Here is a 144,179-nt window from a genome sequence, read left to right on the forward strand (position 1 = left end):
AGGTTTGCCTCACTGGTTTCTGATGAAACAACAAAGGATTTGGTTATTGAAAGCATCATCCCTTCAAAATGTCTCAGATAGAACTGACCTTCTAAAAACTTGTGAAAGATATTTAGGTCTGGCATGGGTTCAAAAACATTTTGATCATCTGGTCTGAGATGCAGGCAAATTAGCCTCATGAAAGAAGGAGCGTGGCTTCCATGGGCTACACTGACATCAAACTTTACCCAGCCATTACCCTGGGGATCTTGATTTCTCTTGTCCTTCTGGGACACAGTGAACACCTCTTCAGCACTCTGAACAGAGTCAAGACATGGCAACTGCCAACAATGGATAATGACCAGTTGTTTGCCATGTGTCTATGGGTGTCCATCCAGAGAAGATTAGATGAGGACAAATCTGCAGACAGATTAATGAACTGATCTGGATATAAAGAAAGGCAACTTTAGTTCCTCTTTAAGGAATATCTTTGTATATAAGTTAACAACTGGGCTACAGTTTCATATGTCATCAGACAATGCTACCTTCGGGTGCAGAAGCACTTTACATGGGAAGGAGGATGGGCTTGTGCTTAAGATACTAGAGTAGGACTCAGGAGATTTCCAGTTTTGGCTCTTTCCCTGTGGGACCTTGGGAAAGTAACTTACTCTCTCTGTACCTCAGCTGCGCAGTTGTAAAAATGAAGATCATAAATATACTTCCATGCCTCACAAGGTGCTATGTGGCTAAAATCCTTTTGGGAGGTGCTTCAGAAACACTTAGACAGCTCGATCTAGGTGCAGAGGGATATTGCCTCGGACCCCTCCCTCATTCAGCAGTTTCTCACTGCAGCTGGTTCCATCTGTAAAATACTTCTGTGCCTGAGTGCAGTGCCAACGGCAAGGAAAGAAGAGACCCCGGAGAGAACCGTCTACAATTCCCTGGGAAAAGAATGCAAGGAGCAAGATAGGGCCAATAAGAGACTGACTGGAGATCTGAGGTTTACTAAAAGCCCTTCCTGGAATTGAGAAAGTGAGAGGGAACTAACCAAAGCAATCACAGACTGTAATTTAATGCTGCGTTGAAAGGGTAAGGCAAGTGAAAAAATGATGTGATTGTGCAATCAAAATCGATAAGAGGATCCAGAAAGGCTTTTTAACAAATAAAATATTGGACAAAGGAGAGAGACATTAGAACCAATGATAAGCAAAGAGGGGATAGCAACAATGCTGAGTTAAATGGCTCAGCTACCAGCTGCTTTTTACACTCTATCTGTGAGAAGGAAAATAAAGAAGAGAGGTTTGGACATTTTGGCAGTAATGAAGACCTTGTAAAAATGGCTGTTGATAAAAAGCTGGGGAGGAAATACTTGTGTACTTAACGCAAGTCAGCAAATCTACATAATATGTGGGGAATTAGCTAATGAACATACTGGGCCACAGACGAGTTCATTGAATGATTTCTTTTTTTATATTTATTTCTGGGTTTTGCATAAGACACTGTCCCTACTTGAGGCTGTTGTAAAACTGCATTTGGTACCTTCTTGCCTACAAAAGGAAGTTAGGAGTAATGGGATGAAATGAAATAAAGGCACCTAGAGATTCATAAATCCCAAGGCCAGAAGAGGTTATTGTGATCATCTAGTCTGCCCTCCAGTATAACACAGGCCAGAGAACTTCCCAAAATCATTCCTAGAGCAGATCTTTTAGAAAAAACATTCAGTCTTGATTTTTAAATTGTCAGTGATGGAGAATCGCCCTCCACCCTCACCCCCTCCTGGTGGTAAATGGTTCCAATTTAGGCTGATACCAAGAAAAACTTCCAGACAGTGTGATCAAACAATGTGCAATAGTCTCTCAAGGAAAGTGGTGGAAGTGCCATCTCTTGGGACATTTACAATTCGAGCTCAAGGAAGTGTATCGCAGGGAGCAATCATGAACTGGCTGGAGGTTGGACTGCAAGGCCAGATTTTAGCCATCTAATTTCAACTATTTTTATAGGACACATATGCAGAAGCAAAGGAGACAAACAAAATATGGGGACGATTAACTCCTCATGGACACTAGCAGGGTAGGTGGTGCTGCTTTGATGGCTTTATGGTATTCCATTCTTTCCTCTCAGAGAGGTCCTTCATGGTGGCCTCAGGCAATTGCTTTCCTTCCGGAAGGGATCTCTTATATGGTGATCGGCAAGGCCCTGTGTTTTCATCCCTCCCATTCAATGTAGATGTGGGGCCACTAGGGAAGATAGTACAGCTCTTTGGACTATGGCTTGCTCACTCAGGAGACTCCCAGCTCTATTATATTTTCCATCAGCAGGGCTCAATTTCACAGCAAGGAGCCTACCAGCAGTGAAATTGACATTCTTGTCACTTTCTTGGCTGCTATTATTTCAGTGCAGGAGCTGGGTTTTCTCCAGGGCCTACAGTAGTTGAGATTGGGCTATGGTGAGGCTCAATCAGGACAAGACAGAATTGCTGCTGAAGGAGGAAGGGTCTTAAGTCTATAACAGGGCTAGTTTCCACCCCTGTTGTTGAGGGGAGTTGCCCATCTTTTGCCCAAGAAGTTTGTAACTGGGGAACAGATCTGGACTCCTGTCTACTTTTGGGGTCCCAGGTGACATCTTGGCAGGGGGTTAGACTAGATGACCCATGCGGTCCCTTCTAACCCTAGGGTTCTATGATTCTATGATCAGGAGCATATTTTTAAATCAGGGCTTGTCTAAAGTACAAAATTAGTTTGACTTAAGTTAGGTCCATCTACAGCCACCACAGCAATTAAATCAGCTGTTGGTGTCCACACTACCCTCCTTCTGCCGGTGGCGTGCGACCTCACCAGGAGCTCTTGCACTGACTGAAATGGGGCATTGTGGCGCACTGACAGCTGGAATGTGAAGCACTGACATTCACATGGGGCTCACAGCTGGAGCTCCCCCCACCCCTTGGCAGACAGCTCCAGTGTGAGCACAGAGCTCAGTTTCACAGCAGGGAACCTACCAGCGGTGCAATTGACATTCTTGTCAGTTTCATGGCTGCTATTATTTCACATTTTGTCTCTGGCTCTGGCTGTCCGTCCTGTGTGGGGCTCACATTTGGAGCCCCCTGCCCCGAGGCTCACAGGTCAGGCTGTCAGTGCCAGGGTGTGGGGGGAGCTCCCACTGTGAGCCTAGTGCCTGGCTGACAGCTTGGGCTGTCAGTGCCAGGGCCAGGGGCCTCCAATTGTCAGCCCCTACATAATAGATCATTTTAGCGTGAGTGCAGTGCTTTAAACTCTTGCAATTTTTTGTGAGATTGTGATACTTGGTATTTTCCTTAAAGCTTGTGCTTTTGGAGTCATGGGGTTAGATGAGGATCTCAGCTTTCATTTTAAAAAAATAGGGAAGTTTCCAGACCTCATAGTCGTGAAGAAAAGCTTGAAAATGTGACCCCAATGTACCATAAAGTTTCAAATGCCAGATAAAAAGAATACCACATTTATTTTTTTCAATCGCATTATTTTTAAGCCAGTCTCATGATCGTTAGAGACCTGACTCATGATTTTTGAATGCTTGGGGTTGACAGGACTGGGTAATATATGTTTATTTAACTGGACATTCTGAAATGGATTCATTAACTGCCCTGTTTTAATTGCTGTACATGGTTTAGGCCAACATCCTCAAAGGCATTTCAGCACCTAACTCCCATAGATTTCAATGAGAGTTAGGAACCTAAATACTGTGGAGGATCTGGGCCATAGTTAATCATTTAAACATTTCCTTTTCATCTTTCACTTTTCCCAAAACCAACAACAGCACCTTTCTATCCTCAAACAACCCGCAAATATTTTAGCTTCCTGTAGTTGTTGCTAGGCGCAAAGGGGTTTAATCAAGAACTGATGGATAACACTAGATAAACAGAATATTCGCCTGACGACATACGAAACTGTAGCCCAGTTACAGGTTTCAGAGTAACAGCCGTGTTAGTCTGTATTCGCAAAAAGAAAAGGAGTACTTGTGGCACCTTAGAGACTAACCAATTTATTTGAGCATGAGCTTTCGTGAGCTACAGCTCACTTCATCGGATGCATACTCTGGAAACTGCAGAAGACATTATATACACAGAGACCATGAAACAATACCTGCTCCCACCCCACTCTGCTGCTGGTAATAGCTTATCTGAAGTGATCATCAAGTTGGGCCATTTCCAGCACAAATCCAGGTTTTCTCACCCTCCGCCCACCCCCCCCAAATCACTCTCCTGCTGGTAATAGCCCATCCAAAGTGACCACTCTCTTTAAAATGTGTATGATAATCAAGGTGGGCCATTTCCAGCACAAATCCAGGTTTTCTCACTTATATACAAATGTATTCCTTAAAGAGGAACTAAAGTTGCCTTTCTTTATATCCAAATCAGTTCATTAATCTGTCTGCAGATTTGTCCTCATCTAATCTTCTCTTGATGGACACTTATAGACACATGGCAAACAGCTGGTCATTGCCCTTTGTTGACTGTTGTCATGTCTTGACTCTGTTCAGAGTGCTGAAGAGATGTTCACTGTGTCCCAGAAGGTTGACCCAACTCATAAGGCTCACATGCAAACACTTGTAGAAAAGGTGCAAATATTAGTCCCAACCAGTACCAAGAGCTGGCTTTAGCATTGCGTGCAACTGACCCAAAGAGCAGGAATGAACATATTTCTTCTGTCTTTTGATGGTTTAAGGGGGATTTTATTTTTTAAAGTATGGGTGTTATGTGGGCAGTTTACTAGTCAGGGGGGAGTATCTCCACTGCACCAGCACAAGCCCCCCCTTCCGTCCACACACAAATCAGTCTGACTCAGCTCAGCAACCACTCGGGGTCTGTTTACACTGCAAAAAAGCAGACTCGGGTTTGGTGCTAAAATAAGTTGTGTAGCCCTTCCTGCTTGGGCTCTGAAACTCTGCAAAGGGGTGGGACTCAGACAGAGCAAGAACATCCATGCAGCTCGTTTTAGAGCCATAGAGTGAGCTCTGTGAGCCTGAGTCCGTTGACTAGGCTCTGAGACTTACTGCCACAGGATGGGGTTGTTTGTTTGTTTGTTTTTTGCATTGCGGACACACCCTCGGGATCCGTAGTGCCCTGCTAGGGGAGTGGGCGGCTCCGATCTAAGTCCTGTCCTGCAGCGTGGGCATGGCTCAAACCACAGACTTGAGCCCGAGGGCCGGCGTACTGCAGTATGGACATGTTAGCAATTGTGGTCCAGCAATTGTAAACCTAAGTTTACAATGCAGTGTGGATGCTCAAGCATGGACTTGGAAACACCAAATCCACAAGCCCGAATCCCACCATCCTGGACTGATCGTGCAGTGTAGACATATCCCAAGTATGGTGTCAGGCTAATGATTGGGAAGCGTAGTGAGAACACTTACGTATGCAAGGTTACATATTATTCACTGAAATAGGGCCAAATCCAGAAGTATTTACTCACTCCTTATTCAGTCAAAACCACCACTGAGTGCCAAAGAGCTGTGCCCCAGAAAGGGTCCAGTAAAGAATGCAGAACCACAGTGCAGCTGGACATAGTCAAAGGCTTGGGTGCAGCACAGCCCTCATGCATGAGCGCTCTGGGGAAACAGTGCTGGTTGGCAAGGCCCACTTATCAGTGGGGAGCCCCCACAGCCAAAGGGAGGGCTTGCGGAAGGAGCCTGAGGAGGCCTCCTGGTAGGCAAGGCACCCCGTCGGTGAGGGGAGACCAGCAGACGAGGTTTGGCCCCTGGGGATGCTTGCTGAAGTGTGTGTGTGTGAGCAGGGAATCAGAAAGGAAAACCTGCAAGGTCTTGAGGACTGCTAGGCTGCTCTGTGATGTCCAAATGGGCAACAACAGAATGGTTTGGATTGTGAGCAGGCAATTTGTTTTTACAACATTCGGAAAATGTAAAATGCTGTGTGGCTGCTATACAGTGTTACGTATCATCCTCGGAAACTATTGCACGTGTGTTGAGAATTGGTACCATTATTCATCCATAACTAGAGATGGACCAAAAATCCCAAATCACCTTTGCATCTCAGGGCAAAGAAGGGTCAGACCTGAATCCCTGGATCTAAATCCCCTCCCCGCCCCTCAGGACAGGAAGGGGGCTTCTTTTCCAGAATCTTGTGCCAACAGGGAGTGCAGCTTCAGTGGTGTTGAATCCAAATCTAACCTTGAACCTGACCTCCGTACACCTAGCCTACACCTAATCTGGGCTCAAACCCTGGCTCCTTGGCTCATATTTAATTAGAAGCGGAGTAAACTTGTTTAAATTAAACCCCTATTTCATTTTTCAGAGTAGCCGCCGTGTTAGTCTGTATTTGCAAAAAGAAAAGGAGGACTTGTGACAGCTCAGAGACTAACTAATACATGTGTTAGTCTCTAAGATGCCACAAGTTCTCCTTCCCTATTTCATTGAGGTTCAGTAAAAAAACCATCTATGGGATGGTGCTAATAGGTGGTGGGCAGAGGGAGGTTACGGGGGACCTTGGTAGTTAGGTTCATCTCTGTGGTTAATTTTCATCTCCTATCCATGCAGTCCCCGGGAGAAAGTAAAACACTTCAGGGAGATCAGCGTCTGTCTCCACCAGACACAGCACTTGTGTATGCCTGGATGGAAACCAGGACGCTGACTGAGCAAAGGTTGCAATCCCATAATAACCCATGGTGGTGGGGGCTCTCCTCTTTCCGACAGTGTTTGGGGAGACAGGAATTTACCCAGGAGTTGCTCTACCCCAGGGCTTTCTTTAGCATGTAAAGAACCCCTGGGTCACTGCAGATGAGTCAATGGGAGCATGGCATAAATCCCACATGTCTCCCTCTGTCCGTCACTCACCAGGCCCTCTAACCTGGGCCCCAGATAAGGCACCTCCTTCCCTTTGGACAGTGGCTGAGTCTAACGTGCAGTGCATGTTGCAGGCTCACACAAGCATGGTCTGCTCCCTTGGTCTGTCCCCCGGCCCAGAGCTCAGATGCTGCTATGTGCATGGAGCAGCACATGCCCACGCCTGCAGCCCGTGTAGTCCCTTCTGCAATGGCATCCCCACCCTCCAGTCAGGAGAGCTGGCAGCAGGAAGTCGGGTGAGGGTTGCTGCCAGCTCTCTAGCTAGCCAAGCCTCAGTGGCTGTGGCAAAGAGGCCATCTTCTCCTTTAGCCTTAATGGGAGTTATGGGCTTCTAGAAATAAGGGCGCAAAATCTATCTGGATTTTTCTCCCACAACCCAATTATTCGGTCTCTGGATTAGTTCATAACACACACTCCTAGCCCAAGATTAAGGGAGGGCTCGCAGAGGTTACGCTGAGAGGCTGTAGGTCTCCTTTCAGGCATGCTAAGGGCCACAGGAGTGGAGCAACTGGAAAGATAATGGACAGCTAATTCCCCATGCTGACATGTAGACCCCCCCCAATGAACTGCTGTCCCCTTTATTTATTATTTGTATTACAGTAATTACCTAAAGGCCACAACTGAGATCAGGGCCCCATTGTGCTAGGAGCTGTGCAAGATAGTCCCCGCCCTGGGGAGCTTTAAAATCTAAATAGGCAAGACACACAAAAGGTGGAGAGATGAATGCATGTAACAAACAAAGCGGGGTGATGGGCAGTTAACATCATGTTGGGGCTACTGGGGTCTTTTAAAATTCGTTTTGTTGGTTTCTTTTAAATGTATCTGTAGTGGGAGAGGGTTTGAGTAGGGGGTGGGGGAAGGTGAAGGGAATGAGTTAAGGGGGCATGGAAGCAGGAAAGGGAAGGGCTATTTTGAAGGGGGAAGGACAAGGAAGGGCCATAAGGGAGCGAATGGAAGACAGGGAATTATGATACTGAGGAGGGAGTGAGGAGGGGCTTCATTGGCAGCCAATCAGCAAGGAGGAAAAATGCCCTGCATCACAGCATCTGATGACATCATCATTGCTGACCATTCCATGGGTGGCACGGGCAAGGGGAGTCCCTTTGCTTTCAGACACTGACTCCACCTGGAGTTTCTTGGGTTTGAGGGATAATGGAGGAAACATCCTAGTGCCTTGGGTAGAGTCCCAGAAGGGGGTGCCCTTACTGATCCCTAGGTAGCAGGGGGATAGTGGAGTCATGGAGTAAAGTGGCCATACCCAGAGTATTAGAGGATGGAGGCATGTTCCACTCCTCCCTACTTCCTGTCTGTCACCGGGCGTCCTTCCCGCCTCAACTCAGTTTGTGGTGATGCAGTTGAATAAAGCAGCAAGTTCGCCAGCCATGTGGGTAAAGCATTAAAGAGGAAAGTGTTGCACTGAGCAGTTCTTTAGGGAAAGGTTTCAGCTCCTTCTCCCCTCCTTCCCCCGCTGTTGCTGCTTTAGCTCCCAACAAACTAGCCTCTGATTAGGGGCTAACTTCACCCAGTCTCTTGCATCTCGGGGAGGGGAGCAATATGGGTTCATCTTATCCTAGACTGGGGCTGGGCAGGGCCTATGTTGGTCCAGAGCCGGTGGCTTTCGGGGACGCCCAGTGATTGCTACTTGCTGGCTTGGCTCTAACTCCCAATTCCTTCCGGAATGTGGACAGGGCTGTCAGTGACCCTACTTGTCCACCAGGGGAGGACTGACATCACCTTCCCCCTAATAAGAAGGAGCCCTTTGGAAGGGAGGCATACCAGAGAGAGGGCTGTGATTGGTAGGTGAAGTTGTGGGAGGAGTCAGAGTCCCCTTAAAAAGGAAAAGTCCCTTCGTGGTCTGGGAAGGAAGGTTGGTTTTGTGATGCTGCTATTAAATGCAAATTAGGGTCTATAGAGCCTCATTTTTGCTCTCTGTAGCTGGCTGTAGTATTCATGCATTGTGGGAAGGGAACATTAGCGCAGGGCGGGTGCTCGTTCACGTCAAAACCAACCATATGTATAGAGGGCACTGAAAAGAGGGAAATGAATTTTGGGAATGCTTATCCATGATGATTTATTTGAATGTTTAAACCAACTTGCTTTGACTGGGCCTTCTTTCCTGTTGTGTGTTTGCTTTTTGCAAAGGTTCTACTCAGTGGCTAGAACAGGCAGGAAGGGGAATTCTGACTGTGCCAACCAAGGAATAGGGAGAGGTGGGAGGGAACATTGCTTCCCAGGCCAGGGACAGCAGCACTTCCTGATACTAGTGCCTGAGTTTACTGCCAGGACTGTTTGCCACGGGAGTGATTTTTATGTGAACGCTGCAGAATACCTGCGCCAAGTGAATTTCAAATTCACAGCTGGAGGCTTTCAACTGGACATGGGATTCAAAAGCTACGCTCACCTACTCAGGGAACACATATTGCTCAAGGGACTTAACTATCCACTCAACAGCTCAGATTGCAGACACTGAACACGTAAAGCAAAATAAAAAGGTCTGGGAGCTTGATTGCCTCACCTCAGCACTGCAACAGCAGGTGAGGAGAAGCAGCAAACTCTTGCCTGAGTACCAGAGTCCCATGTCCCGACCCACCCAAATGACTGCAACTCTTAGAAGCATCTGCCACCCGTTCCTCTGCAAAGACAGCAATGACAACAGTACTGCAGGCTGCCTAGATTGCAGGGTGAGGCTTCTGTCAACCCTTTTCCTCCGACTGATAATACCAGTCCTGTTGCTCCCAGTGGCCCCACAGAGCAAATGGATGCTTTCAGTCAGAATGACTCTATTTTAGATTAAGGGAATGGCAAAACAAGAAAACAAAAATAAAGATCAAGAAAGAGATCTTGGAGTCATTGTAGATAGTTCTCTGAAAACATCCACGCAATGTGGAGTGGCAGTCAAAAAAGCCAACAGAATGCTGGGAATAATTAAGAAAGGGATAGATAATAGGATGGAAAATATCATGTTGCCTCTATATAAATCCATGGTACGCCCACATCTTGATACTGTGTACAGATGTGGTCACCACATCTCAAAAAAGATATATTGGAATTGAAAAGGTTCAGAAAAGGGCAACAAAAATTATTAGGGGTATGGAACGGCTTCCATATCAGGAGAGATTAATAAGGCTCGGACTTTTCGGCTTGGAAAAGAGATGGCTAAGGGGAGATATGACTGAGGTCTCTAAAATCATGACTGGTGTAGAGAAAATAGATAAGGAAGTGTTGTTTACTACTTCTCATAACACAAGAATGAGGGGTCACCATATGAAATTAATAGGCAGCAGGTTTAAAACAAATAAAAGGAAGTAGTTCTTCACACAACGCATAGTCAACCTGTGGAACTCCTTGCCAGAGGATGTTGTGAAGGCCAAGACCATAACAGGGTTCAAAAAAGAACTAGATAAATTCATGGAGAATAGGTCCATCAATGGCTGTTAGCCAGGATGGGTAGGAATGGTGTCCCTAGCCTCTGTTTGCCAGAAGCTGGGAATGAGCAACAGGGGATGGATCACTCGACAATTACCTGTTCTGTTCATTGCCTCTGGGGCACCTGGCACTGGCCACTGTCAGCAGACAGGATACTAGGCTAGATGGACCTTTGGTCTGATTCAATAGGGCCATTCTTATGTTCTTATGTTTCCATTAGGGATCAGTCACAATGTGCTTTCTCTGACAATCTGAACTGAGCACTCAGAACAAAATGGCCCCCGAAATCTCCACATAGGGAGAGTGTAGTATTTCCTGACAAGATGAAATCGCTGTTATGAACAGAACGATGTACAGAAATGAGGTAACAAAGCTGTCTATTACTCTATTTAGCTGCAGCCTGTGACTGCCCTGTCTTGGGCTTCTTTGACCCTTCCTCAGCAGGAAGCTTCCCAGGAAAACAAAGGCTGCACCTCCAGGGTACAGGCAGTGTGGCGTCTCTACACTGCCCGCAGGACTCACTCGATAGCACTAGGAGTGCTTAGGCCTTGAAAGCATGCACTAGGTGAAAACAAAAGGATCACAGTTCCATAGCTACCTGTATTGTTTCTGATCATTTAAAATCTGTTAGGCATGAGTGGTCGGTTCTTTTTTCATGACTAGTATTAAAGTGCATGAGGGTAATTTAAAACCGAGTGAGCATCCACGGAGACAATGTAGTGCCGGGGAAAACAATAACCTAATGGCTGACTTTTCATCCCGGGAGATCTCGCCGTGAACGGTGCTGTTCTGCTGATGTCAGCCCAAATCAGTCAGGATTAGCACGCTCCAGTACTGTGCTAGCTGTCGCATTTAATGCTGTATTGTGCAGTGGAGTGAAGGGACCAGCCTGGATTTCTTTCTTCAGGCGTGGGCCATGTTTCTGTTCTATCTCCACTCCACCTCTTCCCGCTAAGGCCCTGCCCCTGCTCGCTCCTTTCTCCCCTGCCCCACTGCCCTGACACTGGAAAAGCTCTATATCCCCACTGCAGCAGGGAGCGAGAGCTTCTCCAGCCCTGGGGTGGTGGCGGGGGTGGAAGATTTTTCAGGGGACCCCAATCCACCACTGCCTCGCCCCGGCAGTGCGAGGTTTGGAGAGGCTTAGCCTCCCCTAGCTTCCATTACGTGCTGCCCATGAGGCTGGATCATGCCCAGGGAGTTTCAACAACCTCCTCCCACTCACTCAGCAAAGCAGACTTGGTTACGTGCTTGGCTGTGGTGTTGGTTTGTGGGCTGGGGGGGGTGGAATTCCAAATTCTCAACAGCTGCTTTCAGGCTTCAGACACCTGGTTGTTTTGAGTCTGAAAGGATGGGCCTGAAATAACATCACACAGCTCAGGGACTCCTCACGTCTCACAGCAGGAGTTTCCAGAGGCTGCAGCATGCAATCGTATTTGGCAAGCAGGGCTTCCTGTAATGTGCCATCTTCGTACAGGATGCCATAAAGCAGGAGCTGAGTAAGTAGGATCAGATAAACAGTAGGAGTTTCAGCAAGAGTTTAGGGACGCTCTCAACCCATTGCTCTTCTCCTAACTGGCTCTCATGGGCACGTACTGCATGGATGCCATCTCCCCACAAAAGGCATTTGATCACGAGCGTTGGGGAAATCCAGAGATGTTTCTGGGAATGCGTTTCTGTGCCTTAACGTGTTTGAATTTCTTTTAAGTTTAACCTAAACTCTGAATTTCTTGGGTTTGTAATGCTCAGGTTTTGGGATAACATCTCTGGAACTTTTTTTACCCAGAGGCTACTCTGAACCTTAACTCCATCTTTGGCTACCTCTTGGAGCTGGGGGTGTGATTGTCAGTGCACACAGACACACTCAGGCTGGCTCTCCTCAAGCTGGCATGCTAAAAACTGCATAGCCACAGCAGCAAGCAATGGTACAGGCTAACCGCCCTGTGTAGGTACCCACAGGGTCTGGGCGGGCTTGTACGCAGGGTGGCTAGCCCATGCTACGGCTCACGGCTGCCCTCGCTACAGTACTAGCTCGCTGAGAGACAGCATGACTATGTCCACTCAAGCTGGGAATCACACCCCCCAGCTCGAAGGGTGGATGCAGCCTTTATGTAGCTTGTCTAGGAATATAGATATACATGAATAGTTTGTCTATTATATGTATGATACAGGTATAATCACACTGTGTATTCTGTTTATGAATGATATGTGGGCATGTATTTCAGCCTAAAAGAGAAACCTTTAGTGCACATTAGTAAATACGACGTGGAATGGATTGCTACTCTAATTGTCAAATTGGCTTCAGGTTAAGAGGAAAATTTGCTGCTAGAACTGGATTTTGCAGCTTGTGAAGCAAGCAGGTGCCTGTGACTCTCACAGGTGCATGTAGGATGTTGCCTTGTTTATCTGCCGCAGACAAAGTCATTACTCACTTACGTTCTCTTAAATGTAAAGCAACTGCTAGACTGGCATTGCCTAGGCTTTTAGCCACACACAGGCAGAATTCCAGGCCTCTGGCTTCCTCGTTTGGCACCTCAGTTAACCCTTTTGTTGTTAACTGTTGCAGCACTTGAATGAGGCAGCATCCTTTGCAGAGGGGCACATTAGCATGTCCGTAATGGTGGAGCACTGGAAGTTAACAAGAGCTGATGCAGAAGCAGATAGGAATCTTTGGCCCTCTTTCTTGAGAAGTCAGAACGTTTTTATATAATTAGTTACATTCCTTCCTAACAGCACATCCATCCTTATGGGGCGCTATACTGTAGCCTTGCTTGGAGCACAAGACAAAAACTAATCCTTGGCGGCTGAGGGATTGATAGAGCTAGCTAGAATTTATCCTAGTGCAGGCTGGTGTAATACAAACTTTCGTCCACAGCTTTGCCAATGCATCTTAGCCCTGACTTACTATCCCACTTCTGGGCTTTTTGTAAGCAATACTCTAAGATACATGGTGACTCTCTGAGGTGGATATGTGGCCACAAAGATTAGGTTGACCCTTCCAAATTCATTTCACTTGTGATGGAAGGAGGATTTAAATCCATGCTCCAGAAAAGAAGGCAAATGTGTTATCTCAATGCCATCTAGCATGCCTACCTTCAGGAAATACTGTCCTGCTATTTATGTTGTAATTTCATAATTCAGTGCTGGTAGATTTTCGAAATGACAATAAAAATAAACAAATTACCGTGTGCGCATGGACTGATTTAACCCCCATAACAGAGGGGCTATTATTGGTCATAACACTAATGGTGGTGGTGATGATATTGCATTAGCCCTTAAAGAACACAGTTGAGATCAGGGCTTCATTGTGCTGGGCACTGTACATACTTAGACTACAAACTCTTCAGGGCATGGTCTGTCTCCTACTCTAAGTAGACAAGACAAAGTGTGGTGGAAAAGGATTATTCCCATTTTACAGATGGCGAATTTAGGCCCAGAGCAAAGTCACACAGCAAGTCCTATGGCATATCCGTCACCTGAATCTGGATCTCCTGAATCCCACATTAACGCCTCAAATACAAAACTGCCCTTCCTTTCTCTAGCGTAACAGTGAGTCCTGCTTTTAAAATCATATAATACAGGGAACTCCACCTCTGCAATTATAAAGGAAACCATGGCTTGGTCTGTTGATGCAAAAAATAAAAATAAGTCCCAATTATTAATTGGGAAAGTGGACATTTTATCTCTGTCTTGACAGGTTTTGCCTAATCTGTTAGCATACTTTCTTCTGCATTATCAAATTAAATACCAAATGTGGTTTATTGACTGTAACTGGGCAACCGCTAGCCCTTGTAAATCATGCCCCTGTGCTCAGACCCGTGTGGTTTAGTTGGATGCTGGATTCAAATATACATATCTCTGACAGCCTCTTAAGCACAGTGTGAATGCCAAATACCTTCAATTAATCCCTCCATGGCTTTGTGCTACTGTAAAACAGGCTGCATCAGAGGTTTTCTCATACATGGAAAGTAAAGCAAAGCCACAGGCTACATGGATAGATGAGTTTTTACAACATCAAGGAAGGAGAGATTAAATAACCTGCTTTTCCCCCCCGCCTATGGAATATAATAAAAGTATGGAGCGGTTACCGAGATACTGATCTTTACAATAAAACTCGTCCAATATATGAAGTCAAAGGAGGAGGGTTTGAATAATCGTGTGTTAAATACAAAGAACGACTACATGGAAAATTTCTCAGGCTGACCAAGGTTATGTGATGCCTCTCTCTTATAGCAGAAGAAACAGCACTTTGGTTCAATTACTGTCCTTCCTCCCTCCCGCTTCCTTTCCTTTTGGCTACAATTCTTTGCTACTGTAGCTTCCTTTGAGACTTGTCCATTTGGGAATACTAGGATGAAGTTTCTGAACCAGGAGGGTTTAAATTTTGCAGGCTAGAGGCAGTATTCTGCAGCCCTAGATCTACTAATGTACCTTGAATTCATACATTATTATTATTTATGGCTAGAAGAGACTATTAGATTAATTTAGTCTGAACATCATAGCAGTCAGACAATTTTTCCTCAGTGATTCCTGCATCAAGCTTAATAATTCAGTGGTTCTCAACGCTTTTTTTCCCTGCTGTGTCACACCTTGATACCTTTCATTATTTTGAGGTACACCACCATATTGTCTCCAAATGAGCTCATGAATATTCATAAGAACGGCCATACTGGGTCAGACCAAAGGTCCATCCAGCCCAGTATCCTGTCCTCTGACAGTGGCCAATGGCAAGTGCCCCTGCTGGTTCATGAGCCAATCCAGACAAGGCTAGTAGGATTAAAATCAAAACAGCCCTGGCAGCTAACGTTAGATCATGATCCATCTTTTGTGCCAGAATTAACATTTTCAATGGTGGAAGCTAACATTACAGCTAAATATAAGAACTCTGGACTAAAGCATGCTCAGTGGAGAAAGTGACATACACTTGAGAATAATATTTTGGGATGACAAGCAATTCATAATTAACAGTTTCTTCTCATTCCCAAAATAGTCTTCCCAAGCGTGTGTCACTTTCTCCGCAGTTTTTAAATGTAACCCTTCTGCCCGTCAAAGTTGGCAGCAACAAGGGTCGGGTTCAATCTCTAGGGGATCCATTCCAATAACACAATGCAAACCGGCTCGAGCCCCCACCCAGTGACCTGGGACAAATATATACCACCCCCGCTGGGCGCCTCCAAGAGACAATACTTCCCCTCTCGCAAGCACATAGTCTGAGTGTAGCAAAAAGCCTTTTAATAACAGAGAGAAACAATGTGGCATTATGTTGGGGAAACACCACCAACAGGATTCATAACACAACCCAGGAGCAAAAAAAAACCCCACCCCAAGCAAATTGGGGCATGCCCCTTTCCCTTTGGTTCTTGAGTCCAGCAACCCCAAATCACCCAAAGTCCCAAAAGTCCAATGACCCAAAAGTCTCTGTCCCTGGTCAGGGCAGCCCCAGAGTTTGAAAGTTTATCTGCGGAGCTTTACCTCCCAACCTGGGTGGAGATGGGACGGGGGTAAGAGGCACCTTACATGATCTGAAGCTGACCGCCCCATAGCTCCATAGCTTCGCTCCGCTCCACCAGCCACCCCATGAACTCCTTCGCTCAGCTGCGCTCCGCTCCGCCAGACGCCCCACGAACTCCTTTGCTCAGCTCCGCTCCGCGGCCCACAAGCAGCTCCTGCCATCCACAAACTCCTCCATGTCAAACTGCTTCACCAGCCTGTCCACAAGGCACTCCAGCGATCCGGCAAACTGCTCCACAATATATCTTTAGGCTCCCCCACTACTTAACACAACGCTCAGTGATTTCAGCTCTTAGTCAGTTCAGCTCTTTGGTGAATTCAGCTTGTAATAGGGGAGCCTCAGTGCTGGTGCACCATTAGCCCAGAGTGAGCTCTGCAGCCTATAACTAGACTTCTAATGAAATCAAAATTAGCTCTGATATTCCACAGTGGAGAGAGGAGGAAGTGCAATTAGCATGTAAGGTCCTCACCAACAGGCCCATGCCACCAAGTATTAATACTTGTCCCTAGCCCCTCTCAATTCACAGAGTTTTGGAACCCATGACCCTTGCCTAGCGAATGCTACTTAGTTGATGGTGAGTCCCTCCATCATAACAAAAGGCCACGTACAGTTCCAAGCACAGTTCCCATAATCAGGGTAATAACAATCTATTCTTCCTGCCCCAATAACAGAGACACTGGGGATCCCACAGCAGCCAAAGTGACCATTTGGGCAGCTATGGTCTCATTCTAGGCGAGGTGGGTGTGCCTATGCAAATGAGATCGGCCCCCGAAGTTCTTTTCCACAACTTGCCACACCTCACCACCAGATGTCAGGGTGGAGCTCATCCTGACACTGCTTACATCAATGCAATGCAATGTAATTAAGTAAGTCCCACTCGGAGTATTGCCAGACTCAAGAGATCAAAATATAAATGAGTCAGATCCCCAACAAATCAGGAGATTGGCCCCCAAAACATTAAACAGACTAAAAAACAATATAATCTCTTTGTCAATAACCACATGATTGGGTGAACTGCCCCTGCCCATCCCCAGAGAGAGAGCAAAAGAGAGTGTGTTAGTGCTCCCCATACTCCCAAATGTATCGGGTATGAGGATTTTGGCTCTGGATCTAAACACCCCAAACTTTGCAGGGTCCAATATTCAACCCAGAGCCTTGCCCACATTTCAAATCGTAGCCTTTACCATTTATAATGAACTTCAGCTCTGACCACCCCGATTTTGTATTAAAAATCTATCTCTAGATCAAACTGCAGCTCATATCCATCTCTCATTCAGAACATGAAAGAAATCAGTAAACCAGGACTGTATTTTCAGCTCTGTGTGCCTGGCTCATGGGAGGCAGGGAAGTAAACAGGGATGCTTTTTTGCAGCGCAAATGCCACTGCCTTTGATAGCCTAGTCCAAAGCCCATTGAAGTCAATGGAAAATCTCCCGTGGACTCAGTGGGCTTTTGGATTGGATCCTATGTATGGAAAAACGCTGCTGTCAAAACTGGACATCAGGACTGCAGCTTCACCAAAGCTGCTTGTGAGACACATTTACAAGCCCATTTGGAGGGTGGAAAAAAGTATCGGAGAATTGCCTTTGTGTCCATTCCGTGTAAACACATATGCAAAAGCCATGGCTCCTGGAGAATCAGGAAAGGGATTCACAGCTTCTCTGCCTCCCACTCACAATTGCACTTTTCATGCCACATGGCTCGCAAAGATCTACACACATGCTACACAATACATGAATTATACTGTGTCCTTTGGGAAGAGAGCCCTAATCAATGGGCACTCTGAAATTACATTGAACAGAGTTAAGAGGAATGCATGAAATTGGATCCCTCTGCAGTGTCCCTTAAAAAAGCTAGAAAAACTTGGTGTAATAAAAAAAAAATACAGGGTGGGGAAAGTGGGGGAGCTATCATCATAGCTGCCTTAGCAAAGCCAAGGACAAATTAGAAAGCGAGGAAAGCAAAACAAACAAACCTCTTCCAGTTTGTACGGTAAAGAATCCTTGAAACAATCAGTTAAACTACAAAAAGGCATTGAGAGTATTTAGAAAACCCAAAGTCTAAAAGAATTACAGCTCACAAAGGACTGAAAGAAATCCACCATTTAATGAGGCCATCACTGCAGATAGAATACAGTAGATAAAATGCAGTTTTATCCTATTCATTTTATCAAGTCTCAAAGAAAAAATATTAACTTTGCAACAGATAATAGCCTAAAATTAGCTCCATTCTCAGCAGCATTCAGAGAGTGGCAAGGCTGTCTACACTGACATTTTTTCAACAACAAGGTTATGCAAGGCAAAAAGCAGAGTTGAGCATAAAAAGCCCCCAAATCTGTCAAAGTCAAACACAGTTTTAGGAGATATATGGGGATAAGTTTGATAACTGAATAAATGAAAACTAAACAGGCAGAATAGACTGCATGAAGGACATTTTCAGTGTCTGAAAGGAATGGATCTCAGACAATTGAATGCATGTCGTATCATTATCAACTTTGCTTGTCTCCTTAATCAAACTATGGCCCCAAACACTTAGTACTGAGCATAGTGCTTGCTTGCTTCTGCAAGTAGTTCCACTGAAATTCATATTGTATGGAACTGGGTCATTGAGGAGATGTCTGTCTGCATTGCGCAAAAAAAAGTGCACAATAACTTGATGATGAAATTGACCCAAACTACTAGCAGTTTCAGGGGGCGTTTGGGGTGTGCAAGGAAAACAGAGCCGGGCCTTTATTCACTGTTTATAAAGGGCCATCCATGTGATCAGCACTGTAAAGGCAAATAACTCCTGTCTGAAGAGGTCTACAGTTTAAGGGAGTGATATACAACTGCTTGCCACCCAGCATGGTGCTTCCTACTCTGAGTGGTTCCAAATAAATACTGAGATGGTTAATTGCTTACAAGGGGTTTCTTGGACTCTCCACTGAAATGTATATTGATTGAGTTAGACTGGAAACTGAACTAGATGGACCACTGCTCTGACCTGGGCTGGCAGTCCTAGAGTTTATAACCTCTTCAAACTTCCCATTTAAGATTATAACAAGAAATATAGAGGGAAAGAACTCAGATTAACCTACCCAAATCTCCCAAGTCAGTCTGCCATCAGTCCTAGCTGGGGAAAGCAGAATACCTGATATTTAGAGATTCTAGGTCAGCTGTGACACTTCAAAAACATTAAGAATTTTTTCCCCCTAAAAGCTGAAAAGCATTGTTTTTATTTTAAACTGCAGTAGCTAACACATGCCGAATCCGATATCTATTTCATCTTTCGATCGCATTAACCCCAAGCCTCTTCTCTCCACTGTCATAGAATTTTCTAGCGGAGGATTACACATGAGAAATGTATAGGCAGATTGATTAGTTTAGGGGTGATCCAAACTGGAGTAGTAATGGAAGCCTAACTTCCCTCAGAATTATGGGGAGACTATATCTGTGTTAAAGAAAAGGGATGTACTGTCCTGTATTTGTCTAAACTGTGTGAACATTGAGGAAAATACTTCTAATTTGATGTGGATGACAGTAGGAATATTAAGAAATTGGTATTAAGAAAACCCAGATGCCTGTATACTCAGAGAAGGAAAAGGAATCTTTGCTTCTGAAAATTTTTCTACCTGCAACCTTGGCTGGAAATAGTTAAATATCCTGGTTCTGCATGAAAGCTGAGGATACTGTGGCAGCACAAGGATTTCTGCCTCCACTTATTTATTTGAATGTGTTTATTTTTTTTCTTTGCCGTGTAGCAATTACACAAAATGTAGCAACAGATTTGACAATTATGCTATTTTTTCATTGCTAGTTTTCACAGGGTCCAGGTGCTAATTGTCAGTGGCTTTGATTTTATTTTTCCTTCTCACAATTTAACCCTTTTTGGTCTGGGCTGTACTTCGAGTGGTGCTACTTTATAAACGCACCCTTAATATAAGTAGCTGACAAAGGGTTATTAAATGATTTGGGGGGGGGGGGGAGGAATGGCTCAGTGGTTTGAGCTTTGGCCTGCTAAACCCAGGGTTGTGAGTTCAATCCTTGAGGGGGCCATTTAGGGGTCTGGGGCAAAAATTGGAGATTGGTCCTGCTTTGAGCAGGGGGTTGGACTAGATGACCTCCTGAGGTCCCTTCCAACCCTAACCTTCTATGATTCTCTGATTGACTGATGTGATCAGCATGTTATGGATGTCACAGAGCGACACTGGTCCTTTCACAGGGAACAGGGCAGTGCACTTGTGACTCATCAGCTCACTCCACTTGCGTTTTAAGAGAACATCTGGGCCATGTACATGGGAGAGACTGGTGAGTGGGGGGAACCTGAGAGCACAGACTGGACTGGAGGAGCAAAGAAAGGGGCAGGCGAGACCTGCCTGGGAGAAAGTCTTCAGAGAGCCGAAAGCTCTACAGGACCGCCCTGGGAAGAGGGAAAGTGCTAGGAGGCCAGCAGGGGGATAGTTGCTGATTTTCCTGAGCTGGAGAGTTCTGTGCTGGGAGGTTGAAAAGGGGCTGAGCCATTGAACTGCGTCTTGGGCTGAAGGCATGAGACTCGTCACTCTCACTGCAAAAGCCTGGAGAGGGGGGAGGCGGGTCTGGAACCGGGGCAGAAAGGAACTGGGATCTGCGTGCTGGTGATCTCCTGGGTGAGCAGCTTGGGAAATTGCTGTACATTTCTGTGCCTTACTTTAGGAATTGGAGGAGCCATGCAGGCTCTATGCACTATTGTGTGTGTACCTGAATAAATTCTGCTCAAAGATGGAATTCTGAGTGGACCCTGGGCGAGACTGTGGTGTGTGCATTTGAATGACTGGACTCAGGGGAAACTGAGGCAGGTGTGTCTTTGTGCTGTGGCCTGCCCCAGGAGAGTGCTCCTGGGCCCAGCTCCCTTTTTCCAAAATGATGTTAAGCACATCAGTAGCAGGTGTTAAACGGCCAGAAGCAACTTATTGACCCATTTGGCTCTCTAACAATTGAGTAACCATTTATGAAAACATTCACTGATCCTTTATTAATCCTTGACAAATGAATTATAAATATATCCTTCATATAAAGCATTCCCTTTTGGTAAAACAAAAAAGCAGATCACTAATTCCTGGGTCAGGCAAACCTCCTTTTGTCCGTAGTGATAGAAGCAAGGCGACGAAAGTCTTCACAGTACGGTTTAGCACTGCAGTCAGAGCGTCTTCTCTTTTAAAGAAAACCCCACTCCCTTTTTCATGCTCGCCTGCTGAGGAGCTAGCTGAGTTTTATACAACAGCAGCACTGCTCCGCTTTTGCTGTACAGCTGTTGGAACCATTCAGACTGAATGCGAGCGCGCCAATCTTTGTAAGATTGTCTGGTTTGTATGCCGCTGCAGTTGAGTTGGGTACAGGCTGGGACTCAACCCAGCTTTAGGATCATAGCTTGTGTTAAAGTCAGACTGATTGTTGGTTGTCATGTAGCTGCTGCCTGGCTGTCATCATGGCTTTAGCCTGACATAGTGATCAAACGCTGGGAGTTTCTGTTTTATGCATTAAACCTAAAGCTCTCTAAGCCAATAAAATCGCCTTCCCCGTGTGTTTTGCTTCTGTTCCTCTGCAACAGCATTGTTGTAAAAGGCAAGAGCTTGGTCAGCTTTAACACTGGAATGCCAGATTCCAGTCTCTGTTGTATGACCGAAGAGCACTGTCTGCAGCCATTAGTAATCATTCCAGTGCAGTAATGTTCCTCTTATTGCTGAAGAAGGACTTGTGTTTCACGAGGGCTCTTGACAACTTCATTGGAGGGGAATCCACAGCAGAGTAGGAGCTTGAGGACACAGGAGTGAAATGATTTCTGAAGCGTATAAAATACATGACTCGGAAAATAAAGGGGGTACAGCCTGGTGTCTGATGTGGGACTCACCCCAGTTCATTATGGGCAGGTGCCCACAGCCCCATGTCATTGATCTCTATTGGTAGAGAGAAGCCAAGGGTTGACTGTGCCGAATGGACTCTCCTGGTTCACCCATAGAGGTTGCGTATGGGTAGGTTGTTTGGGGAAGTGCCTATTCCTTGTGCTCTTCTATGGAGAAAGAAAAAGTGGTTTTGGTCTCAAGCAGCCAATCTGGCAATTTTTTACAAGAATAAAGCGCAATCAAAATAATAGGGTGGTGGGAGGGGGAGACCTGAAAAAACAAAGACTAAAAGGAGGAGGATTGGTAAAGATAACCCTGGCACAATACCTACCAGAGAGAGGTGTTTAGAAACAGCTGGCTGTTCTGGAGCATCTCAGGAGAGGACAGGCAAAGATGATTAAACCACCTTTGAGCGTTCCCTGTTTCACAGTCCAAACAGGGACTAGGGTTGCCAACTTTCTACTCACACAAAACTGAACACCCAAGCCCTGCCCCTTCCCCGAGGCCCCCCACTCACTACATTCCCCTTCCCTCGGTGGCTCACTCTCCCCTGCCCTCACTCACTTTCACTGGGCTCAGGCATGGGTTCGGGAAGGTTCCCAGACAATGGGACTGCAGAGCTCCTGCCTAGGAGCTGTACCTGCCGGGCGCTTCTGGGGTGCAGTGCGGTGCCGGGACAGGTAGGGACTAGCCTGCCTTAGGCCCAGAGCACTGCCAACCGGACTTTTAACGGCCCTGTTGGCGGTGCTGACTGGAGCCGTCAGGGCCCCTTTTCAAGGTCAAAAACTGGACACCTGGCAACCCTACTAGGGACTGAAATTGCTACCCAAGCAACTAGGGTAATTTATGGGCTGTTCAAGTTATGCTGGCTGCAGCAGTTTAACAAGGACCGCAGGGGTCATTGAGTGGGTGCAGCTCTGGGCAGCCTAGCCCACCCCCTCCTCACTCTGGCCATACTCCCCACAAGTGTAGGCAATCAGGTGGTATAAAATTTGCTTTGCTAACTCAAAGATTCTCCTGTATTGAGCCATTTGCAGGATCAGGACCATACTTTAAAGTGAAAGGGATTTATGCTCCTAAGTCAGTAAGGTATTTTTGAAAAACCCATCCTTGGAGCCTAACTATCCATTTATTTAACAAAAAAAAACAACAATTTTCTGTGTGTATGTGTGTGTCTACACAATGCACTACATAGTGACTGCTAAAATAAGCAAATTGGCCTTTTCATGATAGGATCAGTCTTACCTGATTTATGCAATAATAGGACGAGGGTCTGTAGCCTGCAGTGTGCGGGACATCAGGCTAGATGATCATGGTTGTCCTTTCTGGCCTTAAAGTCTATCTATGAGGGCTTTAAAAAAATATTTTTTTTTTACTGACAAATACCATTTTAATTACAACTGCACGCAAATGATCAGTGCAAAAACTGACCAGTGCAATGTTGAGCTTGCCTAGTTCATTTTAGCAAAAAGGCAGAGTTGGCTCGCTTTTGCGACTGCCTTTGTTTGGCTGGAAGAACTTTCTGCAGTAAAGCAGCATCACAGTCATGGCTTTGGATTTACACAGGAGAAATAAAGAAACTAGACTTCTAAAGAAAAAGCTTAGAGTTGGCAGCAAGCAGCAAAAATTACGGTGAACCCCTAAACCAAGTGCTGGCAATTTTCTTGAGTCTTTTATGTTAAAAGACTTACTTTCTGGAGGATTTTGCTCTCTGTGTGTATTGAGACAGTGGCATCTTCCTCATGCTAGTTGTCTCGGCAGCCCTCTGAAAGAAATAGGATCTGTGACTCTTGGCTGTGCTGTCCCCCCTGTGCAATTGTGTAAAGGGACAGGCACTTGAATTCAAGGTGCTGAAGCTATGGGTCAGTGAAATCAATGACAAAACTAGCTTTAGGCCCTTAATAGGAACGGTGTCGTGTGTGACAGGACTCTTTCTAGATCACCTTATTACTAGAGGATAGTTAACCCAGCCTGACAAAATGAAGTATAAACATTTTTAATTTGTTCTTGCATTTTTTTATGGTCAAATTCTCAGGCTGCCTTTGGTTACCCCGTTTTGCTTATAGGCAGCTGCCATGTTAGAGATGCTGCACAGTTTCCATGGTACGCATCCGATGAAGTGAGCTGTAGCTCGCGAAAGCTCATTCTCAAATAAATTGGTTAGTCTCTAAGGTGCCACAAATACTCCTTTTCTTTTTGCGAATACAGACTAACACGGCTGTTACTCTGAAACCTGCACAGTAGCAGTGATTAATTACACTTGTTAACATCAAGGTCTGAGTAGCTTCTATTTAATTTGATTATGAGATATTCTTTATCCTGAATGATCATTTGTGTAGCCCATGAACTTGTGATCTGTCAAGGAAATGGCTTATTAAAATATTAGGGGCCTGATCGTGTTCCCCCTGAAGTGCGTGGGTCATTTAGTAGGAATAGGATTGGGACCAAGATACTACTTTTAAATGGAGATCACTACTTATTAGCCCAGACTCTGGTAAGTAGCTAACCTATTCAGATAACAGGCTCATATATGCATCCTTTCTGGACTTGAGTAATTTAATGTGCAATGCATTGTGCACTTACACACCAAAAAATCTTATTGAGAATTTTTAATACAGAGTAGGTAAAGAATTGATAGCTCTGGCTGGCAGCAGGCAAGTGTGAACAGGCCCCATGCCAGTTTCCCCACACAGCTCCGACAATGTGCGTGAATTCTGACCTCCCTGAACACTGCTCCTATTCTGGCCAGCTCCTCAGCAATTTACCTTCTCAAGCAGTAGCCCATTCTGCCAAACTGGGTTCAGGAACCGAACCCAACTTCATAGACGTAAACATTCAGTTCACAATCCATCTGTATGCTAGTCATCTATAGATCCACAATGCTTTATGTGCAAAAAGAAAAGTAGTACTTGTGGCACCTTAGAGACTAACAAATTTATTTGAGCATAAGTTTTTGTGAGCTACAGCTCACTTCATCGGATGCATTCAGTGGAAAATACAGTGGGGAGATTTATATACACAGAGAACATGAAACAATGGGTGTTACCATACACACTGTAATGAGACTGATCAGGTAAGGTGAGCTATTACCAGCAGGAGAGTGGGTGGGACAGGACCTTGTGTAGTGATCATCAAGGTGGGCCATTTATCTTTATTTTGTATTGTGGTGGCACCTAGGAATCTGGACCTCATTGTGCTAGGCACTATACAAACACAGAGCAAAGATGGTCCCCAACAGAGCTTACAGTCTAAATTACCTCTGACTTTAGTCCCAGATTCTTTATATAGCTTAATGGAAGGAATATTTTAGTCAGAAATGTGTAACTGAGGTTTCTCCCATAGTACCTAAGCACCTAATGCCACATCTGCACCCTGGCCCTTCCAATTTGGGATTAATAGATCCCCGAAAGAGAACATGTATTGACCCAAAGATGTTTATTTTTCCTCTTTAGCACAACTAGGTCTCCTAGCCTGTCCTGACACAAGCTTACATGAAGGTCATTTCAGGAGCTATAAAATGTTTTACCCAGTAGATAGAATAACCGAGATCCAATAGCCATCTTAGACAGGGACTACAGGAAGATGACTGTATAACTGAGATGGCCATAAGAACTAGCTCGATCTGGATCTTTTCTCCCTGCATCTTCACTAGACTTTCAGAACAGGTGTGGAAGGAAGTCACTCCACTTTATCAGGATTTAGACACTCTCTGTCCCTGAAACCCCCATGGTTAAACAAACTCCCTTAGGTTAACACATCCTCTATATACCAGGCTCCCTCTAGCAATTCCTGTCCACCTTAGTCAAGCTTAATAGCCAGCGTACATTGAATGGTTTTGGGAATACTACAAATGCTGTGGTACCATTGTAAACACAATTGCAAACCATTAGCAGTGACCACTGCACACCCTCTTCCCAGACCACTCAGTTCCATGCTTAGAGGGAGATCTCTGTTTCTTGCACACACCCTTCCCCACACTGCTCTCCTCTCTCCAGGTCACTTTGAAGTTTGGTTCTGTCACCTCTAAATGCAGTGTCAGTGTAACACCAGTTCAGGAGGTGTTTGGTGAAGTTGGTTTTTGGCTGAATTATTAGCATCAAAGAAGCACAGGATAGAGGCATGATGCAGCAGTGCCAAGTGCAGAGAGGAGGGGGGTCCGGGGGTTACGAATGCTCTGGAAACCCCACAATAGTATTGACCTGGGATACGGCTACAGAGGCAGCAAGCATGAAGGCTGACAGAGGCTTCACCACCGACCAATGCAGCACTGCAGGCCGCTTGAAGTGTTGCTCAGCCAACTACCGGAGAACCAGAGCCCAGCTGTCTCTTTAGCACTGCTGTGTAGAGTTCCTCACTTATCATTTAACACTTCTCAAACTGGCAACACTTCAAACAAAACAAGGTTAAAAAGACACCATAGAAAATGTTCTCTTTTTTTAGTGGATTGTCGTAGATGACACACGTTGTAGATTCAACTATACCTATAGCCACAAAGGCAACCTTTGCTCTGAGACCTTGGTAAATTGCTGAAAATGACAGCTATGCAGTCAAAAGGGATTTCTGATTTCTCCAAACAAAATAAGAGAAGGTTAACGACACAAGAATGCAGTGGGGGAAAGATTTTTGCTCTACAATAATAATTAATCTTGGAATGACTGACTTCTCAAATAGTCAAAGCAGCTGACAGCAATACATGGAATAAAAATGATACACAGGCATTCTGGTCCTCTGGCCTTATTGAAAATGAATCCATGTGGCACACACACAGATCATCAGATGTAGCATGGAAGTTATCCGCTAGAGAAAGAATGTTTGTTCCTGGCAAGTATGGCAGAGTACTGGAATCTTTCCCTTCTGGAAGCAGGCACAGCGAGCTGAGATATGCATGGATGATATGCTTCTTGGGGGCATCTTTCCTCCAACAGGGAGGCGTGTCTATAATAGAGAGCTGCATATTGTCAATTAAAATGAAAAGGAGTACTTGTGGCACCTTAGAGACTAACCAATTTATTTGAGCATAAGCTTTCGTGAGCTACAGCTCACTTCATCGGATGCATACTGTGGAAAGTGTAGAAGATATTTTTATAGACACAAAGCATGAAAAAATACCTCCCCCCACCCCACTCTCCTGCTGGTAATCGCTTATCTAAAGTGACCACTCTCCTTACAATGTGTATGATAATCAAGGTGGGCCATTTCCAGCACAAATCCAGGGTATCTATTCAGGGAACACCATCACAGGGCCTAATAACATCAGCCACACTATCAGAGGCTCGTTCACCTGCACATCCACCAATGTGATATATGCCATCATGTGCCAGCAATGCCCCTCTGCCATTTACATTGGTCAAACTGGACAGTCTCTACGTAAAAGAATAAATGGACACAAATCAGATGTCAAGAATTATAACATTCATAAACCAGTCGGAGAACACTTCAATCTCTCTGGTCACGCAATCACAGACATGAAGGTCGCTATCTTAAAACAAAAAAACTTCAAATCCAGACTCCAGCGAGAAACTGCTGAATTGGAATTCATTTGCAAATTGGATACTATTAATTTAGGCTTGAATAGAGACTGGGAGTGGCTAAGTCATTATGCAAGGTAACCTATTTCCCCTTGTTTTTTCCTCCCCCCCCCCAGACGTTCTTGTTAAACCCTGGATTTGTACTGGAAATGGCCCACCTTGATTATCATACACATTGTAAGGAGAGTGGTCACTTTAGATAAGCTATTACCAGCAGGAGAGTAGGGTGGGGGGAGGTATTTTTTCATGCTGTGTGCGTATAAAAAGATCTTCTACACTTTCTACAGTATGCATCCGATGAAGTGAGCTGTAGCTCACGAAAGCTTATGCTCAAATAAATTGGTTAGTCTCTAAGGTGCCACAAGTACTCCTTTTCTGTTTGCGAATACAGACTAACACGGCTGTTACTCTGAAATTGTCAATTAAAAAGCTAATTTCAGTGACCCATTTTGCTGCAAGGAAGTGGCTTCTGATTAATTGAATGAATCCACAGCTGCCCGTGTTGTCACCCTGGTAATCTATTGTTCAGAGCAGTTTCTCCTTTGAATAGCTCTTGGCACTAGCAGTGAAAGGATGGTAAGTATTTAAGATGCATGGGGAGCATTTCTGGACCTCTCATCTTTATGAACAAAGACATCTAGATGAGCACACAACTATCATTTCTGTATCCAGAGGGTGAATTTCCCTGTTGGAGGGGATGTGACAGAGAGGTGGAATCTTTCCACACAGAATATATTGTGAAAGGATTTTCAACCTATATTTAGTACCAGAGATTGTAAAGCAGGAATTTACCACAGTCTGTCAATAGAAAAGGAACCCTCTCTTCCTCTGCATAGTGTCTATGTTTCAATCCATGTTCTCCTCTCCTTTTTAGAAACTCATAAGGCCTGATTCTCCTTTGTTCTTTGCCTTGTGGAGTCATCTACACCTGTGCAAAGTGATTGTGTTCAATGGTGGCAAAACACCACCAAATCACTGCTTAGTGTCTTTCACCCTCATTGAGTAAATAACTACTCAGGTGCAGGTATATAGTGTACTTGTAACCGTGTCAGTCCTAGGATATTTGAGAAACCAGGTAGGGGAGGTGAGGTAATATCTTTTATTGGACCAACTTCTGCTGGTGAGCAAGACAAGCTTTCCCTACACCTGCCTCCCAGACCCTCTGCCTTCATGACTGGTAGAAAACCCACACTGGTTTGCTAGCTATATTCTCACTAAACTTATTCCCCTTATAATGCTGCTGCTGTGATCTCTAAAATGGGGGCACAGATAACTTTAATGCTGCTCTCATATAAAGTCAAGTTGTTTGTCATTCCTAGATAAGTGGCAGCTCCTTTCCACCTCCCCTGTTCTGCCTGGCGGCACCAGCTTTTGGCACACAGGACACTGTTGCATCTTTGTTGTGGAGAGCCTGCTTCAGAGGCATTGCTTAGTTAAGTGACTCCCAGTTATGAAGCAAGGAGCTACAAGCTGTTCACCTCCATGCCCCATAGCCCCCCGCCCCCCACTTTTAGTCAAGCATGAGGTAGCTGTCACTCCCTGCCTCACTTTCCCTCACTGAAGTTAGTTTCCTCAGCTTCCCAGACACTGGTGTGCGCTGGAGATGAGGCTTAGCACAACAAACGTAACCCTTTTAAAATCCTGCTAAGCTCTTGTCCTGAATGAGGTCATAGAAGTGAATGTCACAGGTAAATTATATAGTTATGTAAGAAGTATTACCTGTCAGTCTTAAATCTATTGTCTTTCCAGTCCATTGGCTGCTCTCTTCTTGTGTTGATTAGGAGTGCCTGGACCTGCCTTCTCTGTACGGTCATGATTTTATATACCTCAATCATGTCCCCCTTTTTTTCTTCTTCTCCCTAAACTAACAAGAGCCTTCACCTTTTCTCCTTGTAAGGAGACATCTCTAATCCTCTTGTTCCCTGTCACTGGACCCTCTGCATTTCTGGGTGGGGACCAGAACTCAATGCCGTGTTTCAGGCTGAGGGCGTAGCATCACTCTCTAAAATGGAATTATACTATTACGACCTCAAATTTTATATCTCCTCTCTTTGTTCTGTTTGACGATCTGGGCATGGAACATGTCAGGGTCGTCGTTTTTTTTCCTGAGCAGTTACAGGTACTTTACAGCAAAGCTGTGTGCTTGAATAGTCAAATTATTCTTTCCAGTATTGTTTCCATTGCATCTTGCATTTGCCAACACTGACGTATCTGCTTTTGTGCTCCCAATTCATTTAGCTTGATTAGGGTCTCCCAAAAGATTTTCAGTCTTCTCTCATCTTGAGCAAGCTAAAAATACTTGCAACCTGAAAATGTTGCCACTTACTGGCATCTGCCCTTTCGTTCTTATGAACAGAATTGGAGTCATCCTACTTAATCTTGCCAGGTTGAAATCTCACCCTTTATACGTACTCTGCTTTCTGCCTGTCAGCCAGTTTCTAATCCGTGACAGTAATTTTTACCTCTCACCCCATGACTACTTAACTTCCCAAATAGCCTCTTGTAAGGGATTTTGTCAAAGGATTTCTGTAAATCCCAATAAATTATAGCAGCTAGTTCTCCGTTATCCCCTGTCATCTTGACACATTCAAAAAATCCTAGTAGATCAGGTCATCTTAGTCACATGAAAAATGGTCAATTTTATACACTCAATGACAGCTCTGCATTTGGGAACTGGGGTGCTGACCATTACAGGAAAATGAGAAAACTGAGTAAAATTCTTCCTCATCCCACTTCCGTGTGCCTTTCACAGCTATTAATTTAACAGATTAGTTCTTCCAGCTGAAGGAGCAGGGTGAGACGTTTGTCCCCAGGGACCTGTTGGCATCTGTCAGTAGATGTCACAGGTGGTACAGAGGGTTTTACAGGAACCCCCTGGGTTGGATATATGCATAAGAGTTCACAAGGGTGGCATGTGATGTCTCTGCCAAGGGCCAGTGGCACACTGGTCATCATAATAATTGCAAAATGTATGTATGGATAATCTCTAAGGAGTTCTGTATCTAAACTGCAAATTATATTAAGGTTTTGGAGGTAGGACAGAGCACCAGCAGGTGATATATTTCAGAAACGTTCCTTTCAGGTAACAGATGCCTGTCTCCCGGTCTGGCCGTTTGTGCGTTGTGTGTTGTATGCTTCACACTCTATGCCTATTTGCATACTGAGCAAGTTGCAAAAATTTGCAGAATCTACAAGAATGGAAATATATCAGATGCAACAAGCAGCAGGGACAAAAGATGGGACCAAGGCTAAAGACAAAGGATGGTACTGGTATAAATCAGGGAGGGGGCAAATAAACATAAATGCTCCTTCATCTAGGAGGCAAGTTGACAGCATGTCTGTCTCATAACAGCCAAACTTGCCGGTAAAGTGCTGCAGGGATTTTGGGTCGGCAATACTTGGTGAGAAATGATAGTGTCTTGTTAATTAAGTCCAGGCTTTAGAATGCATGTTCTGATTTTATTTTATATTATTTGTTTCCAGTACTTCTACTTGCGACTACTCGAATCTCTGTACTTTGTTAATAACCCTATACTTGATTTCACTGCAAACGTATCGAAGCGGAGCAGTGATCTGAGAGGGAACTGGTAAACTGGGAGGTACTACTGCTTTGCAGGCAGCGAATCTGTGAATATTGTAAGTGGCCAGTGGACCAGGGACTGGACACTCCAGGGAGATGCTCAGAGAACTTGAGAGCCGAGCTGTGCCAATCGCTAACCTGTAAAGAAAGAGCAGGACCTGACTAGGCATGGGGCGGCTTGTGTTGCCTGTAGCTGGTGGAATTGGGAAGCTGATCCCTGGACGGGCACAGACATTGCTTCGTCATGCTAAGGGCAGGTGGTACCAAGATGCCTCACAACCATTGGTAACCCCTAGGAAGCATCACATGGGGTCTGATGCTCCAATGACCCAGGCCTCTACTGCTCATGGGCAGCTTTCGATAGGGAGCTCCAAAGCAGCTGCAGGACTCCATTAAACAAAATGCCTGACCGCCACGGCTGGAGGAACAAAGGTCAGTTGCCAGAGTGCCCTTAATTATTGTCCACGTATGCAAGAAAGTTGGTTTCCAGTGACCCTCCTAAACTTGTGAGCTGGCGCCTCCGTGGCCCTCAATTATTTCAAGCTTCCTGTTCCACGGTAACAAGAAAAGTAGCACAGGTAAGTGTCCTTCAATGACACTTCAATGTCAGAACGCATACAATAAGCTCACTTCCTGAAATATAGGAAAATGAATTCTCAGCTTGCTAAAAGGCTTTATGCTGCTGTGTTTTTTGTTGGACTTTTTTTGGTTTTGTGTCTTAAACCAGCAATACGACCTTGAGAAAACAGCTTCGTAGTTTAAGGAAATAGGAACAGCTGTTAAGGGGCTTTTTTGTATTGCAAGAATTTATGTATTGAATATTTAGACTGTGTTCTCTGAAGGAACACTTCTTACTAAAATAATTCACACACATCCACAGCTCTGCGGGTTACTCTGTATGGGCAGCCCATATACTATGATTCAAGTGTCTTGCTAAGCCTTTGTACCCTGCTGCAGCCGTTGTGTGTCTGGGACAAGCGTTTTTTAAATCCTATCATCACTCATTGGTTTTATTTTGAAGCTACATCGTGAGTTTCTGATTGAAATTAGGAGGGTGGAATGACCCTGGCTGGCTATGCAATGCGAGAGAGACGGCTGCTCATTGCAGATGTAGGAGCTGCACTTGTCAGCTGAATAGCAGAGCCTTGCATGGAGATTTTTAGAGGGGACTGTAACAGGGAAGTCATGGAAAAGGATTCTTTCTGTAGTGCTTACGTGATTTGATAAAGTAAGTTACTCACTTGGAGTTGGACATGCCATTGCTCAATTTTAAATGTTTTATCAGTAAATGTATATTTTCCTGACATGCTATTATGACCATTGCTACACATCAGGTATACAAGGTAATAAAGGCTGAATGGGTAGTTAACCCCCCCACGCCTCCCACCCCCTGCTTCGTCATTCTATTCTTCCATCTAATTTCTCCTCTTTGAAAACAGATAGGGAATCCCTCGTGTAGGGTTTAATCCTGCAAAACTCTGAGTGTTCACTTGAGCTACTGAACTCCCTTAACTCTCACTCTCTTCATTAGAAGGGACGTGCTGAGAACTCTTAGCCCTGGTCTACACTAGGACTTTAGGTCGAATTTAGCAGCGTTAAATCGATTTAAACCTGCACCCGTCCACACAATGAAGCCCTTTATTTCGACTTAAAGGGCTCTTAAAATCGATTTCCTTACTCCACCCCTGACAAGTGGATTAGCGCTTAAATCGACGTTCCCAGCTCGAATTTGGGGTACTGTGGACACAATTCGATGGTATTGGCCTCCGGGAGCTATCCCAGAGTGCTCCATTCTGACCGCTCTGGACAGCACTCTCAACTCAGATGCACTGGCCAGGTAGACAGGAAAAGAACCGCGAACTTTTGAATCTCATTTCCTGTTTGGCCAGCGTGGCAAGCTGCAGGTGACCATGCAGAGCTCATCAGCACAGGTGACCATGATGGAGTCCCAGAATCGCAAAAGAGCTCCAGCATGGACCGAACGGGAGGTACAGGATCTGGTCGCTGTTTGGGGAGAGGAATCCGTGCTATCAGAACTCCGTTCCAGTTTTCGAAATGCCAAAACCTTTGTCAAAATCTCCCAGGGCATGAAGGACAGAGGCCATAACAGGGACCCGAAACAATGCTGCGTGAAACTGAAGGAGCTGAGGCAAGTCTACCAGAAAACCAGAGAGGCGAACAGCCGCTCTGGGTCAGAGCCCCAAACATGCCGCTTCTATGATGAGCTGCATGCCATTTTAGGGGGTTCAGCCACCACTACCCCAGCCGTGTTGTTTGACTCCTTCAATGGAGATGGAGGCAGTACGGAAGTAGGTTTTGGGGACGAAGAAGATGATGATGAGGAGGAGGTTGTAGATAGCTCACAGCAAGCAAGCGGAGAAACTGGTTTTCCCGACAGCCAGGAACTGTTTCTCACCCTAGACCTGGAGCCAGTACCCCCCGAACCCACCCAAGGCTGCTTCCTGGACCCAGCAGGCGGAGAAGGGACCTCTGGTGAGTGTACCTTTTAAAATGCTATACATGGTTTAAAAGAAAGCATGTGAAAGGATTACTTTGCCCTGGCATTTGCGGTTCTCCTAGATGTAGTCCTAAAGCCTTTGCAAAAGGTTTCTGGGGAGGGCAGTCTTATTTCGTCCTTCATGGTAGGACACTTTACCACTCCAGGCCAGTAACACGCACTCGGGAATCACTGTAGAACAAAGCATTGCAGTGTATGTTTGCTGGCATTCAAACAACATCCGTTCTTTATCTCTCTGTGTTATCCTCAGGAGAGTGAGATATAATTCATGGTCACCTGGTTGAAATAGAGTGCTTTTCTTCAGGAGACACTCAGAGGAGCCCATTCCTGCTGGGCTGTTTGCCTGTGGCTAAACAGAAATGTTCCCCGCTGTTAGCCACAGGGAGGGGGGAAGGTTGAGGGGGTAGTCACGCGGTGGGAGGAGGCAAAATGCGACCTTGTAATGAAAGCACATGTGCTATGTATGTAATGTTAACAGCAAGGTTTACCCTGAAAGAGTGTAGCCACTGTTTTATAAAATGTGTCTTTTTAAATACCGCTGTCCCTTTTTTTTTCTCCACCAGCTGCATGTGTTTCAATGATCACAGGATCTTCTCCTTCCCAGAGGCTAGTGAAGCTTAGAAAGAAAAAAAAACGCACTAGCGATGAAATGTTCTCCGAGCTCATGCTGTCCTCCCACACTGACAGAGCACAGACGAATGCGTGGAGGCAAATAATGTCAGAGTGCAGGAAAGCACAAAATGACCGGGAGGAGAGGTGGCGGGCTGAAGAGAGTAAGTGGCGGGCTGAAGAGAGTAAGTGGCAGGCTGAAGACAGGGCTGAAGCTCAAATGTGGCGGCAGCGTGATGAGAGGAGGCAGGATTCAATGCTGAGGCTGCTGCAGGACCAAACCAGTATGCTCCAGTGTATGGTTGAGCTGCAGCAAAGGCAGCTGGAGCACAGACTGCCACTGCTGCCCCTCTGTAACCAACCGCCCTCCTCCCCAAGTTCCATAGCCTCCACACCCAGACGCCCAAGAATGCGGTGGGGGGGCCTCCGGCCAACCAGCCACTCCACCACAGAGGATTGCCCCAAAAAAGAAGGCTGTCATTCAATAAATTTTAAAGTTGTAAACTTTTAAAGTGCTGTGCTTAAAGTGTTGTGTGGCATTTTCCTTCCCTCCTCCACCACCCCTCCTGGGATACCTTGGTAGTCATCTCCCTATTTGTGTGATGAATGAATAAAGAATGCATGAATGTGAAGCCTCTTTATTGCCTCTGCAAGCGGTGATTGAAGGGAGGAGGGGCGGGTGGTTAGCTTACAGGGAAGTAGAGTGAACCAAGGGGCGGGGGGTTTCATCAAGGAGAAACAAACAGAACTTTCACACCGTAGCCTGGCCAGTCATGAAACTGGTTTTCAAAGCTTCTCTGATGCGTACCACGCCCTCCTGTGCTCTTCTAACCGCCCTGGTGTCTGGCTGCGCATAACCAGCAGCCAGGCGATTTGCCTCAACCTCCCACCCCGCCATAAACGTCTCCCCCTTACTCTCACAGATATTGTGGAGCACACAGCAAGCAGTAATAACAGTGGGAATATTGGTTTCGCTGAGGTCTAAGCGAGTCAGTAAACTGCGCCAGCGCGCCTTTAAACGTCCAAATGCACATTCTACCACCATTCTGCACTTGCTCAGCCTGTAGTTGAACAGCTCCTGACTACTGTCCAGGCTGCCTGTGTACGGCTTCATGAGCCATGGCATTAAGGGGTAGGCTGGGTCCCCAAGGATACATATAGGCATTTCAACATCCCCAACAGTTATTTTCTGGTCTGGGAATAAAGTCCCTTCCTGCAGCTTTTGAAACAGACCAGAGTTCCTGAAGATGCGAGCATCATGCACCTTTCCCGGCCATCCCACGTTGATGTTGGTGAAACGTCCCTTGTGATCCACCAGAGCTTGCAGCACTATCGAAAAGTACCCCTTGCGGTTTATGTACTCGGCGGCTTGGTGCTCCGGTGCCAAGATAGGGATATGGGTTCCGTCTATAGCCCCACCACAGTTAGGGAATCCCATTGCAGCAAAGCCATCCACTATGACCTGCACATTTCCCAGGGTCACTACCCTTGATATCAGCAGATCCTTGATTGCGTGGGCTACTTGCATCACAGCAGCCCCCACAGTAGATTTGCCCACTCCAAATTGATTCCCAACTGACCGGTAGCTGTCTGGCGTTGCAAGCTTCCACAGGGCTATCGCCACTCGCTTCTCAACTGTGAGGGCTGCTCTCATCTTGGTATTCATGCGCTTGAGGGCAGGGGAAAGCAAGTCACAAAGTTCCATGAAAGTGCCCCTACGCATGCGAAAGTTTCGCAGCCACTGGGAATCGTCCCAGACCTGCAACACTATGCGGTCCCACCAGTCTGTGCTTGTTTCCCGAGCCCAGAATTGGCGTTCCACAGCATGAACCTGCCCCATTAGCACCATGATGCATGCATTGTCAGGGCCCATGCTTTCAGAGAAATCTGTGTCCATGTCCTGATCACTCACGTGACCGCGCTGACGTCGCCTCCTCGCCCGGTATTGCGTTGCCAGGTTCTGGTGCTGCATATACTGCTGGATAATGCGTGTGGTGGTTAATGTGCTCCTAATTGCCAAAGTGAGCTGAGCGGCCTCCATGCTTGCCTTGGTATGGCGTCCGCACAGAAAAAAGGCACGGAACGATTGTCTGCCGTTGCTCTGACGGAGGGAGGGGCGACTGACGACACGGCTTACAGGGTTGGCTTCAGGTGCTAAAATCAACAAAGGGTGTGCCTGTACATCAAGGAGTATTTCAGGCAGGACTTCACGGAGGGTTCCAATAAGAAATGGTGCACCTAAGTTATCGTTCTTATTGGAACAAGGAGGTTAGCCTGGCCTCTGATTGATACATGGCTAGATTTACCTCGCTGCACCTTCTCTGTGAGTGACTGCAGTGTGATCTAGAGGAATGAGTCCCCTAGACAGGGGAGGGGGGGAAGCAAATGAGTACAAAACAAATCTGGTCTATTTCTTGTTCTGACCCACTCCATCTATCTTTTACATCTTTGGCTGGCTGCAGACGGTGCAGAAGGACTGCATGCCATCCACATCTCATAGCTGCTCGGCAGAAGATGGTACAGTACGACTGCTAGCAGTCCGTATCGCTTGCCCGCTCACCATAAGACGGTTCAATAGGACTGACTGCAGGACTAAAGAGAATGACCTGCTCAAGTCACTCCAAATTTAGTCCCTGCGCCCATGTCTGCCCAGGCGCTCCTGATCGACCTCACAGAGGTGACCAGGAGCACCTCAGACATGACGATGACGGCTACCAGTCGTACTGTACCGTCTGCTGCCACAAGGCAAAGGGTTGCTGCTACTGTGTAGCAATGCCGTACCGCGTCTGCCAGCACCCAGGAGACATAGGGTGACGGTTACCTGAGCGGGCTCCATGCTTGCCGTGGTATGGCGTCTGCACAGGTAACTCAGGAAAAAAGGCGCGAAATGATTGTCTGCCCTTGCTTTCACGGGGGGAGGGAGGGAACGGGGGCCTGACGATATGTACCCAGAACCACCCGCGACAATGTTTTAGCCCCATCAGGCATTGGGATCTCAACCCAGAATTCCAATGGGCGGCGGAGACTGCGGGAACTGTGGGATAGCTACCCACAGTGCAACGCTCCGGAAGTCGACGCTTGCCTCGGTACTGTGGAAGCGCTCCGCCGAGTTAATGCACTTAATGCACTTAGAGCATTTTCTGTGGGGACACACACACTCGAATATATAAAACCGATTTCTAAAAAACCGACTTCTATAAATTCGACCTAATTTCGTAGTGTAGACATACCCTTAGTACTTGCCCTAATACTGTGGGTGTTGATGGCTTCACTTGTCAGCTAATTGCAGGACAAAAATAATTGCTATGGGTTTTCAGTGGAGATCATAATGGTGATCTTTGCTCACTGATTTCTAGACTTTAGAAAAGAAGTTCATAGATTCGAAGGCCAGAAGGGACCTCTGTGATCATCTTCTAGTCTAGTGGCTTTCAGTCTTTCCAGACGATCGTGCCGCTTTCAGGAGTCTGATGTATCTTGCATGCCCCCAAGATTCATCTCATTTAAAAACTACTTGCTTACAAAATCAGAAATAAAAATACAAAAATCTCACAGCCACACTACTACTGAAAAATGGCTTACGTTCTCCTTTTTACCAGATAATTATAAAATAAATAGATTGGAATATAAATATCATACTTACATTTCGGAGTCTAGTATATAGAGCAATATAAACAAGTCATTGTCTGCATGAAATTATAGTTTGTACTGAGTTCGCTAGTGCTTTTCATGCAGTCCGTTGTAAAACTAGGCAAATATCTAGGTGAGTTGATGTACCCCTTGGAAGACCTCTGTGTACCCCCAGGGGTGCATGCAGCCCTAGTGGGGAACCACTGGATGAGTCTGACCTCCTGTATAACACAGGCCATAGAACTTCCCCTAAAATAATTCCTAGAGCAGATCTTTTAGAAAACTATCCAATCTTTATTTCAAAATTGTCAATGATGGAGAATCTACCATGACACTTGGTAAATTGTTCCTTTTAACTATCCTCACTGTTAAAAATGTATAGCTTCTTTCCATTCTGAATTTGTCTCGCTTCAACTACCAGCCATTGGATTCTGTTATAGAATCACAGGACTGGAAGGGACCTCGAGAGTCCCCTGCACTCACGGCAGGACTAAATATTATCTCGACCGTCCCTGATAGATGGTTGCCTAACCTGCTCTCAAAAAACTCCAGTGATGGAGATTTCACAACCTCCCCAGGCAATTTATTCGAGTGCTTAACTACCCTGACAGTTAGGAAGTTTTTCCTAATTTCCAACCTAAACTTATACCTTTCTCTGCTAAATTAAAGAGACCATTATTAAACATTTGTTCCCCATGTAGGTACTTATAGACTGTAATCAAGTCACCTCTTAACCTTTTCTTTCTTAAGCTAAACAGATTGAGCTGGTTGAGTCTATCATTATAAGGCAGGGTTTCTAAACCTTTAATCGTTCTCGTGGCTCTTCTCTGAACCCTCTCCAATTAATCAACACCCTTCTTGAACTGGGAACACACTACTCCAGCAATAGTCACACCAGTGCCAAATACAGAGGTAAAATAACCTCTCTACACCTACTTGAGATTCCCCTATGTATGCAACCCAGGATCGCATTAGCTCTTTTGGCCATGGAGTCAGGCTAGCAGCTCATGTTTAGCTGATTATCCACCAGCACCATCAAATCTTTTTCAGAGCCATTGTTTCCCAGGATAGTCTCCCATCCTTTAAGTATTACCTTCAATTCTTGTTCCTAAATGTATATGTTTACATTTGGCCTATTAAAATCATGTTGTTTCCTTGCACTCAGGTCACGAAGTGATCTAGATCCCACTGAATCAGTGACCTGTCCTCTTCATTATTTAACGCTCACCTATTTTTTGTGTCATCTGCAAACTTTAGCAGTGATTTTATGTTTTCTTCCAGGTCATTGTCGGCTAGAATATTGAAAAATTCCAAAGATCTTTTAGTCCTGGCAGCATGAGACCTTCAGCATATGTCACTCCAACTGAAGGGTCCTATGATCACCCAGTTTTTCCTACACATTATAGATAGGTGCATAGGGAGGTTCGTCATCCTCTTCACTATCATTCAAAACCATACAGGAATGGATATTGTGGTTTTCTTCTGAATTAGCACTGCCAGTCACTGTGGCTCATCACACCATACTTCAAGTAGTCCCAAGCCTCTGCTGATTTCTTAGTGTTTAATTGCTATAGCTATGCTAAATACTATGTTACAAAAATATAAATGGGGAAGAAGAAACTCTCACAATTTTCCTGAAGAACTGATACAGAGCATGTTTCTGATCGTACCACAGTTAACTTGCATGGTCCAGTGCTCTGTTCCAAGATTTTGCAAAGTCATTTATGGCTTTCGTCACCATAGTTACCAATCAAGTCTATCCTCATAACGTCCCTGGGAGGGAAGTTTTAGCCTTATTTTATGGGGTGGAGAGGGACTGAAACACCGATTAAGTGACTTGCTTAAAGCCACACAAGAAGTCTGTGGTAGTGGGACTTGAACGCAGGTCTCCAGAATGCCACTCCATACTCGTAATCCTAAAGCCTCCTTCCATCCCAGCTAATGGGATAGCTGCTAACCCTGTGAGTTGGATCACTGCCTCTTTAAGTCAAGTTCCAAAAGATACAGAAAAATACTTGTGCAGGGAGCCCGTACTCAGGGGGCCAGCACAATCAAAGGGGAGCTTCCTTCCTCCCAAGATCCAAAATGAACAGCCCTTCCTGGGAGCTAGTTTAGTTTGCCTCATTGTAAACCAGAGGGTTTCCTAGTTCCTCTCTTCTTTCCAGTCATGGCAAGGTTTGGGAGTCTTCTGGGTTAAGAGGAGACCAGAGAGCCCCTTGCCTCCTTTCTCAAGAATCCCTCAGTTTCCCGGCAGGCACACTCTGCTGCTTTTTATGGCTTTCTTGATCTCCTAGCAGCCCAACAAACCACAACTGTCACCTCTTCTATGCAGGCTGGCAGCTCCAGCTATCTTGACTGATGTATGCCTCCGTGTCCATTTATGGGTCGAATCCCTTCATCACCCTTCCAGGGACCAGACCTATACACCCCACCACACCTTATAATATTGAAGCTAGAGATGGGCTCAAGCCACAAAGTAGTTTTTCTTTTGTTTGTTTGAGCTGGAGTCAACTCCAAACTTTCCTTAAGTTCAGGGGTGTTTAGATTTGGGGGTGGGAGTGGGGACTGGTGCAAGGGCTCATTGCTAACTGGAAGGAATACACATCACTTCTAAAAACCTCCTCCCTGTTCCTAAAGAGTTTTTAAAATCAGATTTGTTGGTTGGTAGAGAACACATGGTTCAAGGTTTCTTTACCCCCCCCCAATTAATGTAAGACGCTACAACATAAACTAAAGGTAAGATTGGAGACTTTCCTCGGTAACAAGCCACAGCTAGCCAGGGACACTCACCATGCATGAATATTAACTGTTTACTTGTACTTTTTATGACTACCTTATTCCCACCGGGCTTTGCGACAGAAAGCAAAATCAGCTAGCCAACAGATTTGTGGAATTTCACACAAAAATAACTCCCCTGGAGGAAAACATGAGCTAAAAGGAGAGCTTACCCAAGAAGGGTAAAAGAGTGAAGTGATTGTCCTACCAACTTCCCTCTCCTGCTCAGAGCATGAGTTTATACACCCTTGCTTTTCTTTCTCCTTCACTGAATTCAGTGCCTCAAGGTATATCACAAAGGCATGCAAGTGGTGGAACTAATAAGGTTATGAACCTTTAATTCCACTCTAATGAAGTGTTTTGCTATAGTGCTTCCATAGCTGCAGTTAGCTAGATTGAGCAGTCTAATGCTGTCTTGCCCTGTGACACGCAACACAAAGCCATAGGCTCTTACGCTGAAATACTTCCATCTTGGAAATCCTTTTCTTTAGCTCCAGTTTTTTCTGTAAATCTCTGAGCATTAGGAACTGGTACCCAGTTGTTTCATATCGCAGACTGAGTTGTCAGGGGAACAAATCTTGGCCCCTCTTCTTGCAATACACAAGGCCCAATACACATTCAAACGGATTTGGTTTCACAGTATAGAGGTAGGCAAGTAATGCAGAGTGATGGAGGTTGTCCTATCTGAACATAGATTCTTATATTCCAAGGCCAGATGGGACCATTCATAGAATCATAGAATCATAGAATATCAGGGTTGGAAGGGACCTCAGGAGGTCATCTAGTCCAACCCCCTGCTCAAAAGCAGGACCAATCCCCAATTAAATCATCCCAGCCAGGGCTTTGTCAAGCCTGACCTTAAAAACTTCTAAGGAAGGAGATTCCACCACCTCCCTAGACAACGCATTCCAGTATTTCACCACCCTCCTAGTGAAAAAGTTTTTCCTAATATCCTTCTTAAACCTCCCCCACTGCAACTTGAGACCATTACTCCTTGTCCTGTCCTCTTCTACCACTGAGAATAGTCTAGAACCATTCTCTCTGGAACCACCTCTCAGGTAGTTGAAAGCAGCTATCAAATCCCCCCTCATTCTTCTCTTCTGCAGACTAAACAATCCCAGTTCCCTCAGCCTCTCCTCATAAGTCATGTATTACAGACCCCTAATCATTTTTGTTGCCCTTCGCTGGACTCTTTCCAATTTATCCACATCCTTCTTGTAGTGTGGGGCCCAAAACTGGACACAGTACTCCAGATGAGGCCTCACCAATGTCGAATAGAGGGGGACGATCACGTCCCTCGATCTGCTTGCTATGCCCCTACTTATACATCCCAAAATGCCATTGGCCTTCTTGGCAACAAGGGCACGCTGCTGACTCATATCCAGCTTCTCGTCCACTGTCACCCCTAGGTCCTTTTCTGCAGAACTGCTGCCTAGCCATTCGGTCCCTAGTCTGTAGCTGTGCATTGGGTTCTTCCAATAAGGATATCCTTATTGAACCTCATCAGATTTCTTTTGGCCCAATCCTCCAATTTGTCTAGGTCCCTCTGTATCCTATCCCTGCCCTCTATCTACCACTCCTCCCAGTCTAGTATCATCCACAAATTTGCTGAGAGTGCAATCCACACCATCCTCCAGATCATTTATGAAGATATTGAACAAAACTGGCCCCAGGACCGACCCCTGGGGCACTCCACTTGACACTGGCTGCCAACTAGACATGGAGCCATTGTGATCATCTAGTCTGACCTCCTGTGTAACACAGGTCATGGAACTTCCCAAAATAATTCCTAAACCAGGGTTTCTCAACCTATGGGTCAGGACCCAAAAGTGGTTCGCCAGAATGTGTCAAAGGGTCACATGGCAGCTCCTGCGGCTCCTGTCCCACGGGGCTGGCAGGGATCACTTCCCTGCTCCAAGCACTGCAACCTCTGGGGTCCCAGGGCCACTCAGGTTGGCCTAGCTGTCATGAAGATGGGAGTCCAGGTAGGCTAAATATGAGTGAGTGGCACTGCAACCCCATGAGCCAGGTCACAACTCCACTCACACACATTTGGTCCACTCAGAGGTCCGGGGCCAAACCTGAGTGGTGCTGCAACCCCAAAGGTTGCAACACCCAGAGCCGAGAGTCAAGTCCAGCCAGCCCAACAGCACAGGAACTGCAGAAGCCACCACTGTGGGGTGAGTGCCGGGCAGGATGCCAACCAAAACCACCCCAAGGCCTCCACCACCAGACTATTTACACCACAGCAGACCATAAACATTTACAAGTGGGTCCTGAGCCCAAACATGTTGAAAGCCACTGTTCTAGAGCAGATTTTTTAGGAAAAAAAATTCAATCTTGAGTTTAAAATGGTCAGTGATGGAGAATATACTGCGACCCTCGGGAACCTGTCCCCATGGCTAATTACTCTCATGCTCGTGGGGTGGGACTGATAGATCTGTTACAGCGCCGATTCCCAAGCCATCACTTCCTGCAAAGGAGAGTCACAAGCAATGTAAAGGAGACCGTGCACCTTTGCTCCTCAACAGTGATCGCAGAACAGCCTTGCAGTAACCCTGTGGCCTGGAGATAAGATTCCTTCTTATACCACCCCTTCTCCCCTACAGAGATCCCCAATGCTCCAGGTATAGTCATGGTTTATCAACATGGTCCTTGTTTACACTTGCATCTAAGGCTTATCTATATATGAAAATTAATTCAGAATAAGGTAGAGTGTGAATTTAAAGTAGATTAACTATTTCTGATTGATACTGTCTGTGGATGCTCTTGTTCTCAAGTGGATGAAGGTAATTGGGAATAAGGCACTCTTATTCTGGAATAATAGATTCACATGTGGAGTTAATCAAGAATAATTATTCTAGGCAAACTTCTTGTGTAGACAAGCCCTAAAACCGTCTTTCAGTTCTGTTTCAGCCATACCAATTGATGGTGATTTTAGTAATGTAGACAAGGCTTAAGAGTGCAGGTCTCATTCAAATAGATTGCAATGTTACAGTTTCCGGGCTCTGAAGGCAATGGCTTACACTTTCTGTTAACAGCCAGGACTCAAGCAAATAGCACAGACTCTAAGCTTGCAATAATGTCAATCACAACTAGAGGTGGTTGGAAAATGGTTTGTAGCTTTTTTGTGGGGAAAAAATTGACAACGGGGAAAAAATACTTGTGAAAATTTTCAGCTGAAAAATTTGACTTTTTGTAAAAAAAAAAAAATCCCAAACAAACTGTCATAAATATAAAGGGAAGGGTAAACCCCTTTGAAATCCCTCCTGGCCAGGGGAAATCTCCTCTCACCTGTAAAGGGTTAAGAAGCTAAAGGTAACCTCGCTGGCACCTGACCAAAATGACCAATGAGGAGACAAGATACTTTCAAAAGCTGGGAGGAGGGAGAGAAACAAAGGGTCTGGGTCTGTCTATATGCTGGTTTCTGCCGGGGATAGACCAGGAATGGAGTCTTAGAACTTTTAGTAAGTAATCTAGCTAGGTATGTGTTAGATTATGATTTCTTTAAATGGCTGAGAAAAGAATTGTGCTGAATAGAATAACTATTTCTGTCTATGTATCTTTTTTGTAACTTAAGGTTTTGCCTAGAGGGGTTCTCTATGTTTTTTAATCTAATTACCCTGTAAGATATCTACCATCCTGATTTTACAGGGGGGATTTCTTTATTTCTATTTACTTCTATTTTTATTAAAAGTCTTCTTGTAAGAAAATTGAATGCTTTTTCATTGTTCTCAGATCCAAGGGTTTGGGTCTGTGGTCACCTATGCAAATTGGTGAGGCTTTTTATCCAACATTTCCCAGGAAAGGGGGGGTGCAAGTGTTGGGAGGATTGTTCATTGTTCTTAAGATCCAAGGGTCTGGGTCTGTAGTCACCTAGGCAAATTGGTGAGGCTTTTTACCAAACCTTGTCCAGGAAGTGGGGTGCAAGGTTTTGGGAAGTATTTTGGGGGGAAAGACGCGTCCAAACAGCTCTTCCCCAGTAACCAGTATTAGTTTGGTGGTGGTAGCGGCCAGTCCAAGGACAACGGGTGGAATATTTTGTACCTTGGGGAAGTTTTGACCTAAGCTGGTAAAGATAAGCTTAGGAGGTTTTTCATGCAGGTCCCCACATCTGTACCCTAGAGTTCAGAGTGGGGGAGGAACCTTGACACAAACAAACCAAAAAACCTAAAAACCAAAATGATTTTGTCTGAAAACTTCCAGGGCAATGTTTGTTTAGCTGAAAACCCAATTTTCCTTTTTAAAAAAAAGACTGAAAATTAACAGATGTTTGAAGAACAGTTGCTCTTCGGAATGATGGGATGTAATGGGATGAAAAAATATGAACAAAATTTAAAGAGGAAAATGCAACTATTTCCTAGATGTATATGTTGTGGGGGGATCAAACACTGCAAAATAGCTTTGAGTAGTCAGGCCTCAGATCAGTCTTATACTTGGTTCTGCCGATGTTCTTTGTTACTCTGGGAGCCAGCCTTACCCTGCCACTGTAAATCCTTAATTTTGGTCGAAGGCTTATTGTGTCTCAAATTTGATTAGCAAATATTTGTTGGGTATTGTTGCAATGGCTCATGTCATGGGCTATATATTTTGATCAGGAGACAAACAGCAGTACCAACGGCAAAAGAGATGCAATGGACCAAAGCTATGTAACTGATCACATGGTGTAAGCTCAGATAATCAGGGGACCCGAACAAATACCACTTGACCAGGCCAGAATTAAAGTCTTCTGGGACTTTGGGTCTTCAGTCTTGGCCTGACTCTTATCTATACACTAATAATTTAGGCTATTTTGAACACGCTTCCATCTCTGCCTGCCTGCCCTCCCTCTGCCCAAACTCGCCCTTTTCAGAACCATTCAACACCGAACATACTTTACACACCGTTTGTCGGTTTAATTTGAAATTACATGGTTTCATCCATGATTCCCCCGTCCCCCATCAATGGGATAGTGTTACTGATTTCTAGTTTCTTGGTAAGACAACTATTTTGCCTATCCGGCTGCATGCCAATCTGCACAGCACTCAGCAGTAGTGGCCGCCATCTTGAAGACGTCACATCCAAAAGGTGACAAAGCCACCCCGCAGAAGCTAAGTTAGACTAGCAAATAGCAAACATATCATTTGACCAGCCACAACTGTCTTGAAGTAATGACATAGGACGACTCAAGTTGTAAGTTCATGACAGTCATTAATAAGGTTTAAATACCTTTCTAACTGGACACTGCAAGGTGGAGGTTCCTAGGGTTGTGTCTGGGACCGGAGATATTGGCTAGTGTCATTCGGTTGCACAATCCAAGGAGCAGCTTACATGCCAGAGGCTGTGTGTGTGAACAACCCAGGAGTGGGGGTTCTCACAGCAGAGCAGGGTAAGGCTGGCTCCCAGAATCAAGGATTGGAGTGACCTAGCCGATCACTGGTCTGGATAACACCAGGGGAATGTCACAATCAGTAAAGTAGAGAAATTGTGGTTAGCTGGCTTTTTTACTGTATTTGAATACTGGGAGTTCTTAGGTAGTTGTCTTGAACATGTACAGTAACTTCAGGACTAAAACAGAAATAACAGTCTGTGGGTCTGATCCAAAGGCCATGGGACTTCCAAGAGGCTATGGATCAGGCCCCATGTACAATGCAACATCATGCAAGTCTAGGCTATAAACTCAGGACTAGTACTATTAGGGTTTGCTTGGCTTACCTCCTCTGGTGCTATGTGTGGACTCTCATTAAGGCTATGCTCTATACAAATACATAGATGGTACGGATAGTAGGCTGGGGGAAAGGGGGGATGGGACGTTCCAGCTGTTGGTTTAAAGCCTGTCTTTGAAGATTTAGCTCTCCTCATCACAGACCTTGTGAAATCAACTATTATGTAGAAGTGCAGTAATTGGTTTGACAAGATATGCAGCTATTTACCTGTGGACAGGATGAAGCCTATAAATTCTGCTGACCTGGGGTTGAGGGCTCTGAAGAAGACTCCTGTGTACCAATTTCCTCACCTTTCCTTAAATACTGTGGTGGAGTTGGCAGAGCTCAGGGGCTGAGGTGTTCTATCTTTGGGGCACTGAGCCAAATCAAACCAAAGGCTCAATTCACCATTGCCCTCTATCTTCTGGAGTCACTTACACCAGCGTCAAGTGAGAAAAAAGCATGCTACTGAGTCAGAACAGTACATTTACTTGGCACTGGTGCCACTGAGTAGATGCAGGGCAATTGTGACTTGGGGCCAGCGGTATAGTGACAAAAAAAGGAGTGTGTAAACTAACCTAACCTGAATTCCATATTCCCCACATGAAAAGCAGGTAAACTCAATTTACCTGATTTACACTTTACTACATTACTGCATGGGCCCACAGTCAGTAAAGTACCACCTGGTAACCGCTCAGTAACTGAAAGTCGTTCACGCACTTAGTTCAATTCCTAGTGGACACGTGACCGAATCCTAAGTGGCACATGCGTTGGCTGGTCTCGGCAGGCTGGAGGAGCATGCAGGCTTGGCTCCCCTCTTGCCTCCTTCGGTTCAGATTGGGGCATAAATCTAAGGTCGCAGATCACAAAAAGTCCCCTCGCATTTCTGCTCAAGAGCCAGTGTCTTTGCCTCTGGTAAAATTCAAATTTCCAGTGCCTCAATGTGTGGCCTACACAGGGGAAGAAACCTCCCTAAGATGAATGGAAAATACAGTGACTTAGGACTAGGGCAGCAGTTTCCAGTTGTATCATCCAGGTACCACTCATGAGCACTAGAGAGTCACTTCCCCACGATTAAAAAGGACAACTTAAATCATCATAACCCATCCTCATTTGGAGCTAATTGTAGAGCTGGGCAATTTTTTTTTAATGAGTAAATTCACCAAAAGTACCTTATTCTGGGGGGCACCAAAGTTCTTCCATGAATTGGTTCATTTTGGCCCCTTCAAAATGAAACACTTACTTTTTTGTTTCCAGATGGAGGTTTGTTTTGGAATTTAGCCAGCTGTCAAAAAACGAAGGGTGAAAAACATGAAACCAAACCCCTTAGTTTCAGTTTAAACAGAACGTTTTTGTTTTTGTGGTTTTTGTGAAGAAAACCTGGAAAAACTTCAGTTTTGGTTCAAACTGAACTGATTTTTTTTTTTCCAGTTCAGCCCCTGAACTGAAAAATCGTTTACGCACTCAGCTTCACTAGCTTGTTCCTCACTCTTGCCTGGGGTATACAGTGGGATGGGAAGAGCAGCCAAGGAGACTTCCCTGTTGGGGTTCCTAGTGCCAGGGCTGGAGTAGTGGGTAGGCAAACTAGGCACATGCCGAGGGCTCAAATTTGTGAGGGGGCCTAAAGTGTGTGTGTTGGGAAGAGGGAATGATTTTTTTAATGATGCATATTTGCAGCACTGCTCAGGCTAGGCCCGACCGCTCCTCTGTCATGACAGGGCCCAGAGCTGTGTTTGCCCATGGCCCAGTGATGGGTTAATCTGGCCCTGGAAAGGCTGGGCACAGTTGACATCCCTGAGCTCAGTGAAATGCAAGTACTACTTGCTATTAACGTGCCAAGGCCACCAAAGGATTGTGGAGGGGGTGAAGATGGGAACATGTAAATATGGTCGTGCTCCCCTTCCACACCACCTAGTGGGGTTGGCAGGCTGGGAGAAAGAGATCAGAACAGAAAGGCGACTGCTTCTGGGGCCATGGGGCTCCACAATGTGTGAATTACACTGCCGGGCCCTATGCATTTACAGCACCTTTTCTATGCTCTTCCTAATGAGGTGCTTTCCACCCTCCACAGAAATTTTTTTTTCTTCCAGTAATGAAGAAGAAGATAACATTGAGACAATCAATTTAAACTGCACTGAGAGCAGAGCAGGCTAACAACATCCAGAGCATTCAGAATTAAGGCTGAGGTGCTGACCTCCACTCCTGCAGTGGTATTAACAGGTAGGAAAAAAACACCTCAATGGGTGACAAATTAAGGGTGGAATGTCAGCCTGAGCTATGAATTGCCTGTTTGTCACAGCCTTAGCACTATGCAGTGGGGGTTCTTATCTGTGAATAATTGTAACGTGCCTTGCACTGACAGTAGGTTATGTCTGAGCAGCTTTACACGACAGGAGTTTTAGGCTTTCTGGTTGTCAGCCTGCTTAAGATTAAAACAAAGATTTTCAACAGATTGCACAGATAGAATTTTAGAGGCCTTTCGGTCACTCTAAGTTATTGGGTTCCCATTTGGTTTCATTCTGAAGATCTGATTTCTGCTTAATGGGATTGCAGTGGGCTTCGAGAAGAACTTAAACTGTTTCATTAAAAGACGAAACTTGTAGATTCAGTCGAAGCCCCAGTCAGGACAGGAGCCCAATGTGCTGGGCATTGTACAGAGATAGGGTGACCAGTTAACAACTGTGAAAAAACAGGACAGGGCTGGGGGATAATAGGCGCCAATATAAGAAAAAGTCCCAAAAAACAGGATTGTCCTTTAAAAATGGGATGGATGGTCACCCTCACCAGCAACCACACACCACACAACAGAACCACTAACCCAGGAACCTATCCTTGCAACAAAGCTCGTTGCCAATTGTGTCCACATATCTATTCAGGGGACACCATCATAGGGCCTAATCACATCAGCCACACTATCAGAGGCTCATTCACCTGCGCATCTACCAATGTGATATACGCCATCATGTGCCAGCAATACCCCTCTGCCATGTACATTGGCCAAACTGGACAGTCTCTATGTAAAAGAATAAATGGACACAAACCAGACGTCAAGAATTATAACCTTCAAAAACCAGTCGGAGAACACTTCAATCTTTTTGGTCACTCGATGAAGTGAGCTGTAGCTCACGAAAGCTTATGCTCGAATAAATTGGTTAGTCTCTAAGGTGCCACAAGTCCTCCTTTTCTTTTTGCGAATACAGACTAACACGGCTGCTACTCTGAGACCTAAAAGTGGCAATTCTTCAAAAACAAAACTTCAAAAACAGACTCCAGCGAGAGACTGCTGAATTGGAATTAATTTGCAAACTGGATACAATTAACTTAAGCTTGAATAAAGACTGGGAGTGGATGGGTCATTACACAAAGTAAAACTATTTCCCCATGTTTATTCCCCCTCCCCCGCTGTTCCTCAGACGTTCTTGTCAACTGCTGGAAATGGCCCACCTTGATTATCACGACAAAAGGTCCACCCTCCCTCCTGCTGGTAATAGCTCACCTTAAGTGATCGCTCTCATTGCAGTGTGTATGGTAACATCCATTGTTTCATGTTCTCTGTGTATATAAATCTCCCCACTGTATTTTCCACTGAATGCATCCGATGAAGTGAGCTGTAGCTCACAAAAGCTTATGTTCAAATAAATTTGTTAGTCTCTAAGGTGCCACAAGTCCTCCTCTTCTTTTTGCCTATACAGAGAGGCTCATAAGAACAGCCATACTGGGTCAGACCAAAGTTCCATCTAGCCCAGTATCCTGTCTTCCAACAGTGGCCAGTGCCAGGTGCCCCAGAAGGAATGAACAGAACAGGTAAACATTAAGTGGTCCATCCTCTGTCGCTCATTCCCAGTGTCTGGCAAACTGAGGCTAGGGCCACCATCCCTGCCCATCCTGGCTAATAGCCATTGATGGACCTATCCTCCATGAATTTATCTAGTTCTTTTTTTTAACCCTGTTATGGTTTTGGACTTCACAACAGCCTCTCGCGAGGAGTTCCACAGGTTGACTGTGCGTTGTGTGAAGAAATACTTCCTTTTATTTGTTTTAAACCTGCTGCCTATTGTGGTTCTTGTGCTGAGTTTTATAAGCAACCAAAAATAAGGTTGTATAATGGGAGGTGCTGAGCAACTTTAAATATATGTAGTGCTATCAGCTCTGCCTTCGGGTGGAGATGCCTTGACATAAATTATAACAGTTATTTCTTTTTAACACAGCAATATAACAGATTAAAATGTATTTGATACATCAGTGCCTCGGATACAAATGAATGGGACAAAAAATTGTAGTCATGTTAGATGACTTATTTGCTAAATTATGTCAGATAGATTGCTCCAGCTGTGACCTGAGGAGTCTGCTTGCTAGGTATAGCAGATAACTCAATGATCCTTTGCTAGCTCAGCTCAGGGCTTCTCTTAAGCAAGGAGTTCAGTCATATGAAATTTGCATCACCATATATTAGTCCTGTGATATGAATAATGCCCATTAGTTTTTATCTGAAACCTGCACATTCATTAAGCTCAGCATCTCTGGATAAACTCTGTCTTGAGAGCTGCGGATGAAAGGTCACTGTTTTGTCAGCTTTGGTGTCCCACCTTCTCTCATTAAATTTCCATCTAGTTACTGCATATTTTGCTTGTTAACAAGCAAGAAGATTTTTATTTTTTATTTTTTTTTAAATAGGTTTACGAGACCGAGAGCAGTCTGACAGGTAGGAACCTGTCATAGGAATCCCCAAGTTTTTTTATATGGAAGCTGTTTGCATCCCTCGAGCATGACATATGTCAAATCTTTCATTGTAGTTAAGCAACTAGTGGTACCCAGTGTAGCAGGGTTTCCTTGTCTGTCTTGGGGGGGTGACACCTGGTAGTTTGGGGCTTCACCGACCCCAAAAGGCTTAAATGCTTGAAAGTTAGACAGGGCTAGTGCACACCCAACTGATTAAACCCAGGGGCAGGTGGGTTAGGGTGACCTGATGTCCTGATTTTATAGGGACAGTCCTGATATTTGGGGCTTTGCCTTAATAGGCAACTATTATTAACCATCCCCCATCCCGATTTTTCACATTTGCTATCTGGTTAGCCTAAGGTGGGTGTGGAATTAGCATTCCCCTGGTTGCTGAGCCTGCAACTCAGCTACAAAAGAGACTATAGGAGGCTTAGGCTAAGTTTCTACAGGAGGACCCTGTGAGGTGGGGCTCAGCAGGAAGTACCACCCAGCACAGCCGGAGTGATGTCTCCACAGAGCCTCCTGATTGGCTGATACCGGTATATAAACCAGGAAGCCACGAAGGGGGACTGTCTGAGCAACAATACAGACAGTCTGCCTGTCTCTGCTCCAGACCCTAGACTTCAGCTTCTGACTTTGGTTTGTCCTCAATTTGGCTATTTGATTGCTGTCTGTAACCTGATGCCTGACCCTGATCTCCAGGTAACCCGACCCTGCCTGCCTCCTGACACCTGACTCTTGGTTTGCCCTCTGGCCTGTCTCAAACTCTGACCTCCCAGTACCTGATTTGGCCTGGCTCCTGCTCTGACCGCTGGGTCTGACTGCCCATGTCCTGGTTGTGACAGTTTGCTCAGACCTGCCACAAATCCATCCAACCCCTCTACAGATGATGGAAGGGGTGGGCTGCCCTCCAACCACGGGCTCCCGGCTGGCTTGGGACCTGCAGGACCTAGTCACCCACCTGCAGGCGGAGAACCTCGCGTTACAGACCCACGATACGCAGTGTGCACTTGCCTGAGCAATTAGACTGGTCACAGGCTCAGGTGGTGCAGCTCACTGCCGAAGCACAGATTGTATGCGAGCAGTTTGCAAGCTCACAGGGAGAACAGACAATGTATGCCTGAACCAGCCCCTGGGGTTTCCTGGACAAATGCAGGCTTCTCTTCCTGCTCCACCCCCTTGCATACCCCACAGACCAGACTAAGGGGATGCTAGTGGTCAGCCGGCTCTCTGGTGAAGCGCTCAATTGGGCCTCCACTCTGTTGGAGCGAACAGCCCAGTGTTCTCCGACGGGGATGCCTTCCTGCAAGCCTTTGCGACCATCTTCTATTACCCAGATTGTGACCGCTCTGCAGAGGCTGCCCTCTGGAAGCTTCGTTAGGGCACGGGCTGGCCACTTCCGATGCCACCAATTTCTGACAGCTCAGGGGTAAGGCTGTGATTCTGTCACGGAGGTCATGGATCCTGTGACTTTCTGTGACTTCTGCAGCGGTGGCGCCCTGGGCTGGCCCATTCCAGGGCACCTAAGAATTAGTCGGGGTATTTATAGTAGAAGACATGGACAGGTCATGGGCCATGAATTTTTGTTCACTGCCTGTGACCAGTCCATGACTTTTACTAAAAAATACCCATGATTAAATCTTCGCTTTACTCACGGCTGATGTTAGTTGGAGTTGGTCCTGCTTTGAGCAGGGGGTTGGACTAGATCAGTGGTTCTCAAAGCCGGTCCGCCGCTTGTTCAGGGAAAGCCCCTGGCGCGCCGGACCGTTTTGTTTACCTGTCATGTCCCGCAGGTTCGGCCGATCGTGGCTCCCACTGGCCGCAGTTCGCCGCTCCAGGCCAATGGGGGCTGTGGGAAGTGGCACGGGCCAAGGGTCGTGCTGGCCGCCCTTTCCGCAGCTCCCATTGGCCTGGAGCGGCGAACTGCGGCCAGTGGGAGCCACGATCGGCCGAACCTGCAGGACGTGGCAGGTAAACAAAACGGTCCGGCGTGCCAGGGGCTTTCCCTGAACAAGCGGCGGACCGGCTTTGAGAACCACTGGACTAGATGGCTTCCTGAGGTCTCTTCCAACCCTAATCTTCTACCATTCTGTGATTCTACGATGTTGAATGGAATGAGGCAGCCCAACTTTACTAATTCCAGTGAGGATTCAATGATGAGGTAAAAGTTGAACTAGCCTGCGTCAAAACCCCTAGGTACCTAGGCTTCTTTGTTGAGCTCATCCTATGCATTGACTCTCAGCTGCCTGAACGGAAAGAGGAAAGGAGGGGTGGCCCGACACCCCCACGCCTGCTCTCCACACTGAGGTCTCTAGAACCATGTCCTGAACCCACACAGGCCGATCTGGGTTGCTGCTGTCTAACCCTGGAGGAGAGAGAGCGTGAACAACAGGTGAACCTCTGCTTTCACTGTGGGGCACTAGGACACACCCTGGCCTCCTGCTCAGCTTGAAGGATTCAGGAAAAGGACCAGACTATGATGTACCCATGGACACAGCTGCTCTAGAAAGGAGTTTTGCCTTGATTCAGCTTTTATGCAGTTTACATTGTACAAGCCAGTTCTGCTTTTCTCCTGCACCATGCTCTGTTCGGGATTAACATAAAAGAAAATGTTTAAAGTGGCCTAAAATAAACCCCAGGTTATATACATCAGGTGCAGTTTTATCACTGTTCAATGACAAAATAAGCATCAGGAAAGCAAGACGTAGGGCAGCTTGCTGAAGAAAGTTGGAGGGCAAGAATTTCCCCACGGGCTGCCAGTGCACCTGGTACCAGATAGAACTTTATGGTGAGAGACATCAGCTTTCTCGGCCTTGTAACTTCCTGTCTGCAATTAAATTCAGGTAGACTTCCTAATAGCTTCAGGCTGGTCTGAGGGCAGGAGAGGCCTCCTCTCCCATACACAGTCAAAAAGTACTAGTTGCTGAAGCTTGAAAACTCTTCCTTCTTGATGAACACAGATAGGTCCTGCCACCCAGCATGGGTTCACAGCGTGCAGCTGAGCATAATAAAAGCTAAGTCGGACTGGCACAGGAATCAGGCCTAGTGGCTCCTCTGATATAGTTACTTTCTGCAGTAAATCACACAGAAGAGCTACACTAGGTATCCTATGAAAATCTCTTCCCACTGTATGGATATTTGGGCTGGTAACAGTGATAGCGTAGCTCAGCTTCTGCTGCGGTCGCCACCTTGTCACCTATCGCTGCGCAGAGCAGGTCTAGATGTTACAATGGGTAAAGCTTTTCCGCACTGTCACTCCTCTCAATACAGTGCTTCAGAAACGGGGAGGACTTCCACAAAAAAAACCTCAGTATGGCTAAGGCCTAGGGGAAGCAGGTTAACTCTGGTGGATACCTAGGCTAAAACATAGCTCTCAAACATGGTTCCTGTCCATATGTGGACAGGAAAGAGCCTGTGTTAGAATCACGTATAGCATGGATTGCCCATTACCCAGCAAGTTTAAACAACTTTATTTAGAGGTGGCTGAAACTTCTGGAATTAAACACTTTAAAAAAGAAATCAAAAAGCCTCTTTTCAGAAGCAAATATTTTCATGAAGAAAATTGTTTAATTCCCATTTCCCAATTTTGATGAAACCCCACTATGAAAACATATTCATTTTTGCCCCTCTTTCAGTGACAAAAAGGAGGAAAATAAAAAAAAAGTTTTGCAAAAAATTTTGACTGGATAGAAACTGAGAAAAGGAGCAATCTGGAGAATGAAAAAAATCATTCACAAATTAAAATATTTTCTTTGAAGGAGCTGCTCTGATTTACAACATCTGTATACAGTAACCCGGTGAGGTGAAATAAAAAAAAAAATCAGAATGCCTCCATTTAAAAATTTGCTCTCATCAGGAAGAATGTTTCTAAAATGTAACCATCTTTTGTCAATAGGCATTCTACCCCACTCATTCTCCTCTTCTGCATCTGCTCGGATGCTCTCTCCTTTTATAGCTGCTTGAGTGGAAGTTTCCAAAATGCAGAGTCATCTCTAATATCGTTCCAGATCTGAAAGAGTAGGGGAAAATAGCCTTCAAGATTTCTTTTGGCCTTCACAAGCTTATAACTATGCAGGCAATGAATGAGTTTTAGCCTGCGTAGGGAATCTATGCACAGGTTGGAATCTTCATTTGTCAGACTCGGGTGATTCTGTTTCAAATGCCAAAAAAAGGTTAGTGGATACTGACTCTCGTAGAGGCTAAAAGACTTCACTTGGGGTGACAGGCTATAGAACTTTCCTAAAATAATTCCTTGAGTAGATCTTTTAGAAAAACATCCAGTGTTGATTTTAGAAATTGTCATTGATGGAGAAACCACCACAACCCTTGGTAAATTGCTCCGATGGTCCCTGTCAAAAATGTACATCTTATTTCCAATCTGAATTTGTCTAGCTTTAACTTCCAGCCATTGGATCATATTATACCTTTCTCTGCTGGACCGAAGAGGCTATTATTAAATATTTGTTCCCCTTCTAGATATTTGTAGACTGTAATCAAGTCACCCCCTTAACCTTCTCTTTGTTAGACTCAAGGACCTCTATCTGTTTTGTTTATCACTATAAGGCATATTTTCTAATCCTTTAATCATTCTCATAGCTCTCCTCTGAACCCTCTCCAATTTATCAACATGCTTCTGGAATGGTGGGCACCAGAACTGGACACAGTATTCCACCAGTAGTCACACCAGGGCCAATTAAAGAGGTAAAACAACATATCTACTCCCCTGTTTATGCATCTAAGGATTTCATTCGTTCTTTTGGCCACATCATCACACTGGGAGCTCATGTTCATCTGATTATCCACATGACCCCCCAAATCTTTCAGAGTCATTCCTTCCCAGGATAGAGTCCCCCCAGCCTGTAAGTATGGCCTACATTCTTTGTTCCTAGATACATATATTTAGCAGTATTTAAGTATGTATTGTTTGCTTGCATCCAACTTACCAAGTGATCCAGTTGCTCTGAATCAGTGACCTGTCCTCTTCATTACTTACCACTCCCCCAGTTTTTGTGTCATCTGCAAATTTTATCAGTGATGATTTTATGTTTTCTTCCCAGTCATGGGTGAAAATGTTAAATAGCGCAGGGCCGAGAACTGATCCCTATGGGACCCCACTGGAAACACCCTTTAGCAAAGACACACATAAAAGCAAAATAGTATAAATGCTATTAAGTGAAGGGCATCCTGAAGCCATACCTCTGATCAGAGCCCCAAGGCCCATATACTGATTTATTTTTCTTCATCCAAAGAACAATGAGTCTTCAGTTCCATTCCTTTTCTTGTTAAGTTTAATAATGAGTAGCAGAAGTGCAGTGAGGATCCAGCGGGTCAGCATCTTAATACTATTCTGCACTGCTGAGCTAAAGCATCAGTACATTAAAACCCATTTTGTCAGGAGTGCGGGAGGAGATCTGCAAATGAATTGTCTTCCATTCATCTTGAAGCAAACACAACAGCCAGTAAAGGGCAGCCCGCCAGCCAGGCTGGCTCTCTGAAGCTGCAAGTGACCTGTCACAGAAATCGGTGGTGGTTTTTGTTTTGCTGCACCTAGAACAATATTGTTACCCTCATTAGAAAGGACTGAGGCCCAGCTGGCGATTGACATTGGCAGGGGAATTAAACGGGGATAGGAGCCGGCTGCTGCGACTCATCCCCAAACTGCAAAGCCACAGAAATGGCTGACATTTGGGTGGAGATGTTGGTAACTAGGATTGTTGCTTGTCAGCCCCAGGAGAGGCGGCAGTGTTAGAATGCTTCAGCTTGGTCTCCGATACGGCAAGAGCGCTGCTCAAACAAGAGGCAGGGGGTCTGGCTCTCTTCTCACTCACCTCGCTGGGCTTGACTCCTGCCAGTGTAAATCAGGAGTGACTCCATTGAAGTGAAGGGAGTGACACAGGTGGAAAAACGGTGTAAGTTTGATACAGCACTCATCCAATTTCTCCTGCCGGTGTGAATAAAGAGGCCTCAGCAGCAGCTGGCAGCCTGGTGAGGGGGGAATACAAAATCCAAACAAAACAAGGGGAGTCAGCACGACGAGAGGAAAGTGGTGACGCAGGAGCAAACAAAGGACAGGTGCTCCTAGAACGTTTGCTGTGGCTCCCGGGGTCTCAGCGCAATCCTAAACGTCCTAGCGTGGTCTGGTCTGGGGCACCGGGGGCGACTGACCAACTCTCACTGGGGGATAACTGCCTCTCTCATTCCAGATGTTACCCCTGCTGCATGGGGATTAGTCTGATGGTTAATTCAGGTTCAGAGAGAGAATTTTCGAAAGCAGTTTGTCATTGAGATTTGAACCTACTCAAAACTGCGACAAAGCTGTCTGTTCTACTGGCATACGCACATATGGATATTTATGGCATATTGAGTCCCTTCAGACTCATTCCAATCTCTCACAGGTCACTGGGGTGACTCTGTTTAATATGCCAAAAAGTGCTAGTGAATACAGCTGGCGCCTGACTTTCAGAGGGACTGGAAGACTTCACCGGGAGTGACAGGCAACGAGAGCATGAGTGTGGCTGTTAATATTATGTAAATCTATCAGATGTGCCTCTAATTTCATTAGCTGTGTGTAACCCGTGTGCCAGGTGGAGCTGGCAGCAACCAGGGCCAGGTTCAATATTGAGGGGTTCCTTTACAACAAGACAACATAGAAGTGGCTCTCGCCCCCATTACATACCACCCTGGGTGCTTCTGAGAGGCAGTACTTCCCCACTCACAAGCGCTGAGTCTGACTATAGCAAAGAAACTTTTAATGAAAGGAGGGAAATCACCCGACATTAATTAGGGAAAATGCTGCAAGCATGATTTATAAAGCTAAAACTGTGAGCAGGACGCCCACCCCAGGGTGCATGGAGCAGAGTCTTCTGCCTCATGTTCTTGAGTTATACAACCAAAAGTTCCTTTACTGTGCTCCCCTCTGCTCCCTCACCACACCCCACTCACAGTGGTTGTCCTTGGTCAGTGAGGACACAGGGTTCAGAAGTGCCTCTGTGTGAGTTCACCTCCCACCCGGGGAAGAAGTCATTTGGCTGGCCGCCCTACCAGCTGACTGCTCGCCACACCCATCAGTCACCTCCTGCTGTGACCTCTGTAGGTCAGTCTCTTAGTGATTTTTAGCTCTCAGCAGGCTGGGCAGAAACACTGCCCCAGCACAACTGATTTCAGATCTCATTGAGTACTTAACGTAACAAAAGCCTCCTAATGAAGCCTATTTAGTTCTATCTCTGAACAGTGGAGAGGAACAGGTTAAACCAGACCAGGCACACATAGGGAGAATCCACACCTTCTGGCTGGGACATCTGTCCCCAACCCTTTTACTTTCACAGGGGTCTGGCATTTGAGCCCCTAGCTTAACGAGCTCCTATTAGCTGAGGGTGATCCCTTCATTTGGGACAGGTTAAGCACAGTTCTGCTCCCCTTTATTCATACAATAAAGAAAAGAACATTGATAACAGCATTTACCACAAGTCCATGGGGCCGGACGAGTTGCATCCGAGAGTGCTGAAGGAATTGGCGGCTGTGATTGCAGAGCCATTGGCCATTATCTTTGAAAACTCGTGGCGAACCGGGGAAGTCCCGGATGACTGGAAAAAGGCTAATGTAGTGCCAATCTTTAAAAAAGGGAAGAAGGAGGATCCTGGGAACTACAGGCCAGTCAGCCTCACCTCAGTCCCCGGAAAAATCATGGAACAGGTCCTCAAAGAATCAATCCTGAAGCACTTGCATGAGAGGAAAGTGATCAGGAACAGCCAGCATGGATTCACCAAGGGAAGGTCATGCCTGACTAATCTAATTGCCTTTTATGATGAGATTACTGGTTCTGTGGATGAAGGGAAAGCAGTGGATGTATTGTTTCTTGACTTTAGCAAAGCTTTTGACACGGTCTCCCACAGTATTCTTGTCAGCAAGTTAAGGAAGTATGGGCTGGATGAATGCACTATAAGGTGGGTAGAAAGCTGGCTAGATTGTCGGGCTCAACGGGTAGTGATCAATGGCTCCATGTCTAGTTGGCAGCTGGTATCAAGTGGAGTGCCCCAAGGGTCAGTCCTGGGGCCGGTTTTGTTCAATATCTTCATAAATGATCTGGAGGATGGTGTGGATTGCACTCTCAGCAAATTTGCGGATGATACTAAACTGGGAGGAGTGGTAGATACGCTGGAGGGGAGGGATAGGATACAGAAGGACCTAGACAAATTGGAGGATTGGGCCAAAAGAAATCTGATGAGGTTCAATAAGGATAAGTGCAGGGTCCTGCACTTAGGACGGAAGAACCCAATGCACAGCTACAGACTAGGGACCGAATGGCTAGGCAGCAGTTCTGCGGAAAAGGACAGTGGACGAGAAGCTGGATATGAGTCAGCAGTGTGCCCTTGTTGCCAAGAAGGCCAATGGCATTTTGGGATGTATAAGTAGGGGCATAGCGAGCAGATCGAGGGACGTGATCGTTCCCCTCTATTCGACATTGGTGAGGCCTCATCTGGAGTACTGTGTCCAGTTTTGGGCCCCATACTACAAGAAGGATGTGGATAAATTGGAGAGAGTCCAGCGAAGGGCAACAAAAATGATTAGGGGTCTGGAACACATGACTTATGAGGAGAGGCTGAGGGAGCTGGGATTGTTTAGCCTGCAGAAGAGAAGAATGAGGGGGGATTTGATAGCTGCTTTCAACTACCTGAAAGGGGGTTCCAAAGAGGATGGCTCTAGACTGTTCTCAATGGTAGCAGATGACAGAACGAGGAGTAATGGTCTCAAGTTGCAGTGGGGGAGGTTTAGATTGGATATTAGGAAAAACTTTTTCACTAAGAGGGTGGTGAAACACTGGAATGCGTTACCTAGGGAGGTGGTAGAATCTCCTTCCTTAGAGGTTTTTAAGGTCAGGCTTGACAAAGCCCTGGCTGGGATGATTTAACTGGGAATTGGTCCTGCTTCGAGCAGGGGGTTGGACTAGATGACCTTCTGGGGTCCCTTCCAACCCTGATATTCTATGATTCTATGATTTCACTGCCCCTGCATTCAGCACTAAAGTGATGTGTAACCCAATACCTGCCAACGTTGATCACTTTGAGCAACACCGCTCTATCTGCTGAGTATCTAAGCAGAGTACGTGTGTTCATGTAAATACAGTTTGCTTCTGAAGTTTCTCCCCCTCCCAGCTAGCTGTCAGGGGAGAGTTCATTCAGACCCTGCTTACATGTGTAAGGGGCTTTGGTCCATGACCACTTCTTCATTGTGTGCTGATGAAGATAAGTGGAGGGATGGGAGGGACAAACAAGACAGGTATTAAAAGGGAGATACAAAAGTCATCTCAGAAACCTGCTCTTTCAGAGCTGGCCATCGTCTTAGGGTAAACTAGAATTCTGTGGTGTAGAAAAATCTACAGTGCTTCCCCAGTCATCTGGAAAACGGGGACAATTTATCATGAAAAGGCTGCTTCTTGTCTGTGTCACTCGCGTGTGCCTGAAGAGATACAGGGAGGCAAGGGAGTAAACAGAAAATAAATTGTTAAGAGACCGTGAAAATGGCCTCAGTTACTGTTCGGTGGCAAGCACACTCTGCAATCAGCTCTCACCAGCTGGGTCCTCTTGAGGATGGGCTTTCATCTCCCACTGTCTTTCTGACAGGCCTTTCTCCTACTGACTTATAGTTGAAATATAAGAGGCTTGTTAGGCTGTGAAAGGACAAAGTTGCACATAACTGCACATATATTCACTATAGGTTTCATAAGTTTCATTCCTCCCCATCCTTGTTATGGGCAGAGAGGCCCTACACCAGCAGAGAAGGGGTTAAGGAGAGCCTAAGGCCCCCAGCTAGCCCTGCCTCCGCTATACATGAAGCCAATGCCAAGCGTGGAGGGGGAATAAAAAGAGAGAGTCTGACTCAGTTGTGGACTGGCGGGTCAGGAAGGAGGATGGAGCTCTGCCTCTGTGCTGCTAACTGGAGCAGCTACTGGGCAGGAGCAGTCAGATGCCAGGAGCGAGCGATGCATGAGCAAGAGAAGGATGGGGCACCCCACTGGAAGGCTGGGGGATGGTCCAGCATTGAGTTGGATTTGCTTTTATTTTGGAACTTTTGGGGGCTCAACTCTCCTCCCCCACCAGGGAAAGTAAGACTGGAGGGACAATTAGCTGGTGGGCCAGAGCTCTGCTACAGTGCGCCCTGGAGGTGCAGACTTCTTCCCTGGGAGACCTGCAGCCACACTGGGGCAATAGAAGGCCCACAGGAGGACTCTGTTCCTGCCACGGCACTACACTCCTCCTTCTGAGCTGCAGTTTGAGCCTCAAGTTTTTCTACCAGTCCAGTAACATTATCCTCTGATGAGGAGGCATAGGTGAATATAGCTGAGAAAATAATGTTTATTTTTTTGGCTCGCTGATAATTCCGGGGGGGGGGGGGGGAAATGTTTGTGGTGAATCAAAATTGAAACATTTCTAACTTTTTGATGAATTTAAAAGTTAAAAAATACTTTGTTTAAGGTTGAAATAAACTTTGTTTTGATTATGACCATTTAAAAATGTTTTTGGTTGTTTGAAAATTTCTTTTAATTTTTTTTTAAAGTTGTTTCAAACCTAAAAATCAAAAGATTTCATTTCAAAAATGTTGAAACAAAATATCTGTTTTTTCAGAAGCTCTTTCAGACTCTTTTTCCAACTGAAACGTCTTGGGGGTACTGAGGTGAACTTGTTTCATGTTGCTGAATCTGCATTTATCTGCTGAAAAAATTCATCAAAAAAAAAATTCCTTCAGTTCTACACATGAACGGCTTAACAGACCCAACTTCTGCGCTCTGTAAAGGGGAAATCTCAGCTTCTGTTGAGAAAGTAAGTGTGTTTCTAGCACATCTCCTTGCATAGATAACCTTGAAAAAGAAAATCAATGTAAATTGATCTGATGAAACAAGGAGCTGAGCTGCACTCAGACTCCTAGGTGCTTACGTGTGTGTGTTTGTGTCTGTACCACCTCTGCTTGTTGACATTTACAGCCATTTCTCGGTTGGGAGCTAAGCTGAAGGCTATCTACAAAGGCACCTACTTCTGTAAGAGGAGCGCCCCTTCTCAACTGAAGCATTGCGTCCATTCTGGGCACCACAATTTGGGAAAGATGTGGTCAAAATTGGAGAAAGTCCAGAGGAGACCAACAAAAATGACAAAGTCTAGAAAACATGACCTATGAGGGAAGATTGAAAAAATTGGGTATGTTTAGTCTGGAGAAGAGAAGACTGAGGGGAGGACATAACAGTCTTCACGTAAAAGATTCTATAAAGAGGAGGATGATAAATTTTTCTCCTTAACCATTGAGGACAGGACAAGAAGCAATGGGCTTAAATTGCAACAAATGAGATTTAGGTTAGATGTTCTGGAAAATTTCCGAACTGTAAAGGTAGTTAAGCACTGGAACAAATTGACTACAGAGGTTCTGAAATCTCCATAATTAGCGGTTTTTAAGAACAGGTTAGACAAACACTTGTCAGGGAAGGTCTAGGTAATACTTAGTCCTGTCTCAGTGCAGGCGACTGGACTAGATGACTTATCGAGGTCTCTTCCAGTCCTACATTTCTATGTTTTTCCATTCAGAGCCAATCCCTGAGTGAGGGAGTTGCTAGAATTGCAGTGTGTTGAGGACTGTGTTGGAGGTGTCCGCTATCACTTTAAGAGCATGGGTTTCCTGATCCTGCTTGCAAGCTAGAGGGCTCTGTAGCAAAGTGTAGGGGAGCAGCAGCAGAGCCAGTCTGGGAAGAGCTAGCTAAAAGCAAGGTGGGGTGAGTTGTACCTCTCTGCCTTAGGGAAAAGCCTGCATGAGCACATGCGTGTGCGTGCTCCCTGTGGTTTTGAGTTCTTGTGTGTTCTGCATTCTCAAAACTAGAATATTTGTTTTCATCTGCTCCTCTGTTTGCATGCTGGGAAACATAATAACCAACTCCTGTTTTTCATAGGCTGTCCTGATGTCCTAACAACTTCTTTTCAGAACATCTGAAAGGTTCTGGCTTTTCTTCTCATCAAACAATGCGGTTGGGTTCTTTAAAACTACAAATGTTTGTTTCAGACATGGTCTTTCCTCACTATGAAATGTTTTGTGCTGCCCCACTTCTCTCTTACCATATAGCCAGCGTATGTTTCACACAAGCCATGTGCCAAACTTGTCAGGTGACAACATTGCAACATGAGTCTGAGGAATCAGTAACACAGTCTAGTCAGCACAAGCCTCCTGCTCTGGCCCTATAAGAGATGGGGTGCCAGAGCCATTGGAAGGAGGGAAGCAAGGGACAGAGGGAATAGGAGGTAAAGTTCTGCCTCTTCCCCACCTTTGACAGGCTCCTGGCAGAGCTTGTCCCACCCAGGAAGGGCTGATCAAAGAAAGGAGCAGAGCTAATCATGTTTTATACAGCACCAGGCACAATCATTTAAAAAAATAATATTTAATAATGTAGCAACCACGTCCTGCCCCTCCCCTCTGGAAAAAGGAACAAGACCTCTTTGGTTACCTCCATTCCGTAATCACACTGATGTGGTATCATAGGTTTGTTTTTCTACGCCAGGTTGCTGATTTGTTTTTAAAGAGCAATTACGCTTTTGTGATGACAAAGCCACAGAGAATTATAGGGACTTTGCAGAGAGAGACAGGAAAACAAAGGGTGTTAAATCTGGGATTTACCAACCTTGACAGCTTCTCTGTAAGTTTGTAAAGTGATAATTTTCAGCAGAATGGCTTTTAATTAATGCTCTTCCTCTATTAATATAGGAAAGCTAATTTTTACCTGGCATGTGTCATTTCTGATCTACAGTATATTAATTAGTAGAATAATATTTCAAATGGAAAGTGTCAGGAAATGTATTTCTGTGGGAGTTGTCCTGTCTAGTATGTTAATGAAGTGTGATATGGCACCAGCATTGAACAACAATAGAAGCTGAATGTGGATAATATAATTATTTATAATGTAACACAACTGCTGCTCTAGTGGTGTAACTGACCATGAATGTTGTTCTGATAAGACTAAGTGGCATTAGCAGTACCTTCCTATCAGTGCTTGATAATATCATGTGACCCAAGCTAATAAAGTGGAGATTATGTGCATTTTGCATACTTATCTGTATGTGAACGAGGGTGTGTTTGCTAATACAGCTATAAAGAATCCTATTGGCAAAATTATCGGGAAGGCTGTACTTTGAAAACAAACCATCACCACTAACAACAAAAACAAAACCCAAGCCTGCCGGAGGGGGGAAGGGAAGGTTGGCACATGTGCTTCAAATGGAGGTACAGCCCACTAAGTAAAAATGTCTTCTGCAAAGACAGCAGAGCAGCAGGGAAAAAAATACACAAAGAAACCGTAGGCTTGCTACCAGCCAGGACTGTTCCGTTTGCTAACGTAACACATCCCTATTGAATTTCTAGTGGTGTGAAAAGCCGAACAGCTTTGGCTATCACATGTAATGCAGTGTGCAATGGCAGGCCCTTGGGTCGTGTTTCTGCTGTTTCCAGGCTTGCCAGCTGCACTGCTGAAAAATAGAACAGTCGTATCAGCAAGAACGAGGCGTGCCATGTGCACGAGCTGGTACGGAGACCCAAACGAAACTGCAGGAGATAAAAGAAGGGACTTTTGTCTCTGCTTCTACGCAAAGTAGAAGATGTGTCAGCAAGGCTGGAAAGACCGTTATATATGTGTCACCAGGCTGGAAAGAGAAAAGAGACATTATTCAGGGAGGCTTTGCAAGCCCTCAGATGAAACCCTTATCCTCCCCAGAGAGTGTGAGCAATTCTCCTTTGAGAGGCTTAGAGCTTGTCTACGCAGTGCTGGCAAAATGTACTAGAGGGATGTGATTTGAAAAGTACTCTAAAGCACCACACTCTAGCTGGCCTGTGTAGCTCCTACGGGCCTGCTCTGAAAGGAAGCTAAGTTCAGGTTAACACAGTCTGCCTTAACATGAAGTAGGTACCTTTTTAGATCACACCTGCAGAGTCTACATGGGTAGTTAGAGTGCAGAACATTAGTGTGCTTTACAAATCACACCTACCAGACCGTGTAGACAAGGCCTTATAGGAGGGCTGATGGGTAGCATAATCCTTGCCATTCACTGACAGAGAAACTTGAGCAGTCACTCAAATGAGGCAGGGATTGAAAAGGGACCAAACTCTGGTGAGAATGCAAATGAAGATTTGAAAAGTGGTGGATTATAGTGATGGAGAGGATGGGAAGATTAAACATTAGAGGGGAGAATTCCCAACAAATGTATTCAATGCATTTCCTCTTTTCTATCTGTCTATCTTAAATACTTACCAGGGCCCCATCATATAATATCTTAGCATCTCGTTATCATATTAATCCTTGCAGCACTGCTGTGAGATAGGAAAGGGCTATTATCCCCGTTTTACAGGCGCAGAACTGATGCACGAGAGCTTAAGTGATTTGCCCAAGGTCACCCAGGAAGTCTGTTGCAGAGCTGGGAGTTAAACCCAGATCTCTGGTTAGCACCCTGACTACTGGACCATTCTTCCTGAACTGTTTGTGAATAGCTTGGGAAAATCTGGAGTGTATTCAGAATTATTCTTCAGCTAGTAATTTTGGGACTGCAGATAATTTGAATGGAAAAAAAATATTAACTATACTGTTCACAATAAAGAATGGAGGTTTTTGGAACAGATTGGACAAACTCCCATCAGGGATGATCTAGGTTTACTTGATCCTGCCTCAGCACAGGGGGCTGGACTAAATGACTTGCAAGGTCTTTTCTAGCTTTCCATTCCGATGATTCTATAATAGGATTTTCCAAAGTGTGCTGCACTGGCTTAACTCTGCTCCCATTGAAGGCAATGGGAGTTTTGCCAGTGATTTCAGGGGAGCAGAGAAAGACGGCCACTCTAAAGCTGCAACTTTTGGCATTAACAAGCACAGCCTATGAGTTGCAAATTGTAGAGCTGACAGTAATAATAGCAATGTTGAGTTTGTGCTGTGGAAGGAACAAAAAAAATGCTAAATGACTTGCATGATGCCCTGATCCTGCAATTAAATTGACTTCATTCAAACACTGTGCTGGCACAGGAATCCACCCAAGCAGCTCTAAGAGCAGAATCAAATCCTAAGCCACCAGCGCAACATGAATGGTGAAGTGTACAACTGAGTATACAACTCCCAGTGGCCTCAATGGGAATAATGTTTGTGGGACTGTCAAGGTTCCTTCCCCACTCTGAACTCTAGGGTACAGATGTGGGGACCTGCATGAAAGACCCCTTAAACTTATTCTTACCAGCTTAGGTTAAAAACTTCCTCAAGGTACAGACTTTGCCTTGTCCTTGAACCCTATGCTGCCACCACCAAGTGTGTTAAATGAAGAACAGGGTAAGAGCCCACTTGGAGACGTCTTCCCCCCCCAAATATCCCCCCAAGCCCTACACCCCTTTTCCTGGGGAAGGCTGGATAAAAATCCTCACCAATTTGCATAGGTGAACACAGACCCAAACTCTTGGATCTTAAGAACAATGAAAAAGCAATCAGGATCTTAAAATAAGAATTTTAATTAAAGAAAAAGTAAAAGAATCACCTCTGTAAAATCAGGATGGTAAATACCTTACAGGGTAATCAGATTCAAAACAGAGAGAATCCCTCTAGGCAAAACCTTAAGTTACAAAAAGACACAAAAACAGGAATATACATTCCATTCAGCACAACCTATTTTACCAGCCATTTAACAAAAGGAAACCTAACACATTTCTAGCTAGATTACTTACTAACTTAATAGAAGTTCTGAAGAGCATTCCTGATCTGTTTCCGGCAAAAGCATCACATAGACAGACAGACCCTTTGTTTCCCACCCTCCAGCTTTGAAAGTAACTTGTCTCCTCATTGATCATTTTGCTCAGGTGCCAGTGAGGTTATCCTACCTTCTTAACCCTTTACAGGTGAAAGGGTTTTGCCTCTGGCCAGGAGGGATTTTATAGTTCTGTATACAGAAAGGTGGTTACCCTTCCCTTTATATTTATGACAGGGACAAATGCAGGAGAGAGAGCAGAATTTTAAGAAGGTGGAAGATTGGTTGACCCTTGAAGACAATATCCCTCTGGGCCCTGGCAGCTTCATGGTTTGATCATTAATCTCTGAAGTTCAAAAGAGAAATAACAGTAGTCCCCATTCTGGGCTTTTGTGAGGGAGGTTTATTAGGAATCCAATAGCAGTTTCCAGTAAGACAGACTCCTATCAAACTGTTCTAGGACTGTGAACATGATATCAGCTAGGTCTGGAAGCTCATGTCCTACTGGCAGGTGAATGGGGAGCAGGTTAATGGGGGAGTGGAGAAGGAGTGTTTGAGGAGTAGTTGCAGATCTTGTGCTACAGGGTAAGGACTTGGCAAGGTGGGTATTTGGTCTATGTGTTGTGTCCCTATGGGGGCCTTGGGTGTCAGCTTTTGGGGTTCTGATTAGGCCATGTGTTTGCTTTGGTCTGTTGGTTGTGTCTCTGAGAAGCATGTGATTGGGCTTCCAGGCTCATTTATCAGGCCCAGGGTTTGACGTCTGAAGTGTTGATCCTTCCCTGTTAATGAAGGGGCGATGCTGACCAGCTCCTGCAGACATATTATATAGGCCAGAGGCCAAGTGAACTCCTGAGAAGGTTAATGGGCATTTCTGAGAGCGTTTAGGCACTTTCTGTCTAGGGTACACTTCTACATGAGTGATGACGATGGCCACTGATGGAACAACTGTTGTGACTTGCAATGGAGGTGCCATGTTCTGACTTGAAACAAGAAACCGAAGGTACTTTCTGTGCATAAAGCACACACGGATGGACATATAGGAAGAAAATATTCATGGTTTTGAAGGATAATTGTGGATTCTGTATAAGAATCTATGACACTCTCCCTCCCAACCTATGGACATTTTTGGCACATGTCTGATTCTTTCAGACTCTTACAAGTCTTTCTGGTCTAATGCAATGTTTTCTGGCCTCCTAACATTCTTGTATATTTTCTATTGTTGCCTCATTTGACTCTAGCTGGTTTGCCATTCTCTTTTCCCTGTTCTCCTCGCAGAATCCTTTGCTAACCACCCCCACCTCCTCCTGTTTATTTATCAAGAGTATGGAACTGCTTCCATATGAGGGGAGACTAAAAAGCTTAGGGCTGTTTAACTTAGAAAAGAGACAAGTAAGGGGGGATATAATAGGTCTATAAAATCATGAATGGTTACCCTTTCACACAATACAAAAACTAGGGATCACCTGATGAAATTAATAGGCAGCAGGTTTAATACAAACAAGAGGAAGTGCTATTTCACATAACACACAACTAACCTGTGGAACTCATTGCCATGGGATGTTGTGATGGCCAAAAGTATAACTGGGTTTAAAAAAGAAGTGGACAAGTTAATGGAGGAAAAGTCCATCAGTGGCTATTAGCCAAGAGGGTCAGGGATGCAACCCCACGCTTGGGGTGGTCCTAAACCTCTGACTGCCAGAAGCCAGGACTGGATGACAGGGTGGATCACTCTGTAATTGCCCTGTTCTATACGCTCTCCCTAAAGCTAACAACTGATTTATGAAGGCATGATTTACATGATCCACTATCTTTTGTTATTAACAAAAGTATTCTATAGGCTGAATATTTACCCCAATGTACTATGTATCCAGGCTACCTGAAAAATTGCAAAAAAACCCTATAATATTATAGGCTCTGTCAAATAAGTATGTATTCCTTTGCTAAAATATAACCAAGTCAAGGTTTTGCCACCAAATAGTACATTATAGAAGATAAAAGTCTAAAATCATAGTGTTATTTATGATTTGTATTGTCACTCTTCTGCCAAACAGTAACGGATTTTGGGGCCTTGCATATGAGTTTCCCATTAGAGGAGAAATCAGTGATGCAGAATCTGGGAATTTTTTTAGTGTAACCTGTTTTAGTTCCACCAAGTCCTAGACCAGAGGTGGCCAAATAGCACATAGGCAGTCTCCTCTTTCAGGAAATTCAGCCCAAATGCCAGTGCCTGTTTCCCAGGGAGCACCTCTGCCCTAAAAAAACTGATATAATTAGAGAGGTTAAGGCCTTGCCTACACTACGCAGTTTTGTTGGCAAAAGGCAGCTTTTGTCAACAAAACAGCGGAGGTGAACACACTACAATGCTTCTCCCACTGACAAAACTCTCCAGCTTTGCTGACAAAGTAAAACCACCTTGATGAGAGGCGTAGAGCTTTTTGCAGCAAAGTTAGATCAACAAAGCTTCAGTGTAGAACTGCATTCATTACGTCACAGTAACTAGCCTCCAGGAGGTATCCCATAATGTCCACCTTGACTGCTCTGCTCACTCTTTTGAACTCCGCTGCCCTGCATCCAGCTACACAGGCATGCACCCCTCCCCTTTCAAAACCCAAAGAAGTTTTGAAGCAGCGTGGACAGCTCACATAGCTACTGCTCAGCTGAGTATGCTGGCTCCTGGCAGTAAACGCACTCCTGCCTGGACTACAGGAGAGCAAGGGGACACCCGCTGACTGTGCACCAGCTTCTGCCTCAGGATTGGTTGCTTCTGGCTGTTGTCTGAACTTAAAGAGATAGCATGCCAACACACTCACTGTCCCCCAACACACACACGCCCCCCACCCCCCTGCCATCATACACACTTCTGTGGGCTTCTTGTGTTAGAGTTCAGCAATGTCAGTTTGGTCATATAAAGTGCAAACCCTTCCCAAAGCACCCTGCAGCCAACTTCAAAGTGGGATAACTACCCACAGTGCCCTGCTCTCTGTGTCGATACAAGAGCTGCTAGTGTGGATGCGGTCCCACTGACACAAGGAGCATAGTATGGACACGCAACAGCGGGGGCTGTATGTCGGCATAACTTGTGTCAACGAAATTCTGTAGTGTAGACAAGCCAGACAGCAAACTCAGCTGCTGCTCACGACAGCTCCCTCAGAAAGACCCTGCACTCCAAAATTAACAACAGAGCATTTCTTCAAAGACTGATCTGTGTTTGCCTGCTAAGTAAAGTGATTTGTAACATCGCCATCTGATGACTCTAGCCCTAATTGTATTAATGTAGGGTTTTCAGGCCCCAACAAGATCAGGGACCCAAGCTGCTAGGCAAGGGACCGCCCCAAAGAGCTTACAGTCCAAATCGGGGGTCTCAAACACGCAGCCCATGGACCGTATGTGGCCTGTGGAGTTATTTCCTGTGACCCACCATAGGCGCCGACTCCGTGGCTGGTCTGGGGCTGGAGCACCCTTGGGGAAAAATTAGTGGGTGCTCTGAACCCACCAGCAGCCAAGCTCCCCTCCTCCACCCGCTCAACCTCCTCCTCCCCCTGCAGCGCGCCGCATCCCTGCTCCTCCCCTACCTCCCAGAGCTTCCCGCTGCCAAACAGCTGTTTGCCTGCTCCAGGAGAGGGGTGGGAGGAGTGGGAACGTGGTGCACTCAGGGGAGGAGGCGGGGAAGAGGCGGGGATTTGGGGAAGGGGTTGGAATAGGGGCAGGGAGAGGGTGTGTTTTGTCGTTTGAGTGAGGTGGTTTGCCTTTCTGCTTTGGCTGCTGTCTGCCGAAGGTGGAAGGTTTGCAGCTCTGCTGGATGAGCGATTTGCGTGGGAAGTTCTCCTCAGGGTGGGGGTTGGATGGTTTTGTTTACTTGAATTAGAGCCTCTATCCCCCACACTCTCAGGACAGCACCTCCTGCCTCCTGTTACAAGACATGTGCTCACACGCTGCACATGCTCCCTGCCTACAAACTGCAGCTGGCTGCTGCCTGCCCCTTCAGCATTTTCATTCTTTTATGTACATGAACTAGGAGGCTCTTCCCCTACAGGAATGGTTACAACAGAACATCACCTTGTGCAAGCTAGTGTCCTCTTTGCCTTTAACCCTAGCCCAGGTGCTCAGAGCTGGGGGAGTCTCAAGGACTGCATCCTGCACATGTTGCCATACCTCTGGCCCCAGAGCCCTAGACTACCTTTAAATCAACAGACAGGAGTCACAAGAGACTTGACCACCAGAGCCTAAGGTGAGACTAGCAAACTCATATCATGTAACATCAATTTGGCTTTAAATCCTAGACTCAGGAGGTGAGAGCCAAGTGTCTTGCCCAGGCTCTCCATTTTCCCTTTCAGATCAAATCTCTCTTGGTGCCTGCAGAGTAGCTGACGGGGCAGGCGAGCCAGGATATGTTCAGCAGGACCCCACAGGTCTCACTTAGCTGTAGTTGTTGTTTTTTTTTTAATTTTTTACTATACTTTTGTATCGTTGTATGAAAAGGTTTCAGTGATGCGGCCCTCGGGCCAACGTACTAGTCCTCATGTGTCCCTTCTGGTAATTTGAGTTTGAGACCCCTGGTCTAAATAAACAGGCCCGGCAAAGCTGGGGAGGGAAAACAGAGAAATGAAGTAATTTGCCTGAGGTCACAGAGCAGAGAATAAAATCAAGGTCTTCAGTCTCCCAGTCCAGCATCAAGACAATTACTCCAGTACCTACCACATGAGCCTGTCACTTACGATAATGAAGTATATTTGATTACCCTGCTTTCCTATGGGAATAATCAGTTTCAGACCCATCAGCCAGAACTAATTAATTCCTGCTAGGGTTTGGGGAGCATTGAAGGTGATTGGCCACCACTCCTTTTCTAGCATTGTAACAGCAAAGAGCTAGCAATATGCAGCAATTTAGAACCTGGCTTTTCCAATTAAGGATTTGACTTGTTTTTAAGCCTTTTAAATGACAATATTTGTCAAGCTGTTTGCTCGGTGAATTGTCTGTGTGTGCAGTTATACAAGAATTGGTTTAATTAAGGTTAATTGGTGCATAATTAGAGCTGCTGCCAGCACAAAAGGAATGGCCGCAGAACCCAGAGAGTCAATTTCTAGCTAACTCTGAAAGACAAAAACCAAGAAGAGTGAAACTGCTGGAAACTGGCAGGCTGAGTAGTAAAAATGTAATTGTTTAATATGTTAGAACAGATTTTTGTTAAGTATTATTTTTAGCTTTGTGGAGGTTTTCCCCCTTGATTTTATGGGATGTGCTGTGCAGCTAAGCCCCTTACCACTGTATGTAGTAGCCAACAAACTTATTTTGAACAATCTAAGGTGTTTATGGTTGAACATAATCAGTTAGACAATAGTTCTCCCATCTTTTCATCCTTCCTCTTAATGAAGGATTGTGTATAACTTCAGCAGGGCTTTAATTCAGCTGGAGCTGTCTGGAGTGGAGTGCTGGTAAATGTTTTCAACCCTTGACTCCAGTTTGATGCTGTTGGTTTTCAACCGGGAGTCCTTGGCCCCCAAGGGGCTGTGAGTCGGTTTTAGGGGATCTGCGGGGCCTCATGGTGCTGGAGCCCCAAATCTCAGGGAGAGGTACAGGGGACTCTAGGAAATACTCTGAGAATTTAAGCCCTGAATTTCAGAATTCAATGTATGGTGTTATGGGGCACAACAGTCTTTCATGAAAGGCAGGAATTGGTTAATGGCTACTGAAGGCCCAGTCAGCCCAAATTGGGACATCTGTGGCAGGAGCCAGGCTTTCACTGAGGTGCTTTAGAGGAAGAGCCCAGCTCAGGTGGAGGGGGCAGGCAGAGAATGTGTATGTGGGGCCTTCACGGTGGGAGGAAAGGCTGGCCAGGGCCAGAAGATTTCCTGGAAGTAAGGGAAGAGTTTGTGTTGTTTCATGCTTGTTTTAGACTTTGAGTGCTCTGGAAGATGTAAACTTGTAAGTATAAGGCTTAGCTGGAGGGTTAAGTCTGTGCAGCCCAGCAGGTATCAGAGGTGGTGTGGAGTAGTGGAAGACCAGGTGGGAAACGGAGGCTGAATGCTGTACCACACAGTGCTGCAAGGCAGTGCTCTGGTAAGGATGTGCAGTAACATATATGAATATTGGACCTAGGCCTCGACAATGCAGGAAGCAACAGAGTGGGGGAAGTGTAATGGAGACAAAAAGATGGACAGCTGCTGTGGAATGATGGTTGTGAACTGTCCTGCTGTGCAGTCCTAGGGGAGGCAACAAGGCACTGTAGTGTTTACCACCAAGTAAAGTAGGTGAGGGCAGCCACAGGCAGGGGTATAGCGCTAACCTCATCAGGCTACCCTGGAGAAACTAGGGGGCATTAGTCACTTCATGGTAACTGGCTCCCCACTCCCTGCGTGCATAAACCAATAGGGTTACCATATCTGAACATTCAAAAAAGAGGACACTCCATGGAAGGGGAGAGGGGGGATTTGCTTGTGCCCCCAGCCTCGCCCCTTCCCCCTCCCTGCCCCATTGGACCCCGCTCGCTGCCGGCTCGCTCGCCTCTTCACCCCCCCCCCCCTTGCCTACTCGCCCCTCCTGCCGCAGGTCCCTCTGGCTCCTAGGATCAGGGGCAGCCGAAGGGTCTCCACGTGCTGTGCCCACCACAAGCGCAAGTCCATGCTCCCATTGGCTGGGAAAAGCACCAATGGGAGCTGCCGGAGCTGTGGAGTGGGGCTTGCAGGCGCCTGCAGCGTGCAGAGCATCCCCCACCCCGACCCTAAGAGCCAGAGGGACCTGCTGGGGGGCAAGGTGGGGAGTCCCGGCAGTGCTTACCTGGAGCAGCTACCGGGAAACATCGGTCGGAGGGGGGGGCAGGGGGGTCTCCGCCTGCTGCCGGCATCTGCAAGCCCCACCCCTGCAGCCCTGATTGGGCAGGAGGGAGCCGGTGCAGCACGCAGAGACCCCCCTGTGCCTAGGGGCCGCCCGCACTGCAGGCTCCTGCCGGTGGGCGGGCATGCGCCGGGAGCTGCCCCAGGAAGCGCCGCCAGCCCTGGGACTTTGGTGCACACGGTGAGGTGAGCAGTTCCCGATATCGGGACAAAGGGTGTCCCGACTGATGTGGCAAAATCCCAGAGGTTTTTAGATATTTAAAAATTCCTCCTGGACAGTGATTTAAGAACCAAAAAGCCGGACATGTCTGGAAAAATATGGACGTATGGTAACCCTAACACCAAAGGATCAGTGCCCTCAACTAGCTCCTGTGTGGGGCTCAGCCAGCTCCCCTTTCCCACTAGCCAAAAGGTAAGAGAAATTTCAGGCTTCATTCCTGACTACCCAAGGTGTGAATGCCCCTCCACCACATCACCCTGATATGACCCTGCTGCATGCCAGGAATAGCACTTGAAAGGTCTATACACCCCTTCTTTCTTTCATTGGGCAGGAAGGATGATCCAGTGGTTAGAGTGCAAGCCTGAGATTTGGGAGACTCTGGTTCAATTCCCTGCTCTTCCACAGGCTCTGTGTGACTTGTGGCAAGTCATTTAACTATCTGTAAAATGGGGATCACAGCACTTCCCTGCCTCAGGGGTGTGTCTGGAGGACAAATATACTAAAGATTGTGAGGGGCTTGGATACTGTGATAATGGAGAGTGGCACAGGGTAACTGGCCCCTTTAAAGGGAGATGGAGGGGGGCACCCACCCCGTGCCATTATTGATTAGCTACCTCCCAGCCTGTGGGGGCAGAGGGGAGGAAGGAGAGCGAGTGAGGCCAGTCTGGAGTTGGAACTACAGGGAGTGGACAGGTTCCCGTGGAAGGCCCTGAGCCAATGTCCCCAAGAGACTGGGTGCTTCAGAGGAATGTGCCTGGGGACCCAGTACTCGGCACCAGAGCCAGACAAATTCACACAAGTACTCTAGAAAGGGGTTGGAAAAAGGGCCCAGTAGAGGGATGGCCTGAAGAGAAGCCCCCAAGGGGCAGAAGTAACTTTTTGTTTGTTGGGACTCTTAACCCTTTTCTGGGGTAGCAAGTTAGTCTGGAGGACTAAGCCACATCTCCAGCCCAAACCAGTCTGTGGAGAGTGGAGGAGACCCATCTTGGGAATGGAAACTCCTCTTCCATTTAAGTGCCCAACTATAGGCAAACTGGCCTTTTAGGCACCTTACATGGCTTTGAAAATGCCAGTCTATGATTTTTAAAATGCATGGATTGAATACTAAAAAGCATGAAATAAAACCAAATAATGTTTGACTATAGCTATTAATAGACAGATGACTTTGAAGTGTAAAGTTGGAGTGTAGGAGGGGGATTTCCTTCTTTTACCGCAATTTGCTTCCTTCTCTGGCTTATTTGTAACATTTTAGAGTTGAGTGCCCCCAGTCAGGATCAGAGTCACATTGTGCTAATGGTAAAGGAAAACCCTCACTAGAGACAACTTATTCCCAGCTCCTAAGGATATTACTGAACATTCTTCCATTTCCCCCTGCATTTGCAAATCACCAACTGACCTGATTCTCCAGAGAGGTTTCCCCAGAAAAGACATCACCACGTCCCACTGGACAAACTTTATCCTCTTCCACCCCCACTCCCCCATCTTGCAAATTACTTACTGTTTTTGTAATAGAAAGAGAAACTAGAGATCACCCTAGTGCACAAAAGCTGTCTATCCACCCAGAACAGAGCAAAGTGGTCTGCAACGACAAGGTATTTCTGAAAGAAAAATCTTTTTTGGCACATTTCCCTCAAATGTCACCTTGCGGCAATCCGCACAGTTTCCAAGGCCCAGGGCAAATAGCATATGCTGTTGCACCAGGCACCATTGGAAACGAGTCATGGTTTTTTAAAATTATTATTATGTAGGGGAAAACATGCAAAATGGTCATACTTAGTGGATGTCTGGTGTGTTGTTCGATGTACCAGAAATGCTGCAAGTCTCTAGTGGTGTGAAGTGGAAACATGTTGGTACAAATTCTGGAGAGGTCTGTTTTTAAAGGCAGAATTGCCTGGATGGATGGTTTTGCAGTTAAAACTAGAGCTGATCAGAAACTCTTGAAAAAATTTCCATGAGAAAAACACATTTTTCCATGAAAAATGTTTTCTCTTTTCTGACCAGGTCCAAGTAAGACCCAGGACAGGGTTACAGGACCTGGGTTCTGTTCTGGCTCTGCCACAGACTTTTAATTGCTTAAATATGAAATTAAATATTTAATATTAGGCACTCAAGTTCAGAAATGTTAGTCTATGCCTCCCTGTCCCCTCTTCACCCCCCACTGTAAAATCTACTTCCCTTCCTCAAAGGGTGTTATAAGGCCTGTGTTAAGCCATGTGAATAGTGCCACTGATGGTAATAACTACTCGTATGCTTAACTTTAAGCACATGCTTAAGTACCTTGCTGAATTGGGCCCTTTGATATCTTTGACCCGAATTCACTAAGGGCCTGATCCAAAACCCACTGAAGTCAACAGATTCCCATTGACTTAAAAAGGTTTGCAAAGTAGCATTGCACCTTTTCAGCTGGAGTTGCTTAAGAAGCCAACTGAGTGTTTGCCAAGTCCTGATCCAAATCCAAGGACAAATTCACTTCCAAACTGGCCTCTTGACCTGTAAGTGCTGCAGCTTTAACAAACTCATTAAGTGAGAGAGTGCAGGGGTAGGGGAAAAAAAATATTACATGACTCAGCCACACGCATTCTGTAGGTGACTTCAGGTTGCCGAGCTGCAGGGAACAATTAAGTAAGAACTTCCAAGGGAGCAGAGCAATGAAATAAGAGTGATGCCTTTGCTTTTTATTACAATGCACACAATGAACGGGAAAAGCAGCATTGCTAAAGAGTCCTTGGTAGCCGGGTGAAACTGAAAATAAAGATGAACGTCCTTACTATTGGGGGAGTATTATTATTAGCTATAATAATAAAAATAAAATTTTATTGTGTGCTCTGGTTTATACAGAGTCTTTTTTCCCCAAGCAGGTAGGTTCCTTACAGAATTACAGAGGAGTCTCTTCACTCCATCCAGCACTGAAATGCAGTCTCTAGGAAAGAACACAGTAGCCATGATAACTTATAGTAGTTGGAGGACAAGAAAGTAGTGAAGAATGCATCATCCAGTTGAAGCGACGGGGGGATTTTAAGCAGGTAAAATAGAGGGTTCCAAATTGGAATTTGGCCACTAATGCTGGTATTAACAAATCCCCCAGACGGCCTTCAGAATAATCCAGCAAGGAAACAGAAGATAAACTTACACCGCAGCAACATTCTGCTATAGGAAGCTATTTAGTACATAGGCAAACAAGTGACTTTCTGTCTCTACTGGAAATTGTGAAGGGCTGAGTAAGTTTTTGGGGAAAAAAAGCCTGTTAGAGGTGAAACCAGTTTCCTATTTTTATATTTGAAGGGACGGATTGTTATCTGGTGTAAATTGGCATAGATCCACTGATTGGCAAGCAGCTGGACTGGCTCAGGATCTGGCCCTAAAAAGAATAGAGAACAAGCTTCTGCACAGCAAAAGCTGTGGGAAATTGAAACAAGGGGAGAGCCATCAACATCCCAGAGAAAGGAAGGGTGGCTAGCTTGTTTAACAAACTGTACTTTATTACAGTGCTGGAGAACAGCCCCTCCAAGGTATCAAATGTGATGTATGTGCCTCACAGTCAAGTGAGCAGCCTCTTCTTCTTTTTATTATTATTGATTTCAAGATCTCACACACACATTGGCTTTGCAAGATGACAGAGAGTGCAGAAGAACCAAGTAACAAATTTAAGAGTGGATCAATACTGCCAGAGCAAAAACATTAGGAATATAAGTAACAAGAACCTAGTGTCTATGGGCCTCCATGGTGGGGGAAGTCCATGTAGGGACCAGGAAACTTTTAGCTTTAATTCACAGTATTTCCTTAACTGTTTTCATCTGGAGGACAGGCTTTCCCTTCTGGCAAATGGGGTGAAACACACCATACCTGTGATTGTTCTTAGGTCCACGTGTGGATCCAGCAGGATATGGCCCTCTATGAAGGACCATGTGATATGATGAGCATCTCCTCACAGGTGGAACACAGAAGCAGGCCTCTGAGTGGGGAGGAAGAAAGGGACAAGTTCTCAGGAGGCTCATTTTAGGCCACGAATTGGGATTCTGACATCTCGGTGCCTCGGTCCCTGAGAACAGATCTCTCATGAACAGGGGGGAAGCACCTCGTGTCTAATTTGTTGTGTGAGGGCTGAATTGGCAGTGAGACCATCACCCACAGAGGGGATAGTTCTGGTGGGCTTGATTTCAGAGAGGGAGAGCATTCCAGAAGGCTGTGGATGCCAGACGCGGCTGGGTAGAGTGCCGTATGGAGGAGTTTGCGCTAAGTTCAAAAGCTGGGGCGGTGGTTTCCTTTCCCAAATGTCAATGTATATTTACTAAGAGCCCTGTGGTTCTTGATGTTCAGCAGTGGATTATCACTATCAGCCTCTTACAAGGGCTGTGTTTCTGCCAACAAAAGGCTGGGGATTTTGAATTTGTTTAAGCAGGGGCAGAATTCACAACCAGGGTCTGTAGAAGCAAAGAAACAGGGCAGGGTAACCCAAAGGGCCTGATTCTCCTCTCCCTCTGGTATAAATCAGGAACCACTTCACCGAAGTCAGTGGAGTTACACCAAGGTAAAAACTGGGGAGACTGGAGAATTGGGCCACAGTGTCTCTATAGTTATCCTCCTGGCTGGCAGCATCCCTTATAGGTGTGCACAGGTAACAGTATTATCATCCACAGAGAAGTCCCTGCAGTACTGAGGAATACAAAATGCCACTCGCCTTGCTCCCTCACAAGCTCAGGTGCGAGAGGAGCATGCTGCATAGCCCCTGCTCTCATGCTTCTGCAGCTGCTGGCTGACTTCCCCTGAGTCTGCTTCCCTCCTCCCACGTTAATGGAGGAGGGGAATAGCAATTAAGCCAACTGTCTCCTGACAGACATTTGTTGTTCCATAGATAGTTTTCTTCAGTATAGATGCAATTTCTCCAGTGACATTTCTCTCCTTTAATAAATGTGTTGGCTGAGTATGGTGTTTAATAAACTCTGCTGACTGACTCTCACACCCAGGCCATTTCATAGAAAACAGGTTCATTTATGGCTCTCTTTCTCATAGGCTCAATTCTGAACTGCAGTCTATGTCCCTGGGTGATTGTAAAGTCTATTTGTTGATTCACAGTGTCCCCTTTAAATGTTGCTGGCTTATTGGTCACCTTGCCTGCTGATCCCAGTCAATAACCTACTCCCTCTGTGTTTCTGAACATAGCTCCCCAGAATGAAAATCAGCACTAATTGTGTTTTTTACACCCCAGCCTCCTGTTAACTGGAATCTTCATATTTTCCACCGAATGAGTGGGGAAAACCGATCCTGAGAGATATGAATGGGTTATTTATACTTTTATTAATATGTTCCAGTTATATTAGCCCTTACATCTACCCATTGGATTGTGCATTTTGTTCTGCTCTTAGGTGCTCTTACCACATTCATATGGCAGGGTTTGTGTGCATTCACTAACAAGCGCATTAAAAACCAAATGTACACTGTATATAATGGTTACTATAGCCTGTGTAATGAATCCCATATTAAGCTACCACCCAGGGACCAGTTAAAACCATGTGCCTAATTAAAAAAAGATGCTTAACTAAATCCAGGCGAAATTGTATTGGACTTTGAAGTGATCACTTACAAGAAGAGTGTGTATATATTGGCTCAGGCCTTCAGCTAAGGAATGCACAGTGCGGGTTAGGACCAGGTGGTGCAAAGGTGGCAAGATGGTTTGGTGTTTTTTCCCTTGGGGAACTTCAGTTTTTTCAGTGAATCTGAATCCAAAAAAAATTCAGTTTAGAAATGTTGTTGCGGCACTTCATCTTATACTCGCAGGGTACATTTTCCCTCTCCCTGACCCTGCAGAAAACGAAACAACAAACAGGGCCGTGACTCTGAAAGCCTGGGTCAACAGACTTGGGCTCGCGCTAAAAAGAGATGCTGTTGGTGTACACCAAGTTCCCTCGTGTAGACATTCTTGCTTGGCTGGAGCCTGTGCTCTGAGACTCCCCTCCATTGCCAGATTTCGGAGCCCTGGCTCCAGCCAAGGGAGGTGGGTCTCAAAGCCCAAGCGGGAAAGTTAACATTACTATTTTTAGACCTGGAGCGTGAGCCTGAGTCAGTTGACCCAGACTCTGAGACTTGCTGCTGTGGGCTCTTTTGCAGTGTGACTGTACCTCCCCATTTTCTTCCATAGGCTGGGCTCCCAGGATGCACCATGATCTTGGAGGGGAAAGATGTAGCCAAGGATTACCAAGGCATAGAGAAGCTCTGACCACACCCATTTTTCCCCAGTTGCAGTGAGTAGGGATTGGGAGCCTTGATCTAAACAAAGGATCCCTTTACACTGAGTATTCCTTCAGGGGTCTGTCTGGGCTAGCTTTAGGGCCTGTTGGTGGCGTGAGAGGAAACCTTGGTCTTAGTTCATGCTCCAATTAGTCTTTTTATTGAACATTGATTTTTAGTGGAATTTATATAAATAACTAATATATATTTATATTTAAGGTTGCAGACTATAAGTCTCTGGTGTAAATTACTGCAAAGTGAGAAAAATGATGATGCAGCAAATTGAATTGCAACAGAATGTATGCAATAGGGTTTATACTTCGATCCACCTTGAATTCTTGTTCAGGGATTATCTTTTGTTGCTTAGTTACTAGATGCTGCCATCACCAAAAAGCACTGCTTTCAAGGATGACCGACAGGAATTGTTTCTGGAGGGGGCAGGGAATCTGTTGAATACTTCAATGGAGTAAAAGGCAGTCAGATGTACCGCTACGGGAAAGACTCTGATAATAAGGAAAAGTTATTAGTGTTATACAGAGCTAGATTTTTATAGAAAAATCTCAGAATGCTTCAATATCACCAAAGCCCTCAAAATTAGGTTTGATGCTTCTGAAAACCAAATATATTTGTTATGAGGTAGGCCCTATGATTAGTGATGAGAGTCCAGGTGCTTTCTTTCCAGGGAAGGCTATGAATGCTACAGAAGCAGCAGTGACCCAAGGAATGAAAGAGACAATGAAGGTGACTGGATGTGGAAGCTGAGGCATGTACATTATCCTGGAGTAGGTACTAAAAAGTGCTTCGTTTGTATGAAGTGCCACCTGATGGACCAGAAGATCTGAGGTTTGGAGATGCAGGTAAAAAGTATGGTTCAGTTTTGAAGGGGATTTGAGCAGATAATAGAGGGAAGGTGAGAGGAGGCTGAAGGGAAAACTCAAGACTTGCAGATCCAAGCTGGACTGGAGAACTGTGAGGGTAGACTGATGGGTAAGGAAACAGGCCAGTGGAAGTATGTGACCATGAGAACCAGGCAGAGTTAAAAACCGGCTAGTGAAGGAGAAATAGAGCTGAGGAACAGGTTTGCTGAGTTGGAAAATGAAGAAGGGGCCCAGCAGGCAGTGGGAGGGCAAGGAAGAAGAGAAGAGTGGCTAGCCCTACAGGAAGAGGGGGAAGAGTCAGTGGAAATAGCCAGAGTTCAGAGCACCAGGAGGATAGAGGATGACTCGCAGAAGATTGCAAGGAAGAACTGAAGACAAGGACTTGCAGTCAGAAAGAACAGAAGGAGGAAGGCTGGAGAATCGCACCAACCAAGAGGCAGGTCTCCATGATTGGGGACTTCCTACTAAGAAGAACAGATGGGCCTGTCACCAGAGCTGATCTGGAGAACAGAAGGGTGTGCTGTCTGCCAGGAGTTCAGCTACAGGATGTGGAGCAGGAACAAATGTAGGAACAAATGATAACAGCTAGATTGTTACTGGAGTACATCCAGGGAGACTGTGCAAGGCTGGGAAAGACTCTAAAAGAAAGAGGGTCACTTGACCTTCAGTGGGATTCTACCTGTGCCTGGAGGACGAGAACGAAGTCAAGACAAAATTTTGATGATCAACAGATGGCTCAGGCAGTGGTGCTATAAGGAGGATTTTGGAGTGTTTGACCACTAAGAGGCATTCTAGGACAGAGGACTGTTCTCATGGGATGGATTCCACCTGAGTAGGGAGGGAAGTAAACTTCTGGGATGGAGGTTGGCACAACTGACTAAAAGAACTTTAAGCTAGGAATTCAGGGTACATTGTTGGGAGATGCTTATGTAATTTCTATGCCTCCTGATATTGAGTGGGAGGAAAATCAGGTAAAAAAGGATAGAGCCGTTGAGAAAGGAATGACCGAACATAGAGAATGGTAGTGGCACTGTCTTTCCTCTTGGTGTCCAATGATGCTAACAGGTAGGTGCTATTGGCAGTAGAATGACTGTACCTAATCAAGCAAGGAATCTGGGTGAAGCCAAGCAGAAACAACTAAGATGTCTGTACCCCAGTGTGAGGAGCCAAAGTAACAAAGTGAAGGAACTAGAACAACTGGTGCAGGAAGTGAAACCTTATAACAGAAACATGGCGGAACAGTAGTCATGACTAGAGTACAGGTATTAAAGGGTATATGCTGTTCAGGAAAAACCGAAATAGCCAGAAAACAAGCGCAGATGAAGTGGGACCATTAAGCAGAGAAGATGGGGTGGAGATGAAAGATGATATAGGAATGGCCAAACACCTAAATACTCTGCCTCATTTTTTAATAAGGGTAATGAGGAGTTTAGGGTAGTGGCAGGATGGCTAATGGAAATGAGGATATGGAAGTAGAAATTACCTCATCCTGAGGTGGAAGTCAAAACTCGAACAGCGTAATGGGACCAAACTGAGGGGCCTGGATAATTTCTGTTCACAATATAAACAAACTGGCTCATGAAATGGCAAGACCAATAGGAAGGAGTTTTAATACATCCATTAACTTGGGGGTCATACTCTGATAGGAGAATTGCTAATAAAGTATCTACTTTTAAGAAGGGGGGGAACCCTACAGGCATGCTAGTGTGACCTCAATTATATGCAATGTCTTAGAACAAATTTTGAAAGAGAGAATAGTTATGGACATAGAGGTAATCAGCTATTGGGATAAAATACAGCATGGTTTTACAAAAAGTAGATTGTGTGAGACCAACATGAATGATTTGAGAAGACAATAGTTCTTTGTCAAAAAAAAAAAAAGCCACGGATATCTAATTTACCTGGAATTCTGAAAAGCATTTGATACAGTTCCACATGGGAAATTATTAGCTAATGAGAATTGAAGGTGGATAAGGAACTGGTTAAAAGGGAGCCTCCAAAAGGCCATATTGAAAGGTGAGCTGTCCAGCTGGAGGGAGGTTACTAGTGGAGTTCCTCTGCTCCCAAGACCGATCCCTATCTTATTTAGCATTTTCATTAATGACTTTGGCATAAAAAATGGTAGTGTACCAATAAAATTTGCAGATGATACAAAGTTGGGTGGTATTGCCAATATGGAGGAGGACCGGAATATCATATAAGAATGTTTGGATGACCTCAAAAACTGGAGTAATAGAAATGGGATGAAATTTAATAGTGCAGGGATTGGCAACCTTTGGCACGCAGCCCGCAGGGTATGCCCCCTGGTGGGCTGGGCTGGTTTGTTTACTTGCCGCTTCCGCAGGTTCGGCCGATCGCGACTCCCACTGGCCATGGTTTGCTGCTCCAGGCCAACGGGGGCTGCAGGAAGCAGTGGCCAGAACAACCCTCAGCCTGTGCCGCTTCCCGCAGCCCCCATTGGCCTGGAACGGCAAACCGCGGCCAGTGGGAGCCGCAATCGGCCGAACCTGCGGAAGCGGCAAGTAAACAAACTTACCCTGGCAGACCGTGTGTCAAAGGTTGCCGATCTCTGTAATAGTGCATGTGAGGACTAACAACAAGAATACTTGCTATAAGTTGCGGATATGTCAGTTGGAAGTGACAGAAGCGAAAGAGACTTGGGTGTATTGGTTGCTCAGAGGATGAAGATGAGCCACCAATGTGACATGGTCATGAAAAAGGCTAATGCAATCTTAGGATGCATCAGGCAAGGCGTTTCAAATAGAGAAACGGAAGTGTTGCCATTATACAAGGTACTAGTGAGACCTCCTCTGGAATATTGTGTGCAATTCTAGTCTCCCACCTTTTAAGAAAGATGAACTAGGTACAGAGAAGGACTACTAGGAATGAAGAACTTATTTTTGAGAGGAGTCTCAAGGAGCTTGGCTTGTCTAGCCTAACCAAATGAAGGCTGAGGGGAAATATGATTAATCTTTATAAATACATCAGAGGGATGAATACCGGGGAGGGAGAGGAGTTATTTAAGGGCCAATGTTGATACAAGAACTAACAGATATAAACTGGCTATTACTAATTTTATGCTTGAAATTAGGCAAAAATTCCTAACCATCAGAGGAGTGAAGTTCTGGAACAGCCTTCCAAGGGGAGTAGTGGGTGCAAAAAACCAACTTCTTTAAGACTGAGCTTATTAAGTTTATGGAGGGGGTGGTCTGATGAGATGGGTCAAGTGCCATTGTAGACAATCTTAGACAGCTACTAGCAAGTGGACAGAGATGGAGAGGGCTCTGAGTTACTATGGGAAATAATTTCCCAAGTGTCTGGCTAGTTGCTATATTTGGGGTTGGGAAGGAATTTTCCCCCAGGTCAAATTGGCAGAGACCTTGTTGTTGTTGTGTTTTTTTTTTTTTTTTTACCGCCCTCTGCAGTGTGGGGCGTGGGTCACTTGCTGGTATAAACTAGAGTAAATGTGGATTATCTGTAACTTCAAGTCTTTAAATCCTGACTTGAGGACTTCAGCAACTCAGCTAGAGGTTAAGGGTCTACTACAGGAGTGGGTGAGTGAGGTTCTGTGGCCTGTGATGTACCATGATGGTCCCTTCTGACATTAAAGTCTGAGTCTATTAACATGTGCACCAGCTTTGAACCAGTGAGCATGCTTGCTTTTGTGTAATTTGTACTTCATTGCTTATTAATGAGGTAATTGTTCTTTGCAGTTATTTTTATTACTAATTACATTAGCAGTTTGTGTCTTTAGTTTGCTTGTATAAGCATTTAAGAAGAGACTTAAGTAGAGCGTTAAGTAATACCCAAAAGATGTTTGTTTAATACTTTGTTTCAGAGTAGCAGCCGTGTTAGTCTGTATTCGCAAAAAGAAAAGGAGGACTTGTGGCACCTTAGAGACTAACCAATTTATTAGAGCATAAGCTTTCGTGAGCTACAGCTCACTTCCTCAGATGCATATCGTGGAAACTGCAGCAGGCTTTATATATACACAGAGAATATGAAACAATACCTATTCCCACCCCACTGTCCTGCAGTTTCCACGATATGCATCTGAGGAAGTGAGCTGTAGCTCACGAAAGCTTATGCTCTAATAAATTGGTTAGTCTCTAAGGTGCCACAAGTCCTCCTTTTCTTTTTGTTTAATACTTTGTAATTGGTTTCAACTTCAGTTCAGAAGCTGAGGCTCGCAAAGCCAGTCTGCTGAATAAAATCTCACTTTTGTGCAAATGAAAGCAAGCAAGTTATCATTCATCCAAGCACTGTTATCCAAGAGGGATGTTCCCCATGTGAAATAAAATAGTTTAAATTTTCCATAGTGCCTTGGACACATCAGAAACGTGACAAAATGAGGATGCAGATAGTGCTGAGGCATGGACTGTGCGGGTAAATGCAACAATAATTCATGTGCTTGGCAATAATCCTCACATACAGCCACGGGACTAAATCATGGAGCTCATTTTAGTGTCTTATATTGAGGCAGGCACATCTAGAAATGCAGTGTACGAGAACATCATCATCAATTCTGTGCCTCAAGCTCTTGTGGGAGAGGATCAATGAGCCTTACATTTTGAACGCTTGAAACTGTGACCTTCTAGCCTGAGGGGTGAGTGTTACCAGCAACCACTATGGGAAACCACTAATTTTCATATAGTGAGTGAAAGTCCAGGTGTTTCAGGATCGTTTACAAGACTTTGATTCTGGCTCTACATTTGCAATGTGTATTAAATCAATGGGAATCTTTCCATTGGGTTTTAATGGACAAACGGGCACTGGATAAGGCCTTTTCACCAACACAAAAGGCAGTTGGATGTTTAATTCCCATTTTTGCTTTTGAACATCTTCTCCTTAGTCTGGAGGGATATGTCGCTATTTCTTCTGATGAGCATGACAAAACTTTGCCACTGATCAACTTCTTCATACTGCTCTAGGGCACAATTTTGTATTGTTTGTTTTAACAGTAGGGTTTCATCAGCAAGAACTGCCTTTGATTTTGGAGATTCATAGATTTTTTTTTTTTTTTTTTTTAAGTCCAGAAGGGACTATTATGATCATTTAGTCTGACCTCCTGCATTATATAGGCCACAGAAATACACAACGTAATTCCAGCATCACACCCTTATCTCTCAGGCATCTAGTCTTCATCTAAAGACTTCAAATGATGGAGAGTCCACTGTATCCTTTTGTAATTTCCAATGGTTAATTTATCCTCATTTTCACCTTATTACAAATCATATTTGTCTAGCCTCAGCTTCCAGTTGTTGGATCTTGTTATGCCTTTAATTTAGCAAAGAGCCCTCTACTATTAAAAAAAGATTCTCTCCACAAACATATGTATTGACCAAGATCAAATCACCTCTTGACCTTCTCTTGGATAAACTAAATCGATTGAGCTTCTTTAGTCTCACCTTGTAAGTCAGGTTTTCCATATCTCCTGTTGTTCTTGTTGCATAATATGAACCTTATCCAATTTATCAAGAACCTTTTCACACTGTAGACAACAGAACTAGACATGGCTATGGCCTTGCTAAAGCTGCATACAGTGACAATAACACGTTTCTGCTTCTACTCAATATTACTCTAGTTTCCCTAGACCAGGGGAAATATTAGATATGTATAACCGGTAAAAGAATGTGCAGATATGCATTTGCACCTGGGATCAACTACACAAAACACTTTAGGTTTCCGTAAATCCATGAATATGAATATGATTTTTTACAGCTTTACCAAAGACAAAGGGCTATTTTTTTTATATACAACTGTACACTGACAGTTCTATAACACTGGAAATTCAGTTTCTTTTTCTTCCTACTATGCATAATGCCAGGAGAGACAAGGAGGTCACATTCGCTGAAATATTTTTGTGGTAATGAGTCCTGCATCTCTAGAAGACTGGGGCAAAAGTGACCCAGATTAATAGAAGCCCAAATTCACCAGTAGAAATGGGTATACCTTTGAGTCTGGATCTTCACTTTGAATCCATTCTCTCACTAAGAGATGGGAATCTTGAGATCCAGAGGTGTGTGGTTTTTTTTTGTTTTGTTTTTTGTGTTTTTTTTTTTTCCCCTCTGGGCCTATCTCTAGTTGTAACTCTACAGAAGTCACTCAGTGACTCATCCGATATGAATTACCTGTGTCAGTCTTGGTCCTAGTGGACTCATAGCTACATCTCAAGCGTGAGAGTGATCTCCACTTACATTTCCAAAGGCCAACTAGTATTTGGGGACTGTATGTGGAGATACCGATGCAATTAATTGATTTCTGTGCAGAAATTTAGCTTTGTAGGTAAATGCACATACACTTAAACCAGTGAGAATTTTGCCTGCAGGGGAGTGGGGGTGGACTAAGTATTGTAGAATTTGCACCTATGAAATAGTTCTGCTTCTGAGAAGAAGCAACAATATAATAGACTGGATCCAGCTTCTACTGAAGACAATGGAAATTGACATCAGTGGGAATTGGACAGGCCCATAATCTTTCAGTTATACTGGAAGGAGAATGATTGATTGAAATACCATTTAATGCGTGCCGATAAATGTAGGGGAGAGTCAGTGTTACAGTTTATTACACCCTAATTTAGACAGATAGTAGAAAATATCCCGTGGCTAATTTGCTACCCAGCAGTACCACGGTGTGTGTGCACTCCCAAAAAGTGAAGGATACTCTAGCTTTGCCTCTTTAGGTATCTTGCATCTCAGCTTGCCCGGTTTGCCAGAAGAAGTTATCACAGACCTAGCTGGGCCTGCGGACTAGCTTCCCGAGGAATTCTTTCCTTAGAAGATAAGGCATTTGGTACCCTGCCAACAGCATATTCATTATAGAAAATAAAGTTAAGCAACAGCACGGTCTGGCTAGATGCCCAAATCACTATGGAGCTGGTGTTATTGACTGTATGTGTCTGAAGTGTTCTCCAACGGCAGAACTCAATCTGCCTTTCACAAATGTTCAGTTCACTTTCATTTGCAGGAAGGTGCAGAAAGCCCAGGAGCTTCCATGTCTAAATTGTTTGGAGACAGAGATGTGATGTGACTTAAAATTGCAGAGGGGGAGAGGGGAGTGGAAGGGATCTCCTGCAATCTCTCTATTCTTTCTGTAGCAAGGCCAATGTTTGCACTACTGGGGCCATTTTCATGATTTGTGTTGATGTTTACCAATGGCTCTGAGATTTTTACAATGGGTCGCATTACAGCGAGCCAGCATACCCACTGCAATACAGGAAAGGAAATGCAACTGTAGGCTCCTATTATTTTGTGGCAACTGCCAGTCATACTGACACTTGGGAGGCAGTGTGGGCTAGAGGATAGGGCACTGGAGTCAGGAAATAGGGATTTTATTCCCAGCTCTGCCATTGCCCTGCTGTATGACCCTGAGCCAAATCCCAATCACTTCATTTCTCTGTGCCTCTGCTTGCTCACCACCACCCTTTGTTTAGATTGTAAGCTGTTTGGGACTGTACCCAGCACAATGGAGCTTGAGTCTTGGTAGAAGCCTCTAGGTGGCATTGTAATGCAAGCAATATTAACAAATCTGCTTTGCCTGTGTACATACTCTAGTTAAATTACCAGAAACACCCCCAGAACCATCTGATCCCACAAAAAACTAAGAATCATGTCTTCTGTCTGAAACCCTTGTTTTCTCTCATCCTATTTGTGTCATCTTAAGTATGACATACGGATGGCAGAATGGTGGGAGACCGCTGCAATTTTTAAGTCCAATGAAGTGGATTAAGGATGGAGTTTTATCCTGATCTACTTGTGTTACATTTATAGAGCACCATGCATGTGGCTGGCACTATACAATGCAGAAAAGAAGTGGTCCTTGTCCCAAAGAGCTTCAGCATAAATAGACAGTACACCTCACGCATGTATCATGTTGGCTGATTAAGTGAAAGTCACTCTTAAAACTGCATGGGGGTTTTTGTTTCAAATGTTTTCCTAGGTGCACTTCTGCTGGGGGGGCGGCGCAGAAAAAATGTCAAGTGATTGAAGAGAAGCTGGACGCTTAACGCACTAGGACAGGGGAAACTTTTAATCAAAGGCGCAACATGGGCAAATGAACCAAGCTCAGTGCCAGAGAAATATAGTGTTGTCACTTCTGACACCAGTGTCCCATCACCCTCTGTAGCCTGGAAACAGAATTCTGGGGTCTTGCTGGTCAGCTTCCCTGTGCCAAGATCAGTGAGTGTGGGTATGCTCTCGGGTAACCCGCTTCATTGGTGCACACACCTCTCCTGGAAGGGAGGCAGTCACAAGGAGCACATGGGCAAGCCCCTCTTTCAGCTGACAAGCCAATGCTAGGTCCTGGGAAGCTATTCTAGTTGGGCCAGCTCTACTTGTCAAACTATGCATAGCAGCACCATCTGGTGACTCCTGATATGAAGGCACAAAAAAGGCTCTCTTTTGTATAGTGAAGTCAAACCCGTAGCATCCCGTTAGAGCAATTGGGGATATTGGGTTTTTATTAATAGCCGACGTTGAAAAATGTCATTGAGATTATTGCTGAGTTCCAGAATACCTTGGACTCCATATGTTTGCTTAGCCCAGCCAGGTGCTTGGGCATATGTCCATGGGGAAAGGAGGCATCTTCTTGGCTGAAGTATCTTCTGCAGTGTGCGTGCACACACACCCATAGAGCAATGAATTCTTTGGCACTGCTCTCAGCCTCAACCTGTCCTTCCATACTCCCAGCACATATGCACCAGCTCCTCTGCCAGGAGACCCCTTAGCTGCAGTTAAAAGGAACCTCACCAGTGTAAGAGCAGAATCAGACCCTGGGGGTATGTCTACACTCAAATTAGCAGACCCTAGATTTGTTAACCTAGGGCTTGAGCTTCCATACTCATTTGTAAATCCAGGTTAAGAATTGTTGAACCCTGGGTCCCTACCTGGGGCTCCAGGGTCTACACTGCTTTATGCAGGCCCAAGTCCAACCACCCATATCCCAGATTTGCTAGTGCCCTCCCAAGACGTGGGCACTCTAGCCCTTTGTTTGTGGCTCAGTGAGGGAAAATTTGATTGTCCAGCGGGCAAAGAAAGTTGGCCTGTGAGATTAAGGGATACTTTTAGCAGACACCCAGAGCACGCACGAGTCCAGGAGGGGTGCATCTATGCTGCAAACCACTAGGGCTTTAACCCTGGTTTCCAGCTTGACTCCGGCTAGGGCCCTCCACCCCATGGGGTCCTCAGACCCAGGATTTGAGCCCTGGATTAGAGTGATTTGTGTATAGCTGGAAGAGGGGTTAGGATTGCAGTGTAGACATAGACTATATGGTGGTCACATAAATATACAGATGAAGAAACAACTGGAAAATATGAGCTGAAGGCTTAAACGAAGTAGGGTGGGGATATATTCACACTGGTAGTGGATGCTGTGGCAGAAAAACGTTGCTTCTTGTGGATAACCAGAACTAGCTAATCAGCTGAAATGCTTCAGATGGCACACTTCCAAAGCAAAACCTTTGCCAGGTTCTTTATTAACAGATTTCATGCCTTCGTCGGAGGACTGCGAAGCACTTTTCAAATAGAAATTAAAATTCAAAACATCCCCTTGAGGTAGCAAGTATTACTAACCCCATTTCTGTAGTCCGTCCTTCCTGTCTCCTGTGCAAGCCTGTGTGTGTGTGTGTAAGAGGATGGGGCAGGAAAACTGCAACTTCACTAGGAGGGGGGTGAAGCACTGGAAAGTGGGAGGTGGTGGAATCTCCATCCTTAGAGGTTTTTAAGGCCTGGCTTGACAAAGCCCTGACTGGGATGATTTAGTTGGTGTTGGCCCTGCTTTGAGCAGGGGATTGGACTAAATGACCTCCTGAGGTCTCTTCCAACCCTAATCTTCTATGTCGGCACTTTTCACATATTCTGTCACATCAGCTGTGTCAACTAGTGCAAATCTGCACAAATCTATCGTGGGTTCAGTGCAATGTTAGATGAAATTCATTTTATTCCATTTCTTGTTTTCAGAATGGTATCTGCCATCTGTTAATGGGTCTGAGTTAAAAGTTCACTGAGTGCAATGCTTTGTGATCCCTGCTTTCACGTCACTAGAGACCAGCTGGTTTTGTTCTTTTCATTCTTTTAGTTGCAAACTAAATTAGAGTATATCAAACTGCTGACAAATCTAATGTTTGTTATCAAAGCCCTGGTGTGCTTTGCCGAAACGCTCCCTATAGCACAGCTTATGCAAACACTGACTACTGTTGGGAGCACTTACCACCAGGGGTAGTTCTGATTGGGAATCCTGGAGGAATTTTACCCCCACAGTATATGGGCAGGAATTTTTCTCTAGAGCTCATTTTTCACCTGATAACTGAGAAGTGAACATCTATTACCATGGTTAGATGGATGACCTTGTGATTAAGCACAGGACAGGAGGTAGGAGATCTCCATTGAATTCCTGGCTTCCACAGTCTCCCCGTCTCACTGTGGACCTGTCACTTAATTTCTCTGTACTTCTGGTCCTGCCCTGCAAAGTGGGGATGTTAATGCTGATTTCCCCCATCCCTTTGTCTGTCTTGATTCAGTTTCTCAGAGCAGGAACTGTTTCTTACTAAATGTTTGTACAGTGCTTATCACCTACAGGGCCCTGATTTTTATTGAGGCCTTTACGTGCTACAGTAACTAATAATATTTGGTTTCCTCTGTGCGCTTAAAGGATGTGGGCATTTGTGGACCAAGGTCACCCCTTCTTTCTTTACATTTATTTGTTAAAAATCATGTTCACAATTTTTATTATTTTTAACTGGGGAAAAACTCATGCATCCTTCCTGTGATTGGTTCTGCTCAGGGTGGCACCTAGAACTGGGGTACCACTGAGCCCTCTGACCCACCAGCCTGGGCTCCCTCTCACACTGTTGCTCTGACAAGTTGCAAAGCCTTCCAAGCTTGCACTTCTACCAGCATTCACACAGGTAGGGACACACCCAGCTGCAGTCACATGCAGGCTCTCTAACCACCAGCAACCAAGCCTAGGACCCCAGAGCAGTACTGTCCTGCCCTGGTCAAATCTGGCCAGTATATGGGTTTAACACCCAGTCTCAATATGAAGAGGACTCCCTCAATATGAAGAGGACCATGCACACTTGTGGTAACCAAGCTGAGACTTTCCCCAGACACCTTGTCAAATGCACACTGGTTTGGATTAAAACATAAAATAAGTGTATTAACTACAAAAGGATAGATTTTAACAGATTATAAGTGATCAAAGCAGACCACCTAGTAAATAAACTCAGTTTGCAGTTTTGTTTAACATCGTTCTCACCCCGAGTGATAAACAGACTGGCAGATTCTTAAGGCACAAGCTACCTTGGCTTTGCACTTGGGTTTCCCAGGTTTACATACACAGGCTAGAAATCCCTTTAGCATGGAACCATCACTTCCCCCCGTTCAGTCTTTATTCCTCAGGTGTTTCCAGGTGTGTTGTTGCAGAGAGAGTGAGGTCCCAACTTGATGTCATTTCCCCCCATTTTATATCTTCTTCCCACTTGCTGGAAAGCTCTTTTGCTCTGACCTGGGTCAAACAGTTCCCATTGTGTAGTGCTATCTCGGAGAGGGTTCTATTGTATACAGTTCCTGGGGTAATCCTTGTGCTTGTGTGCATTTCCTCAATAAGCCATGAACATTGTTTGGCCTTTTTGCTGCTGTACCTGAAAGACTGCTTGTGGGTGTGTGGGTATTTTCAACCTCACTTCATGTTTCAGTAACACACACATAGCCAAACTCCATAACTTCACATACGGTGACAGCACACATAATCCAACAAGATATTAATCTCTAGCAGATTAAGACTTTTAAAATGGTACCTCTTTGTAAAAAACATATCCTAATGACGTGACAGTGGTGAATACTGGGGTGTCACACTTCCCTCCCCCTCAGATGTGGGAGGGGTCTTAGAGATGGGGGTTAGGGAAAGGAACAGGCAATCTTGGGCTGCTTGGGATTGGGAGCATGTATACTGTTAGCAAGGCTCTTCTCTTGGATGGTTTCAATCCCATGTCATTTATAAGGCCCTCATCCCCACAGGATAGGAGCACTTCGGAATTATTAAGGTAAAGAAGTGAGGCACAGAGGCTAATGACTTGTTCAGGGCCACACAGAAAGTCATTGGCAGAGCTGGGAATTGAATCCATGTCTTCTGAATTCTTTGGAGAAAAAAGATGGCCTTCTGACTAATGTATGTGAAGTGACCAAGCTCCATATTAGCACCAGGAGGGCATGTTATGGTGGCATCCATGAGCCAATAAACACATGCTTCTGTTTATTGATGCCAAGCAGAGCTAATTAATACATCTGTAACTGATGGAAACCTAGCTGTAGTGCCCTTCATTTAATTTTTTTCTTTAACTGGAAAGACATAAGGATAACAACAAAGCATGAATATTAATCTTCTAGTTTCCTTCCCCCTCCTACACTTTCGATTATTGTTCTACTATGGTTGCCTAATTAACAGCTTGTGGTTATGCATAACAAAATAACAAGGCTCTGCTGCTAATTATGGCTATTGCATTTGCAAGATGAAATAAGAATTTCAGCTGCCCCCCAAAAAGGCCAAAGGTTCAAACAAAGCCAGAAGTATCACATGCTTTGTCTTGTGGGGTATTGTGTGAGAATGGAACTTTACACTAGAGGATTGAAATTTGTCAACAACCTTGAAAAGAAATTGCAAAGATTTTTTTTTTTTCTTGGTGTTTGCGGTGGGTATTTTCAAGTTTAATAGAATTCACCCTTTGTATTTTAGATACTGTTTAAATAGAACAGCAGCTGTGGATGGCTAACCTGTGTTACTGCTCAATGCCATGTTTTAAACTGGAGGACTAAGGACCTGATCCAGCACAATGGGCCTAACTTCAAGCATGCAAAGTCAATGAATTAATTAGCTGCTTACCGTTAGGCCTGTGCTAATGTACTTTGTTGATTTGAGGTCCCATAAGCACAATTTTAAAAAGATCCAGATGCAATATTTTTGTAGCCTTCATGGGAAGGCCATGTGGGAAAGAGCTTGACCCTGCACTTTTTTGATGTTCGTGGCAGAGCCAAAATGCGCACACAGATGTGCAGCTGCATTTGCCTGATAAATAAATGATGGGTTTCACTGTTTCACAGGGGACATCATACAAATAGTCTGTACTGGAGTAACATGACAATTCCATGTAAACACTATACGTGATTTTGGCAGAAGAATGGCACTCATACTTGATATTGCTAAATGTTTCTGGAAGCTTTCAGATCTTATGATAATGCGGTAGTGGAGCTGACAGCTATAACCAGATAATTATTACCTTGTGATGGCACAATATTTACTACTTACTGGGTTAGTAATTATGCTGCAGTTTCTGTGTTTTGCAATCTGTGACGTGTATAAACATAAGTAGAGCTGGGCAAAAATTTTAATCCAAAACTTTTTTCACTGAAAAATGCAGATTTGGATCAACCAAAACATTTTGCAAATCCATGTTGAACTTGCTAAATTAGTTTCAATCATAACCTCCCACTGCCAGAAAAATATATTATGAAAACCACTGAAACATTTCATTGTTTTCAAAATGAAATATTTTGATATTTTTTGATTCAGAACAACTCTTCTTTTTTGAATTCTAATTCAATTTTATTTAAAGAAAATGTTAAGAATCAAACAAAATGAAACACTTCATTTTGGGTCACCAGAAATGTTTTGTTTGGCCAAAAATGAATTTTCTATGTACTCTTGTGGTTATTGGAAGAAAATAAATTGTCATTCTGAATTATCCTGAAACAATTTTGCCCCCACTCGGATCATCCAGCAAACCAAAAAATTAGTTATTTTCACAGCCAGCCCTAAACCCAGGTTCTGTATTTTCTATACCATTGATTCCTTCTAGGATTCACTGAAATACTGAATCTATCTTATTTAGCTGAGTAGTGTTTCCTGAGAAACATGATTAGTTGAGGATGATAGTGTCCTTCACAATGGAAAGTTTCATGATCCTAGTTTCAGCTGGTGAATTTTCACTGCAATGCTAGAAGTATTCGCTTGGCAAAAATAAGAGGAATGACATGGTAGAGCAACATGTGTTAGAACTGCTCATGGTACAGTTTGAATGACCATCAGTAACAGTGCTTAGAGGGGTCTTAGCTTTGTGGTTCTGTCTCCCATACCATTTGCAAGATAATCTTCATAGCATAAGAGCAAGGGCATTACCATCACTCTCCCTGCTTGAGCAGAAGGCATTTAAAGACTTCTAGTTTAAATATGAATAATGATCACAGTTATAAACTGATAATCCAGTACAATTCCATAGCTCAAAAGTCTATAAGATGTTTACCTTCATAACAACAGACTATATAGTCACAAATACCAAGAAAGATAGTCCACCTGACATACCAGCTCCAGCAACATGTCTCATCCCAGCATGCCCTAGCCATCCCCCACTCATCCTCCACTAACCCTTCCTTCTTGCCAAGCCAGGGAAAGGTTAACAAAACAACATGCAGTATGGTGGGTGCCCTAAAGGCACCAGATTGAGGCTGTGGTGGGCCAAGCAGGGAAGTGAATTCCAAAGCTAATTTTCAAGTCCATCTTTTTTTGTAAGCAGAGACATCTGATCCAGTGATTTCCATGTTTACTCATTACCGGGTTGGGAGGTGACTTGCAGTTGGTTGAAGTTTGTATGTTATAAGATTACTGTATGAGAACATGGTCATTTGTGGCTCCTGAGGTATATCTAGTAATTTAGGGTTGTTTCCTACAAGCAGTTATGGCTTGGAGTTCTGTGTGGTGGTATCATTAGGGTTGTAATTTTGTCAGGGTAAATCCTTATTTAGTTATGATAAAACTATCAACGATTATCTCAGTAAAGTGGAGAGATAACAGGATCAAATCCACCCTCTGAGAGCCATTCCCAACGCCCCTCTACTTCAATCAGAGATTCAGGGGTATGTGGGAAGGCAGAATTTAGCTTGGGTTTCGGTAACTGAACTACCAATAGAGAGAATAACTTGTTCAAATGAATGATAGCAGACTACTCCCAACACCCATAAGACTGAATGGCTGACAAATATTTACCTGAACAGCCTTTCCTAGGTAAGAACCTGGTCTTGTGGTGTTTATCTCAGGTAAACTGGAGAGTCAACTCTATATGAGGTCTTCTCATGGAATTCAGTTGGAATTATTCCTATTTAGAGCTGACTGATGTTTCTCAAATTTGTGCAACTTATTTCACTGACATCTTGAATTTGAAAAAAATCATAGGACACAAACACAGGTGGTCAAAAAAGGGGAGAAATGAAAAAGACAGATGTTAATTTCAATGAAAAGTTAGGTAAAAATATTCCAGAAAAAACATAATAGGGAATATATTGGATGCCACTTTAAGAGTACCTATCCTAATATCCTACAATGGGAAAATAGGGCCACAGGGGACCAGATATATACACACGCGCACAAATATTCCTCGTGTGTGTGTAATCCAACATTTCCCAACCCTTGAAAGGTTTGATTCAAGTAACAAGGCAATGTTTGTGGAGGCCAAGTGTGTCTTTGTTTGATATGAAGCATTTTGCGCTGTTTCTTCTTGAATAGAGCTGGCTGACATTTTTTGAATGAAAAAAAGTCCTTAAAATATGGCCTGGAAGAGAAAAGATGAATCATGTTGATATTCTTCAGAACTCTCCTTTGCTGTAAGACTCACAACCAATGGCAATCTGAGAAAGGCTAGGGCGTGGCCAGTTGTGATCGCCACCCCTGATTGGCTAAGGCCAGGTCTACATTACAGACGAATATCGCTATAACTCCAATGCTCAGGGGTGTGAAAAATCCACACCCCTTCCAAGAAACATAGTTATACTGACCTAACCACCCACTTAGACAGCACTATGTTGATGGGAGAGTTTCTCCCCTCAACATAACTACCGCCTTTGAGGGAGGTGGATTAACTACGCCGACAGGAGAAGCTCTCCTATATGTTTGAACTGTACCTAGCACAAGCAGCACAATCTGGTTTGGCCTTTAGGTGCTACCATAATATAAATGTTGGCTAATAAAACAATAGCAGCAGCTAAAATATATGTTGCATTCTGATAAGTGTTCAGTGGCCCAGGTGAAATGATCTGATGATCTTCATTCTGAATAGGCAAGTATTTGCATCACAAAACTGCTCCGCCACCAATTACCTGTATGACCTTGGGGAAGTAACTTAGTCTCTCTGTTTCAGGTTCCCATCTGTACAATGCGGATAATAGGATTTCCCTGCCTAAGAGGCAAATTCTGAGGGTAAATGCTTTGCAGATTGCTGTAGGATCAGAGTGCCTCACAATGGGGCCATGCAAGTTCCTGACATAAAGACAGAGAGCACACACCGCAGTTGAAATCCTTATTATCCATCTCAATTAAAGGGCTGAATAGCAGCCATTTTTAAAGGTGATCTGTCCAGATCAGGGTTGAGATATTTTATTCATTTTATGTGTATCTTGTAGGCCCCACCCCAAAGAGCTTATCTTTTTTGTTATCGATGTGTACCGTGCCTATACACGGTGGGGCTTTGATCCATGACTGGATCCCCTACATGTTATTTCAGTTCTACTACTAATAATTATGTTAGCAGATCAGCTAGGAGAAGCTGCTGTTGCGAATATAGCATCACTTTTGCAGATAAAAAGATTCTTGTAGCTTTTAATTTGACACTGTTCATGAGCAAATATAGAATTTTTAAAAAATGGTCCTAATATGTATGCTGCTAATTTAATAGGATGCACTTCTATTGTGCCTATTAACAAAGGATCTCTTAGCACTTCACAAATCCCAATCAAGCCTTGCAGCGCCCCCTTGGAGAAGCGAAGTATTTGTTCTCCCCATTTTTTTTTTTTTTTGTAGATGGGTGTTATAAAAAAGTGCTTATATGCTATTTTATATGAATGTTTAATAAGTTTGTTCTTATAACTTAGCATAAGTAATTAAAGTAGTTGAACCTTAGGCCGAGGTCAAGCTGACCTGAGAGGAATGCTGAAGAAGCAGCTTCAAAACCAGTTGAGACTGCCCGTTATCAATGAAAATAAGGAGAGAATGCAAGGAGTAGGACTGACTGTCTCCCGGAGCAAATCCAGCACCCGGCAACGGACTGTCCACTCAGCAACCAAACTGTCCAGTGGGAAAAAGCAGAGACCCCTACTCAAATTAGGGGATTGGACTTTGGACATGGGCGAGGGCGGTGTTACCAACTGTCGAGGATATAATTGCTTGCAATTTCTGAGGGGCGGGGTTCCTCTCCAGAGGCACCCAGCTCGAGCTGTATTTCTGTACACCAATAAAAGATGCCCGTGTAGATTGGACTCTGAATCTAGAATTCTGTGGGATCCTAGAGTTGAATTAAGCGCCTAGAGGGGGGAAAGAAAGGGCTAATTGTTTTTTTTTCCCCTAACAGTTTGGCGACCGCGGCAGGACTCTAGGCAACCATCGTCGAGGCCTCTTGCCTCCAAACGTCCACTTGGCGCCAACAGGTGAATTCACCTGGGATCTTTGGCAACAGGAGGCACCGAAGGGTGAGTCTTAAATTCCCACATTCTAAATTCCGAATTCTGGTTTCTGGTTACAGTGCACTTGGGAAGGGTGCATGGCCTGATCAGCATAAAGCATAGCCCCCAAAAAAAAATATAGAATGGGTAATTCTTCGGGCGTGGAAAAGGGGACGCCCTTGTCCAAAGTGCTGGAAAATGGAGAAGGATTGATGGTACCAAGGGGCTAGGGAAAAAGAAGCTGGTACAGCTGTGTCAGGAGGACTGGTCGCTTTTAACCAACGGCGGTAATCCTGCGGAGCGATAGCCAGGTGTAGGGACTTGATTTTTGTAAATCAAAACCTTTTTATGCCAACAATTGAAAGATAGGTTTCCTAAACAGATGAATTATTGGTATGTATGGAACAACTGGGCTTATGCGTGTGTGAAAGGACATCCTCTTTCCTCCTCCTTTTCTTTATTCATCTCAGGGGTCTCCAGCCCCGCTCAGTGCTATGCCTGCTTCTGCCCCTCCTCCGGCTTACCCTCGGCTTTCTGACTTATGCCCGTCACCTCCTTGCTTGCCAGTTGGCCACGCGTTCTGTCCAGGTGACAAGCCTCATGGGGGAGGACTCGGGTAGCCCTTGTAAGTAAAAATATTTAAAAAAAGAGACCAAAAGGGCTGGGGGGCTAGTTAAGAAGCCTGCCCTCCTTGTTAAATTGGTAGTGGAACAAAGCTGGTGCTCATAAAAGAAACAGTTCTGAAAAAAAAAACCAGGATCGGGCCCAAGCGGGCAGGCAACAAATAAAAAAATTAAAAAACAGGTTGAAAACTTAAAAGGCATAATAAAAAAAAAGTAAATCCCAAAATAATGCTTAAAATGGTAAAATCTAAGTTAATTGGGTGTCGTTTTAAAAAACAAGCAAGTAATTTAAAAATAACTCTGTAGTTGCTAAAAAAAAAAATTAAGCAATTCAACTTTATAAAATACTAAAAAAAAAAATATCTTGGTTTCTTTGCGGTCATTTTAAGAAAAATGGGCCCTTTTCCAAAGGAATGCAATTATACAGTGCTACTTAATTAATACCGTATTAGGCTCCAAAGGGCAACAATAGTGGTGTCTTCCTTTTCAGGTCGCTGTGTATTTAACAGCAGGAGTTAAAAGTAAAAGACAATCAAAAATCTGGTAAAGTTTTATTGTGCCCTTTTTAAAGTAAAAATCTTTAAGCTGTAAATCCAAAAGCAAGCCAAAAACATTTTTGTTTTAATGTAAATTACCTAACTAATAAGGTAAAAGCCACTGTAACTTGGGCTGCCTATAAAACAAATACCAAAAAATGTGTAATTCCTCTGTTTTGCCTGCAATTAACAAGGATGTGTGTGTGTGTGTGTGTGTGTGTATATATATATATATAATATATATATATATATATATATATATAAAAAAATATTTTAAGCAATGACTGATTGCCCAGAAGGGGTAAATCTATGTTTTTTTGTTGTTGGTTTTTTTTTTTGTCTTTCAAAAAATCAGGAAAAACTAATTGCCAGCTAAAAAGTAATTCAACATATCATGAATTTACTGGCACAATAGGAATTATATTCTGTGTTCTGTGTTCTGTGTTCTGTCTTGTGTTTGTCTTGTGGCCAAAATTGCTGTGTTTAAAACTAAATAGAAGGGTTAAATCAAAATGCAAATACTTGTTTTATTCAACTTAAAATGCAAAATGTTAAATAATATTAAAAAAAAAGTAATATGCTAAAGTTTAATACATTTGCTTAAATAAAAAAAAAATTCACTGGCCAATCTTTTAATTAAAAAAAACGTTGTTGTTAAAATTTGCACACCAACAGTCTTTGGAAGCAAGGACATGAAAGGTTAACCTACTCCCCATATTATACATGGGATCCTTCTGGCTACCTCAAATTTCTAGCCAGAGGGCTAGGGGGAAAAAAAAAAGCTATTAAACACCAGAGGTTGTACCAAGTGGACTCTTCAAAAGTGGGTGTTCTTGTCCTGGCTTGTTGCTCCAAAGCTTCATCGTAATAAAGTCATTTTCCTAGAAGGGTGTATGTGGCATATATTAAACAATAAAACTAAAGTGCTGTATAATGGGCAATATATATGTGTTCATTTTTAAACAAAAGTGTAGAAATAAAAAGTAAAAGTTTCCTTTGCAGGTTAATAAAAGCCAAAAAACAAAAAAGCAAGTTAATTCAACACTGTAGCTGGCAGGCTCGGTCCAAAAATAAGGCGCTGGCCTGCCCAAGGACACTACTTACAGCTAAAATTTGGCTGACAGCCAAAAAAGAGGGGGGCTTAAATGTGCCCAAGCAGCTGTAAAATCTGCAAAACGCTGCCAGACATTAATAAAATGTGTTAGGTTTCTGTATTTACAGGTTAAAAAAAAAAAATCCTGCTCCAAAAATCCTAAGCAAACCTGCCATTTGTTAAAACCAAATAACAGGGTCTACATAAAGGTCCATCAACAAAAAACTACTTTGGCTCCATGCTAAAAAAGCCCTTATTAAATCCTGCTAACTACCAACACCGCTGTAAAGTGCCAAGGACTGACTGCCTGGACCCATGCTTCTTACTGCAAAAAGACCCCTCCGTCTTAAAATGACTTCACTTCAACTACTGATCAGCCTGTCCCTCCTTCTGGGTTTTTTCTTTCCTCCTTTTGGACAGCAGGGGAAAAAACAAGGTAAAGTGCTAGTAACCTCTCCCTTGTCCACTGACGGAACTAACCTGCATTCAGTATTTGCTAAAAAAAACAAAGCACGACAGGGTAACATGCTAGTAACCTTTTCCCTGTATAATGCAAACCCATGACTGTTCCCCCCCACCACCCCAAAAAAATAAAGGAACGCCTGCTCTGCTAAAACCACCAAAATCCAAGAATTCCTGACTGCAAAAGACATTAAAAATTGGCCTTGGTGGCAAAAACAAAGCATTGTACATTGGCCAAAAAAAAATTGCGGAATGTATTCTTGGGAATGTGGAGTGAAGTGGCGGGTGGGTTTATTCCAGGGGCTGGAATCGGTGCTTGTGGGCAAGCATGAATACCAAAAACGCCTTACAGCCACAAACATTACTCCCACCATCTGCCACCACTCCTTTGCAGGTAAAGGTTCCTGAATCCATCATGGCTACATTAAGTTAGCGCTGGGACCCCCACCTAACCCTGACAAGCCATCGGACGAGCCACTTCACAAATAAACTCCACTACCAACCCATGGACTAAGCTTTCCAGTTATTGGGACCTTCACAGCCCACCAGGACTTCTTGTGTTCCTGTTTATTAAACTTACATTGGTGGTGGTGGTTTTTATATGGTATTTTAAAAAAAAAAAAAAAAAAAAAAAAAGGCCAACCTTGGTATGGTTTGCCTGGGGCTTCCTCTCCCTATTCCCAAGGATGGGAGGGCAATAGCTTTTTAAATTTAACCCGTGCCATAAAACAGGGAGTAAATCAAACACAATGTTAAATTTATATTCATACCCCCACATATTTAGGTCAGGGGTCCCGTTGGTAGGGTCCCTATCCCTCTTAATCGAACAGACTCACCCTTTTGGAATAAAACGTCTTTACAGCAAGCCACCTCTCAGGATCGGGAATATTCAATTGCAATACTAACTAAGGGAGTATTTTGTTTTACCCGAAATCAATCTCACCGGTGCGCGCGTCCTGTTAAAAAAAAAAAAAAGTTCGTGTTATCACTCAGTGGGCAAATAAGTATTAAATAAAAACCAAGGGTAAAGGCCGGCAATGTAAAAGTAGGTTTCAGAGTAGCAGCCGTGTTAGTCTGTATTCGCAAAAAGAAAAGGAGGACTTGTGGCACCTTAGAGACTAACCAATTTATTAGAGCATAAGCTTTCGTGAGCTACAGCTCACTTCCTCAGATGCATATCGTGGAAACTGCAGCAGGCTTTATATATACACAGAGAATATGAAACAATACCTATTCCCACCCCACTGTCCTGCTGGCAATAGCCCATCTAAAGTGATTTCCAGCACAAATCCAGGTTCTCTCACCCTCCACCCCCCCACACAAATTCACTCTCCCGCTGGTGACAGCCCATCCAAAGTGACAACTCTTTACACAATGTGCATGACAATCAAGCTGGGCTACCTCCTGCATAAATCCAGGTTCTCACATCCCCCCACCCCCATACACACAGAAACTCACTCTCCTGCTGGTAATAGCTCATCCAAACCGACCACTCTTCAAGTTAAAATCCAAGTTAAACCAGAACATCTGGGGGGGGGGGGGTAGGAAAAAACAAGAGGAAACAGGCCACCTTGCACAATGACTCAGCCACTCCAAGTCTCTACCCAAGCCCAAATTAATAGTATCCAATTTGCAAATGAACTCCAACTCAGCAGTCTCTCGCTGGAGTCTGGACCCGAAGTTTTTTTGTTTTAAGATAGCGACCTTCATGTCTGTGATCGCGTGACCAGAGAGACCGAAGTGTTCTCCGACTGGTCCATGAATGCCACAATTCTTGACATCTGATTTGTGTCCATCCACTCTTTTACGTAGAGACTGTCCAGCCTGACCAATGCACATGGCAGAGGGGCACCGCCGGCACACGATGGCACACATCACACCGGCGGATGTGCAGGTGAACGAGCCCCCGACAGTGTGGCCGACGCCATCAGGCCCTGTGATGGCGTCCCCCGAACAGACACGTGGGCACAGCTGGCAACGGGCTCCGCCGCAAGGATAAGTTCCTGGGTCAGTGGTTCTGCCGTGTGGCATGTGGCTGCCGGTGAGCACTTGCTTCAGGCTGCGGGGCCGCCCGTAGGCAAGGACTGGCCCGTCCCCCAAGACCTGTGAGAGTGTTGGGTCATCCCCCAGGACAGGCCGTAGATCCCTAACAATGCGCTGGAGGGGCCCTAGCCGGGGGCTGAAGGTGACGGCCAGTGGCGCCCTTAACAGGGCCCTTAACAGGGCGCCACTGGCCGTCACCTTCAGCCCCCGGCTAGGGCCCCTCCAGCGCATTGTTAGGGATCTACGGCCTGTCCTGGGGGATGACCCAACACTCTCACAGGTCTTGGGGGACGGGCCAGTCCTTGCCTACGGGCGGCCCCGCAGCCTGAAGCAAGTGCTCACCGGCAGCCACATGCCACACGGCAGAACCACTGACCCAGGAACTTATCCTTGCGGCGGAGCCCGTTGCCAGCTGTGCCCACGTGTCTGTTCGGGGGACGCCATCACAGGGCCTGATGGCGTCGGCCACACTGTCGGGGGCTCGTTCACCTGCACATCCGCCGGTGTGATGTGTGCCATCGTGTGCCGGCGGTGCCCCTCTGCCATGTGCATTGGTCAGGCTGGACAGTCTCTACGTAAAAGAGTGGATGGACACAAATCAGATGTCAAGAATTGTGGCATTCATGGACCAGTCGGAGAACACTTCGGTCTCTCTGGTCACGCCATCACAGACATGAAGGTCGCTATCTTAAAACAAAAAAACTTCGGGTCCAGACTCCAGCGAGAGACTGCTGAGTTGGAGTTCATTTGCAAATTGGATACTATTAATTTGGGCTTGGGTAGAGACTTGGAGTGGCTGAGTCATTGTGCAAGGTGGCCTGTTTCCTCTTGTTTTTTCCTACCCCCCCCCCCCAGATGTTCTGGTTTAACTTGGATTTTAACTTGAAGAGTGGTCGGTTTGGATGAGCTATTACCAGCAGGAGAGTGAGTTTCTGTGTGTATGGGGGTGGGGGGATGTGAGAACCTGGATTTATGCAGGAGGTAGCCCAGCTTGATTGTCATGCACATTGTGTAAAGAGTTGTCACTTTGGATGGGCTGTCACCAGCGGGAGAGTGAATTTGTGTGGGGGGGTGGAGGGTGAGAGAACCTGGATTTGTGCTGGAAATCACTTTAGATGGGCTATTGCCAGCAGGACAGTGGGGTGGGAATAGGTATTGTTTCATATTCTCTGTGTATATATAAAGCCTGCTGCAGTTTCCACGATATGCATCTGAGGAAGTGAGCTGTAGCTCACGAAAGCTTATGCTCTAATAAATTGGTTAGTCTCTAAGGTGCCACAAGTCCTCCTTTTCTTTTTAATGTAAAAGTAGTAATTCTTCCCCTTTCGGAGAGACTCTTGCAAATAACCTCTCCACAATAAAAAGTCAAACAGGTATAACTTGTCATTCGGTTAATGTCTCTAATATATCAGGCCAATGGTAAGTTTGCAGTAGTCCCTATAAAAAGTGTAATTTAAATGGTACAATCAAAAACACCCCTACCCGTAGTCAACAAGGAAAATGGAAAGCCCCATTGGGAGCATATAAACTGTTTGGGAAAGCAGCGTTAAACATTGCAGGAATTCCCCTAAAAGCCAGTCCTTATTAGGCCCTACAGGGTCATTATTTTGTGTGTGGCCAAAAAGCTTATAAAGTGTTACCAGCTAACTGGACTAGTAGCTGTTATATAGCCTATGGAATTCCCCATCTTTATATTACTACTACGTTACCTAAAAGCAAAATTAAAAACATCCGGAATACCCCTATTAAATCACGGGGGGGGGGGGTAACTCTTCAACAGCTAAATGCTGCATTAAAGGGCAACACAAAAAATCCCCTCACAACAGAAAAGCTCATAGGGTGTCCCATTCTGGGAATAGTACCACTACTAACAGGGCCAGCCATAACATGCATAGGCTGTTACACCGTAAAACTTCAAATGGTACTTAAAAAGGTTGCCTTAAAATTAAAAAACTCAATTAGTGGTTTAAAATCAGCAATAAAAACATTAAATAAAAAAGTGCAACAATTCAAAACGTATTCCTTCCAAAACAGGTTGGCCTTAAACTATCTTTTAGTATCCCAGGGAGGGATCTGCGCTCTCACTGGGTCCCGTTGTTATATGTATGTAAATAATAGTAGCTATAAAGTCTATAAAAAAAAAAAATTGGTACGGGCAGAGGCCCATGCCCGAGTCGGAGCGCAAGCTGCCTACACCGCCCCTGAAAGCAATTGGTTGCAAACTCTCTGTTTTCAGGGTGGGGTTTATCATCATGGCTTAGTGGTTTGTTCAGTTTATTACTTAAAATTTTCCTTCCTGTATTAATTGTACTAATATTATGTTGTGCAGTGTCGCATATTAAAAATCTTTTGCAAAATATGTTAATTCATTCTTTTCAAGGCTATCGCAAAGTGCTCATGCAAAGTAAATTGTAGCATAAGTAGGCAGGGATGCCTACAAAACCAAAGGGGGGACTGTTATAAAAAAGTGCTTATGTGCTATTTTATATGAATGTTTAATAAGTTTGTTCTTATAACTTAGCATAAGTTACTAATTTAGCATAAGTAATTAAAGTAATTGAAGCCTTAGGCCAAGGTCAAGCTGACCTGAGAGGAATGCTAAAAAAGCAGCTTCAAAACCAGTTGAGACTGCCCATTATCACTAAAAATAATAAAAAAAAAAAACAAACAAAAAATAGGACTAACTGTCTCCCGGAGCAAATCCAGCACCCGGCAACGGTCTGTCCATTCGGCAACAAAACTGTCCAATAAATAAAAGCAGAGACCCCTACTCAAAGAATTGAACTTTGGACATGGGCGAGGGTGGTGTTACCAACTGTAAAGGGTATAATTGCTTGCAATTTCTGAGGCGCGGGGTTCCTCTCCAGAGGCACCCAGCTCGAGCTGTATTTCTGTACGCCAATAAAAAATGCCTGTGTAAATTAAACTCTACATCTAAAATTCTGTAAAATCCTAAAATCAAATCAAGCACCTAAAAAAAAAAAAAGGCTAATTGTTTTTTTTCCCCAACAATGGGGAACCTATGCCATTTATTGGGAAAGTGACTTGACCAAGGTTACATAAGATGTTTGTGGCAGTGCTGGGGATAGAACTCAGATTCCCTGACTCCCCTTCTGGTGCCATACCCACTAAGATGCCCTTTCTCCACACCCCTCTTTAAAAAGGCTATTTGCTTGTGGCAGGATCACGGCACTCTTACGGGGTATTTACAGCAGCTGGGATCATTTGTGTGGAAATCTCGTATAACATACAAAGATGGAACATGTCTGGCATAACAAGATTGTACAGCCAGAGTATAGAATAATAAGAAATGGCAGCAGAATATCCATCTAGACCAATTTAATCCAGCCTTGATTTTGCAAACTTCAAGTGACGGAAGGAATAGGAAACTGTGGAAATACCATGTCAATTGCTATTCCAAAGCAAGTCAGTGCCCATAACGGCTGCATTCTATAACATGGGGATTGGTTGTTCAGGGTAGGAGCAGAGCTTATTTTCTGACTACGTAACAGAAATCTCCATCACAACAGGCACCCATGAATGCCTCTCAGCAGAGAGGACAATGGCTGAATGGGCATGAAGATGGAACCTACCACCCAGGATGAAGCACTTTGATGGGACCGCACCAGGGTAGCTTATCTTGCTACTGCCCTGTGACAGTCTGCGCCTCAAAGTAGCACCCTGGAACCCTCATAATCACCAGGGTAATATTATGATAAGTTTTGTATGGAGTATGCCTTGTGAGGTATCATCTGAAATGTCTCGATCTGTTGAACATTTATGTCCTGTCTGATTGTATGTGCTGTCATTATAGGTGAAGATATGAAGCATTGCTCTATGCGTTACTGAAATACAGTGTGAGTTTGGGAGATGCCCACAATCAATGTTTCAATTGCAACAAAGGACCAGCCAGATGTGTGTGCTGCTGGGCCATTAAAGGGAATCCACTCTCCCAACTCTGGCCATCCCAGAGACTTCTCAGAGAGGGCATGTAGGCAATGGAGACTGACTGACCTATGGGGACTGACTGATCCCCAGGTCACAGCAAAGATCTTTCCAGAAAGCTGGAAGAAAATATAAAAGAGGGGAAGTGACATCATCGCTTGGTCTCTCTCCTGCCCCAACTCAACACCTGGAGGAACATCTGCAGGATAAATACTTTGAACTGTGGAAGGGTGGTCCCAGGCTGGAAAAGGGAGTCTAGTCTGTGTATGGAGGATCTGTAACCTGTTTGAACCATCTGTTGGGGTGAGACCCTGCTTGAATCCAATCCGGTTTAGTCTGTAGAACTTAGACTGCATATTTACTTGTGTTTCTTAAGTACCCAATGCTAATCTGTCTGCTATTTATAATCACTTACAATCTATCTTTCTGTAGTTAATAAACCTGTTTTTATGTTTTCCCTAAAACAATGTGTTTTGCTTGAAGTGCTTGGGGGAAATCAGCTCAGTTTACAGAATCTAGCGTACGTCCACCCCATATAGAGGGAGAGGCGAACTGGTTAATGAACTTATGCTGGCCAGGCTTCTGATCAGAGCAGGATGGTACAGTTCTGGGGAGTTGGGGGGAATTGGCTGAAACCTCTCTATTGTTGGTTCATGAGTGGCTGGGAGAACATTCATGTAACTCAGCTGTGTGTGTCCCTGCCTGTGAATAGCTATGTAAGGCCTTGTCTCTATGGTTTTGCTGACAAAACAGTGGAGGTATACACACTACAAAGCTACTGTTGATGGCAAAACTCTGCTGTTTTGCTGACAAAGTAAAACGCCTTGATGAAAGGCATAGTGCTTTTCCCAGCAAAGTTAAAGAGATGAAGTATCAGTGTAGACACTGTAGTTTATGCCAACATAACTGGCCTCCGGTGGCTGCTCAGCTCACGGTTTTGAACTCTGCTGCCCTGCATCAAGCTATGCAGGCATGTGCTCCTCACCTTTCCAAGCTCACAGAACCTTCCATGTGGAATTGGCAAGCAGGCAGAGTGGGCTGCTGCTGGGGGTCGGGGGGGTGGGGTGGGAGAAGACCTGTGCAGAGCTAGGGAATGATGGGAGGGGAGGGGGTGTCTCCCTCCCCCTGCCTCAGGATTGGTTGCTCCGGCTGCTGTCTGAAATTAAAGAGACCACATGCATATGCGTGTGCACACACACACACTGTTTCTATTTCTCCCACACACAGTTGAAAAGCAGCTGGCAGTCTAGTAGGATGCCCATGGAAGGATGGGATTGAGACACCTGCATCATGTGACGCTGTACCTGCCCCACAAGGCATTGCAAACCCTTCCCAAAGCACCCTGCGGGCAGTTGCACAGTGGGATAGCTACCCACAGTGCATGGCTCTCTGTGTCGATGCCACAGCTGTTAGCAGGGATACGCTCTGCCAACACAAGGAGCATAGTGTAGACACGCAACAGTGCTTTAATTAAAGCGGCATAACTTTTTTCTGACAAAACCCTGTAGTGTAGTCAAGGCCTAAGTGCAGTACCTGCCAGAAGTTTGTAACTTGACATCAGCAACACGGTGTGAGGGCCAGGCCAGGTTGTTGGGACAGAGGGCTCAGCAATCCCACAGTCCAGCTGCACCTGGGTACCCTGTCACATGCCCATACTGTATCTGTCCTTCAGCAGACAATGGTCTCCAGACCTGTCTGTCCAGCACTTTTCAAAAGTATCATGGGCCTGATCCAAATAGGAGCCTTTCCATGGACATCAGTCGGCTTTAGATCAGGAAATTCACCATGGCCTTGTGTGACAGCTGCCATCTGGGATTGAACTGGAGATTTCCAGAGCTAAAAGCATGAGTTAACGAACCAGGCTTGCTAGCTTAGAGCAGCAGCAGGCTCACATCCTCTGCAGCTCGGGCACTTGTACCACACAATGACCAGTGTGTTACACTTGCTCCTTGTGTAGCCACTCACTCCAGTGCAACATGGGTGTAAACCAGTACCAAACTGAATTGGGAGTGCTTTACACTCAGTTTGCACAGGTGTAGATGACCACACAAAGTGCAGGGCAATGGTGAATTAGACCCCATATGTATGTGTGTGTATATATATATATCTTCTTACTATATGTCCCATTCCATGCATCCGATAAAGTGGGCTGTAGCCCACGAAAGCTTATGCTCTAATAAATTTGTTAGTCTCTAAGGTGCCACAAGTACTCCTGTTCTTTTTGTTAATACAGAGTAACATGGGTGCTACTCTGAAACCCATATTTTCATCTGTATCCCTTAAAAGTGTGTGGGGGGGAGGAATAGTTTATGAAATGACTTCTCTCATTGGAATATACATATTAATGTTCTCTGTATATAGCTAAAATTGAGGGTCTGTCAGCATTTCTGTTATAAACCATGTAGTTAGAGCTTTATTTCCCAGCTGCAAATAGCTGTAGGCTGAAACTTGGCAACATGATCTCAGCTAAAGAGTGCATTTTTATTTCCCTAGATTTTAATGAAAAATCTTTTTTGCCCCCTTTTTTTGTATTCTGTAGATGTAAAAAACTACAGACTGCTGTTACACAAGTGCTGAAAAAGCATCTTTAACTGAGAAGAGGCAGACCGACTGAATTACCTTAGTATTGTGAGTTTGTGTCTGACCCTCAAGATTATTTTAACGTAGCTTTGGAAGTGAGAAAGTAAAGAAACCTACTGTACATACTCTGTCAAAGGAACAGAGCAATGCTATCTTTCCCAGTGCTGTGTGTGTGTGTGTGTGCGTGCATAAAATCATTTTTTCTTCTATAAAATGGCATATTTTTCTCAGCTTTGCAAGGCTATCTTTGTTAACTTGACAACATGTTATGTGGAAATCAACACACAGCTCTCGGCTGCTTGTCTGTCCAAGTCACTGAGCTTGCTAGAGGAATTCTCAATCGTACAGGTATCTGCAAAAATCTGACCTGTGAAATGGGGGGAGAAGAAGAGGAGGGCTTATGTCACATGATGCCAAGGCAAACCACAATGCCTAATCTGCTGCTGTCTCTGCCTCTTATCTCTGTCTTCTAGTGGAAAATCTCCCCATAAAAATGGCATTTTGTCAGGGCAGCGTTTAGATTTTCCTGCTTTTTCTCTGTCATATCTGCTCCCTTTACTGGAGGGTGGAATCTGATGCTTTCACTTCTATGGGGTCTGCTTATTCATGGCCTGCCCGATTGGTAGCATAGTCTGTATGAAGCAGATAAAGACATTTGGTTGTAGGGTAGAACACTGGTTCAGAGAAACAATTGTTCTGGCTAATGGGTCACACAGAGAGAGGAGTATCTGATATGGGGCAGTGCCTTAGTCTGTGGGTCTGAACTCATATAGCTGGAAATTGGATAGAGGGAGAAGGGCAGTGGGAGCAAATACCAGGAGGTGTTGATGTTCAGTCATAAAGAAGAAATAAAATCTGATCTGAATTGGGAAGATTTCAGAGTAGCAGCCATGTTAGTCTGTATCCGTAAAAAGAAAAGGAGTACTTGTGGCACCTTAGCATCCAATGAAGTGAGCTCACGAAAGCTCATGCTCTAATAAATTTGTTAGTCTCTAATGTGCCACAAGTCCTCCTTTTGAATTGGGAAGAGTTTTTGATACTCAAAATATGTCTCGAGAGCTGGGAGTCTTCACAGGCCTGTGCTGCCCCACAAATGTCTATCAGCATTGGGCAGGGAAGTTACAAGTGGCCTTTCACCTCTCCTTAGCTTGCCTCCTTGGGCCTCTTCTGGCCTCTGGAGGCCATTCCTACGCATGCCAGACATCACTGGGGGGTTTCCCACTTGTCTGCCGGGTGCAGAGGGGGAAGTAGATTTCAAAGGTCAACTTGAGTGATTTCTTCAGAAGTGTAATCCTGCCTGGGCAACAAACACCTTAGTGGGAACCCATGAGATATCTCGTTAAATCACCAGGGAGGCCTCTAGGTGGTACCCATAGCAACACTGGAACTGCCAGACTGGATCAGACCCAAGGTACTTCCAGTCTATATTCTGTTCCTGTCCCTGTGTCAGATGTTTTACAGGAAGGTGCAAGAACCCCCACAGCAGCAGATGTGGGATAACTTGGCCCCCAGGAAGGCCTCATCCTAAATCCAAATAGAGATTGGATTAGGCCCTGAAGCATGAGGTTTAATATCCATTCAAAAACGTTTTTGACTTAACAATTAAATGCTGACTATTCTTGTTATCCACCTAAAATGTCCAGTTGCTCTCTGAATCTTGATAAGCTTTTGGCCCCAATAACATCAAGTGGCGATCAGTTCCACAGTCTAATTACAAGCTGTGTGGAAAGGATCCCTTCCCTCCCTCAAGAGACGAAGCCACACACGGAATTTCAGAGATGATTTTACTGCAGGGACCAGCATAGTCTGACCTTGTGCATAACACAAGCCTTTGGTACTAAGTAGAGCTGAATTCTGACAAAACTCTGTTTCTTCAGAAATTGCTGAGTTGGAGAAATTGGAATGTTTTGCAGATGTAACCTGATTTCACCAAAGTTCCTTGCCTGGTTTTCTGCCAGCTCATTCACCCATCTCCACGGGCCTGGCAGGCTGCTGGGATGCCTGAATTTAGAGGGCCCACAGTTCTGGGGCATGTAGACTGCCCCAGAGTCAGGGATCGCAGGGTGGGAGCAGATGGCCTCAGGACTCCATTCTCCTTCCTGGAGAACTTTGAAATGTTGGAATCGTAGGGTTAGAAGGGACTGCAAGGGTCATCTAGTCTAACCCCTGTCAAGATGCAGGATTTTTTGGATGGGGGGAGGGCTTCATTCCTAATTGGAGCCTCCACAAAAGGTATATGTGGTTTACCAGACCTGGGCTTCACATAATTTTTCCATCCAGCAGGAAGGTAGCATACTGGGCAAATTTCATCCGACTTCAAATTACTCCTTACTCATCTCTGTTGAAACTTTGGCTGATGTCTCCAAAAATGATCACATATCTCAGAGCCCAGTTATGCAACAGGAGGAGAATACAGCTGAAGCACAAAACGTGTCCTCCTCAGACACTACCTGGTGCTCAGTGGAAGAGTGTTTTGCAATGAGCACACATTTTGAGCTGATTTTTATCATACTCTACCCTGCTCTGCTGCATTTTCCACGTGTCATTGTTACCACCATCTTCTTTATAAAAGCCTATCCGTTCTTGGGGGTCTGGTTACTATTTAGAGAGTTGCGAGCATTTTGCAAACCCATTTATGCTAAGCTAACTAGGCATGCCAGCAATTCTTTCTGTACTCCTGGTGCTTTACAGGGATTCGACATCTACAGATATAGACTGTTACCTAAATAATCTCCTATTACGTTTGTATAAACAAATTAAATACATGTTTGTATCTCTCTCAATAATCGGGCAAACCACCCATGAATGACTGATCTGCTCTGACACTCGTGACGAAGTAATTCATTAACAGCTAATTATTACCATGTTATTAGTATATAAGTACAACTAAATACGTATATACTTTTGTTAATTAGATTTTGGTTTGAAAATGTTAAATGAAAATCTTTGAAAACCTCCCATTGACTTCAATGGACTGTAGATCAGACCAAGGGTAGCCTGTGGTTTCTCAAACTAGGTACCATAAAATTGCAAGAACTCACCCTCAGGGAAGTATTTGATGAGGAAAATGGTCCTGTCCATGTGTGCAGACATTTTCTTATATAAACTCAATGCAGTACATTAGTTTTAGAGAATAAATGGCCTGGCTCATTTATTTTTGAGACAATTTTTTGCATTACCAAAGGGAGAGGGTGTTTTTAAAGCTACAAAATGTAATTACTCCTCAGTCTTCATCCAGGGGTAGGGGGAAGAGGGGAAATTGTCCACCCTATGCTGCTGTGTGACCCCTCCAAACTGAGATGGAAAGTCTGACTGCTTCTTAGACATCATGACGCTTGGTTGTGCCATAGGAAAACAAGTGGAGTGAGAGCCAAGCAACAGCGGTGGGTAAAAATTTATTGAGTATCCAACTCTATATAGGATAGACGAAGTCAAACTTCCCCCCTCTCTAATGGCAGCATTACTTCCATGCTGTATGGCAAAAAAGCTGTGTGTTTGTTTGTTTTGTGAATCAGTAAGATATTTAAGCAACAAAATAATGCTTCTCTCTTTTGAGTTGCACCCCAGGGCCATTTTAAAAGAAAATAACTATTTCCTGATGATACTCTTGTATTTTTAGCTAAGAATAAGGCAAGTGCAGAGACTTTTAACAGACTGTACCTTGCGGGGGCAAGGGGTTGTCTGAACGTGGGAGAAAGCATCACCTCCTCGCCACCTTGTGGTAGATAATTGAAATGGCACCCCCCCCTTTTATTTTAAAGGCCCCTGCAAACTTTTGTGCCACTGGTTGACCTTGATTTCAAGGGTGAAATTAAACCCAAATAAGAGTATCTACACCACACACTTGCACTGGGTTAGCTAGATGCCTTTCAAGCACACGTTTAGTGAAAATTGTGCAAGTTTGGGTGTAGCCAGAGCCCTAGAGGCAGAGCCAATGTGAATTCCGCGACCTACACGCTGACGGACCAGCCTCGTTCTCATGTCGACAAGCCTGATTTTATGTCATGTGTTTACTTTACACTTTTGTTACATAAATAATCCTATTTAAGGGGAGAATAGATAACAAAAAATTAACTTCTGTTGCATACTGGGTTTGTTTTGCAAGTGGAAAGGTACTGTGGACATAGGCCCCTGTGAGGGCACACAACCTCACTCCAGCAAAGAGGAGGCGAACAAGCTTTTCTTGGCTCAGCCAGCACTAACCAGGCACACCTGTAAGTCTAGCTGTGCCTGGAGGGGGCGAAGCTTAAAAAGGGAAAGCCTGGCCCAGGAAGGAGGGTGAACAGGAAGAAAGCTGCTGAACCACCGAGACAGATCAGCCAAGAGGGAGACAGTCTCAGATCGCACTACCCCTGAGACTGCATGGACCAGGTATAAAGCAGCGTAACCCAAGAGGAGGGGCTGGTAGCAGATCCTAATCATGATTAGACACTATACCTGCTGATAAGACAAGCCCCAAAGGGGCAACCCAAAAGACTGCCTAATAGATAGACCACCTCGGCCTTTCTCTTCTTTTACTCTGAGTCCCCTCTCTCTCAAGGGGGAGAGAGAGGAAAGGACCTTTGTTTGCTAGTTTGTTTTTGTTTGGAGAACCCCTTGTGTGCGATGAACAGAAGGACATTGCAAAAAACTTAAATCGTGCCTTGGTGGGGACCCACGGGCGTCCCCAACCCAGCACAAAGTCTGTTAAAGCTTTTTTCCCCCTCTCACCAATTGCTTCTTTGCTAGGGTGACCAAATGTCCCATTTTTAAAGGACAGTCTTGTATTTAAGCCTTCCTGCAGGTGTATTGACTTTTTCTTTAAAAGGGGCAAATTGTCCCCTATATTACGTCTCTCCCGATAAGTACTGGTGGGTCCTGCTGCCGGCTGGATCCTGGCTCGCCAATTACCTGCCCACCAGGGGTCAGTATGGGGATCCAGAGGCCAATGACGGGGGTGGAGTGTGCAAGGCTGGTGGCAGGGTGAAGATGCAGTGCATAGGGCTAGCGGCTCCCCCTGCTGGTCCATCAGCGCAAACACCTGCTGCAGGCCAGCTTGTGGCCAGCAGGGCCCCGTCCTGTTGCTGGCCGGCACTGGCTACGCACTGCGAGCTGAGCTGCAGGGACTGGTGAGTGCGGGCAGGTGCCAGGAGGCGGCCAGTTACTGTCACCTCTGCTGCCCTCTCCCTTCTTTGCCCCATTGTCCCTTTCCGTTCTCCAACTCTTGCTGTCCTCTCCCTTCTTTGCCCCTTCCCCCTCCAGCCCCGCTGCTCCTCCCTAATCCTTCCAGCGCTGTGCAGAGAACCAGCCCCTGATCGGAGCACTCAGCTTGCCAACAGCCTGACCGGCAGGCTCCTTCCTTCCCCCAGCCACTGCCTCTGGCTGGGCAGGCACCCCAGGAAAGCCCAAGACCCTCCGGCCCGGGCCGCTGGCCAGGAGGGGCTCAGCCCTGCATGTGCCAAAGCCCTGCGCAGCTCTGGCACGGGGGAGCCTCTCCGTCCCTCAGCTGAGCTCTGGAGTTGGGTGAGGGGAACGATTTCCAGCCTGTTCGCATCCTGGCCCTGCAGGCTTCACAGCAGCACCCCCAGGCAGGGGCTTAGCACCCTCTTCACTCCCCGTCCCTCCCCTGGGTCCTGCCCCCAGGGAGCGCGGGGCTGCTCTGTCCCCTAGGCACCCTCCCCTGCTGAGCCACCTCTCTGGCCAGGTTCTCGGAAGCCCCTGCAGTCAGGTTCCCTGGGTCCTGGTACAAAATGCATCCTTAGGGGTTAACCCCTTCCTGCCCAGGCTGTACCCAGGAGACAGGAGGTGGCTGGGTTATGTCTGTGGCCAGAAGCAGCCTGGAGGTGTTTGCTGCCTTTCAACGCTGTGCGGGCAGGAAGGGACAAGCTGCTTCCAGCCACAGGAGAGGGGATAAGAGGTGAACTCTGCGAAGACACAGGCCAAGTCATCCCTTCCTCCTCCCCCCCGACGCCCCCGCAGCTGGAAGCAGCTCCTGTTCCTCCCTCACAGTGCCAAAAGGGTGCTGCTGCCCCCCCCCCAATTTCTGTTGTCTATGCCAAACACACTCTTCCCCTAGCTAGTACCCCATTCTGGCAAGCTGTTTATGACAAGCTACATTTGTTTTAAAAGGGGTAAATTTTCTCCAGAGCAACCTTGTGAAAATCTGAGCATCCCCTCACTAACTAGGAGGCGCAGGGTGCCATTCACCTTCTGATAGACCTCAGTGCAGCCTGGCCAAGCAGGGAAGTAGCACCACTGGGCAGGGAATGGGAACTATGAAGTTGTTGTTGATGAAATCAAACAAGTGAAGTGGCCCTGCTTGGAGGGTGGGTATCATTTTTAGTTGGTTGGCTCTGGACTTCCTTCGAAACAGAACTCTGCAGAGCATAACTAAGTTGGCTGTTAAAGATATTGAGGGGTGGGCATGGGGGGGAGGTACAAGGGGTGGAGAGAGAATGGGTTAGCCCATTCTGATGCTTTTGGTCTGCTTTGCCTCTTCCTGACTCCTTGTCCTAAGACAACAGCTGCCTTTGGCCTTCTAAGGAGTATCTTTGTGTAACTTTTTTTTTTAAGCCTTAAAACCTTCAGCCAAACAGATGTGTTATCTCTGCTTCTACATCTCTGCAGCATGCAGAGACCTGGCATGGATCCAGTGCTGCTGCTCGTCCAACGTTTCCTCCCTAATTCTGCTTGGATAACTGAGTTGTTTTGGTTTCTCATTGTTCTAGTGTTCCTGCCATGGATTTTTTAGAGAGTTTAGCCTTTCTATGGAAAGGGCATTCATGTCTCACGTGCTGGATGTGGTGAGTTATACAATATGTGAATTATGTGTGAGAGTTCTTCTTATTCCATCGGTGCCTAGAGGCCCCAAATGAAACCGGAGCCTTGTTGTGTTAGGTGCTGTACATACAAATAGTAAGAGACAATCTCTGTCCCAAAGAGCTTACAATCTAAATAGGCAGAATGGGCAGAGGTTGGGAGACTGGGAATTATTATGGCTTTTACCTTTTCAGAGGCACAAACACAAGAGTTGGTCTGATTCTCCAGTGCATTGTACTTTTGTGGTGAGATGCAGCCAAGGGAAGAAAATCAAGCAGAAGAGAAATGTTTCTGGCATTTGCTTTAAAATCTTAAAGCAAACCCCATAGCTAGTCAAGCAAAGGTGTGTGTGTGTGAGAGAGAGAGACAGACACACACACACAATATTTAATATTCATAAGTATCAAGCCAAATAATTTTCAGACTACGTGTTTTTCACTTGCCAGTTCACTACAGGCCTGATTCTGCTTCTGCTAAAGCCAATGGGAATTTTGCCATGGACTTCAATGAGAGCAGGACTGAGCCCTATTTCCAGAGTCTGGTGACATGGTATTTTTTGGATCCCTGATTGGCTGACAAACATTTGAACTAAAGCTGGTCAGAAATTTTCTGTTGGAATGATTTTTCAATGGAAGTGCAATTTCTGCAAAATCGGAATTTTCCAAGGAAAAATTCTGATTGTGCTGAAAAATTTTGATTTTCCATCAAGAAAATAAAACTGAAACATTTCATTCCTGGGGGGTTATTGCTTTTGTTTTGTTTTTTGGGTTTTGTTTGTTTGTTTGTTTACGGTCCCAAAATGTTTTGTTCTGTATCAGTTCAATATAACATTCAACTGCATTTCCCTGTCTCAGTGCATTATTGGCATTGTAATTCAGGTCCCCATTCTTTCCAATGGGCCAGGTTCCCTGAAGTACTACATCTCCCATAGTGCAACGTGGATTTCCCTCTGGCCTATGCTTGGTGCCTCATGAGAGTCACATGATTATGGGTGCAGAATGGGAGACAAAGCCTGGCTTATGGGGAGAATAGGACCAGAACTGCAACTCTCATAAGGCAATGTGCTAATACGGAAATACTGTTTAACACTGAATTCACTAAAAATGGAGTGTTTTGTTCCTTTAAAATCTTTCAAAATCTCAACTTGTCCCAATTTGGGATGACAACGTGTTGAAATGTCATTATTTATGATGAGATGGAAATGCGGAATTTCGCTGAGCTCTAGTTTTAACAAAAGAACAACAAGTAACACACTCCCAGTAAGAAATACGTGAAACATTTCAGATCCAGGAATGCTTTGTGAACATTGAGCGATTATCCCAATATCTGTGAGTAACGATCCCCCACAAATTGTAGTGAATGGCATGCATGTCATTTATTTGCAAATATATTCATGACTCAGGTTTCTTTCAGGATTTGGCCAATTCTAGTGGTTATAAACGGAGTCCCTTTAGCTGGCCTTGGACTGCTTAAACCTGACAAGAGATCCCAGGAGATGTTGGTGGCTCGGAGGGTAGTGCACTCTGACATTCTCCTCAGCATGAGATACTACAAGCATTCGCTTGCCCCATGTACCTTGTTGCTCCAAAGCTGGGCTGAAATCTCATGAAATTCCGATGATGGAGATGCAGACTTCTCCATGCCACAAAGGCTAAACTTCAGTTTTACATGCAGTAGGAACAACCTGCAAATAGCAATGGGATATGCAGGTTGAAGTGCTGACCACCGTCACTGTCCTTGTAGGTGGTTGTAACTAGTTTACGTGTGCTTCCACCTCACCATGCCATTGATATCCTCCTACAGGCCACGCATCTGTGGACTGGATGCGAAAAGGTATAGCTTCGGACAGCAGTTAATCAGCCTGGCTCAACTGGTGGAGCAGACTATCAGCAAGAACAAGAAAATCCTTTTCTAGAATAAGAATTCCAACACATGCAAACAGACCGGGCTTTTTCAGCATTGCCCTCAGAAGGACTCCAGCATCTCCTCCCACATTGCCCTATGGCTGTGATCCAAAGCCTATTGAAGTCAATGGAAGGACATTATAAGTCAATGGCTTGATTATGTGTAAAGTTCTAATAGCAGATAGTACTGAACAGCAGGTTAGTGAAGGACCAAGGCCAAAGCAATTTAAAGCTACACACTTTGGTCAGCAAGTGTAAAAACCTGCAGGAATCTAGGATCTTCCTGGATAACGCTCGTGTCAGCACTCTGATTGGACTGTGGACTGCTAGGTGGGCCAGTGGTTTTATTTTTGCGTGGGATTTGGGTTTCTGTCGAGGGCTTGTTGGGGACTGGGACTATCTTCTATTTTTAATTTTCTGTAAGGCTGTCTTTGTTTTAGTTTAGAGACAGCCTTCGTCATACACCCCACTGCGATGGTTTTGTTTACTCAGTGGTCACCTTAGGACTGCTAAGATGATTGACCAATACTGCCATGAGCTGGAGATGTGGAGCTTGGTGGAAGGACTAGCTGCAGGGATTTGTGTTCTTTAGTCCCTGTTGTGATGGGCAAGGGAGGGTAGACACAAGGAAAGTCATATTTAAGACATAGACTAGGTGTTTGGTGTTTACCCGAGTCTCACTGATCTTATCTTTGATATCTATAACAGTGTGCTGAGAATCATAAAATCATAGGACTGGAAGGGACCTTGAGAGGTCATCTAGGCCAATCCCCTGCACTCTTGGTAGGATTAAGAAAGTTACCATCATCTGTGGTTTGATCATGGATGATGTCCTTGGCCAGCACTTGGCTGGGTGATATTGCAGTCACAGTATGAAAGATGGGAGCATCAGGGAAGTGATGTGGATAAGCTGGCTGCATCTGATCTTACATGTTGGAGTCTCCCACTCCACATTGTGCTTCTGTACGGGCCACCCCATCCTGATTGAACTGACCAAGTTCCTCTCCGTGCTGCTGGTGGAGTAGCCAAGGCTGATACTAACATATGGGTGGATGAAAACTTGTATTTATTTACCCAGTCTTCCTGAGTGGCGTATTTGATGGAGTGGGACAAGTCTTAGGTTGGTTCAGGAGTCAAGTTGTTGCATTAGTCAGCTCTTATGTAGTTGGCATATCATCCTGATGGGTTTATTGCTATAAATCATACATAGGCACAGTTAGTTTGGTTATAAATGGGGCAAAAATGAAGGGCACATTTGATAAATAAACACATAAAGGAATAAATCAGTGCTTGCAAACAGCTCTTGGATCAGCACCTCCTCAGAAGTGCAAAAAGAATGACTCTGCCTCCTGTCTTATACATTTGCACTTTCTGACATGTTTGCAAATTATGGTTTTGATTCAACAATGTGTTTATGGACATGATTAACTTTTAAACACATGCTTACATCATCCATATTCAGCAAAACACTGAAGCTTGTGTTTAAGTGCTTTTCGGAATTGGGGCCTCTATCCTTGCACAACAAACTCAGGAGACTTTTTCTATTCAGAGAAGCTTGAAGGCTGCTCTCCACTTACGCATTTCAGTAACCCAGTGCTAAGAGTTCAGTTGAAAACCTTTTGTTAATCTTGAACCAGAGAAATAGACCTGCTTGGAAGATAGCTGAGAGAAGATTTTTGAAAGCCAGTCAGAATTCATTTGCACACATTGTTATTCCAGCACAAAGCAGGAGCCTGAAAACAGGTTGACCAGTACTTCCAAGTCCTTCTCTGTGGGCCTTAGCGATATCACAATGAGTGTCTGAGGAAAACAAACAATTATTTATGCCTGAAGGCACAATTCAAGAGCTATTCAACTTAATGAAATCAGGCTTTTTATAGAGGATAAAAGCAGGTCACAGAAGATTTTTAAATCTAGCAGTGAGTTAGCATTGGTGGTAGGGTCATATAATGAAGGTATTGCTGTTGTGTTTACTACTCTGCGCTGCTGTTGAAGTTAAGCACCTGCTTAAGTACTTTGTAAAGTCAGGGACTGGTACAGAAGGAACATCAGCAATACAAGCTGTTTCAGTGAAGTTTAAAGCAGTGAATATATGTGCACGAATTTAAACACCACATGTGCCGCTGATATCCACATTCAAATATGGCAAAAGGGAGAGTGTTCATAATAAGGAACTAATAATATGCAAGGAGGCATCCAGCAGATGGCAACAGCAGATCAGTTTGTGCGCTTTTGCACACTAGTTTCTGGAGATGGCTGTGGGGAGCTTTCTCTGGGCTTCTCTGTGATTGATTGAGCACCACTTTCTCCAAATGTAACGTCTTTCATTCCCTTTTAACATGTCAGGTTAGCACCTCGGGGCAAAGTTAATAGCAAACATAGGCATGGAAGAAACCACAGCTGTAGATAACTGGCAGTGTGAACCCTCTGATCTAACTATGTTTTAAAGCCTTTTTTTTTAATAATTAAAAAAAAAACTTTAGTTGATTTAACAACTAAGGTTTTCCATAGAACTAGGATTATATTTAATATGTAGCTGGTAATTAGGTTCAAAACAAAAATAAACGCAGTGCAAAACAGGTGAAGCACTTGACTAATTTATTATCAAAAGATAACCTGGTCGTGATGAGCACAGGCCAGATGTATGGGCAAAAGTTTAACCATGCATTCTTTTCATTGCTTCCTGTCCATCTCAAACAATTGCTCTTAAGGAGCGCCTGCTGCCTGTTTCTGAAAAGCGCTTGAAACTGTAGGCTCGACTCTCAGACTCTAGACAAAGAGGTTTTTGTATTAGACCACAGATGCTGATATCTCTTGTATGATCACAAAGGGAACGACACTGAGGTTCCATAACTGAACCTCTTCCTTTCTCTCCGTGCCTTTAGGGACAAGGAAGAGTTATATACAGTAGTAATCATTTCTGTCCAATGTTGTTAAGTTGTTATGGGAGCTGTATTGTTTTTTTATATATATATAAATGGCAATGCTTTTTTTATTACTTGCAGAGTGTAAGGTGAAAGGGCTTTAAAGAAGAATAACACAGGCAGTGGGGAGGAATATTTGCTGCAGAATGGCTCCAGCCTTGCACTTCTAAACTCAAGCAGAGTGCCAAGGTTTTGCCTTGAGCATGGAGGACAGAGTCAGGTTCCAAATGACCATCCAGGAGAAAAGTGCAGCCTGGGGAAACCCTGGAGATTGTGGATGATGGAAAGGAGAATGGAGGGTATGGTGGGGGGAGAATGGGGGGTATGAGTTTGTCATGAAATGCTTGCAGGGATTCTGTAAAAAAGATTCTGAAGGAGCTACGCTTTCAAGCTGGCCTAGACCATGCTTGCAACATAGTTCCGCTTTCTGAGCCTGATCCAATGCTCATTGATGTAAACTCCCATTGAAATCAATAGATTTTGGATCAGGCTCTCTGTGATCCAAGCTGTTGGCAGCTTTCAAAATCTATAACCCCCTACTTGCAGATTGTTTTTCCTCCATTCCCTTCTGACTGGTTTACCCAGAGAAGGAGGTAATCTGGATCACTTGTTTGATAAACTCATACAAAAAACCATGGCAAGTTCTGTATCCTTGCTTTGTTTTTGATTTTCAGTTACACTGTATGTGAACTCTAGGTTTTAGCTGGGATTTGCATTGTTGTGTATATCCAGTTCATACATAGTCGACTGCAATGCCAGTTTAATTCTTCTCATACACTTATCCAGAATGTTTTTGAGCTAGTATTATTTTAAATCCAAACAGCTTTCTTAGAGCTTTTAGATCTTTATAGCTCATGTTAACACACACAGGAACTGACTGTGTTCCTTGTGAATATTGATGTCTAAATTTTATAGGCGATGAGAGCAACTCAGAAGCAAACAGAGAATCTATCTGTTTCACTTTGTTCATTTGACAATTTAGCATAGGGCCAAAATGATCTCCTTGGACAAAGTTTGTCTTACACAGGTTATGGCGTTTAAGGATTTATAAGGTATTATGTTCTGCTAAGCCACAACACCAGCAATTTCTTTTAATTAGCTGTTTTGAGGGCTTTAGTTGTTTTCTCTTCTAATGAGACTTCTGAATTGTCTTTGAACTAGTTGAAAGATTTAGTGAACAGGAATGCTTGATACCATTTCTAGTGTGAGCTTGTCTTGACAGATGCCTTCTTCCTCCTGAGGTTTAGACCGCATTTTGATCTTTTTCTCTGAAGCATTTCATAACCTGATGGGCAAGAAATCAGGAGTAACTAGACTGACTGGGTGCAGAAGCTGCAGTAGGAAGAACAAATCCTCCAAGACTGATGCTTGTATAATGCCACCTGGTCATCGGCGGCTGGGATTGAACAGGGGACCTCTGGAGCTTAGTGCATGAGCCTCTACCGCATGAGCTAAAAGCCAACTGTTTCTTAACTAAGACTGTAGAGTAAACTCATTTTCTCTCTCTCTCTCTCTGTGGTCTTGGTGCCACTAGATGGGGCAGAACACCACACCCAGAAGGTGTGTGGCTTATACTTGCTGCTCTCAATGCTGACATTTCTGGATCCCCTGACCTATAGAATTGCAGCATTGGGGGTCTTAGTCTACAGTCCTTGTGCGTGAAGAGCTTGACTTCAATAGGAGTTACACGTGTAACAGTTGCAGCTTTGGCTAATTAGATGATTGACTAATAGCGCCCTCCATCAGCCATTCAAATTTGCCCCTTCTAGGATTTGGAGAAGGTGTCACCTATAACTCTTCAGTATGAGTTGTATTCATTCAGGTCGGCTCAAAGAGTCGAAGGTGTTAATATAACCCTGTCGTTGTACAACATTAAACATTTTTAAACAAGGTTCAAGGTTTGGTATACAGAGATCCCAGTACCATGACGCAAACATCATTAAAAATCTTGTAGCCTTTTAGTAAAGATACAGAAAAAGAAGGGAAAACAGTTAAAGCATTTGAAATGTAAAATATTAAATAAGGCATTTGTTTTAACATCACTTGGTTTCTTTCCCTTTAGCTGGAGGGAGGCTTTAGAAGGGAAAAAAATCTCTTAGATGGTAATAACTAGCCTCTTTCATAAAATCATAGAAATGTAGGGCTGGAAAGGACTTCAAAGTCTTCAAATCCAGCGCCCTGTGCTATGGCAGGACAAAAGAAACCTAAACCACCCATGACAGAAGTTTGTCCAATTTGTTCTTAAAAACCTCCAGTGGTGGGGATTTTCCAACCACCCTTGGAAGCCTGTTCCAGAGCTTAACTACCTTTACAGCTAAAAAGTTTTCCCCTCAAATCTAACCTAAAACTCCTCTGCTGCAGATTAAGCCCATTATGTCGTTTCCTACCTGCAGTGGACATGGAGACTAATTGATCGCCATCCTCTCTGTAACAGCCCTTAACATATTTGAAGACTGTTATCAGTTCCCCCTTCAGTCTTCTTTTCTCAAAACTAGACATGCCTAGTTTGTTGTTGTTGTTTGTTTGTTTGTTTTTTTTGGGGGGGGGGGAGGAGTTAACCATTCTTCATAGGTGAGGTTTATAAACCTTTTATTTTGTTGCTCTCCTCTGGGCTCTCTCCAGTTTGTCCACATCTTTCCCAAAGTGTGATATCCAGAATTGGACACAGTACTCCAGCTGAGGCCTCAGCAGTGCGGAGCAGAGCAGGACAGTTACCTCCTGTGCCTTACATACAACACTCCTGTTAGCACACCCCAGAATATTAGCCTTTTTTGCAACTGCGTCACATTGTTAACTCAAATTTAATGTGCGATCCACTATAGCCTGCAGATTCTATTCAGCAATGCTAGCAGCTAGCTAGCTAGTCCCCCATTTTGTAGTTTGTGTATTGGATATTTTTCCTTCCTGTGGGAAGCGCTTTGAACTTATTTTTTTTGAAATTTCGTCTTTCTTAATTCGGACCAATTCTCTAATTTGTCAAGGTCATTTTGGATTGTAACCCTGTCCTCCAAAGTGTCCCAGCTTGGTGCCCTCTGCAAACTTTATGAGCATATGCTTCACTCCTTTATCCAAGTCGTCGTGAAAATATTGAATGGTGTTAGACCCAGCATTGACCATTGTGGATCCCTACTAGATCCACCCTTCTGCTCTGGCCAATGGAGCACACAGCACTCCCTAAGGAGGGGGGCAGTTGGCATGCTCCTTCTGCATAGCAGGGACCTCTAGCAGGTGTGCTGTCTCTTAGAGGTACAATGCTCCCCTGTGCTTCCAATGGGGCTGTGCGACTACACCGTCCCCAACATAGTCCTCTGCCTTCAAGGCTCAGTAGACAGCAGTATGTCACATTGCTGGGCACAGAAATGCTTTGCTTTCCTTTGCTACATAGGTTGTCTTCAATGATGAGCTGTAGGGGAAGGATCTATGTTTGTTTTCCATAGAGCAGTTACTGGAGGCCTGCAAACCTAGTTGGTCACAAGGTGCTGTCTCATCTGCCTTAACCTGGATTAAAATATATCTCTGTATACATTAAATACTAATGTTCCTTTCCTATGTAAACACTTATAATAGTTTCCACAAATTTGTAATGCAGTTGTGAATGAGAGGTGGTGGTCTGTACAATTGTGAATGGGATGAGAGCTGGTCCGTCAGGCAATGTCTGTATCTAAATGCTGTTGTGCAATGAAAAAGTTTGGGAACTCTTGCTCTATATATGAAAACATACTTTGAGGTGGCTGATTAGGGCATTGTTCTCACAAAAACAAGTTTTTCCTGTTGACTATGGAGGTAAAATAATTCCCCCTCTGCTCAAAGACCGTGAAATGCAAGGGAAGTTAATTGTACTGACAGGACAAAGATTATTACTTTCGATGTTTCACAGTTCATGGAAGGTGCAAGATTGGCAACCCTGGAGAATCAAGCATTCTATTTATCTAGAGCGCAGCTACTGCAGGCTCCTGTCAATGTGCCTCAGTGCCAACCTGAAGACACCATTTCTGTGGCTCAAAGGTTTGTTCTGTCTCCATTAAAAAATGTGAAATCTTGCTGAGGGTGCCAGTTAGTGCTGATGGCTTTGTCCATTAGGGACTGGACTGATATCATTCCATCCACACCATTGAACGTCTGCCAGAAGGCAACAACTTTAAGTCCTTAATTTAATTAGGTAGGCCATAAGAGAATTTGAAGAGCAATGAGCTTTTGTGTCATTTGCTAACAGCAATTTTTTTAAGTACATCAGAAGCAGGGCACCTGCTAAACAATCAGCAGGGCCACTGGATGATCGAGGTGCTAAAGGAGGTCTCAAGGAAGATAGGGCCATTGCGGAGAAGCTAAACGAATTCTTTGCATCGGTCTTTATTGCAGAGAATGTGAGGGAAATCCCACACCTGAGCCATTCTTTTTAGATGACACAGCTGAGAAACTGTCCCAGGTTGAGGTATTTTAGAGGCTTTGGAACACACTGATAAATTGAACAGTAATAAGTCAGGACCAGATAGTATTCACCCAAGAGCTCTGAAGGAACTGAAATATAAAATTGCAGAACTACTAACTGTGGTCTGGCATATAACCTGTTGCTTAAATCAGCCTCTATACTAGATGACTGCATGTTAGTTAATGGAATACCAATTTTTAAGAGAGGCTCCAGAGGCGAGCCTGGTAGTTACGGGCTGGTAAACCTAACTCCAGTATCCATAATAAGACTGGGACTGTTCATCTTAGAAAAGAGACAGAGATCTATAAAATCATGAATGGTGTGGAGAAAGTGAACAGGGAAGGGTTATTTTATTCCTTCACATACCAAAAGAGCCAGGGGTCATTCAATGAAATTAACATGCAGCGGGTTTAAAACAAACAGAAAGGAAGTACTTCTTCTCACTTACAGTCAACCTGTGCAACTCATTGCCAGGGATGTTGTGAAGGCTAAAAGTATACCTGGGTTCAAAAAGAATTAGATATGTTCATGGAGGAAGGTCCACCAATGGCTATTAACCAGGATGGCTAGGGACTCGACCCTGTGCTCTGGTGTCCCTAAACCTCTAATTGCCAGAAGCTGGGACTGGACAAAAGGGAGTGGATCACTTGATAATTGCCCTGTTATGTTCATTCCCTCTAAAGCATCTGGCACTGATCATTGTCAGAAGACCGGACACTGCCCTAGATGGGCCATTGGTCTGACCCAGTATGGCCATTCTTATGTTCCCCACCAAGCTGGGCTAGATTTCAAGCAGCAATTTGAAGGTGGAAGGATCTGTATCCCATTTGCTATCTAGTTTCCCATGGATTATGTTAAAGAAAGTCCATTGTGGTCCTCCATGTTATGATTTAGGGTTTCTAGAGTATTTGTAGATGACAGATTATTGCTAGTTAGAAAGTCTTTTGATGGTGCAGCAGCAGCTTCACAGTTTACTGCCTGCAGAAACATAAGAAAAAACTATCAATTCAAGGGTGGTGCCTTCTGACTGGAGAATAGCTATATTTAAGAAGGTGGGGTGGAGATTGATTTGGGCAGGTATGCACCTGTTCGCGTGACTACAATAGCCTTCAAGGCTTTAATTATTCTTTCCTTCAAAGTTTGTTTTAAAGACATGGAGGTAAATGGAAAATGGTATGAAATGCAATGTGGTGTTACCAAAGGTAGTTTATGCCATCTCACTTGATATCCTTCTCTGATAAGAGAATTGGTTTTTAAGACAATGGAAATGCAGTAGCTCTAATCTGTCTGGACTTCAGGAAAGCCTTTGATACAGCACTACATGAGGAATTAGTAGTTACGTTGGATAAGATGGGGATTCGTACAAGAATTTTAAGGTGGGTAAGGAGAGAAGATGTTGTGCTGTAAAGGAAATTATCAGGCTGGAGGGAGGTTACTAGTGGAGTTCCTCAAGGATCAGCCTGGGGACTGATCTTATTTAATGTTTTTATTAATGAGTTTGACAAAACTGGGAGTATGCTAATGAAGTTTGCTGGTGCCACAAAGTGGGGAGGCATTGTCAATACAGCGGAGGGTTGGACTGTTATACAGAAAGAACTGGATGACCTAGACAATAGGAGTAACAGAAATGTACTAACATGTAGTAATGTACAATGTAGTAACATTTAATAGCACAATGTACAAGGTTATGCACTGTGGGACTAATTAGAACTTCTGCTATAAACTGGGGGCTTATCACTTGAAAGTGACAGAGGAGGCGTATGACTTGATCACAGGCTGATTATGAGCCACCAATATGATGCAGTTGCAAAAAAGGCAAATGCGATCCTCGGGCAAGGTATTTCCAGTAGAGAGTGGGACGCATTAATGCCATTGTAGAAAGCAATGGTAAAATCTCATTTGGAATACTGTGTACAATTCTGGTCATCCTCATTCAAGAAAGATGAATTCAAACTGTAACAGGTGCAAAGAAGGCCTACTACGATTATCAGGGGATGGAGGGCCTATTTTATGAGAGGAGCCTAAATAGCCTAGGAAAATGAAGGCTGAGAAGGAATATGATTGTTCTCTATGCATCGGGGCGGGGGGGGGGAGAAAGGGGGGTAATCACCAGGGATGGAGATGGGCTCGTTAAGCCAAAGGACAATGTTGGCAAAAGAACAAATAGATATAAACTGGCCATGAGTAAACATAGGCTGGAAATTAGAAAAATGTTTCCAGAGGGGTGAGGCTCTGGAACAGCTTCCCAATAGGAATAGTGGGGGAAAACAACCTAATTAGTTTTAAGACAGAACTTGCTAAATTTATAAGTGTGATTGCATAACTGGGTTGCCTACGATGGTGGGGCTGGGATTGGTGGCACATTGCGTCCCTTCTGGCCCTGTGTCTTAACTCCTAAATCTCATGTTTCAATGCTTCAGCCAGTCTCCTGAGGGGGTCAAGTAGAAACTTTTCCCACAACGTATTCTGTGGGTTGGGTTTTTTTTTTCCATTTTTTGTTGTCGTCTTTCTCTGAAGCATCAGAGAAGGCTCTAGCTGGAAGTGGGCACCAGGTGAAGGGGCTGGTGATCTAAAGCAGGACAGAGAATTCTTTCTGAGATGCTCAGCTAGGGGTTCTTGCTCACCTGCTCAGGGTCAAATGGATTACCATTTTGGGGGTTGGGAAGGAATTTCCCCCCTCGTCAGATTGGTAGGGACCTTCGGTTTTGTTTCCTGTTTTTGTTTTTCACCTTTTTCTGCAGGAAGGGTCCTGGGTCACTTAATAGAATCACCTGGGTATATCTCACTTAATCAATTCGCTGCCGTTGCAGGGGCTTTGGGCACTGGTGTACCTCAGTAGTTCAGTCTCCAGAGGGCTGTAATACTTTCATTTAATTCTGGTTATTGGGCTCAATGCAGGGGTAAATGGGTGGTATTTAGTGGTCTGTGATGTATAAGAAGTCAAAGTGGGTGCTCTGGTCTTTCTTTCTGATCTTAAACTCTATGACTTTGTATATATAAAGACATTTTCATTCTAAATATAGTTACAAAGCTCTGTTTCAAAGACAACAAGAAGACAATAAAAAAGAAGTTCTTGGTACTCTAAAATAGCTAACAGAAAGATTCATAATAATGAGGAATGAGGAGTACTTGTGGCACCTTAGAGACTAACAAATATTCTGATTCAGACAAACATGGCTACCACTCTGAAATAATAATGAGGGTGATCCTATAAATGACAGTTGTTTCTCAACAATGCTGTGCTTCCAATAGGAACCCCCCCACACCCCGGCTATACTATATTCATTCCAAACCCAACTCATATAAAATAATTAAATTGCTATTTATTAGGTCAGGTAGCAGTCACAAAAATAGAAGTGTTTCTTCTTCCTCAGCATATGTCATGTTAAAGGCCTTTTGGCCATACTGGTGACATTTTTGGGAGTGACTTCTCTTAGGGCTTGTCAATACTAAAAAGTTTTGTTGCTTTAACTACACCAATATAGTTAAGCAGCAAACCTTCCCCTAGTGTAGATGCAGTTGTACTGGTTTAAAGGCACTTATACCAAAGAGCAAGTAAACAAAATAAACTATACTACTCTCTGGACAGGTCTACACTACCCGCTGGATTGGCAGGTAGTGATTGATCTATCAGGGATCGATTTATCGCATCTAGTCTAGACATGATAAATCGATCCCCAAGCGCTCTCCTATCAATGCTGATACTCCACCGCCTTGAGAGGCAGAGGCAGAGTCGACGGGGGAGTGGCAGCGGTCGACTCAGCGCCATGAAGACGCTGAGGTAAGTTGACCTAAATACGTAGACTTCAGCTACGCTATTTGTGTAGCTGAAGTTGCGTATCTTAGGTCAATCCCTCCCTCTAGTGTAGACCAGGGCTAAGGCACTAGGGCTTGTACCAGTATAACTATACCGGTGAAATACCACTTCCCTAACCAACATAGTTATACCAGTATAACCCTTCTAGTGTGGACCAGGGCTTAGGCCCTGATTCAGCAAAGTACTTAACCACATGCCTTACTTTAGGGCCAGATCTACCCTACAGAGTTTTGCTGACATAGCCGTGTTGCTCAGGGGCGTGACTTGTGACTGACATAGTTGTGGCAGCAAAAACCACTTGTGCAGACAGTTATACTGGTAAAACTGCCCTTTTGCTGGTAGAGCTTATTTCACACCGAGGGCTGGAATAAACTATATCAGCAAAAGTGTCATTTTGCCAGGGTAAGCTGCAACCACACTAGGAGGTATACTGGTACAGTATAGCTATGCCACAACGTGGCCCTAGTGTAGACATGGCCTAAGAATGTGTATAGTCTTGTTGAGGTCAATGGGCTCAGTATTATTTATTTGTACTACTCTAGCACCTAGCAGCCCTACTCAAGGACCAGGGCCCTTTAATGCTAGGGGCTGTAAAGATTATGTGCTTTAAGTCAGGGATATGCTTTAAACACCATATTGAATCAGGGGAGGAGGGCCTAATAAATGCCGGTTTAATTAGTCTGAATAAACCAGTCTATTGGGGTACAGTATAACATAAGATTTGAAATCTTTGGAAAAAGAGCTGGCAAAACTTTTCATCAATTTCCTTATCTCCATCAAGAAGTGACTGTCCTCAAATGCTGGTTTATAAAACAGAAGTTGACATGTTAAAGATAACTACATCATATCTTCTAATCTGTCTTCTCAGCCTTTCTCGTCATTAACTCTCCTGGCTGCATTGCATTTTCTGGGCTGTTCAGAGAGAGAAAACAGAACAGTTTGCCAATGCACTCCTTATTTTGGGTTATTTTCAAGTCTCTATGAAAGCTCATGCTTTCTTCTCTGGCCAGTGTTCGTTATTTACAGAAGCAGTTCCAATTTCCATTCAGTATGAAACAAAATTAATCTACTGCCTCGAAACCACTACAAGTAGCTATATTGTTCAAACGCATTGTTTTGCTCACAAAAAAGGAATTCTTTGGGCCCACAGAGTCACTGAGTCTCTTCTTCTCCCCAACAGTGACTTTTAAGCACTGACCTTCTTTGTTTTGGCCGGCTTGTTATTTTGGATTATATTTTCCTTCAGATTGTTCCATGTTTCTTCCACCGATAACGCTACAGAAAGCCTGCTGCAGACACTCTGTGCTGTGTAGCCATGCTGCTTTGGATTGCTCCGTGTAATCATAGAAAGAGTAAAATCCCAAGCAGCCTTTGTTTATTTATTTGACTATATTGCTAGACAAATGTCAATTGATTATAATTATGGATGATAAAACCTTTCTCCCGTGCTGCAGTTTGTAGTGGCTCTGCTTATTGCACAATATGCAAATAATATAAATGCTAATATAAAAAACAGAGGGCCAGATTTGCAAACAGCTCTCAGCACAGTGGGTGCTGGCCATACATGTCACAATGGGAGATGCTGGGTGCTGAGCACTGCTGGAAATCTGACCCTTATTTATGTGCCTAAATGGGAGCTGAGCTCTTTTGAAAATCTAGTTGTATATAAATATTTATGTCATCAGATCTGTGTCTCTTTCCATGAACAGCATTCCTCTTTAATCTTAGAAACATTTCGGAATGATTCAGTTTTCTCAAAAGTACCTAAAAGGGAAATTAATCACTTTTATCACTGTCTGCTAATGAATCTTCATTAGAAGCAGAGAAACTTGAGATGCTTAGGTTCCAATATAGGGTTTGCAGTTGATCAGAAATTCTGATATATGCTCTAAGGGCCAACATCTCTCATCCACTAGAGATTTACAGAAACAAAGTCCAGTTGTTCCTGCACAGGTGAACTGTGAAGAAGGAGACTGTCCAGATCCTTTTGTCCCTCCATCCTACTCCAGCACACACACACACCGGACACAAGTCATAAGCAGATCAGGTTGAAAAGTAAGGAAAGAATTGAATTTTGAAGTTGTTTCCCGTTCGCTGAGTTCAATAATGACCAGTTTTACACACACACCCCTTTTCTTTTTCCCATGTGGTAACTTTACAAAACTTCTCTAACTTTGGAAAATTGACAATGCATCAAAAGGAAAAATGAAACTTGATTTTAATGCTGTGAAGATTTGTACTTATTATATGATTCATTATGTTAGGGTGCCTAGAGCTTTGGATAGGTGTCTTTATTTTGAATCTAAATCAATCAATCCTGTAACTCTGTCACTGTTAAGTTTCCTGAGATGAGGAAGTTTGGAAGAGTTGGAGTGGGAAAAGAATTAGTGAAACAAGGGAAAAAGGAGGAAAAAACTCCCCAAATCTAAATATCTATTGCAGCTAGTGGCAAAATGGGGGCGGAGGGTGAGGGGAGGGGGAAAGGGCAGAACAGGAAAAAAACAAAAATCTGAAATTTCAAAAATTTTTCCATTTTCAAAATGGAAACTAAATGAATGTTTCCTTTCAAGCCAAAATTAACGTTTGAAACAACAAACCAAAACCCTTAATCAAGACATTTTCCTGCCAAAAATGATTTTTTGGATAAGATCCTATTTTTTGCCTGGGAAATTTTTCAGTCACAGAATGCCAACCAACTCTAATCACTAGACTTTAGGGAGCTAGGCAATAAAATGGCAAAGGTTGTTACAAAGACGATGGTGATCAATTGTTCTTCAAATTAAGTAATTGGCTTAGTTTGAAGCAAGGAAGATGTAGATTAGAGATCATGAAACACATTCTAACTATAAGGATAGTTACAGGTTACCTTTGGAAGTTTTGGAACCCCATCATTGGAGGTTTTTAATAACAGATTGGGCAAACAGATATCGGGGTGGTCTAGGTGTAGGTGAGAGCGAGATGAATTAGGTGACCTCTTGAGGTCCCTTCTAGCCCTATGTTTCTATGATCAAAATATTTCCTCTCCCTAGAGAACTTCAGCATAGAAGAGCACATTTACTTCTATAATGTAAGTTCTAAATTGTTATAGTTTGTTTTGTATTACAATAGCACCTAGCAGCCCTAAGTAAGATCAGAGCCCATTGTTTTAGGTACTGTACAGACTTCTGGTTGGAAATAGTCCTTGCACCAAAGAGTTGGCAGTCTAAATAAACAAGATCCATAAAGGATTGGAGGGGACACAGAATCACAGAGAGGAGAAATGACTTGACCAAGGTCAGTGTCAGAGGTGGAAATGAACTGAGTCTCCTGAGTCCCAATCCAGTGTCCTCTCCTCTAGACCATGCTCATTTTCAAATAGGCATGAAACTCCCTTTGCAGTCAATGGAAAATGTACACCTTGTGCTGCTTAACTAACATGGGCAGTGAGAGAACCTAAAAGGTTCCATGGCACATGTACTCCCCTGTGCACCTGGCAAGACCCACGGGCTGAAGTGGAATGGGGCAATAGCTAAACTTCTCCTTGTCTTTCCCAACCCATCCTTGGGGAAGCCACGGGGGTATTTAAGGGAACAGTTGCTGTTCTCAGGGAGCCCACGAACTGTGATTATGCCCAGCACTGACTGGGGGGCACAAACCCAGGAGAGGTTTCTTATATGCTCCTCTTTTCTTATGTATCCACAGATCAGTCAGACACAATCAGACCCATGGAAAGTAGATGTATTTATGAGCACAATTTGCAATACCCATTTTCTACCTTAAAATATTTTGAATATATATTGAGACAGGAGTCACTGGGTGGCATTGTTACATACATTCATAAAAGTTCCTTTTCTTAGCGTGCAAGCCCTGTTCATTATTTGAAAACATGCTGCATTATTAGTTTTGTGGTGATGTTTCATGGGGAGCTGCTGCAACAAGTAGGAAAGTTTGCTCTACCTTAATCTCCCTCTAATGAAAGTCAATTCTTGGGACAGAATTGCTCCCTGGGAACTGGGCATTGGTGTTTTGGCTGAGATTGCTGACAGAGATGGCCATCCTGCCTGCTCTGTGACCACTTCTGTTCAAAGACTGGTGAATATAGTGTAAATAGAAGACATTACAATAAGAAAATACCCAGACTCCATGTCACTGATTTCTCCTCTGATCAAAACTGACCAACAAAGCCTTGAAATTTGTTACAACTCGGCAGAGGGGCGACATATCTAGTGAGTGCAATGAAAATGTTTTCTTTCCCCTTTTTACCTGTAGGTAGGACACTAGAGGGTCTAGCAAGTAGTTCTCATCATAAGTATGGGTAATAACTGTTCAAATCTATAATATTGTATAGAGGAGTGAAAAGATGAGTGAATACTTTGAAACTGCTCTGGAGCCTGTAGGTATTTGCTAGGTAAGAGACATGGGTATAAGGTAAGGCAGTAATGTAATGAGCCTACAAGGCATAAGGCCCCAAAGCCTTCGCATAAGTAGTTAACCAGGAGTAACCCTAGATGATAAGCTATCGCAAGATAGGCTATGCTACACTACTGCGATAAGTCTATCTACGCTACGCAACTCCAGCTACGTGAATAACGTAGCTGGAGTCGATGTACCTTAGGTGGAGTTACCGCAGGGGGTTGATGGGAGAAACTCTCCCATCTACTTACTTTACTCTTCTCGTCAGGAGTAGAGTACAGGGGTCGACTGGAGAGCGATCTGCTGTCAATATGGCGGGTCTTCACTAGACCCACTAAATCGACCACCAGTGGATCGATCTCAGAGCGTTGATGCTGGCTGTAGTGTAGACCTGCCCTTAGAATGGTGTAATGACTAAACTGCTGGCAGATAACCACAAGATGCTAGTTTATACCAACTTGGGATATTTTAAGTTAGGAACATCAGCAGATGGAACCACAAGAGTTCCATGGTAACTAATGATATATATGCTAATAACCTTCAGGTAAAAGGCCTAGTAACCTATGGGAGAAGGGCAACCCAACATTAGTAGGCAGAGGAAAGTCAGATAAGGAAAAGGGGATGAAATATCTGCTTAATATGAATGGGGCATAGTGGTGTCAAGGTAACACATTATAACAGATGTATCCCAACCTGTGTGCCTTTGGAGATGTAACTCTGGGGAGATGCCAGGATGATGACCACTGGTGATGATAATGGTGAGGATGAATAACACTTTGTGTCCTTTTGCAAGGGATGGTGTGAGGAGGCTCAAATGCACATTCTGTATTGTCTCTCTCTGCTGGATTCGAGTGTCTAACTTCGCTAACTGTGCCGAGAAAACTATTACAAATACAGAAGCATTTTCCTAAGTGAGAGTGTTGCAATCGTGCACAACGGGGTCCCCAAATGAGCAGTAATTTTAATAATATTGGGCCTGATCTTGGGACAAGAACCTATCAAAGCTCAGTGTGGTAACTGGGAATTCTTAAGTAATCAATATAATTAATACACAATCCATAGATCAGGCAACAGCTCCTCATTTATTATACACATTTTATGTACAGAGGTAAAATAATTTGTTTGAAGGAGGGTGGTGTACATATGTATAATTTAAAATATACATTATAGAAAATGTTTCTTATATTCTAAAATATTTTATTAATTTTCTGAAAACAAAAAAGAGAGCTTTACATCACATAAGCAATCTGATATGAAAAATAAGCTCTATAAATGCATGTATGACACATGTAATGTTGTTTATGTGAGGCAAGGTATTTTTGTTTAGAGTTTTTTCTTTTTTTTAAACTATCTGAAAAACAAGAACTACAGTTTGAAACCATAAATATTTCCCCTTTTCTCCTTCAATTACTTCCGCTTTTCACCAATTCTCAACTCACCTTGTCACTCTTTCATCAATTCCTTTCCCCATTATGCATTCTATTCCTTCCTCTAATAAGGGGCAGATTGATTTGTACTATTCCGCCTTCAGTTGATGCCTTATTGATGAAACTGTTCCCTAGTGGAAGGATTGTTACCAAGTAACTCTGTAGCTGAGAAGCATCATTACAAGGATGAATTACCTCTTTATGTCAGTGCCTGAGGAGCTCAGTTAGACAAAGGGATTGGATGCAGCTTTATGCAATGTTGGTGATATTGTGGTGGTGATTTTTGGAATTGGAAGAGCATTGGGCCAGACCCCCAAGGGTTACGCTGATTTACACGAGCTGAGGATCCAGCCCTTTATACAAATTTAGAGGAATATTTTGATTGCTAAAGCTAGACTCTTCAAATGAACAGAACTTAATATCAGTCAGAAGGCTTCTTTTTTTATCCTGTTTTTTTTTAAGTGACTGTCTTTTAAACATGAAAGACAATTACATGCCTAGGTGATAACATAGGCAATCCTAGAAATGTTTTCTTAACTAGCTTGTGGACATGCTTAGCAGTACCCATGTTCACCATCTCTCCAGTATTGCTCCTGATCATCCAGTCATCTCCATTGGCTCACTCTGAGAAGAAAACAATGAGAAATGAAGTCACCAAACTATTGTGGAAGATAAGAGGGTGACCTGGAGAGTACATTCCTCCAACAGGTCACTGGATCCTTGTGCTTTAAGATTGTGTAGTCAGTTTTGATGATGCTGTTACCTACCTGCAATGTCCATTTCTCCTGTTCCCAGTGGACCAACAGAGATGATTAGACAATCCAGCCCAAGCCCAAACATCTACACCACAATTAAACAGCCCCTTAGCATGAGCCTTGTGAGGCTGAGTCAGCTGGCATGGGCCAGCCATGGGTTTTTAACTGCAGTGTAGACATACCCTAAATTCTACCAGTCAAAATTCTACTAGGAAATTCTACTAGTCATTTACCTGTCTCTTGTCTTTCATTTTAGTTTACAGTTACTGAGGAGGTGACATGCTTGACAGATTTCAGTTTGGTTTTTATCCCAGCCATACTTCTGTCTCCCCTTGTGTTGCTCTGCATTAACAATTAGTGACAGGGATGTCTCAAAAGGTTGGGAAGGCTGGTTTGAACAAGCACCCATATGTTCAAAATCAGAGTTTGTTTTTCAATGTTAAGGTACGAGGCTCATTGCAATAGGCAAATTCATGCTCTGCCACTGATTACACCTCATTTTGTTGGCTAAAGATTCTGGCATCCTCACATCTCTAATGTGCACAGCGTGTCCTCTGGAATCTGATCTTATAGATGCAGGATATGACCAGGCAAAGTTGTAGTTCAATGTATGCAAGTTCTGCTTTGTCATCTTAAAAGTCCTTCTGCTAAACTCCTGACTATAATCAAAGAAGAAAGTGATTAGAAATATTTTAAAAAAACAATTTTTTACTCTGGGGCTTTTTAGATAGCATGATGTGGGTCTTGAGAGGTACAAATTATTGATACAATTTATCAAGGAAACCATCCTGTTTCTCCATCACAGTGTAACAAGCTTTATCCTCTAGCTACAGGTATTCAGGCTTTGTGGACCACTGTATTTCCATGCATTTCTTTCCACCTTAGCCCTTACTCCAAAAGCACTGGTTTTGTTACAGTGGCTGGAACTGGCCTATGAGGCTGGAACATGAAGGTGTGAGGAGGTTTAATATGATCTTGATGCAACCATGCACCCATCAGAGTTATGGGTAATTCCATTCCTTTAAGGACACAATCGCAGCAATCTCATTCTTGAATCTCAAGCCCTCAGCACCAGAACTCCTGAAGCTAAAAGAGGTTTGATGAGCTGTCATCAAATGGAACATTCCAGTCTTGCCACTGATGCCTTTAGCTGTCAGTATCTTCGGTGCCCACTGATCACTAAGAATCTCTCTCTGGCTATTCTGGTGTGGGACTCCCCTATACCTATTTTTGTTATTCCAGGGCTTCCCCCTGGTATTTTTAACTGATTATTTCAGTATCTTTGGCTCTCTTCTGCCAGTTTCAAATAAGAAGAGCATACATCTGATGAGAGGTAGAGATGATCTGTCCACTCAAAGAAGCGCCGGTTGCCTTTCTGCATTGTTAGATTTCCTAGCTGAGCTGCTTTGCTTTTCATATGGCTCTTGGCTTTGTTGTGATATCTCCCCTGTGATAGCTTCTGCTGCACTCTGAAGTCAAAGGGATTTTGGACCTAGCTGGTCTTTGGTCAGCCCCCTGCCCTGGGTAGCCGGACTCAGCAGTATTCACCTCCACACAGATGACCCATTGTGCAGGCACTGTCCGATGCCAGAAGCTTTGTCCTCAGTGCATCCTGATCAACTCAGTTGTGTTCCTGTCAGTATGGCAGCGGGATCATGAGGGATTGAGATGCATCAAGTGCTGTGAAGCATAGAAGTCAATGTACAGCCCCCATCTACAGCAATGTCAATGTGAAGAGGCCTAGAACATCTCCAAGCATGGCATGCTGAGGCTTGTACTCAGAGCAAAGGCCTTGTTAAGGAGCCAAGGGTTACGGCCACTGTTCCCTCTAAGCTGTGTGCGTACATCGAAACACCGCGAGCACAAAAATTTGCACAGAAGCACAAAAATTTGCACAGATGAAATTTTTTGTACACATGGCCTGTCAAAAATTAGAGGGAACATTGGTTACAGCCCCTCTTTCCCAGTAGTAGCTGGGATGAGGTATCATTCTTCTCAGAGCAGGGTCTCTTGGTACGCCTTCCACGGCATTGTGCCTTGGAGTCTCTGGTTGGGCCTGTGCATTTCTGCCTCCAGAATGATATGCTTAATTGGTGAGTGGTTGGTTCTCGGGTTAGTTATGGTACCAAGTAGCCCACAATTTGCTCTTAACTTATGCTGTAGGTCTGGCCCAGAGTGGAGAAGGATCAGGATAGGGAGAATGAAAAGGGCAGGTTTGCACCCAACCCCTTTGGGCTGCAATGTGCACTCCCTTGTTGTAGCCAAGGAGCTAGCTAACTGTCCATATTTCATAGATTCCAAGGCCAGAAGGGACCACTGTGATCATCTAGTCTGACTTCCTGTAGAATACAGGCCAGAGAACTTTCCTAAAATAATTCCTAGAGCAGATCTTGTAAAAAAAAAACATCCAGTCTTAATTTCAAAATTGTCAGTGATGGAGAACCTGCCATGACCCTTGGTAAATTGTTTCAATGGTTAATTACTCACCATTAAAAATTTACACTTTATTTCCAGTCTGAATTTGTCTAGCTTCGGCTTCCAGCCATTTGATAATTTATACCTTTCTCTGATATCTTGAAGAGCCCATTATTATATATTTGTTGCCAGGCAGACGCTTAGACTGCAATCAAGTCACCGTTTAACCTTCACTGTGTTAGACTCAAGGAGATCAATCTCTTTAGCTCATCACTATAAGGCAGGTTTTCTAATTCTTTAATCATTCTGGTGGCTCTTTTCTGAAACTTCTCCAATTTATCAACATCCTTCTTGAATTGTGGGCACCAGAACTGGACATGGTATTCCAGCAGCGGTTGCACCAGTGCCAAATACAGAGGTAAAATGACCTCTATACTCCTACCTGAGATTCCCCTGTTTATGCATCCCAGAATTGCATTAGCTCTTTTGTCTACAGGATCACACTGGGAGCTCATGTTCAGCTGATTATCCACCACGATCCCCAAATCTTGTTCAGAATCTCTGCTTCCCAGGCCAGAGTCCCTCTTCCTATAAGTGTGGTCTACATTCTTTGTTCCTAGATGTGTACATTCATATTTAGCCATATTAAAATGCATATTGTTTGCTTGTGCCCAATTTACCAAGCAATCCAGATCTATTATGCCAACACTATTACCTTTACCATCAATGTCCCTTTTCTTCCATTTCTTATATCTTTTAATTATTTTTTTACAGCTGCCTTCACTTCCCCTCTAAACCAGGTTAGTTTTTTAATTCTGTTAATGTTATTCTTAAAAGCTTTGGAAGCATCAACCATAATCCTCCTCCCAAGCTTGCCATGCCTTTAAAATCAACTTTCCATAGTGATGAAACAATTCAGAAAGTTTGGTTTGATTGTATGTATCTACCTGGGGAGACAGATAGGCGCTTGAGTATCTATGACATTTAACTTCTTTAGGCAAACCTGCTCTATACAGAGATCCCATTGTACAAGTACAACCGTGGCATTTTCTGAGACACGCAGCAAAGCACAGTGCTTATCTGAGATTAGATTTTCTCCCTTTATCTCTCTAATGGGTTCCTATCAGGTCTTATAGTGGGAATACTTGGTTGCTCTGTTTCAGAATGTGACAGTCACAGCCAATAGCTCTGATGATGAATGAAGTGTAAATAAATCTATGCTTCATGTAACACATCACACCCATAATGCATTATGCAGTAACATGGTCACAGCCAAAGGAAAGGCATGCCTTAGTTTAGACACACACACTGGCATTGAATAGAGTTCTCAAAAGTGACAAGTGATTTGGGGGGGGTCTCTGTTTTTGGAAGCCTGGCTCAAGGCACCTTAAAAAGATGAGACTAGAAAATAATCAGAGGTTTCCTACAAAAATCTGATGAAAAATTGGAAAGCAGATCTGATGAACATTTCCCAGATTGCCCCTACTAAACTTGTGGCATAACTACTTCTGGATGTTTATTGACAGAGTCATTTAGAAATGGTGAGCTCTTCTGAGTGTGACATAGGCAAGCAAAGAAGATAACTATAGTGCACAGATACTGGAAAAAGAGAGAGGGGCTGCAAAGACTGGGTTGGATATCAATTTTGTGGTCTTATCATTGTCGGCATGAAATCCAAGCATCCCACAGTGACTTATGAGGTAATATCAAACTACATGAAGCAAAAAAGACAACATTATTTGGATCCCCGATGATTTGGGTGGAGAGCAACTGATGTCTGTAGTGCCTTTCATCAAAGGGGTAGTTAATCTTTGTAGAGAGCTTTGAAGAACTAGAGAGCTGTATGTAGTGAGTACTAAGTATTATTATCTCAAAGCACTTTATAAACACTTAATACTATCTACCACAGACTTAATTAATATCTCCATTTTACAATTGACTAAACTGTGAGGGCACAGAGATGGTAAGTGACTAGTCAGAGGTCACAGAATGTGTGAATCACAGAGCCAGGAAACTGGGAAATTTGAGTCCCTGTTATGGCCATGCTCTAGCCATCCTTTCAGGGATCTATTGTTAGTTTACTCTGGATCTATTCTGCATACAGCTCATTACCTCTGTGAACTGGCACTCTACCTTGCATATTCAGTTCACACCCTCTAAGAGCTCACTGGGTAGTTCTTGTGTAACGCTGACAAACCCCGGTCATCCGCGGGCAGGATTGAACCGGGGACCTCTGGAGCTTAGTGCATGAGCCTCTACCCCATGAGCTAAAAGCCAACTGGCTGTTAGCTAAAGCTGTAGAGCAAACTCACTTAACTCTCTCTAAGTGGTCTCAGTGCCACTAGATGGGACAGAACACCACACCCAGGAGGTGTGTGGGTTACACTTGCAGAAATCAGTTTTATTTTTGACCAGTTTTAACTTGGGAAAGGAAGAAATCCCCACAGGCTTTCCAGAGCAGACGCCTTGCAATTTTTGTAACTGAAAAATCACTGCTCGAAACCTTTGAGCGCCCACTAATGGACAAATGGCCTTGATGGTCCCCCAGAGCCATCCGAACAGAGCTGGAGATTTTGACAAAACCCCTGTGGAGTGTAACATAACTGGGGAAATTAAAAACCACAACGCTTGATTTTTCAGCTATCACTTCTTTAAAGGCAAACTTCTATTAAAAAAAAAACCCTTCACCCACTAAGTTCCACACCTTGAAAGCCTTAAATAAGAACGGCTTTTGACTTTGGTTTGGAGGCACAATTGCTCTGGGATGAAAGGAAATGTTGTACGATGATTAGAGCATAAGTCTGGACTGCCATTCCATGCCTGTCATTGACTCATTTGTGGCCTTGTGTATGTCACTTTAACCTCTCTGGACCAGATTTCTGGAGTGTTCAGGATTCATCATTGGGGCAAGACCTCAACTCTCATTTTAGGCACCTAAATTAGAGCTAGAGCTTCAAAAGCGCTCAGAACCCAGAAGCTCCTGTTGTTAATCTTATGGCCAGATTTTCAAAAGAACGCATTTCCCAGTAAGACACCTGAATAAAGTGGCCCAGCTTTCAGAAATGATCAATCAGCACTCAGCAACTGCAATGGAAAGAGATGGAACTAAGGGCACTGAGCATTTGTGACAATCTGGCCCCTTTGTGTTGCAGCCTGGGTGGCCAGGGAGCTAAGTTCATAGGTGGCTAAATGGTAGCTGAATAGAGCTGGCTGAATTATTACATTATCTTTCAAATTTCAGGTCAACCACAATTGTTCATGAATTCTGCTTGAATTAGCTGAATAGTTTCAGCCGCCCCAAATTGTTTTTAAAATGTCAGTGAAATATTTCAAACTTTTTCATTTTTCATCGTGAAAGTTTCACTTTGAAAATTAGCTAGACTGAACTTTTTTTTTTAAAAAAAAAAAGGATTAAAAAATCAAAAACCCTGAAGCAGAAACGTTTTTTTGGTTTTTGTTTTGTTTTATGTTTTAGTGATAAACTAAAATGTCCATTTGGGGTGACCCAAACCAATTTTTTTTTTAATTTGAACCAAAAAGTCAATTATCCACCTAGCTCTAGGGCTGAGTCCTTTTAAAAATCTGGAGCTGTGGGTCTTGGTTCACCTGCCTGTAAAAGAGATGCAAAAAGAAATACCTATCTCAAATAGCTGTTATGAGTGAATGTTTGTAGAGCAGGTTTCAGAGTAACAGCCGTGTTAGTCTGTATTCGCAAAAAGAAAAGGAATACTTGTGGCACCTTAGAGACTCTAATAAATTGGTTAGTCTCTAAGGTGCCACAAGTACTCCTTTTCTGTTTGTAGAGTATGCAGTGAAAAAGTCCTGTAAAAGTTCAGGGTTATTATTGCATATTTAGGGGACGAAGCAGTAAAGAATCAGACCTTTTTCCCTCCTTAGCAGACTCAATCTTACCATCTTGAGGTGCCAGTAGTGTTGTGTGATGGCACTCAGGGATTTGTTAGGACAGAAAATTGAAGGAACTAAACATTTTCATAGAACTACACGCTGGAGGTTCTTCTGGCTAAGCAATGGCTACTGTTCCTCCGCTGTGCGTTTCAGCCTACACACCCCCTTCACAGCGCAAAGTCTGACATGGAAACGAGAGAGAAAGTTCTGACAACTGGCTAATAGAATCATAGAATATCAGGGTTGGAAGGGACCTCTGGAGGTCATCTAGTCCAACCCCATGCTCAAAGCAGGACCAATCCCCAACTAAATCATCCCAGCCAGGGCTTTGTCAAGCCTGACCCTAAAAACTTCTGAGGAAGGAGATTCCACCACCTCCCTAGGTAACGCATTCCAGTGTTTCACCACCCTCCTAGTGAAAAAGTTTTTCCTAATATCCAACCTAAACCTCCCCCACTGCAACTTGAGACCATTACTCCTTGTCCTGCCCTCTTCTACCACTGAGAATAGTCTAGATTCATCTTTTTTGAACCTCCTTTCAGGTAGTTGAAAGCAGCTATCAAATCCCCCCTCATTCTTCTCTTCTATAGACTAAACAATCCCAGTTCCCTCAGCCTCTCCTCATAAGTCATGTGTTCCAGTCCCCTAATCATTTTTGTTGCCCTCCGCTGGATATTTTCCAGTTTTTCCACATCCTTCTTGTAGTGTGGGGCCCAAAACTGGACACACTACTCCAGATGAGGCCTCACCAATGTTGAATAGAGGGGAACGATCATGGAAATGCTCATGCAGTGGCTTTCACTTGCAAGTGGTACAGTAGGAAATAATTGATCTAAATTGCCTCAAACATTCACGGCTACTGGTCCTGCCACCCATGAGCTATTCTTAGGCCCATTTATGCAGAAAAAGTGGCAAATCCATTAATTTTAAAAAAAGCTTTTACCTACATATAGGATGAACAACTGAATGATGAAAAGCAGCTATGCCAGGTTGTTGTGTTTTTTGCTATGATGAGGAACATTCAAGTGTTAAAATATTTTCTCACTATTACCCACTTACAGATTAAAAATAGTTAATCTCACCACCTTCTACCAAAGCAAATGACATAATGTGTTTTCAAATAATACATTTTCCTTGCATCACACTGCGTAGGAGCTTCCTGGCTTATGTTGCAACAAACAGGACAATTTCCACACCCATTGTAAAGAGATAAAATGCCACGGAAGTGTATTGAGGGAGGAAATTAGAGTGGGTTAAGCTTATCACTTTATTATTTTGTTATTTATTAAGGGTGAGGCAGTTAAAGCTGCCTATGGAATTTAGAAACCCGAGTCCCATTAAAAATCTCATCCTAAATTTCAGGGCAGAGTAAATCACAGAGAGTTGTAAAAATAGCTCAGCATCCCTGTGCTAATTGGGCAAAATTTAAGTCTAGTTAAATGGCAATCCATGAGCACTGCTGAGCAATGTGACTTCTTCTACAACCCTTTCTCCCTTGAGTAGCCCCATTTGCATTCACTGTAAAGGAAAATGCAAAATCACATATGTGACTAAATGTGGGATTCTCTTGCTTTGGTTACTGCATTACCGCTGCAGCACATAATAATCTTAAAGCTTCCCTGAAGGTGACTGTCTTTTTTATTCTATGTTTGTGCTGCACCGAGCACAACAGTCCATGATGGGGGCTCGTAGGTGCTACAGTAATACAAATTAATAATAATAAAGGAGCTATGACATTCCGGGGCACAATCCAGGCCAGTGGGGAGTGGGGCTATGTCACCTCTGCCCTGCAACGTTGGGTGCCTTACAATGCCTTGCTGCTGTAGCCCCCATCTGAGCCGCTCACAAACATCCTGACAGCATGCAGGTCACATCCTGGCTCCCACCAGCCTTGGTTATTACATTCAGGGTGACCCCAATGCACTCCAGCCCTCCTGGACAGTTTTAGGTCCATTGTCCCTGGAAGGGAACAATATATAACAACTTGCCACCCTCAGTGGAGTTACCCACACAGTTCACAACACTGGATTAGTTTTGATTAAAGAATAAAACAGGTTTATTTAACAAAAGAAGGTAGGGTTTTAAGTGAATACAAGTATTGAGGCATTACAGTTAGAA

General features: G+C 44.4%; 1 long non-coding RNA gene across 1 annotated transcript; it reads left to right on the plus strand.

The window, feature by feature from the left end:
• The first annotated feature begins 11,680 nt into the window (after positions 1–11,680).
• Positions 11,681–107,105, plus strand: LOC311518924. The gene is made up of 4 exons (XR_014711146.1): positions 11,681–11,732; positions 97,922–98,039; positions 106,300–106,473; positions 106,584–107,105. It is a non-coding gene; the product is annotated as an uncharacterized lncRNA (long non-coding RNA).
• Positions 107,106–144,179: the final 37,074 nt, after the last annotated feature.

The sequence above is a fragment of the Lepidochelys olivacea genome (genome assembly GCF_965140295.1).
Source record: "Lepidochelys olivacea isolate rLepOli2 genome assembly, chromosome: 3".
Classification (NCBI taxonomy): domain Eukaryota; kingdom Metazoa; phylum Chordata; order Testudines; family Cheloniidae; genus Lepidochelys; species Lepidochelys olivacea.